This window comes from Eptesicus fuscus, chromosome 6 (assembly GCF_027574615.1).
Source record: "Eptesicus fuscus isolate TK198812 chromosome 6, DD_ASM_mEF_20220401, whole genome shotgun sequence".
In the NCBI taxonomy this organism is placed as follows: domain Eukaryota; kingdom Metazoa; phylum Chordata; class Mammalia; order Chiroptera; family Vespertilionidae; genus Eptesicus; species Eptesicus fuscus.
The window spans coordinates 18,741,974-18,859,968 of NC_072478.1; the positions used below are offsets into that span (position 1 = coordinate 18,741,974).

Here is a 117,995-nt window from a genome sequence, read left to right on the forward strand (position 1 = left end):
GGAACTTCTCCCTCGGTCAGCCTCCTCCCTCTGTCTTCGGGGGCCCCGCCCTCAGTCTGTGGGGCCCCGCCCTCCATCTGAAGAGTCCCCCTCGCTGGGCCTGCGGGGTTCCCCAGCCCCGCCCGCCCGTCTCGCGCACTTACCTCGCGGCCGCGGGCTCTCCCGAGCTCGCACGCTCCGGGCGCGATCTCGGGGGCGCGCACGCCGGGCGGCGGCGACGCCGGGCCGCGCGCACAGCGTGCACGGTGACGTCAGTGCGCTGGCGGCGGCGGCGGCGGTGGCGGCGGCGGCGGTAGGGCTGTTTGTTCTGCTCTCCCGCAGCCAAGGTGCCGAAGCAGTGGCTGCGACGGTGGCGGCTGCCGGCGGTGCTCGCCGGCGAGCGGGGCCTGTGAGCGCGGCGGAGCGGCGGGCGCGACGGGCGGGCCCCGGCGCCGCATAGCAGCTCCAGGAGGAGGCTGCGGCGGCCGGTGGGGGCGGCGTGCGGCCTAGCGTTTCAGGTGAGGACCAGTGCCCTTCGGGGCGACGGAAGGCTCAGGGCGGCCAGCGAGGGCTCTCAGCGCCGCCCGCGTCACCTGCATTGCGTAATGGGCCGGTGCGCCAGTTCCGACGCCATCGGCGCGAGGGTAGGAAGGCCGGGGCGACGCGGGCTCGGGCCTGCGGGCCTCCCGCGTCCCCGCGCCGCCCGCTCGCGCCGGGGTCGCCTGCGCCGTTGGCGTCGGGGCGCCGGGCCGCTCGCTCGCCCCGTCATTGGCGCTGACGCCCCCGGGGTCGGGCCGGTCAGCGGGGCGGGGGGCTCCTGCGGGGGGCGCGTGCGCCGCGGCGGGGCGGGCAGGCGGCCGGGCGGGGGGGGGCGGGCCAAGGCGCTCAGCACTTCCTGTCGCCGCCATTTTGTCAAGTGAGGAGGAGGAGGAAGCGGCCGCTGCGGGGCCAGCGGCGCGCCCGGCCCGGGTAAGTCCGGGCCCGGCGAGGTGCCCGCGGCGCCGCCGTCCTCGGAGCGGCCTTGGCCTCAGCCCGACCGCTCACGTGGGGCGGGTCCGGCGCGCTCTTTGCCCACCTCGGCGCCTTGGTCCTTATGCCTGGGCTGGGGCAACGCGCCCCCGCCCCCATTTCCTCACCTTCCCGAGTGTCCTCGGAGCTCTGCGGAGAACGCGGCTGTTCCCTCCCAGGAGGAGGCTGCCGCTGCACTCCGCCTCGGGGGCGAGCCTGGCTCTCTTTACCCAACTACTTTCAGCCTGGCAGCCCCTCGCTGGGCGCTTTGTTTTGCTGGGTCGGTGCTCTCTTGGCGTCCTTGCTACTGCCCCGTTTATTTGCGGTGTTATGCGGAGTGATGGTTTGGAGTTGGGATGTGATGGAGTTGTGATTCGGCGAAATAAAATGACCTCCCCCCATGGAAATAGCACAGCTTTACCTAACTGAGACGCCCCCAAAGCCTGGCCTTGGACGAAGATGGGAAATCCCACTTTGGTGTAGTGGATAGTGTTCAGGCCGGTGGATGAGTCATGTGCTTTTGCTGAGTGGCTGGCTGACTTCCCTTTTACGCAAGACCACGCACTGTTTTTTTGAAGTGTTTTTATGTAGTTGTTGTTGACTCATTTGATGTTTCGTGCAACCTGGTGGGGTTTATATTCTTGGCCCTTGGGTTCATTTTTACCTGTGTGTTGGATGCAAGAAGTGACCTCTTGCAGTCTGTGCCTAATGGGATTTGAAGTGTCTTTGCTTACCTTTGAGAGGGCTGTAGATGTCCGAGTTGACAAAAACCAAGTCTCAGTGTACCTCTAAGCCAGTGGCTCTTTGGTGCTATAATACAGTTGGGAGATTTTCATGAATGAGGCTGTCAGGTTCCTTAAATTGTGAGCCCTTGGAATTTGTAGTCCTTAGAATTTGTAACACAAGCGATACTCAACAGGATTTATGAATGTGCTTTCAATTTCAAGGTTTTAGATGGCACAGTTTTATGACCTTGCCAGTAATTTAATAAAACATTCCTTTCGTTTTAATTTGGATGGGGATTATCTTCCAGCAAGGCATTGTAGATAACCAACTCCTTCTCCTCAAAAGCTTCAACCTGGGGCAGGTAAAACTCTCAGATGGTTTCAGCTTACCAAATCGAGAAGGAAAAGTCTGGTCTGAAACAAAATGCATCCCCTGATTATCCACCATATCCCCTATGTTGGTAGGAAACAGTATCGAAGGACTGAAGATGTGGGCTAAATGAGTCTTAGACTTTGTTTCCAAAAGTTATCTTTTTGAGCCAATTGTGATCTTTGTACTAAATTGCACTTCTGTTTTTGGTGGTGGTGGATATTTTCGTGTTACACAAATCGGATTATTGAATGCCTTCTCTTTTTTTCTATTTTTCGTATTTTTAAAAAAAATTAATTTTAGAGAGAGGGAGAGAGAAACATCCATCACTTGCCTCCCGAATGCACCCGACTGGGAATCGAACCCGAAACCTGGGTATGTGCTCCTGGCTAGGAATCGAACCTGCCACCTTTCAGTGGACAGTATGTGGGGATTCCTTGCTGATGATGACAGTTAACTCATAAGGCATGAGTTTATGCTCTGGCTTCCACCAACAGCCACACTGGCCTCACTTTTTCTTAATTTAAAGCAAAAACCATTTGGTGCCTCAGTAACTTGAAGACTCTGGGTTGTTAAATTTTCCAACAGCCCACTGTCACTCTCACAATTATGTGCATGTAAAATGTTTTAATTTTTGTGAATAATTAAATAAATTACTGAAGTAGGTTGTGTTTGTCTTTGTGTTTGTCTTTATGTGGTAAAAGTATAAAAAGAAAGGCTTGTCATTGAAAATTGCTACTAACGGTACTGGACATTCACATTTGCACAGTGAGGATTGTGGGGATTCCTTGCTGATGACGACATTTAACTCAGAAGGCATGAGTTTATGCTCTGGCTGGTGTTCTCTGTGATTAGAGTGTTGTTCCATGTCAATTCCTCGTCAGGACACAAGCCCAGGTTCTGATTGGGCCACGTGTGTGAGACAACCAATGGATTTTGTCTTTTACATCAATGATTCTCTCTGTCTCCCTCTCCCATTCTCTGGCTCTAGAATCAATAAAAAGGCATATCCTCGGGTGTGGATTAAAAAAAACGGCACGAGTCTAAAAATAAAATTGCCCTAAATTATTTTCTTTTTACTGGACTGTTAAGTTCCGTGAAGACAGGGTTTTGTTTGCTTCGCTTTGTGTATTTTTATTCTATATTGTATCCTTAATTCCTATAAGAGCACCTAAAATATTCTTTGAGTGAATAAACTGAAGAGATAATTGAGCAAGAATTTGGGATGTCCAAAATACCAACTGCAAATAATTCCTTTTATGTTAATAAAATATTGTTAACAGGGGACATAATTGTTCAGTAGGTCTTACAAGGAATGTGAATTTTAACTAAGATAACATTAAAATCTCTAAAATTGCAGTAAACTTATTAATAGTCCAGGCAGTGTGGCATGTAGTATTTCTGTGCACTGTCTACTGTATATGTACTACTTAGCAGTTTGAAATGTGGTGAGTGGGTTTAGGCTGTTGTTCAACTCTGACCTGAGAAAAGTGTCTTAAGAGAGTGATAAATCGTGCCAAATAATAAACAGGTATGGGTAGCATTTCTTAATGTGAATCTCATATTGTCAATAAAAACTTGATTGAAAAAAAGATTGAGCACTTTCTTTGTGAAATTCTCATTTCATGTGTATGTGATTGGCTAATCCATATCAACAATTAGTTCCTGAGCTCTTACTATGCACAAGGGAAGACAAAAAGCTATTTGCTTGATGACTTTTGTTTGGTACATATATTCTTTATTAATGTATTCATCCCCAAAGTATTTATTGAATATAAACTATGTATAATGACAGCTTTACTTAGACATAATTTACACATGATACAGTTCACCAATTTAAAATGTACAGTTCAGCCCTGGCCAGTGGGGCATTGTCCCTTGTACCCTATGGTCACCAGCAGGAGACAACCAATCAATGTATCTCTCTGATTGATGGCCCTCCCTCCCTCCCGTTTCCTCTTTAAAAATCAACAATAATAAAAACATTTAAAGTGTACAATCAAGTGTTTGCCTGTTTTGTATATTTCAGGAATTATATAACACATAACTTTGTGTCTAGCCGCTTTCACGCGGTATAATGTTTTCAGGGTTTGTACTGTAGTATGAATCAGTACTTTGTTCCTTTTATAACTGAATGCTATTCCATTATATGGATATGCTACATTTTATCCCTTCATCAGTTGATAGATATTTGGAATGCTATCAGTGTTCATGTGCACGTTTTTGTGTGGACATATGTATTAATTTCTCTTGGGTAGATGCCTAGGCATGGAATTGCTGGGTCATTGTAACTAACTTTTTGAGGCTACACAATAACTTTTTAACGGCATTGATAGTGCTTTTACAGAGGGCTTAAAAGAAAAGCTTAATGGAATATGGTATGGCCATTTAAAAGAATGAGGAAATGAAAGTGCAAGGATGTCAGCATGTTGACATGTACGGGTAGTTTGATTCCCATTTAGTTTTTTAAATTATACATTGTTGGAGAACAGTTTGAAATTCGAATAAGGCACAGAAAACAGTTTGGAAGATGTACCCCAAACGTGTACTACTTTTGTTATGAAGGGAGATTTTAGAAACATTTAAATTTTTTCTTCAGTCTAAACAGGCTTTAAGTTAATAAATTTGATTTTAAAAACCTGCATCTATATATCCCAGCATAAATCATGGATGTATTCCATTCTAAAGAAATATAGTTAGAGCAAAGCAACCATCTGTCCCATTCAACCCTGAAGGGAATAGACTTGGTTGGTCCACATTTGAAAATGAGATTGTAAAGTTTTGTTTTTTCCTTCTTCGTTAATATGTTTGCTTGTCTTTTATTGGTTTCAAAGAGAAAGGAGAGGAAGAGAGGGATAGAAACATCAATGATGAGAATCATTGATTGGCTGCCTCCTGCACATCTCCTACTGGGGATTGAGCCCTCAACCCAGGCATGTGCCCTGATGGGGAATCAAATTGTGACCTCCTGGTTCATGGGTCAGTGCTCAATCACTGAGCCACACTGGCTGGGCTGTAAGGATTTTTTCTTTAAAAACAAAAGTAGCACATGATCATTTTAAAGAATTTGGAAAACAATATTAAGATGGTGTTAAATGTGAAAAAACATCTTTTAAATCTATTTTTATGCTAGTCTTTCTACGTGAGTAACAAAATCGAATGTACTCTTTAACTTTTCAAAAAAAAAAATTACATTGTGAACATTTCCAAAATGCTGTGTTTCAAATGTTTGCCTAAGCCCTGGCTGGTATGGTTTAGTGGTTAGAGTATTGGCCCTCACACCAAAGGGTCTCAGGTTCAGTTCCTGGACAAGAGGAGTGCTTAGGTTGCAGGTTTGATTTCCAGTGAGTGTGGGAGGCAACCAATCGATGTGTCTCTCTCACATCCATGTTTCTCTCTGACCCTTCCTCCTTCCCTTCTGCTCCCTCTAAAAATCAATGGCGGGCTTGGGGGGATCCTTGGGTAAGGATTAACAAAAAGAAAACAAAGATAAATGGTTGTCTAATCTAACATGAAATACTCTGGTTTAATTCTGCTATTTTTGCATGTGATTTTCAAGTTTTCTCTTTTTTCATGTCTAGAGTGGGAATTGCTAGACCAAAAGGGTGTGCATTTTTGAAAACTTGATACAAATTAGTTTTCTAGAAAAGTTCGATGAATTTCCTTTTTCCCCCCCCCACAGCTTAACACAGTGTCTTGTTTATAAGGGTGAGGTTTTTAACATTATCCCCCCACACATAGCAATTGTGTGAAAACAAAATGTCGGCTTGAGTTTGTTCTGAGAAGCAAAGTGTCTCAGATCTTGCTTTATGACCTTTCTACTCTCTTTTGCCCAGAGCTGGACTTTGTTTCCTGAATTCCTGACCCTAAACTAGGAGTCCAGTGTTATCTGAATGCTCTGGGGAGAGTGACTGGGAGGGCTTGAATGGACTCTTGGTGTCCAGTCCTATCTTCATTTTCTTCTGGCCTGCTCTAACCATTGTTGGCACAGTTAGACCCCATTTTGAATCCTGGCCCTGCTGTCCGCTCTGTGACCTTCAGACTGTGTCTCAACCTTCCCCAAACTCCATTTACGAATCTTTCAGCCAACAGTAAAATGAGGCAGTGCCCTCTCAAGGTTAGCTACTTGCTTGCTGTCATTGACCATAGCCAAAACTGAAATGAGATTAGGTACCCGGGTAAGAGAGTCACACTGATGCGGGCTAGGAAAGTGCACTAGGTGACACCAAAATCGGCCAGGTGCCTTTCTGAACGGAGGGAGGGTTTTTAAGTGAGAATTTGTTTTTATCTGATAGTGAGATTAGAAGTGGTGATAATGGGATTGGTGGAAAAGTGGCAGCTCTGGGGACTGCCACCCATGGATCCTGACTGAAGAGTTTGGGGAAATGATCCAGCAGAGGAAGGTGGTCCAGTGTATCCTCAGGCCTAAACTGTAATGTTCCTGTTTCATTAAAGCCTGGTTACCTGGACAAAGGCAATGGCCAGGTTGCCAGAAATTGCTGATGAACTGAGGTTTTTCCAGCGTCCCTTCATACCTTCCCTGCTTTCTTTGGCCTTGATTTGAATTGTGTTGACATCTGGCTTTGGTGAAAAGATTCTGGTCTCCTGGAAGATTTGTGTCAAGTCAGGACCTCTCTAGAACGGGGACAAGATAGCTGGATATGCCAGGGAAACATTTCCTGGCTGGAAGGCTGAGATCCAGCTAATGGACTTTGGGCCTATTGACCAGAAGAACCAGTCCATGCCATTCACTATTACTAGGTGCTGTTAGGATCTAGTTCCATGTAGAAATTCCTTTTGTGTTAAACCCAATTGGAGAACATACTTCTTTCAGAGATTTATCAAATCTGAGTATTTAACTGTCAGAGTACTCAAATGCATATGCCATTTCTTTTTGACCTGTGACATCTTACAAATAAATACTTTTTTGTTGTTCATGCCAGGTATAGCATATTCTGTGATCTTTTCCTTGACAGTGTTGACCTGTTCTCTCAACATAGAAAATTTCAGGACTTTGGGCTGTGTTAGCAGGGTTGGTTGGGCTTGGGTGGAACTGTGTACCAGAGAGGGAGAACTATGGAGTCTACTGTCAGGTTTCAGTCCCAGATGGACCCCCATCTGGCCTTGACCTCAGGCAAGTTACATAATTCCTAAACATGCCCCATTATTTGTAAAATGGGTTCTGATGCCGGGGTGGGGGCTGGTGTCTCATTTTTACTGTGTTCAGATTGGGAGAATAAGGAGGAGCCTCTATTATTCTGGTGGGAGATAGGGAGTGCTTGCTTTGCTCTGCCTGAAGAGCTTTGAGAAAAGCTATCCAGGCCCCATTTTGCCTGTGGTCATCTTCTTGGTCTTATTGTCCACTTACAGCCTAAACTTCTTGTTTGTTCCTAGTTGCTGTTATGTCCACAGACATTGGCATACTGTGAAGCAGTGCCAGGGGAGACTTGGGCTTGGGCTTGTGCAATTTCCAGAAACAGGAATGAGTAATTCCTATGTCCTTGTGGGTGGCTAATGTCCTCAGTTGTCTTACCCCAGGCAATGACACATACATGCCTGTGGGTGAATTGGCATTTGAGATTTTGTTTTGTGTAAAAGAAGAGGAAGAGTGAGATACATTTATGATTTTACACTTGAAACACTTTCCACTGTGTTTGAGGAAATATATATTTCGTGGGAGCAGGTTGTTATTGTGAGAGTTGAAATGGGAGATCTGCATGGAGTATGGAACCTGCCAGCACAGGTGGGGGGCGGGGGTGCTGGCTGTAGAAAGGAGTACACTATGCCTGCCTTGGACCAGTTGTATACCCTCCCAAGCCTCAGTTTCCCATATGTGAAATGGGATAATAGATTTTGGCTCTAAGAACTTTGACCAGTATCTAGATTTTTAAGGGAACGTAATTCTTGTTTTATTATGTGTTTTTCAAACTGTGGGTAATGGAATGAATTAGGTAGATTGCAGTTATTGTGTAAGGAAAAAAAAGAAATGTTAAAGCGTGTCAGACACTCAAGGGTACTTTATAAAAACTTTTATTTCATTTATTGTGTACATGATAAAATGTGTTTTTTATTGTGGGTCATGTTAGAACAGTGTGAAATAACATTGTGTTAGATACTACTCAGTGGTAACTGGTTACCTTGATTTCTCCTCCCTTTTTGGCCATTTTGCAATCTGTTCATTACTTGCTGTTCGAGGAGGGGCGTTATCCAAGGCATCCTTTGAGATCAACTTAACGGTGCAGGTGTTCAGACATTAAGTAGTTGCTAGCGAAGAGACTAAGCAAGCAAGACTAAAAAAATTAATATAGTTAAGACTGCCGGAGGAATTACGCCACACAAGAATATGCAGTTGCAAATCACACAGCACACTTGATTACTCACAAGGTTCCTGGTGCTATGGGCTCAGACCTAATGGGGTCCCCAGGAAAGAGTGGTGTTCTCTGCGGACAGCGGTGGATCCATCTTTGGGTGGCTGGCCATCTGGTTGGGTCAAGTCAGCGGGAGGAGGGCAACCGAAGGTTAGGCCATTCTTCTGCCATCCATTGTGGAGCAAGGCAGCGTGGAGTGTGGACCAAGAGGATGATCGATGTCTAAAGTCGGGGACCCGTTTTTAAGCCTGTTCTGACCCAAGGCAGTCCAGGTGGCTATCAGTAACACATGTCATCACACAAGTGTTAATCAGAGTACAAGCTGGTTATCAATAACTGTCACTCAGAAGGTGTCTATCAGGTTTACATACGTCATTCCTAAAGGTAGCATTCAGCTATGGTCTTATCTATATGGTACAGCTAGGGCTTGGCCAGAGTGGTCATTCCCTGTGCTCTTTAATATTTCACAAAAAATAATTTTTCTACATTTCCTATAACACTTTAATTATTTTCTGTTGCTATAACATTGTAACACTCTCTACTTATTTCCTATCATTATCTGTTACTATGACATTTGCCCAAGGGTGACCTTCTGGATATGCTTTTTAGTAGCAGGTGAACTGCATTGATTTTTGTTTTCTTCCTTGTACCCACTGCTTGCTAGAAGCTCTGTAGGAAGTGGGGGTGGTGTGGTGAAGTTGAGAAGTCATGTAGTGGTGAAGATTGTCAGTAGTTTGCAACAGGCAAAACAAGTATATGTGCATGTGCATGTGTGTGTGTAAGGCAAGCTACTTGTTCTGTAGATACTGTCCTACCAAGTTTTAAATTAAGATGTCAGTTCTTTTAGGAAATGGTTGTATTGGATAGGTCTCTCTGGTATAAATATAACAAAACTAGTTACAACAAGAGGAAATTTGTTGGCTGATATGTCAATAAGTTTGGAGTGGGGCTCAAGCACAGCTGAATCCAGAGGCTCTAACAGGGACATCAAGAGCTTGTTCTCTCCGATACCCTGACCTCAAGGTCAAGAGTGAGTCTTCCCCAGTAGTGCTTTCTGATGGCGGGAGACTCTGTCTCAGATCATTGCCCATCCCTGAACATGTACAGGATGGAAAGCCGAACCACCTTGCCTTAAACATGGCACTTGTAGCCTGTCTCTGCCCCCCACTTGTTCACCTCAAGTAGTAACTCCAGCAGAATATTGGTTATTATTATGAGACATGCCAAGTGGGATTTTTTTGTTAAACCATCTGTCTTTTACGCTAGAAGTAGAGTGTACTCCTTAAAGCATGAAATTTTGGATAGGTGAAATGCAAGTTATTTTTTCATACTGAGGTGGTAAGCCAGAATTAGATGAAAAAGAAAAGGGTAGCCTGGTCGGTGCGGCTGAGTTGGTTGAGTGTCTTCACATGCACCAAGAGGTCGTCACCAGTTGGATTCCCGGTCAGGGTACATGCCCTGGTGATGGGGTTGGTCCCTGGTAGAGGGGGTGTGCAGGAGGCAGCCCAGCTGATCGATGTTTCTCTCTTATCAATGTTTCTCTCTCTCCCTTTCCCTCCCTCTCTTTATAAAATCAATTTAAAAAGAAACTACACACTACCTTTTCTTTTTTTTAAAGAAAAGAGAGTAAAAAGATACAATATAAAGAAAAAAGAAAAGGGTGAAGTGAATATATATGGTTAAGGATGAATGTATAGAATCCTATGCTAGCCCTAACCAGTTTGGCTCAGTGGATAGATCGTCGACCTGAGGACTGAAAGGTCCCAGGTTCGATTCCGGTCAAGGGCATGTACCTTGGTTGTGGGCATATCCCCAGTAGGAGGTGTGCAGGAAGTAGCTGATCGATATTTCTCTCTCATCGATGTTTCTAACTCTCCCTCTCTTCCTCTCTGTAAAAAATCAATAAATATATATATATATATATATATATATATATATATATATATGAATCCTGTGGTAGAGGAATGAAGAACAGTTTATCTTACCAGGTCCCAGGTACAGAGGGAGCTGCTGTGGGGGCTCTGGGAGGAGTCACGCCAAGTATCAAGAGTCTCTTGGGTGGGTGAGAGGGCTTGGGCCACCAGTGAAAGGGCCCTGTTTGGCCAGAAAAACATCCCTCAGGAAACAGAGATAAATTGGGTGGGGAACTTGAGACCGTAAAAGGCCCACGAAATAATTTGGTCTGGCCCTGCCAAGGCATTAGGGGTGAGTTAATTAAATGTTTGACCAAATATAGCAAGCTAATTTTTAAGTTGATAATTTTATTTGGCCCTTGAATATAAATATCCAAATGGCCCTTGGCAGAAAAAAAGGTTCCTCACCCCTGGCTTAGACCATCAGGGAAGCATAGGGCAAGGCTAGGATAAGAGACCAGGTAGATCAATTTCAGTAGACATTTACATGAATGAAATTGTAACGAACTTTTCAGTAGGCTGGATTCATCTTTGTCCATGTTTGCAAAAACTGTTGTCATTTGCTAAGCTGTTTGTGTACTTGAGTTCTTGTAGTCTGCTGCTTGGCATTCTTCTAGTATTACTGAAAGCTACTCAGATTTCCTTTATCAAAAACAAGTGTTAAGCATTGCTAGAGCAATAATTTTTCTACAATTTATTTGGCTTTATTTAGTCCTTTAAGGGGCTCAAATAATCGAGAGTGGCCAAGGAAAAAATAGCCCTGCTTCTCACTAGAGCATCAGTTCTTAATTTGAGGGGAGGTCTGAGGTCTCTTTGAGGATGTGATGGATGCTGTGGATTCTTTCTCCAGAAAAATGTGTATGCGTGAACATTGAATAATATTTGGGGAGGGGGGTTTAGAACCCTAAAGCCCACCCAACGAGTATGTACTACAATGAATTAACTAGGGTTTTTGTTTTGTTTGTTTTATTTTTTGAGAATGAGAAATGTCTTGTTAATTAAAAGGCTCTTGATGGTTTTGGTCGAGTGGCTCAGTTGGTTGGAGCATCATCTCGTAAACCAAATAATTGCAGAGTTGATTCCCTGTAAGGGCACATACCTAGATTGTGGGTACTATCCCGGTTGGGGCACGTACAGGAGGCAGTACATAGATTTTTCTCTCCTCCTCTCCCTCCTTCCCTTCCTCTCTTTCTAAAAATCAATAAAAACATATCCTTGAGTGAGGATTTTAAAAAGTAATAAAAATAAAAGGTTCTTGATGGTTTTGAAGACTTTCCTTTTTGCATGCAGCCTGATTTGTCAGATGTTTGCAAATTTATGAAGCAGAAACAAAGTGGAGCACCCATTTTGGTTTGTTCTTGTAAAAATCCTCCAGAGGTTTTTACAGAGTCCTCAAGTAACCCATGTGCCCACAGTGGTACAAACCTGCCCAGGGCCCCTGTGCACCCCTTTCTTAGCTTGTTCTCTTTCCTGGGTATAAGGAATGTCAGAATATGCCGGAAAAGGCCTTTGGTGGCTGCAGATAAAAGATTTGTGTTCTGGGGCTCTTCACTAAAGCTGCCACTGTTCCTAAAACTCTCCAGGATTTGGTGTCAGCCTAGTGTCTTTGCTGTAGAAGGTAACCCAATAGGTCGCTAGCCAGCCTGATCATTTGGTGGTATTGGGTATGGGTAGACATGTAAAGATTATGGCTGTGGCTCCTTGTGTGACTTAACACCTGCTCTCTGCTGTGAGACATTTGTTCCTGCACGCCCTTGAACCTGCAGACTGAGGGAGATAAGCCATTCTTCATAATAATATACTTATACACTTAGGACTATGAACACCTATACCAGGTGGTGTGCATGATGTCACTATATTCTCCCTCTCCAAATCCCTGTCTGGTGAAAGAATAGGAAATACAATACCATAAACTTGAATAATTCATACTTTTGTAATTGGGACAGAGTTGTCAGAGGATGGAAAAGAACTATTACTTCTAAGAATGGTGCATATTAAAGTCTGCTTTGACCCTAGCCAATTTGGCTCAGTAGACAGAGGGTCCCACGGACTGAAGGGTCCCAGATTTGATTCTGGTCAAGGGCACATGCCTGGGTTGTGGGCTCAATCCCCAGGAGATGTGCAGGAGGCAGCCAATCAATGATTTTCTCTCATCATTGATATTTCTCTCTTTCCCTCTTCCTTCATCTCTAGTGATGGGCCAATGCTAGAAAGGTGATATAATTCATTTAACAAGTGTGCATCCAAGAAACAGATTTTTATTTTGCTGTTTTTAAATTTAAAAAAAAATTGATTTTAGAGAGAGAAACATCCATTGGTTGTGATCAAACACGAAACCTGGGTATGTGCCCTGACCGGGAATCAGACCTGCAACCTTTTGATTACACTCAACCAACTGAACCACACCAGCCAGAGCTTTATTTTACTTTTAAAAACTTTCCTTTGACTTTGTAAAATGACAATTGATCTCATTGAATACGAGTTTGGCTCTGGTTGACTCGGGTAATTTCACTCAAGAAAATGGTAGAAATGTTAGACAAGCTCCATGCAAAACTGGACTAGTAATCAGATTTGAGAGTACATGATCAAAATACACTAGATGGATTGCAGCATAATTCTCCTGCTGCTCTAAAAACACATTGTATGTAAGATAAAACCCAAACTCCTATTCTGGGTATTCTGGGCCCCTGGCTTCTGTGATAGTCCGCTATCCCATTCTATGTCTTTGCACTTTGCTTCTCCTAGAATCCCCCATCTCTCGATCCATTTTTTTTTAAATAAATCTTTATTGTTCAGATTATTACAATTGTTTCTCCTTTTTTCCCCCCATATTTCCCCATCACCCGGTTCCCTCCCCCCCCTGTTGTCCTTATCCATAGGTGTATGATTTTTGTCCAGTCTCTTCCCATACCCCCCACACAGACAACCCTTTCCCCCTGAGAATTATCAATCCACTCCCATTCTATGCCTCTGATTCTATTATGTTCACCAGTTTATTCTGTTCCTCAGATTTTTAATTCACTTGATTTTTAGAATCACTTGTTGATAGATATTTGTTGTTCATAATTTTTATCTTTACTTTTTTCTTCCTTTTCCTCTTTTTAAAGAATACCTTTCAGCATTTCATATAATACTGGTTTGGTGGTGATGAACTCCTTTAGCTTTTTCTTATCTGTGAAGCTCTTTATCTGCCCTTCAATTCTGAATGATAACTTTGCTGGGTAGAGTAGTCTTGGTTGTAGGTTCTTGCTATTCATCACTTTGAATATTTCTTGCCATTCCCGTCTGGCCTGCATAGTTTCTGTTGAGAAATCAGCTGACAGTCGTATGGGTGCTCCCTTGTAGGTAATTAACTGTTTTTCTCTTGCTGCTTTTAATATTCTCTCTTTGTCTTTTGCCCTTGGCATTTTAATTATGATGTGTCTTGGTGTGGTCCTCTTTGGATTCCTCTTGTTTGGGGTTCTGTGCGGCTTCCTGAACTTGTAAGTCCATTTCTTTCACCAGGTGGGGGAAGTTTTTTGTCATTATTTCTTCAAATAGGTTTTCAGTATCTTGCTCTATCTCTTCTGGCACCCCAAAAATTCGGATATTGGTATGCTTAAAGCCATCCCAGAGGCTCCTTATGCTATCCTCACACTTTTGGATTCTTCTTTCTTTCCGCCTCTCTGGTTGGGTGTTTTTTTCTTCCTCATATTCCAGCTCTTTGGTTTGACTCTTCGGGTGCGGTGGTCTACTCTGTATATTCTTTATTTCAGACAGTGTATGCATAATTTCTGATTGGTCCTTTTCCACTTTTTTGGTATTCTCATTAAGGTCCTTGAAGGTCTCTTCAAGTTTCTCAGAGGTTTTTAGAAGATTCTTGAGTAACCTTATAAATATGGTTCTGAACACTGTCGTCCATTAGTTTGCTTTCATCTATTTCTCCTACTTGTGACATACTTCGATGTCTCCACATTTTGGCTGCCTCCCTGTGTTGATGGAGTGGCTTTGTGTGGTCGGTGACCTATAGGGGCCGGTAGCTCAGCTTCCCCAATCACCCTAGGTGGTCGCTCTTGGTATTCCCCTTTGGAGTGCAGTTGGGAGGTTTTGTTTTTCTCCCAAACGAGAAAGCTAGCCACACAGCGTCTGCTGCCCTCCCTCTCCGCGCGCTGCGAGCAAGCCTGCCGCATATTCAGCCGCCCGCCCTTTCCGCGCTCACAGATCTCCGCACCTCCACAGCTCCTGAGGCTCAGCGTTCCCCTCTCTTTTTTTTCTCTAGTTGTAGGTTTTCCACTCTGCCAGCTTTCCGGTGGTTCTGGACGGTGTGCGCTCTGTTTTCCAGTTGTAGTTTAAAAATTGTTGTGGTAGGCAACAGTTAGGTGTTTACCTTATGCCGCCATCTTGGTTTTTTCTCTCTCGATCCATTTTGGATTTTACTTGTTTTAAAGCAGGCATTCTCAAACTACGGCCCGTGGGCCACATGCGGGTGTTTTTGCCATTTTGTTTTCTTATTTCAAAATAAGATATGTGCAGTGTACATAGGAATTTGTTCATAGTTTTTTGGTTTTTTAACTATAGTCCGTCCCTCCAACAGTTTGAGGGACAGTGAACTGGCCCCCTGTTTAAAAAGTTTGAGGGCCCCTGTTTTAAAGTGACCCATCCAATTTCTAAAGCAGTGCTGTCCAGTGGAATTTCCTGCAGTGATGGAAACATTTATGTTTTGGGGTTATCCCACATGGTGGCCACTACCCACACGGGGCAAGTGAACTCATAAAGGTGGCTAGAAAACTCATGTCATGCCTGCTTTGACAGGTTTTAGAGAAGAGGCTCCTGATCTCACGGGGCTCCTGAGGCATCCTAGTCAACATTGCCCTTGTAAGCAGGTGGACGTGCAGTTCTGTGATGCAAGGGCTGGTCTAGCCAGCCTTTGGGGGCTTTGGGCTTTGCCAGGAGGGTGGGAGAGGTCTCCCTGGGGTTTTGAGGAGAGGGAAGAGAGAGGGGCCTGGGCCAGCATTTAGGGTGAAAAGATAGTCAGGGACTGAATCCTGATTTATGTAGCTGGGAATATGCCCCCTCTGGCCCATCCCATAGAAGGTTGGAAATGGAGTCCCTATAGGGTCTCAGATTGAGAAAGCCAGGCTTCTATGGAATAAGTCAGGTGGAGAATTGGTGTTCATTAGGGAAGGGCTTTTTCTTCTAAAACCATCCGTCCTAGAATGAATTCCTGTTACCTAGATAAGTATCATGTTCTCTAGTCTCTGCCCTAGAAAGTTTTCCACCCCTCTGGAATTTACTTTATCTGACATCTTTCATTGCATTTATTCTATACATTCCCCCTCCCCCCATTTTGAGAATAGAGCTTTAGGGGCAGTACTGGCCCATTTGGCCCATTATCTTTGTGTGTAGAGAAGGTGAAGGAAGGTTCAAGCAGGGACTGCAGGCTGAGCTGTGGTTCTAGAAGGTACTACCATTTGTGGGTCTGCCAGGAGTGAATCAACTGAGTGAGGTGCTAGTAGACCTAGTCAAACCCTACAGCCCATTCAGTTTTACTCCTTGATTATAGGCTCATGAAATGAAACTATTTTGAAAGTTAATACTGAATCATGACATTCACTTTTAATGACATGATTAATAGTGTTGTTGAGTTCTTATTTTCTGTTGTATTTCATTTGAACCTTACATCAGCCCTGTGAGAGTATATGTGTTTTAGAGTTGAGGAAATTGTGTTGAAGCCATCTGCCTACTTTTTTTTTCTGGTCAAAAACACAACATATAATTTTACTGTCATAACATTTTTAAGTGTACAGTAGTGTTAACTACTTTGGTTGATCTCTCCCCCCTCCCCCCACCCTCCCCTATCCTCCCTCTGAGGCCCGATAGTCCGATCGATGCCTCCTTGTTTCTGGTTCTGTTCTTGTTCATCAGTCTATGTTGTTCATCATTTCCCCTAGATGAGCGAGATCATATGTCACTAGATATATACTTATAAGAACTGAATGTGAGACGAGCAATAATAGTTATGCTGACAGGCAAATGAATCAGTCTGTAGTGAGACCCAATTTCAATGTCCACCAGTTCCTTATGTGTACATGTCGGCACTGACCCCTCAGCTCTGGATGGTGGACAAATGGTGGTAATGGAGGTCCGACTCCCTCTGGTTTGGTCTCGGCTGGACCCAGGGGCACGGCTTCACCCGGACTCAGGGGCACATGGCCTCTCAAGGCTACAACGTTTCAATTATAGAAGGTAAACAAATCCAAACAGAAATGGCGGCAGCCACGGAGCTGGAAAGAGCAGGAGGCTAGGGTTGCCCCCTGCTTTCCGTACACCCTGGCCGGCCCAGGCCTCCGTGTAAGGCTACAAAGTTTCAATTATAGAACATATACACAAACCCCAACAGAAACGGCTGCCGGCCACTGAGCGAGCAGGAGGCTTGGCTTCACTCCAGGCTACAAAGTTTCAATTGTAGAGGGTAAATAAATTCCAGATACCAGGGCCTCTGCTTGGGTTGCCAGGGGGCGTGGCTGGCCTGCAAACCACCACAGGCCCCTCACTCAGGCCACCCCACACCCAAAGGGAACCCCCACCCTGATCTGGGACACCCTTCAGGGCAAACCAGCTGGCCCCCACCCATTCACCAGGCCTCTATCCTATCTAATAAAAGAGTAATACGCAGATTGACCATCACTCCAACACAATATGGATGCCCCCATGTGGTCAAAGATCCTGCCCCCATGTGGACACAAGGTGGCCACCACAAGATGGCCAGCAGGGGAGGGCAGTTGGGAGGCACCAGGCCTGCAAGGAAGGGCAGTTTGAGGCAATCAAGCCTGCAGGGGAGGGCAGTTAGGGGTGACCAGGCCAGCAGAGGAGGGAAGTTGGGGGCAAACAGGCTGGCAGGGGAGCAGTTAGACATCAATCGGGCTGGAATGGGAGTGGTTAGGGGGTGATCAGGCTGGCAGGCAGAAGTGGTTAGTGGAAATCAGGAAGGCAGGCAGGCGAGCAGTTGGGAGCCAGCAGTCCTGGATTGTGACAGGGATGTCCGACTGCCTGTTTAGGCCCGATCCATTGGGCAGTCGGACATCCCTCGAGGGGTCCCAGATTCGAAAGGGTGTAGGCTGGGCTGAGGGATACACCCCTCCCCCGCCCCCGTGCATGAATTTCGTGCACCGGGCCTCTAGTCTATATGTAAAAGGCTAATATGCTAGGTGTCCCAACTATCCAACTGGTTGCTATGACATGGACTGACCACCAGGTGGCAGATGCTCAACGCAGGAGCTGCTGGGACACAGGCCCTGCCACCAGCCCAGAGTGACACCCCACCAAATTGCAGCCAACGCTTCCAGGACCCCGTGGCGCAAAATGCGGCCCACAGCCAAGCCCAGCCTGGAAACGGTCACTGTGGGCTCTGGGTAATGTCACGTAGCAATGCCCAGCTTCCTCTCCCTAGTAACTAGCCTCCTTGGAGTTTCTTCAGCCCAGGATCACAGGTGGAAACATTTTACACTTTAACCAAATTTCTGTGAAGCGTTTTTCCTGTGCCTCACTTCATTTGATCCTCATAGAAGTCCCTGGAGTAGGTAGATAAGGAGACTTGGTGGAATCCTATTTTCTTTTCATTAGCCGGAAAACGGAGATTTAGGAAACTTAGAAACTTGACCCAACTGAAAAGAAGTAAGAAATGGTGGACCTTGAAAATGACTTCAGGTTTTCTCACTGTGCAGAATATAGTCAAACACTGCTGCAGTTAAATATTTTACCCTTTGTTCTCCCTGCATGATCTACAATAATAATCTGCTTTGTGTTGATATTTACTGCTGTGTTGCTGACTATTACCTGAAAGAGAAGTTGGGGTGCTTCACTGGGCCGGAAAAAGTTTAGTTACATCAGAAAGCAAGTCTAATTAAGCAAGTTTATTCTCTATATATAAAAGGCTAAGTTGACTCACGCATGCACGATACATACAAAGCTCTTGCTGATGCCAATCGCACACGTGTGTTTCAATCTGTCATTGTCGATCATGAATTTGGTTGACACTTCTATTATAGAGAAAGGGCGAATAGCGATATTAAAATATTTCTTCTAATAAATTTTCTTTCAGTGTGCACGAATTTGTGCACCGGGCCACTAGTCTAATGTAAATGGAAAAATGCATTATTTGTCTTTTTGTGACTAGCTTATTTCACTTAGCCTACCATTTGCAGACTTCTGCCACTTTCTCATTTAAGGTTCATCCTGTGGTAACCATAGCTCATTAGAATTGTTTTTATTGGAGTAGAAAGGGAGGACAGAAGAAGTGCCATTAATAAGCATGTTTTTGTGAACATTCTTCTGTGTGTGCATGCATGAGATGTGTGCAAGTGTCTTAATAAGTGCCCACGAGTGGAATTACTGGGCCATTGGAGTTGTTGTAATGCCAAATTATTTTAAAATCTCTTGCATAAGTTTACCTTCCCACATCCAAAATGTTGGACTTCATTTTCACTAGCGTTGGCATTAACAGATTTTTATAATTTCCCAGCAGTGGTGAATATAAAATGTCATTGTAGCTTCAGTTATCAAGGAAATCTAAATTAATGAGGTGAGCATCTTCTTCAGTCCTTCTTTGAAATACCTGCCCCTTGACTTTTGCTTATTTTTTTAAGCTTGATTATCTTTTTAAACTAATTTGCAGGAGTTCTTTGTAGAGTCCAGTACCAGTTCTTTGTGAGTAATTCATTTTGCAAATATTTTCCCCTAGTTGGGTGTGTCTCCTCTTGCATGTATAACATCTTTTGAGGAACAGAAGATCTTAATTTTAATGTAGGTGAATTTATGGATCTTTGTTTTATGGTTGGTGAGAACACTACCTGAAGACACATGTTCTGTATTATCTTCTAAAAGTTGTCCAGTTTTGCCTTTCAAGTGTATGCCCTGAATCGTCAGGAAATGATTTTTGGGTATAGTGTGAGGAGTCATGCAGCCTTCTAATCCCTGTAGGTTTTGTGACCTCAGATAAATGACCAGTTTCTTCTGGCATTAGCATCCTCAACTGCAACAATCAGTCCTAATTCTTACTGTGTGCGAGGTTCTGGTGAGGTCAGAATATAATATCCCAACACACGGAGCCCTGAGCTCAGTAGCCATTTAGTAATTGCTCCTTGATCTGAATTTAGCTGCATTCCCTAAGTGTGTAAACACCCAGAAAAAACTGGCACTTAACTGGGAAAGTTATTTCTAGTACGATGCCTGCCAACCACTACAGGCATCAGGGCCAAGCTGGGTTTGGCTGCTGAGTGAATCTCCTGACGGCACTGGTGGCTTGGAGGATGTTCAGCGGGTGCAAAGCTTGCCTGGTTCAGACAGGTGCTCAGTCAGTCCTAGAGCTGATTGCTGTGATATCAGATGCAGTCTAGAAATGACTGCTTCATCCCTGGTGCAGTCTTAAGGCTGAGTCCTGACAACTTCTAACCAGGAGCTTCAAGCCTTAAGAGCTTGTTTAGTGAGTGACTGCCAGTGACCACATGTGCAGACACACAGTGTGCGCTCATGTTAGCAAACAGATGGCTGGGGATCTGGTGGTCTTTGGCATTTTTGTCACAGCATACCTTCTCTGAACAACTTGTGGAGGAATTGAATGGGCTAGGATTGTGTGGTGTGGTACAGTTAAAGATGTCCATGATCAGAGTAATGACTATGAAGGTTGGATGGACATTTCTTTGTGAGCTCTGGCCAGATTGAGGGTTTGAGAGCCTTTTCCAGTTACGTTCTCTGAGTGTTGCTGGTATTTTGGTCAGGAGCTTTGCCATACACCTACACAGGGAATTGCTGAGCAAGCATGTAGTAGTAAGCCATCAAATGTTTGTTTTTTTAAACAGTGGGGTGTTTTTTGTTTTTTAAATATATTTTTACTGATTTCAGGGAGGAAGAGAGAGGGGAGAGAGAGATAGAAACATTAGTGATGAGAGAGAATCATTGATTGGCTGCCTCCTGCATGCCCCCTACTGGAGATCGAGCCTGCAACCTGAGCATGTGCTTGACCGGAATCGAACCCAGTAACCTTCAGTCTGCGGGTCAACGCTCTATCCACTGAGCCAAAGCAGCCAGGGCCATACATGCTTTTGTTTGTTTTTAATATATTTTTATTGATTTCAGAGAAATAGAAACAATGATGAGAGAGAATCATTAATCAGCCACCTCCTGCATGCCCCCCACTGGGTATCATGCCCACAACCCAGGTATATTCCCTGTCCAGTGTAGGAGATGGACCTCTGTGGTTGGCTTTTGATGGAATTTGCTGATTTCCCCCCATGGCAAACAAGAATGTAGGGAGGAGGGAAGGGGAACAAAGAACTGTGCATGTGGGCCAGTGTCATGGTGAAAACCCTGGAGGCGTTTTGCGACAGCTAGATGGGGAGGTGGAGGCAGCTAGAAAGGCCTCAGCCCAATTTTTTTTTTAATGGCCTAATGGGAGATTGCAAGACCTAGGTGACATATGAGGAAACAGGTCACCCCATAGTACTCAGCCAGTGAGGAACCGGAGGAGGGACTAAATAAATAGGCTATGTTCCCTGTCTCAGGTGTGCCTATACAATGGGACGGTCTCTGAGTCCATTATTTGAATTCAGACAGGTGAGCATTTTCTCACACCAGGAATCAAATCGTGACCTCCTGGTTCATATGTCAACTCTCAACTACTGAGCCGTGCTGTGAGAATAAACAAGTAATCGTTCCTGTCAAAGAAGGGAGTTTAGGCAACCGCCATTTTGAAATGGCAAGGTCAGCCCCTTTTCCTTTAAATTAATCAATTGTGCAAAAATGTGAGCCTAAGCTTTGACCAATCAAGAGTGAGGGACAGACAGCATGTATCAGCAGTAAAACCCCGAGCAAGCTGGCTGCTCAGTGCTTGTTCTGCCAGACCCTGCTTTGGTATGCACCCTTCTGCAGAAGTAAAGATATTTGCCTTGCTGTCTGGCTCTCAAGTATCCTTTGTGTTCTTCCAGGACCCCTGGTTTTGGGGCTCACCTTATTTCTAACAATGCTGGCTGGGCTACACATGGGTTTTTAAACAAGCTCCCTAAACAGTTTTCTGTGTAGCTATAGATGAGAGCCACCACTTTAGAGCTCTGTCCAGAGCAGCAGTTGCGTTGTATTTTTAGCTTGAGAATCTTGGTGGGTGAGCTGCAGGAGAGGGTAGCCGCCTGCTGTAAGGACAGATAGCATCGGAATTTTGGAGCAGTAATGGCTGCCTAGTGGCAGCATGTTGCTGCAGCCTTGCTCTGGGGGAGGAAGGAGGAAGCATGAATGTCATGCCACAGAGTACATTCATACATGGAAATGTGTCCCTGTTCTGTGTGCCTCTACATCTGTGCGTATTGGGCTTTCTGCTCGAGGCTAGGGCATTTATTGCTAGGGCATCACAGAAGAAACTGCTTTTTAGCAAGAATTGGCCATAGCCCAGGCCCTGCCCCCTTGTCCCTTTATCCCATCCCCTGCCCATACCAAGGAACTCTGAGTTGATCGCATTGTTACTGCAAAAAACAATTGTGACTTTTTGTGAAAGCTGCAGAATTTTAAAGGCGCGGATTCTTTTTTAAAAGGGAGGGAGCACTCTGTCTATCTATCTATCTATATAAAGGCAAATATGCTAAGTGTCTGTCTGACCAGTAGCTATGACACACACTACCAGGGGGCAGACGCTCAACACAGGAGCTGCCGAGCTGCAGTGATTTGGCAGTGGTGGTTCTTGAGTGACGCACCCCAAAACCAGAGAGGAGGGAGCCCGATTCCTCGCAGGGCCATGCGATTCCACCTTTGGCTATGAGTTATGTAGTTGCTGGGGCACTGTTGCCCTGAATCTCGTTTATTGCACACTTGTGTTTGCATTTCAGACCCTGTACGAAAGCAACTTTGCAGAGTGCCCTGTCGCACTCCGGGACCCCTTGGGCGATGTTGGGGAGCCAGTTTTGGCCCGATCCCCACAAGCCAGGCCCAGGGACCCCACCTGCCGGAGGGACTTCGCTCACTCCGCAAATGCCCTTCGAGCCACGGCGCCACCCCAGGTGTGGCTGGCCTCAGGAGGTTGGCTTCAGGGCATGTCCACCCAGTCCCACCCCACCAGCCACCTTCTAATTAATTTCCTTTCAGTGTGCACGAATCTGTGCACCAGGTCACTAATTTATACATAATGATCACCTAATAGAGTGGTTGACCCTTCTGTTGTAAAACAGACACGATGGTGTCAAGTAAGTAGTGCCAGGCCAGAGCCTCAGGCATTTGTGCGGGCACATTTGCTCCCCAAGTGTCTACATCTGCAGGTGTTTGTGGTGCCCTTGGCTCTGTGCCAACAGAAGAAAGCTGTTGATACAGTGCCCAAGGTATGATCTATAAAGGTGACATAATGACCCAAGTGCTGGAATCCCAGGAAATTAGCCTGGACTGCTTAGGAATCTCTTAGCATGGGACTTTTTTTCTTTCCTTGAGCCTCAGGTGGATTTGGACTGATTGTGAATTTAGGGGTGAATGATTTGGCATTCTTTCTGTCAAGCCAGTTTTTTGGTTGTAGGAAGTAGATTATTACAAAATTGTTTTAGCTCAAAAGTGTTAAAGAAGCTGTATAGAAGTGACTCTTTCATCTTTTTTTTGGTGGGGGGGGGGGCGCTTGTGGTGGGGAGAGGAGTTATGTGACCACAAGCTTTTACAGTAAGAATGCAAGGAAAGCATTTTGCAGTGTTTCTTGACAGCCATTCAAGTTAACCACAGTCTTGTACACAGACTTAGCCAAGGTTCAGGCAATAACAAACCAAATATTCTGGCAGTGCTTGTAATAAATACTTCTATTTGTGGACTCCTACTCATTTGTGTGTTTTGTAGAGCCCACCAATAAACCATTGTTTAATAGTGAAGTCCTGATTGGCCTGCCTGGGGCACCTGTGAAGCCTTTATCACAATTGTTGACTGCCGTGTAACTCAGTGTGTTGGCCACCTGTCTTGCTGTGGCTTGTAGGGTACACTGCTGGGCCTTTAGCTTGAAAATGAGATGGTAGAAATGCCAGAGATTAGGGATGGGGATAGGGTGTACCCCTTCTTCCCTGCTCTCTTGGGTTTTTCTATGCTGCTGTTACAATTCCATCCTTGAATTCCAAGTGAACCTGCTGCTTTCTGCCTCTTACATCATCCCTGTGATGAGGGCTTGCCTCAGATAGATGACAGGAGGATTGCTTGTTAGTCCACATCTATATTCCCTTTGTCATCAGGCGGGGCATCTCCCACTAGACCTCAGCCCAATGCAGAGGCAGATCCAAAAGATGAAATGTCATCATGCTCTAAAGGAGTGCAAATGGAAAGTTCTTGTACTTGTCTAGTAGACAGAACAAAGGAAGGGGCAGGAATGTGTCTGGCTTTAATGAGTCAAAGGCTTGTAAAGCAACTTAAGTCCCCATTCCCCCCCCCCCCAAGGTGATGTACAAACTTTGTGAAGACAGAGTGGAGGGGCTATAAATGCTTCTGTCTTGCTTGTACCTTGCTTGTCTGCAAAAGCGAGGTAGTAATATATTCAACTGAAGTTTTTTCTTAATGGCAGAAAAGAGAAAAGCTCTCAGTAAACTAAGAACTACAAAAGGAAGGCATAGCAATCTGTGCAGTCTGGTCAGCAGGAGGGCAGCAGGTCTCTCTGGCCTTTCTAACATTTGAAGATGCCGTGACAGTGATGATGCAGGACCTGGGTGCTATGCTGTCTTTTCTGTGATGTAACTGAGGGCTGCTAGTGTTTCATATCTTGGACTTTACCTGTTTGTGTGTCGGGAGAGGAAGAAACACATATACATACATACAGCAGCGGTTCTCAACCTGTGCGTCGCAACCCACAAGTTGAGAACCACTAGCAGGGTCGCCTAAGACCATCGGAAAACACAGATATTTACACTACGATTCATAACAGTAGCAAAATTACAGTTATGAAGTAGCAACGAAAATAATTTTATGGTTGGGGGTCACCACAACATGAGGGGCTGTATTAAAGGGTTGTGGCATTAGAAAGGTTGAGAACCACTGGTCTAGATCTTAGGAAAGAAGCTAGTTTCTCAGCATTAGGTACAACCTGTGATTGTAATAAGACAAAATTTGGCCATAGGAACCTTTGAGAAGGCCACTACAGCAGACTTGGGGTGAGCAGGGGATAGGAACTCAGAGAAGGCTTCTTGAAGGAGAGGGATTTGCTAGGATGTGGTGTTGTGTAGGACAGGGTATTCCAGGTAGGAAAGACCTAGTTTATTGAAACAAAGGAATCAAGCCCTAGCCAGTTTGGCTCAGTGGCTAGAGCATCGGCCTGCAGACTGAAGGGTCCTAGTCAAGGGCACATGTCTGCCTCCTGGAAATCTTGGGTGTCAGCCAGGTCCTAGAGCCCCACACTCCAAAGAGATCAGGTCAAGGTCACATGTCCGCTTTTCAGGGTTGATCCCCAGTAGGGGAAGTGCAGGAGGCAGCCAATCAGTGATTCTCTCTCATTGATGTTTCTCTCTCCCTCCCCCTTTCTCTATGAAATAAGTGAAAAAATATTTTTTAAAAAGAAACAAAGAAATCAAGAGTGTCATAATGGTGCATGTGTGAGCCATACGTGTGATCATCTTGGAGAGAGACAGGGAATTTGGCTAGAATCCTTGGGTTTTTGTCATATGCCCAGTGCCCTGATGTGCCAGAGACAGTCTGCATAGACAGAGGACCGTGGCACCCCCAGACTGTGCTAATTCTGATGTGATGCAGCTTCCTTTAGCAAGCTGGTTTTCTTGAGTGGACAGAGCTCCACCAAGGTTAAGCTTCAACTGGTTTACATCTGGGCCACTAGGTAGCTGACTTGAAAATTCTAGACAGCACAAAGTAGTATCATGGGGTTGAGTGTTGAGGCAATTGGGGATACAATTATAGCTGAAGAATAGTTTTATCTGTTCCCTTTTTGAGATTCAGCTTGTCTACCATTCATGGTTTTTTACTCCATGCCACTTCACCATGCAGGTCCAAGAGCCCCAAGCTCCAAAGAGATCAGTGATTCTGTTCATTTTGGATGAGTCCTGTCATCCAGCCATCATTTACAACATTCTTCCCTGGGAACCTGGCAGAAAAGTCCCAAGAACTGGCTTGCTGAACCTTTGGAACATGAGTCTGTCTTAGGTTGCTAGTTGCCTGTAGTATGTTGAAAAGACTTCTGCAAAAATAGTGGGAAGGGGAAAATTTCCACACCTAGAAATTAGCCTTGGAATTATAACCAAGTTTTTATTGGGTTGAGTGCTAGCCACAGAATCACATTCCACCATTTCTCTTCTCATCCCCTTGGCTTCTGGACTGGGGAAGAAACGAGTGGACCCAGGAAATCTGGGCATGAGGGTGTTTTTCACTGAGCTGATGGAGATCACAGTAGAGTTCCAGTTGCCTGTGTGCCAGATACGTATTTCAGAGACCAGCATGTCTCCTCCACTCTGAACTGCATATCCAGACCTTTATCATTTATAGCTGCACAGATGCAAGGGAAGGAGAACAATTCCGCCTTGGTGTTTTCATCTGTGTTTTACTACACATTTACATAAATGTGTAGTTTCATATTATGAGAAAGTTACTGTGAATTACGTTTGTACAAACTCATAGACTCCTGGCACAGCACACCATTTCTTGATTGTGCAGTGGATCAGTTTTGGCTTGAATGTTAGAACATGTGGGAAGTTTTTGAAACTCCTAATACTTGGTCCCCACCCAGAACCCTGTTCATTGAAATCTCTGTGGGAAGAGGCCCAGGCATCAGTATTTTTAAGGTTTCCAAGGTGCTGCCAGCTGTACAGTTCTGTAAAGCACTGTTTGTATCAAAATTTCACTCTGGGTCAGGTGCTGAGTGTTGAGACTCTGGGAAACTGCACTGTCTCCCGAGGAGAAATTTACTGGGCAAATTGCAGGCCCTTTTGGTCATGCTTGGCTAAAATGCTTTTGTTTATATCCACCCATGGATTTTTCATCTGCTCTCTTCATTGTAGATTACCACCTTCTTAGTCTGAGGACAGAGGAAATGGTGGTCTGGTTTATTATCAAGGCCCGTTTGACTATTTTGGCTACATTTGGGCTCTGCTGAAATCTGGGAAGTGGAGTCCTGACCATTTTAAGTGCTGAAGCTATTTATTCATTTGAAATGGAAGACTTTCTGAAATGAATTACCAGAGTCTTTGCCATGAGGTAAAAGGGTTGTGAAGTCACAGAATGATTATTAAATGGGTAACAGTAATGCTGAATAACATTATTCATAGCAGCAGTACTCACAGTGGCCAAAAGGTAGAAACAACCCAAATGTCCACTAACAGATAAATGGATAAACACTGGCATATCCATATCTAAAACATTTACTGAGCCTAAAAAGGAAGAAAATTCAGATGCATTCTATAACATGGATGATCCTTGAAAACATTGTGCTAAGTGAAAGAAGCCAGACACCAAAGGACAAATATTGTATCATTCTACTTATATAAGATACCTAAAATAGTAAAATTCATAGGGATAGAAAAATAGAAGAGTGGTTACCAGGAGTTGGATGAAGCAGAGTGAGAGTCACTGTTTAGTGGGTGTGGTTTCAGTTTTGGACGATGAAAAAGTTTTGTAGATGGGTGGTGGTAATGGTTGCACAACAATGTGAATGTATATAATGCCACTGAACTGTGTACTTAAAAATGGTTAAAGTGGTAGCCCTGGCCAGGTTGCTCAGTTGGAGCATCATCCCGTACACCAAAAGATTGCAGGTTTGATTCCCGGTCACAACATGTACCTAGATTGCAGATTCAATCCCCAGTAGGGTGCATGCGTGAGGCAACCGATCAATGTATCTCTTTCTCGCCCTCTGAAATCAATAAAAACATATCCTCAAGTAAACTTTTATGTTTTGTATATTTTACCATAATAAAATTTTAGTGGGTGTACCTTGCCACCTTGCTGAATATTGATTTTATTCACTCACAGATCAATGAGTGGTACCCAAATAGTTTATCTAAAGCTGTTTCCTTCTGTCGCAGCAGTTAAATTGTTGGCTGGTTTTCTTTTGGTAAAACAACATAGTTGTCTTCTTGCCTGCTATTGAATTGCCGGCTGTTGCGTCCTGTTCCCTGTGCCTTCAACTGCTCCTTTCCCTTTCAATAAGCTGCTTCTAACCTGGTGTCCTGGGAACCAGAGATAAAGTCTGCCTTCACCATGCCAGACAGATACATATTAGCAAATGACTTTGTAATGGCCTTATCAGATGCTACCACTCTAGTTTAGCTAAACTATTGAGTTTCAGGCTTGTTTTTTTTTTTTTTGCTTCAGTTTTTACATTTGGCATCTGAGGGTTCAACTTATCTTATGTTGAATTAAAAGTTGAGTTTATTATTCACTAGAGGCCTGATGCACGAAATTTATGCAAGGGGCTCGGCCCTACCCTGGCTTTGTCCGGATGGTCATCAGGATGGTCTTTTTGCTGTTTGGTCTAATTAGCATATTAGCTCTTTATTATGTAGGATTGTTTTTTCAACAATCCAGTGACATCTGGATGTCACTGTTTTGAGTGGTACTTCCATTGCCCTCCTTGAGTTATTGGCTTCAATGGTAGATGGCTGTTGTGAGGATCTCAGATGTACACTGGGTCCGTGGGAGTCTGGAGTAAGCCAGCCCTTCCAAGGGCACTGAACCTCCTAGAGAAGATGTCCTGCCTGCCCAGTGATGAGCAGAGAGCTGCTCTCCTTCCTTTCCTGGAGTCCTTTAGGGTCTAAAATGATGATATCTAAGACCTAGGGTATTTTCAGTTTGGGGTATTTGAGCTTAGAAGCATCTCTAGATGTTTTCTCATATGCTCACAGTGCTTTATTAGGCAAGCAGCTTTCTATATTGGTCCATTGTGGTGTAGTCCAAATAATGCCAGAGCTTCTGGGTCCCTGTTTCCAGCAGCAAAGAGAGACCCTTGAGGTATAGATTTAAGTCATCTGAGTCTGCAGTCATGAGTAAAGGTCATAAAGGTACCTTGCCAAGACAGTTGTGACTTTGCATTTGGCACATAGGATCTGTGGGATTTCTGAGAATTCTGAGATAGAAAACCAGGAAATAGTCAATAAAAACAGTGGCTTGTTGTCATAACAAGGGACTCTTCTTGGCCTGCTTTCCTAATTAAAAGTGGAATATATTTGTGAAATGAAAAATTGGTCAGCAGAGTAGCTGTTATTCAGCATTGCTTACAATTGTGGCTTTTATTTATTTAGGCAATCATTCTGTGACTACCAGGAGGAATTAGCATTCTTCTAGCTGTAATAATGTAAACCTAGGGTTTGCTGTCGTTGTAAACCACCTAATGGGTGGAGTCCAGGATAACTGACCCGATCCTTGCCTCTCACACTTGACGCTGAAGAAAAATGTACATATGCTTATAATAATCAATATTTAGGTAAAAAGTGAAGTTGTAGTATGGAACTGGCTTAACGAGCTATAAATCCTTAAAGTTAAAAAATAATCTGTCCTTTTTCATTATCTTTTAAGATGACAATGTAAAGATGCTATCACTGAATGGAAGCTGCTATTTTAAGTAAATCACAAGCCACCATGTTCAAAATAGAGATATATGCCAGGGGAATGGTCTTTTGAGTAATTTACACACGAATGAGATGTTTCAGTGAAGAAAGTTTGTTCTCTGTGTGGACTGTTACCCATTTAATACATAATGTGGAGGAAATGAGAAGAGATTAAAAACCATAGAGCCTCACTTGTGAAAAATTCCAAGAAGTGGGGACTAAAAATGTCCCAATCCCAGGTGCCCCCACCCTTTTTTCCATAGTATATTACATAGTTGTTTTCATTCTTGATTGCCCCCACCCACCTCCCAGCTGGAATGTTGAACCCATAAGGGCAGGTGCCTTTGTGCTGAATCCCAAGAGCCTGCAGTAGTGCTACAAGGTATACAGTAAGTTTGTTGAATGATTGAATCAGAAATCCAGAGTTTTCACCTAAACCAGGAACATCTGAAATGACAGGGATATATACCTAGTTACCCCCAGGTTGCTGCTGCTTGGCCACCCTGGACCAGTTGGTTTTCAGCCTCTTCATTTCCACACGGTCTTACAGACCCATGCCAGACAGATACATATTAGCACCAGTGAAGAGGGCAGCAAAAGGACAAGCCAGATAGATGCTGGATAGTGAGAAGAAAGCTGTAATCGGATCACAGGGACACAGTTAACAAAAGTAGGAGCAATCTGGACCCTTATCAGAACCCCTTGATTGGGGTCTTGCAGGTTCAAAAGTGCCATATGCCCACCTCTTTCAATCTAGGTCCTGCCCGGGACCATTACCTCTGTAGACTTTTTTTCTTATTCATAATACTTTTTTAAAACCTCTCAAGTCATACTTTCAGTTGAAATCTATCTTACTAGCTTTTATTCTCTATCTTTACTCATGAGACATAGTGAACCTCACCCACAAGGGATCTTGTGTCTCTTGGGGGTGGTGCTTGCATGTTTTTTGTTGTTGTTGTTGTTATTTTGTTTTTTGTTTGTTCCTTTTAAGAGAGAGTGGAAGGGAGGGGGAGAGACAGAGAGGAACATCAATGTGAGAGAGACACATGGATTGGTTGCCTCCTGTACATGCCCCAACCAAGGCTGGGAAAGAGAGCCTGCAGCCTGCTCTTGACCAGAATTGAACCTGGCACCCTTCAGTCCGTGGGCCTACCCTACGCTCTATCCACTGTGCCAAACTGGCTAGGACAGGAGCTTACACTTTCCAATATGTAAACGGAACAAATCAGTAACATGAAAACTGTGGGCTCAGGGAGAGAAGGAGGTTGTGTGTGCTATGTGTGAGCTTTGTTGCCTCTGGATGTGCCTTGGTTGAGGGCAGAATATGTTGGGTCCCAGCCTTGAGGGCAGCGGCCCCAACAACTCAGTTGTGTTTGCCTAGAGCAGTGGTCGGCAAACTGTGGCTCGAGAGCCACATGCGGCTCTTTGGCCCCTTGAGTTTTTAGCAAAGGCCAGCTTAGGAGTACCCTAATTAAGTTAATAACAATGTACCTACCTATATAGTTTAAGTTTAAAAAATTTGGCTCTCAAAAGAAATTTCAATTGTTGTACTGTTGATATTTGGCTCTGTTGACTAATGAGTTTGCCGACCACTGGCCTAGAGGATCTTCCATAGGGCTAGTGTTCTGTATGATTGTGTTGAGTGAAATTACTTTCTCCCCTAGGCGTAGGCCACATCTGTGTAGGTGATATTCTAGGTATACTTGCACTTATTTACAGTCAAACAACCCTTTGGCTTCTCTCAGGCAACAAAGGAGAGAATGCTTTTGTTGCTGGCCAATCAGCAATTAGTACAATTTTAAAACAAAAAGAGGCCATTGAGAGTGCTAATGTTGGTAAGGGTGTGAAAGAAGCAGTGATCACTGGCAGTTGAAGAGATTGAAAAACTGTTGTTGATTTGGATAAAGGAAAAGCTGTTAGCCAGTGACAGCATTTCGGAGGCATTGTTGTATGAACACAAGAAGATGCTGCATGCTGACCTGAAAGACACCCTTGGAACGAGTGCTGAAAGTGATTCCTTTAAGGCTAGTAGGGGGGGTAGTTCGATAAATTTTTAAAAATATATATTTTATTGATTTTTTTACATAGAGGAAGAGAGAGGGATAGAGAGTTAGAAACATCAATGAGAGAAACATCGATCAGCTGCCTCCTGCACACCTCCTATTGGGAATGTGCCTGCAACCAAGGTACATGCCCTTGACCTGAATCGAACCTGAGACCTTACAATCCGCAGGCTGATGCCCTATCCACTGAGCCAAACCGGTTAGGGCTAGTTTGATAAATTTAAGAAATTTTTATTTATAGATTAAGCAGTACATTAGACACGTGCTGTATATAAGAAAGGTTAAAACGAAATTATTTGGGGCTCCGGAACAGATTAATTCAATTTACATGGTTTCTAATGGGGAAAAATGATTTGGTTTTCGAACAAATCACTTCTCAAAAAGCCTTCCAGAGCGAATTAGATTCTAGAACAGAGGTTCCACTGTATTTTTACAGGGTTTGAACTGGATTGAATTAGATGAAGATTTTTCTTCAACACCCATGGTGTGCTTCTTCACCTGAAAGTAGAATGCATTTTGATGCCATTTCTATGGCAACCAGTGAACTCGAAGGGAACAAATTATATTTTTGTGTTCGAACATGGTAACAGGATTAGTGAAGGCACATTGAAATACCATTAATACCAGTGCAGCATTTTGAAGAGAATTTAAATAGTCCAGTACTAAATTTTTGACATTGACTCAATTTGAGTACACTTCTAATAATCTGCATGTCATTCAATTTAGTCTCTGTTTTGAATGTCATCAGGGAGGGGGGCGCTTAATCCCAAATAGGTTTGCTCACAAACCTCTACCATTGGGGATTCTTGTGTTCGAATATGTGACACCCTACCCCTACCCCATCCTGGAGGTTTTTAGTTATCCATTCTTCCTTTAAACCAAATCTCCTCCATGAGACCAAATAATAAGACAAAATGTGAATTTCTTCTTTGTGTATCTGCGAAAGGTTACTTCTCGGAAGACTTCCTTGATCTGAGTCCCTGCTGAGGCACCACTGGCACCCTGGGAGGTAGCACTCTTTGCCTGCCCTCTTGTCTGAGAGGGCAAGGTCCTAGCTGTCGGTGACTCGCGGGGAGGGGTGGGGAGAGTGTCCAGTGTCCCTGCAGGCACACTTTGCTCATGGCCATCCCCCATGATTCACATCTTTCCCAGCTTCCATTCTCTTGGCTTCATCAGATTGAGCTATCCTGGCACCAATTTTAATTCGGTAAGAAGTATGGTTTTCAACTAGAGTAATTTGGAGACATTTTGAGTGAGTCACCTTAACCCATGGGATGTGGGAGACAGACATGAAGCAGTTCTAGTGTGGTTCTGTATTTTGCTTCTCCCTATTGTTATGGACAGTGAGATAGCGCATATGGTTTACATTCTTGTGCTCATGCCTTGCAGCCACCATGTACAGTGGGGACCAGGGCTGAGGATTGCTGCCTGTTCCTCTGACCTTCCTCTCGCCTCAGCAGATGGTACTGTTGCGTGTTCTTTTTTGCTAATGAAAGAGCTTATTCATGCCATTCACTGAGGGTGGACTCAGAGCTCTGCCCTCCTCCATCTGCTGGGGATGGCACCCACCATCCTTCTCAGAGGCCACCCTCATGCATTGACTTCTTCACATTGGCCTAGCACCCTGCACTGCCCTGAGCAGCACCAGCTGCTCTGAGGCCAGAACAAGGGAAATGCAAAGCCTCTCCAAGCTCTTTACACAATTGGGGGGAGCCATCCCAATTTGGGGAAGGGGGCTCAGGGCAGCATCAGTAGTCCTGCTGAATTTTGCATGTCTTACAAAACATCGTCTGGGAAGGAGCTACATTTGTAACTAGATCCTGTGTTCCAGTCCCCACCTTCGCCTTGTGAGGAACCTGGGGGCCCAGCCAGCTCTCAGCTCAGGCTCTAGAGCCATGTTCAGAAGTTCTCATCTCACTACTCCCTTTGGTGTGTTCACCTTGGTCCAAAACTCTCCCTTCAATATCTAATGCTTATGTACCTCACCTCACGGTTAATGTTTTCTAGGATAGTTTCCACTTCCTTCCCTTTGACACCAACTATTCGATTCTTGGAAGACAACTTATGTTTTCCCCAGTCCTTTAAATTGCCAACAGCCTGACAGAAAATCCAGGGAGTAGTCATGATACCCTAAAGCCATGTGGCCCACATCTGTCACCTATAACCTGGCCTGCGGTGTCACCAACCAGGAGGCTACTGGTTCCCTGGTCTCTTTTTCTGTCTACCTCCCCGGGAGGGACTGTGGTTGGCATTCTTCTGGGTGCTCTCCCCTCTGGGTATACAACTTCCTTAATGGTCCCACTCAGCCCTGTTACGCAGTTCTGTTCTGTCCTGCCCTTGTCCCCAGATAACCAACATTTTACCAGATGGTTTAGCAGTTGATTTTAATCCTAGGCTCCCCCTCAGGGTCAACTATCAGGAGTAAGCCTCTTAAATTATATTTGAATCTGACTCCCATCCTCCACTCATTTTTGGGGTCTTACTGTGATCCTGCAATAGCTTTCATGCTGATCTTGTTCTCTATTCCCTCAACAATGTTCCCAAATTGTTGGATGCCTAATTCCTAACTAAGGTGACTTCAGCTAGTCCTGGGACCAGCAATCCTCATGGGAGAACACACCCTTACCTTAGTTTCCCAAAGTCCTTCTCACTTTAAGATCTCATTAGACGCTAATCTCCCTTTGTGCAAATCAAGCACAGCTCCAAATCTTGTGCCAGCAGTCATGCCAGCAACATTATTTTCATTGTACTTATTTTTGCACTGGCTTTCTCTTCATAGCAGCTGGTGCTAGTTTTTAAGTTACTGACTTTTTTTTCTTCTTTCAATTTTGAAAAATTTTAAATCTACAAAAAGTAGACTCACCAATTAACATTTTGCCACCTTTGTTTTATTAGTGCACAGGATTTTTATCTAAATCCTTTGAACGTAAGTTGCAGATGTGATATTTTATCTCAAGTACTTCAGCAAGCATCTCTTTAAAAATAAGAGCATTCTCTTGCCCTGACAGAGGTGGCTCAGTTAGTTGGAGCCTCGTCCAGTACACCAAAAGATTGAGGGTTTGAATCCAGGTAGGGTGCATACGGAAGACAACTGATTGATGTTTTTCTCTCACATCAATGTTTCTCTCTTCCTCCTCCTAAAATAAATAAAAACGTATCCTTGGGTGAAGATTTAAAAACAATAATAAAATAAAAATAAAGGCATTCTTTTGAAAGCAGGGTCTCCAACGGGCATTTGTGCACCCATGTTCATAGCAACATTGATTATAGTGGCCACAAGGTGGAAGCAGCAAAAGTGTATATCCATATAGTGCAGTGGTCGGCAAACCCCGGCTCGCGAGCCACATGCGGCTCTTTGGCCCCTTGAGTGTGGCTCTTCCACAAAATACCACGTGTGGGTGCGCACGTACAGTGCAATTGAAACTTTGTGGCCCATGTGCAGAAGTCGGTTTTCGGCCTGGGCGAGTCTATTTTGAAGAAGTGGCATTAGAATACTCAAGGGGCCAAAGAGCCGCATGTGGCTCGTGAGCCGCGGTTTGCCGACCACTGATATAGTGGAATATTATAAAAAGGAAGGAAATTCTGACATGTTACCACATATGTAAACCCTGAGGATATCATGCTAAGTGAAAGAAGCCAGTCATAACAAGGACCAATAGTTTCACTTATATGAGGTAATTAGAGTAGTCCAATTCATAGAGACAGAAAGTAAAATGGTGGGTGCCAGAGGCTGGGGGGAGAGGATTCGGTAGTTAATGGGGACAGTTTCAATTTTACAAGATTAAAAATGTTCTGGAGCTGAATGGTACTGATGGCTGCACAACAATCTATGCTAATAAAAGAGAATGATGCAAATTGACCGTACCTTTGCGATGCCCACCAGCCAATCAGGAGGTGGGCATTAATCCAACAAAGATGGCAGGTTAATTTACCCAACAAATTAACCCAACAAAGATGGCAGGTTAATTTACATATGCAGGCGCTGAGCAGCCTTTGAGTTGTCACCATGGTGACGACGCAGGAGCTCTGCACCACCCCAGCAGCTCTGGGCCTCTTCACCCCAGCAGCTCCAGGCCTCTGAGCAGTGTGGGAAGGCTGAAAGGCAGCTCCGGCGGCAGCGAAGGCAGTGCTGGCAGCCAGGGGAAGGAAGGCCCATTCTTGCATGAATCTTCGTGCATTGGTCCTCTAGTGTGAATATACTTAATGCCACTAAACTGGTCATTTAAAAATGATTAAGCCGAAATCGTTTTGGCTCAGTGGATAGAGCGTCGGTCTGCGGACTGAAAGGTCCCAGGTTCGATTCCGGTCAAGGGCATGTACATCGGTTGCGGGCACATCCCCAATGGGTGTGCAGGAGGCAGCTGGTCGATGTTTCTCTCTCATCGATGTTTCTAGCTCTCTATCCCTCTCCCTTCCTCTGTAAAAAATCAATAAAATATATTTTTTAAAAATGATTAAAATGTTAAATTTTATGTTGTGTACATTTTGCCACAATAAAAAATCAAAAATCATTGAAGTGTTTATTCATTTAAAACAAAAAGGGCATCAGCCTTAAAAACCCACAATAAACATTTTGTTATATACAAGAAAATCAACAGTAATTGCATGCCATATTAGATTTTCCATTTTGACTCCCAAAATGTCTCTTCCATTCAAACAGGTTCACGTATCTCATGTGATGTTAGTGTTTTCTTTTAAATAATTATATTAAGTTTATAAAATGCAAGTTGATTTATAACACAGGTGGATCACTGGGTGATGAAGGTGGTTGGTGTGGGACTGAATTGGGGTCAAACCAACCCTAAATATGTAGTGTAGTCTGGGTCACTGTAGTTCTGGAGCTGAGTTTCTAAAGGGTGTGCCCTGACCTAGCGTCTAGAGGAGAGGAACCTTCTAGATGTTTATGGTAAGGTCTGCACGGGCTCTTAGTGCAGCTGAGGAACTGAATTTTTAATTTTTATTGAATTTGAATTAAATGTTAAAACTGATGCTTAGTTTAGTTATTGGAGAACTTTTAAGTATGTTTGGAATACTTTGGATATGTAAATCTACTTTTTCAACTCTTAAGTTTTTTAGACTCTAAATACAGATAAATTATTTTGAGTGAAAATTTAGCTACTAAATTGAGATGTGCTGTAAGTATGGGGTACACACGTGGATTTTAGACATATTGAGTATGAAAAGAAGGGTAAAATTTCTTTTATTATGACTACATGTTGAAATATTTTAGGTATATTGGGTTGAATGGCATGTACTATTATATATTCAACAAAATATACTCCTAACTTGACCTTTTTACATTAATGTGGCTACTAGAAATTTTTTAGTGCTTGAGTAGCCACATAATGTTTCTGTCAGTTGTGTGTAGATATGGTGCAAGTATGAATTACCACTTTCTCTGTACAGCAGCCCCCATTGCACCCTCCACCACCAGGTCCTAAGTCCTTCCTTTATGTCTTATTCTGGGCTACTGAAGAACTTTGGGCCCTGTTATTTATTCATTTATTCATTCATTCATTCATTCATTCAAATTCTCAGCTGAAGTCTTTTTCTCATCTTTTGCCCTCTCCTAATGTGAGAAATGCTTACCTGTTCAAATTCAAATAATGGACTCGGAGACAGAAGTATGGCGAAAAACGAGACTTTTAATACGTTCTTGAGAGCAGGTGTCCGTCCAGGTGTACAGGCACACCTGGGGTAGCAAACAGCCTATTTATTCAGTCCTTCCTCAGGTTCCTCATTGGCTGAGTACTATGGGATCACTTGTTTCCTCATACATTGCCTAGGGGTCTTATTGTCTCCCATTGTACCATTTAAAAATACTAGGCTGAGGCCTTTTCTAGTTTCCTTAACCTCCCCCTGTCTAGCTGAGGTGCTGCCTCAGGGGTTTCCACCAGGAAGCTGGCCCACGTACATAGTGCCTTGCTCTTACATCCTCTTCCCTCCTCCTTACATTCTGCTTATCCTGGGGAAATGGCAGCAACTGGTTCCATCAAAAGCTGACCATGCTGGAGATGGATCACAGAGGCCCATTTTCTACACCTAATGGAGCCTTATGCCTATGAGCTCTTGAACCCTGGGCACGCCTCTGCTCCTCCACTAAATGTCAGGCCTGTGGAGGGAAGGAGCTTGGTTTGGACGGGAGGAAGATGCTGACTGGTCTGTGTTACTAGATACGTAGATACGTAGAAGACCTCTCCTTTTTTTTTTTTTTTTTTTTTGGTATGTTTTTATTGATTTTCAGAGAGGGAGGGAGAGAGAGAAATATCAGTTATGAGAGAGAATCATTGATCGGCTGCCTCCTGCACGGCCCCTACCGGGGATGGAGCCCACAACACTCATGTGCCCTGACTGGGAATCGAACCAGCGACCTCTTGGTGCTTGGGTCAATTCTCAACCACTGAGTCACACTGGCCAAGCTCTCTCACTTCTTCTGTCTAGTTCCTTGCCCCAGGCCCTCAGACAGTACAGAGGTGTGGGAATCATTGGTGTGAGGGCATTAGGACCCCAAAGAAGATAATGGGGGCATCAGCTCAGCACCCTCCCAGATGTGGAGTCTGGGAGAACTCAGAATCCCAAAGAAGGATGTGGAGAGCTGCAGAAGGGTCATGGGCTCATACTGCACAGTGGGTGTGGGTCTCCGGCTTTCTTCAGCATGGCTTGCAAACTAGTTATTAAAAACCCACTTTGCCCTTTTCACTCCAGGATATGTGTGTGTGCGCATTTTTATTCCTCTATATACCAGACGCTGGTTTGAAGCTTCATGTGGTGAATGTCGTATATTTTTGGCAGCTTTAATACAAAGGCATTGAGGAATTCCAGGGAATGCTCTAGGTTCATTGGGAATATGATTGTGCAATGGGGCAGCGGTTTCGGTTTCGGTTTCGGTTCTGGTGGCCTGAGAGCTCCTCACTGAGTGGGTGCTAAGGACAAGCTTACAGAATCAGACAGGTAGTAAAATTGAACTGTAGGACAGAATCAGAATCTAAAATCTGCTGCTTCCCTGGGGAATAGAACCCAGGGTTGGCTTTGCCAGTGGTTACCATCTACAAGCAAGCCCTGGGCTGCAGGGGAGCCCTGCTAGGAGATGGATCACACTTTTCTCTCCAGTATCTGCATCCCCCTCCTGTCAAAGTAAGAGTTGGGACGCTTAACTTCTGTGAGTCATTTACTTCCATGGAAGCTAGGTGTAATTAATGACAAACAGGAATATTCATTTTCACAAGGCAGCAGATCCCTGGGCAGTTCTTTGCTTCCTTAGCTGTTCTTGAGAGGAGAACGATTATTTAAATCTAAGCATCCACCTCACAGATTATGAGGGCAGAATTAGACACTGAATATTTGCTGAGGGCTAAGGCCTCCCTGCAGTGCATGGAGGTAGCTATCTGAAGGCCTTACCCTAACATGACAGGAGAGGTGCCTTAGCTGTTTCTCTGGGGCTGCTTGACTATCAAAGGGCCGATTTTTGCTGTACCCTTGGAGTGTGTCTCTAGTTCAGATGCTGTCATCTCTCACTGGCTGGTTGTCTTTGGGCCTTGTGTCAGTCTTCCATTTCCTACTTTGGAAATCGGGGACTCAGTCTCGGGTTCTTCAAGTTCTGACATTAACTTTGTCACTTTCTGTGTTCCTTTTTCTTTTCGAAAAACGATGCTCTCCCTTCTCTCACCCGTTATTTGGGTTCTGAACCCAGTGAAAGGTGAGGCAGGCCCTGGCCAGTGTGGCTCAGTTGGTTAAGCATCATCCTGTGCACCAAAAAGTTGTTGGTTCGATTTCCAATCAGGGCCCATGCCTGGATTGGGGGCCTGCAGGAGACAGCTGATTGATGTTTCTCTCTCTCTAAAAATCAGTAAACAATCTTTAAAAAGAAAAGAGAGAAAGGTGAGGCAAGGTGAGAGGAAAAGTCAGTCATCTTTCCTGGAGCCACTTCTTGAGAGGGCCTGATACTGACAAAAGTAACCTTCACCCCCACCCCACCCCCCAAACCTTTAAAATTTAGCTTCTCAGTGAAGGTCAGAGGGTAGGTAATATCATTAAAGGAAAGGTCACTTCTTTAGCATAAACTCTTCATTGAGGTAACCAGGCTCCTGCATCTCTAAACCCTGCGTCAGAGTGTGCCTTTATCCATCATGGATATATCTGTTCCTGGCTCTTGGGAGTGTCTCCATGTCTCCTCTTAGCCATTGAAGGGCTGGTTTTAATTTTCCTCTCATTGAGGGCTTTTGGTGGTGATAGCTGAAGTGTTGCTCAGATGTCAGAGTTGTGGTGTCTCTCGGAGCTCTCGCCTAGCCCCATTCCCTGACCCCCCGTTATCCCCAGTGAGTGTAAGTGGGTCCCCGGGAAACCTTCAGTATCACTCTCAGCCACCACTCTGCTGCTTAGAGCCACCACATGCTTTTGTGGAGATTCCGCCCGCGTTAGCTCTGCTTACTTGTTGAATGTTGTTTTCACTTATACCAGACCTGTGTACCCAGCTGATGCATTCTGGAACATTTCAGCCACAGGCAGTGGACTGCTTCTCCCTGTGTACTGCTAGCCATTGGCTGTGCAAGTTGTTGATCGCACTGCTCACCTCCCTCTACTTGGCCTTCCAAATCTCCAAACAGCTTGACTTTGGTCACTTGCTTGGAGGTTGATGCTCACATGTTTCCCTCAGTATTTGGTGTACTGGAAACATCATAGTTTTTATTTTTACAGTTTTACATTTTGTTCATAAGGATTATCAACTTGATTATTATCCTTTTGTTGGAAATGGGGAGGGTCCCAGAGAACCAGTGTGCTTATCATCTTCAGAAGCTTTCCGGTCTACAGCAGGGCAGTCCCAAGACTTTTGTCAGCCTAATCCTAATTTCTCACTCTTAGTTTTTCTCCTCATTACAGTAGTTCCCTCCTACTGGGAAATTCTCATCTAAGTGGAGGAATTGCCTGGCCTTCCTGTCCACCTCAGCTTTGTGATCTGCATGGCTCTGTAGCCATCTTGGAGTCCACCTATCAAAGTAGAATTTTTCTTCATGAATTAACAGCCCTATTACATTGCAGTTCTTATTATAGTGTAGATTAATATCAGTGTCAGCTCTTTTGAAAAATTAATAACTAAAGATAAAAAGTGAAGATAAGTAAAGGACTAGAGTAAATAACTTTAAAAGAGGCAATCAGAAGACAATGACTTAGGAAAGGCAAAACCCAAGACCCAGGTCAGTGGGAATGTAGAGTCTAAATTAATGGCATCATAAATAGGTATAAGTCCTCCACAGATCCACTACCATATCCCACTTCATTTTATTGTTCTGTGTACCTGCCTACTTGCACATTTTTACCTAATTTCATCTGTAATTTTTCATTCTGCTTTATCTCATCTCACCTTGCCACAAAGTGTAGAAACGGTTGCAAACCACAGGCCAATCTCAACTATATTGGCACACAGTCACATCATTTGTCTAAGATTTTTAGGGGGCTGCTTTCCTGATATAGCAACAGCAGAATGCAATATTGCAACAAACTATGTCTCACACAGCTGTCTTGTGTTTACTCTCTGGCCCTTTATAGGAAAAATTAGCCTGCCCCTGCTGGGAATATACTTTAGCCTAGCACTGTGGTCGGCAAACTGTGGCTCGCAAGCCACATGCAGCTCTTTGGCCTCTTGAGTGTGGCTCTTCCATAAAATACCACGGCCTGGGCGAGTCTGTTTTGAAGAAGTGGCGTTAGAAGAAGTTTAAGTTTAAAAAATTTGGCTCTCAAAAGAAATTTCAATCGTTGTACTGTTGATATTTGGCTCTGTTGACTAATGAGTTTGCCGACCACTGGCCTAGCACATTTTATCTTGTCCACATTAGAGTTTTGTTTGTTTTTACTGTATGTCCATCACAGGAACATTTTAAATTTACAAATCCATACAACAAGATTTACTTGTCAGCACCAGTGGGACCTTTTATTGTACCTGAGCCACTCAGTCCTCCATCTTTTGGCAGCTTTCTCAGGGGAAAGATGGTGTAAAATTTTCAGTTCCCCTATTTTTTTTTTTTTTTTAATCCTCACCCGAGGGTATGTTTTTATTGATTTGAGAGAGAGAGAGACAGAGACAGAGACATCGATGTGACAGAGAAATGGCAATCGGTTGCCTCTCATACATGCCCGGACTGAGGATTGAACGCACAATGGTATGTGTCCTGACCGGGAATTAAACCTTTTGGGATACACTTCAACCAACTGAACCCACCCAGCCAGGGCTCAGTGCCCCTATTTAATGACCCAACAGGTCATTTAGATTGGTTTCTAAAGCAAAGGGACTGGAATTCTGATTGGCATGGTTGGCGCTTGCCTGGGGCCTGGCTCCTGGCCCTCCTGGCTACAGGGTCCTTGTAGACCTGGTCCCTCCGTGGGAGACAGAGAGCTTGAGTGTATCTGTACTCCCCTATCAGGAAGACTGGCTCATCTGCACCTTGAGTCGCCTGGGTTAAGGCAAGCTGCTGGGTGGAGTCCAAGGTGTAACAGGCCCAGTTGGCAGGTCTTAGGGGTGTGGGTCAGAGTGTGTACAAGCTTGGGGAAGGAGGATTAAGACTTCTAAGAGCAGCTTCGGCTCACAGCCACTGGCTAGGCTCCAGGCAGTGCAGTCTGGCTGATGACATGAGTGCTGTTCTCACCAGCTGCCTGAGCTGGTTAGATGGACAAGAATCCTGTGTGTGTGCTTCCCCACTGACACAGATCACACAGTGAAGCAGGCTGTGGTCCTGAATGGGAAGTAACTTCTGCTCTGGGACCATGAGGGAGCAGACCTTCTGATACTCATGTTTTGTAACCAGTGTAACCAACAGTTCCAAGAAAGACGTTCTTAGGACAGGGTAAGAATTGCTGCAAATTAACTACATGGAGAAATTGGTGAACATTTATCCCAAGTTAGAGTTCCCCACTCCCTTCTCTTTGTTCCCGGGTATAATCTTGCACTTCCCCCAAATTATTTTTTAAAAATACATATTTTATTGATTTTTTTTTTCTTTTTTTTTTTACAGAGAGAAAGAGATAGGGTTAGAAAGTTAGAAACATCGGATGAGAAAGAAACATGGATCAGCTGCCTCCTGCAACACCCCCCCCCCCCCCCCCACTGGGGATGTGCCGCAACCAAGGTACATACCCTTGACTGGAATCGAACCTGGGACCCTTCAGTCTGCAGGCCTACGCTCTATCCACTGAGCCAAACCAGTTAGGGCCCAAATGATTTTTTGTAGTAGAGCCTTGTAGCGGTGGGGAGGTGACTTCTTTTTTCTGAAGAGTGTGTGCAACTGTGAACTTACAACTTCTTTAGGGGCTGGGGTCACCTGGTAATCACCAGCATTTTGCTTGGCATGAAACAAGTTTAGGCCACAGCCCTGTGGGCCCCTTACTGCTTGGGATGCATAAATAACAACTTGGTTTCTGCTCCCCTCCACCTTGCTTGCTATGGCATCAGCAGGGAAGTGTACTTCAGATTTCACCTATGATGTGGGCTGAATAACATTATAAACAGATGCCAGGTACTATGAGTTATCTTGGCTCTGATTTGTTTATGGGTGTGAAATTCTTTGGAAAGACCACTCCTGAAATCTAACTGAGACTCAGCTCAAGGACCATGTGGTATTCTGCAAAGAGGGTAGGTCCACTAATTAATAAATGCTGGGACTTTTTTTTTTAATATATATTTTTTTATTGTTTAAAGTATTACAAATAGTAGTACATATGTCTCCTTTTTTTTCCCCATTGACCTATCCCCGCCCTCCCCTACTCCCCATCAAATGCCCTCACCCCGCCCCAGTGTCTTGTGTCCACTGGTTATGCTTATATGCATGCATACAAGTCCTTTGGTTGCTCTCTTACCCCCAACACTCCCCAGCCTTCCTGCTGTAATTTGACAGTCTGTTCGATGCTTCTCTGCCTCTGTATCTATCTTTTTGTTCATCAGGTTTTAATATTCTTTATTATCCATAAATGAGTGAGATCATGTGGTATTTTTCTTTCACTGCCTGGCTTATTTTACTTAGCATAATGCTCTCCAGTAAAAAGTCCGGCCGTTGTTGCTCAGTAGTTGTCAACCCATGAACCAGGAGAGCACATGCTTGGGTTGCGTGCTTGATCCCTGGTAAGGGCAGCGTGCAGGGAGCAGCTGATCGATGATTATCTCTCATCATTGATGTTTCTATCTCTCCCTTCCTCTTTCTGAGATCAATAAAAAAACATTTTAAAAATAAATAAGTAAATAATAAATAAGTGCTGGGACATGAAAATGGGGTGTCATTGGTCAAACTGCAGACCCACAAGGCTCAGCAGTGCTGGTCAACTGCCTCCACCCCTGGGTTTGGTTGGTGAGCAGAGGCTGCTATGGAACAGAGCACTCTAGACAAACAAAGCCCCAGGTGACCTCTGACCAACCAGGCCACCGCTACTCTGCTTCCATGTTGTCATGGGGATGAGGATGATGAGGCCTCCTCATGCCTTATAGAGTTGCTGTGAGAATTAACCAAGTAGATACAGATCAAGTGCTTAGTGCAGAACACCAGCCCAGGAAGCACCACGTACCTACGGGCAAGCTTTCTTAGGCCCTGGCACAGGTGTGTGTGTGATAAGTATGGTCATCTTTCACGGGAGAATTGAAGCTTCGAGTCAACCTGCTCTGCTCCTGCCTTCCCTGGCATCTTGCTAACTATGTGCATGTCACTTTAGGACAGGGATGAGTAATGAACAGGACAGAGTTAAGGCAGGGTCATGGCTTTGTGGGCCCTTTGGGAGACCAAGACTTCAGGTGGAACCACAAGTATAAAGTGTAAACAGTCATAACCTGCTAGGTTTACTCAGCCTCTTAGAATGGGCAGAACTGGGACTGAATCTCTGGAAGTCAGCTTATTCCTGGGCAGGTGCATATAGCCTTTCTCTTTTCCTCTCTTGCTTGCCTTCCGAGTCCCAGAACCAAGCCTACCTTATGCCTGTCTCTCTCTCATCTCCTACTTTTCAGGAAACGAAATAGTTTCTGTTGAAATTTGAAAAACATTATATTGCGTTGTCTGCTAAATAATGTCTATTGTTAAAATGTTTTCAGGTCACTTAAATGAGTTGGTATTATAGCAATCAATGTCCTTGAAACAGAAGTGCTTAATCGGGGGGAGGGGGGTGTCTGTAAATTTAGGAAAATAATTTATTTTCATTAACCCAGAAATTCCCAAACTTTTGTGGTTCACAACATTCTTAGCATCTCAATGTTTTGTTTTACTCCTAGGCCAAAACATACAACTAAATAAGTATTAATGTCCCAGCAGTTTGAAAAAAATAAAGCACATAAGTTGGAAGGAAGACAATACCTTTGGATAATCATAATGGAATGTGTGTTACTTCCTAATGGAATGTGTGTGCCTGTTGCACAGCTCCGCACACGGTTAGAACCAGATTGGCCATCTGCTACCTGCATTTCTTGTACCACGTAGATTTTTACATGGTGTCTGCTTTTTCTTGCAGTAACTTCTGAACAACAAGCTTTGTAAGATATGATATTGTCAAAAGAAATATCGTGCCATCTGATGTTGAAATGATTGCCTTAATTTCTCTAAGCTGTGAACATGTAAGAAATCTTTTGGGAGTATATCCAGAAATGGGGCACCCAGTTGGATCATGCAAACTTCTTTGGGTTGGAAATAATAAGTGAAATTCTCTTTCCCTTGTCCTTCAACTAACTCAGCACATGGTGGCTCCTGCCTCTTGGCCACAGGTCATTGTGAAAACAAAGGAGAGCATTTTTGGGTCTTTTAGGTGTAAAACTTTGGTTGAATTGGTTGAAGATGCTGTCTACTCTGTCACGAGAATCTAGACAATAAATTTCTCCATATATCTGCAGGTAGATTTATGAGTTTTTGCATTTCCAGCTTCTCTCCCTATTGGGTCCAGGTGCTGAGAGCCATTTATTTCCTGTAGGACTCAGACACACAGAGAGCAACCCTGGCACTCACCCTCACTGATGTACCCTGTTTCTATGCATCCCTTCTTTGGTTCCCCATCTTTTGCATCTGTGAACAGCATGCTGAATGTGTGCAGGTATAGTTGAGTATGGGATTCTCAACTATATAGTTGAGGCAGGAATGAGATTCTCCTATTGTCTACCTTCAGAATGTTCCTGGAATCTGGGTCCAGTGCACCTTCCCAGCTTGCCCCTCACCCCACACTATATTCCCAACCCTGCAGTTAGGGACTTGTGAGGACAAAAAGCCAATGTGGTCACTTGGCCCCTTCACTGTGCCATCCCACCTGCCTTCCTTTCAGCTGCCTGCATACACTGGTATCTGTCCTGCCCCCAAACCTGTGTCTGTGTTACTACATTGGTCTTGCCTTCTCCTGTCTTGTCCCTCTCTGCTCCTCTCTGCCTCATCCTCCTCAGGAGTGCACACACTCCCTGTTTGTGGCCAGAGCAGCCTTGCCCTTCTTCTTTGCAGTACTCATCCAGGCATTGCTTAATCACTTACAGAATATTATTTCAACTGCAGTTTCCAGTCCTGGCATGGAGCTCAGATGAAAAGCATTGGTTGAGTGAGTGATGGTCTGGCCAGTCACCACAATTTCCTTATGCTAATGAGAGCTGCTTTCCTTTTCCAGAACTTTGGACTTGAGCTGAAAGCCCCAGAATGACAATCTGGTGTGGTCACTCTGGGATGCCCTTTATCCCAGGGTCATTCACTGATTACCTGCTTTGTACTGGGAGGACAGGGATGAAGTAAAGATGTCCCTGCTCTGGGGCTCCCGGGTGTGTGTATGGGGGGAGGCTGAGCTTCAGAGCCACAAAGAGTTCAAGGTAGCACCAGGTATAGCAAATGAAAGTTCTGAAGGTGAAGGAAGGAGTCTATTGCGGCCCTTTGTGTTGTTTGGCGCTTTGATGGTAGGGGCTGGCCTGGGCAGTATGGAGCGAGGGCGACAGCTGTGGAAAGGATTTACCCAAGGCTGCAGTCTTGTTAGGTCTGTGCCTTAGTAAAGTCATCCTAGCTCTCACATAGAGGCTACCTGGTGCCTCTGTTCCCTGGCCTACAATAGACTGATTCTTTTTTGGGGGGGAGGGGATGGGAGGAGGCTGAGTGCAGTGAACTTTATTGATGGTGCACGACAAAGTAGGGCCCCTTACACCCCTCCCCTTATTCAGGGGGTCTGGGATGGAAACGGTGGTCAGGAGATTCTCAGTGTGTCGGGGAATTGATCTCTGGGGCAAGGACTCCCCAGCAGCGGAGGGCCTCTCTTCCTCTTGCTGGGGCTGGTGGTCCAGGGGGCTCTTACTCCTTGGAGCCCATGTGAACCATAAGGTCCACCACCCTGTTGCTGTAGCCAAATTCATGGTCATACCAGGAAACGAGCTTGACAAAGTGGTCATTGAGGGCAATGCCAGCCCCAGCATCAAAGGTAGAGGAGTGGGTGTCACTGTTAAAGTCGCAGGAGACAACCTGGTCCTCAGTGAGGATGCCCTTGAGGGGGCCCTCTGATGCCTGCTTCACAACCTTCTTGATGTCATCGTATTTGGCAGCTTTCTCCAGGTGGCAGGTCAGATCCACAACCGACACATTGGGGGTGGGGGCACGGAAGACCATGCCAGTGAGCTTCCCATTCAGCTCTCCTTGGCCCCAGCCTTGGCAGCGCCAGTAGAAGCAGGGATGATGTTCTGGGCAGCCCTTGGCCATGACGCCACAGCTTCCCAGAGGGGCCATCCACGGTCTTCCGGGTGGCGGTGATGGCATGGACTGTGGTCATGAGTCCCTCCATGATGCCAAAGTTGTCATGGATGACCTTGGCCGGGGGGGGGGGGGGCCAAGCAGTTGGTGGTGCAGGAGGCATTGCTGACAATCTTGAGGGAGTTGTCATACTTGTCATGGTTCATACCCATCACAAACATGGGGGCATCCACAGAAGGGGCAGAGATGATGATGACCCTCTTGGCTCTGCCCTTCAAGTGAGCCCCAGCCTTCTCCATGGTAGTGAAGACACTGATGGACTCCACAACATACTCAGCACCAGCACCACCCCATTTGATGTTGGTGGGATCTCGCTCCTGGAAGATGGAGATGGACTTTCCATTGATGACAAGCTTCCTATTCTCAGCCTTGACTGTGCCTTTGAACTTGCCATAATAGCATCACATTGGAACATGTAGACCATGTAGTTGAGGGGGTCATTGATGGCGACAATATCCACTTTGCCAGAGTTAAAAGCAGCCCTGGTGACCAGGCGCCCAATATGGCCAAATCAGTTCACTCCGACCTTCACCATCGTGTCTCGGTTGTGGCTGCTGGCACTGGGAAGGAGGAGAGGCTGTCTGATGAACAGGAGGAGCAGAGAGCCTAGACTGATTCTTACTGGTTTCTCTTATGTTTGCTGCAGTAGGAATTAATGTTTTGGTTTTTATTTCTTATTTCAGAGAGGGAGGGAGAGAGAGAGAGAGAGAGAGAGAGAGAAACATCAGTGATGAGAGAGAATCATTGATCGCCTGATTCCCCCCCCCCCCCCCCCCCCCCGGGGGATCTAGCCCGTAACCCCAGCATATGCCCTGACCAGGAATTGAACGGTGGCCTCCTGGTTCGTAGATCAACCGCTGAGCTCCACTGGTCGGGCTTTTTCCTTTTTTAAAGGAATGGCTTCTTGACCTTTTTTAAGGATCTTACTTGCCTACAGTCATGGGAGGGCTGAGCTGCAATGTGCAGGTTTTCTGAGCCTGGCATCTCACAGAGATCCCCTTGGCTCAGTTGTTGCAGATGCATTCCCTCACATCAGCCATGGATGTCACCTCTCATTGGTTGTCCTCAGTGCCTCCTTAAAAGAAACGTTGAGGTACTTGTGGCTCCCAGGTCCATCTCATCTGTTGAAACAGCTTTCTCCACATAGCATGCCTTCATGCTTGAATTGAAAACCTCCAGCAGTTTCTTTCTTTATGGAATTGACCTCAGGCATGGAAAGTGTGTGAGTTTTGTGCCTTGGTTTTTCATGTTAAGATGGTGTGCCCCCACACCCCTTCTTGTCCCCCCTCCCAACTGTTTGCTTTGGACCCTCCTGGGGGTGCATATTCAGCTCATAAGTAGTTCAGAATCATGTGTCAGATTCTTGGCTACCCTGGATATTTAGGCCTGATCTTTGCACATCCTGTTTAATAATCACATTGCGGACCAGTAGTTTTATTGCTAGCTTTACCCAGTGGCCAGATAAGTTTCTGTTGAACGAGTACAAAAAACGTTTTACATAAATGTTAAAGGCATGCCTTAAAATTAAATACCCATTGCATTTTGAAGTTATTTATTACATGTTCTTACAAGCTAATATCTTTTTAAAGTATGATACTTTGTAAAACACTGTGTAAATATGAAAACACTGGTGATGCTTTAGCAATGTGTTTCTTCTCTGTGCCTTGGTTTCCTTGTCTTTAAAGTGGGGATGAGGCCAGATGCAATCTCAGAGATGTTTTAAGGATTTAGATAATACCATGTGTCAGATCTGAGCCAGCTGGCTAGGAATGGGGTTTTGGCTTTTATGGTGGAGGTAGTTTAAAGCACAGAGATGAAGCAGAGTTCAGGATCAGGTTTTCTGTAGAAAAAGCTCTGTTCATTTTGTGAACAGAAAATTCAGTTTCTTTGCCCTTAAGGGCTGCCCATCTGGCCCTGGATTAAAGGTGAAGAAAAGTGGTTATTGACCAGAGCCCTTTACCCCTTGGCTTCTCAGAGGGTTTATTTGGAAAGAGAAAAGGTACAGTCTAGCCCCAATGCTCCAGAAATCAGTTACCTTGATGTCATTTTGCCTTAGGGCATTGCTTCGAGATTTCCAGAATATCATTACTTAGTGGAAAATGTATGGGACTGCTTCCTCCTCATGGGACTTGCTTGGTAGGGATCTGGTGTCCTTGTGGCTGACAGGGCTCCACTGCGTTGAGGCCAGAATGACTCCTCCAGGGAGGGGCCACCGACAGCCCCTTGCCTGCAGGGATTCACCAGATGTGTTTGTAATTCCTAAGCTTCTTTCTAGGGGGAATGTAATAGTGGAAACCAAAGTGTACATCATTCTTTATCTTCATTTAATGCCCTCTCCCTCCCATGCTCACTTCTCTAGCACACCCAGGCCTCCCTTCATGATGGGGCCACTTGTCCCCTTTTGTCCCTTTAGGCACATTGGTCTGCTGCGTGGCCAACTATAGGCATTTTTAACCCTACTGACATACTACTTCTCCGTGGTGCTGCCCCTCTGTCAATATAAGCACTCCCAAAGGCATGTCCTGTACCTCTCTCTGTCTCATTTCAAGCAGTGAGCCAAAGGCTCCTGGCCAGCTGGCAAGTTGCCTAGTCATTCACTCTGTCTCCTCCTCCTGTCTCACTGGCCCGAATGTTACCCAGTAAATGATTACCTCGTCCACTTACCTAATCGTGGAAGTCTGATGTTCTATGAATGCTTTTCTGTCATTTCTCTCTCTTCCAACAGTTTCCTGCAAAGTCTCCTGGCCCATTGGCTTCTCCGCTTGCAGCTTTCAGTCATGCAGTCGGTTTTGGCTGGCTCCCCTCTGGAGAGAGTCACAGACTGAGGCCACAAGCCAGAGGCCTTCTGTGCACATGGCCAGCCCTCCATTTCCCCCACAGCTCTCCTGGAGGCCAGGTTGCCCTCACCACTCCTGCCTCACCCATCTTGTGTTGATACTTGTATCCTTAACTCTGTGCACACGTGCGTGCGTGTGTGTGTGTGTGCGTGTGTGTGTGTGTGTGTAATTAGTTTACTGTTTTATTTATAGCACCTTTTTCTGAAAGAAAACCAAATCAGAACACACATGGATAGCAGTAAAATTAAATACCATGAGAACAAAACAACATTAAGTTCTGTTCAGATAATAGTCTGTAAACCCTCCCCCGGCCTCACCCAAACCCTGGCGTGTCGCTCTGCAGATGGCTGTAGACCCTGTTTCTTTGAGGTTGAGGTCCTACTCTTGATCAACTAAACCTGAGAACTTGGAGAAATCCTCTTTTCCTTGCCGCTCACCTCAGGATGAAGGCACGCCTTTTGTCTGCAAGGTTCCATGCCCTTCCGAATGTAGCTTCCAGGGTGCTGCCACTCCCTCTGTCCCTTTCTCAGGTTACTCACGACACCCTGATGCATCTTGCTTGGGTCACCAGTATTTGTTCTCTATTCTCTGAGCAAGCTTTTTCTGACAGTTCCATCCCTTACTCCCAGCCTTTGGTTGCTTCTCCCTGGATCTACCTGTAGGCATTTTCAACTCTACTGGCCCCCTTGCTGCTTTCATTGGAGTGCATTTTATTCAAGTCTTGGCTCTGGGGCCCATCTCTTATTGCCAAACTCCCAGTCAGGTGCCTTCATGTGTCTCCTTCCCATCAGTGTCACCTCTGTCCCCATTGCCCTGCATTGATTTATGCTATAGGCACTATTTTTTCTGGACGTCACATGGCCATTAGTTCTAGCCACACTTGTACCACCCCAATGGGTACTTGCCTTGTATTCCCAGAGCCTGAAGCAGGCCTACCCAGTTACATCTTCCTTTGGAAACTATTGTAGTCCGAATAGTGTTCCTGTGGCCCACTGTCAGATGAAGTTATTTAAGTGGAATGCCCTTCATGATCCTGCACTTCTGGCACGCTTTTCTCTTAGTTTGGGGCTACTCCCCGCAAGCTGCTGCCCAGCTGATCTTCACCTCCAGTCTCCCTCACATTCTCATGGCAGCACTGGGTGCCCCTTCCCTATCTCAAGCACCGTGTGTGCAAGAGGTACCAGAAAACAGCTTGGCACCCACAAAGGCCTCCCTAACCCCTCTTCCTCTAAGTGTTCTGCCTGAGCTCTGGGCTCTGTTCTCCAATAGAACCCACTCTTCTTAGAGATTACCTTAGGAGCCATCCCTCCCCTCTTGAGGCTTGGGAGTACTCTGGGAGGGCACATACTGTAAATTTTTGCCTGATGTCTTAGACGTAGTTAGATCTCATTAAATAGTTAAGTTCAGCATGGGGTGCAAGACTCCTTGGAGCAGGCAGCATGATTGATGAGAGCACTATGGAAGAAAAGCTGTCTCTCTGGCCATGTCAGTTTTGCTAGTCCTCAGACTCATCCTGTAACCAGGACCCCAGCGTTGGGGGCATGTGGCTAGGATCCGCCTGCCTGCCTCAGGAAGTCCAGCTCTCTATAGCCCCACCGAGTTGCTTTTACATAGCAAGCTCTCTCTCCCCTGGTGCTTTTAAAATTTGATCATTTACCAGAATTGCATTTGCAAAAATCTTTGTGGGAACTTTGGTTAAAAGTACACGTGGACTGGATTATAAAGTAATTCATCAACAGAGTGCCTGGCATGTGCTAAGTGTGTTCCAGAAAGAAAGCTGTGACAGAGCCAGCCAGTTTTCCCTGTCTTGTTTTGTCCCCTGCCTACCAGAGTCCTGTGGTCCTAAAATAGATCCTCTTTCATAAGCCCTTGCCTGACTTCCTCAGCCAGAGTTCTTTTATCCCTAGTAACTCTTGGGTTTATTAATGGAGATGCTCCTGTGATGCAGGCAGCTGCTAGCCAACAAAGTCTGTCTTGCTCTGCTCACTGGGTTTAAAGCTGATCATTCCTTTGTCTTGCTAGTAGGAAAGTGTCAGAAAAGCAGTGTACAAAAAGAATGCAAATGGTCAGCACATGTTTGAGCAATGTTTCTTCTCATTAATAGAATCTGGGAACTCTCAGCATTGTGCATAAGGGTGGGTTTGTGTGTCTGGAGAGTGGTTTGGCAATAAAAACGTGTAATGCTAGCCCTAGCTGGTTTTGCTCAGTGGATAGAGTGTTGGCCTGCGGATTAGAGTCCTGAATTCTATTCCGGACAAGGGCACATGCCCGGGTTTCGGGCTTGATCCCCAGTAGGGGGCATGCAGGAGGCAGCTGATCAATGATTCTTTCTCATCATTAATGTTTCTCTCTCTTCCCCTCTCCCTTCCTCTCTGAAACCAATAAAAAAAATATTTTTTAACTTGTATCCCTGCCCTAGCCATTTGGCTCAGTGGAGAGAGCATCGGCCTGTGGACTGAAGGGTCCCAGGTTTGATTCCGGTCAAGGGCACGTGCCTGGGTTGCAGGCTCAATCCCCAGTGGGGAGCATGCAGGAGGCAGCCTATCAGTGGTTCTCTCTTATTATTGATATATCTATCTCCCTTTTCCTTCCTCTCTGAAATCAGTTTTAAAAACAAAAACATATACCGCTGACCTGCAGTGGTCTCTTTAGAATAACTTCAGCAGATACACAAAATCACCCTTGTAAGGATGCTTTTTGCAGAATTTGTGTGGCTTGAAGCAGAGGTCGTTCAAGTTACAGGGATCCACAGGACAAGGGGGTTCAGATAGGCGCTGGGTGAGGGTGGGGATAAATAAGCTTTAAAATCAAGTTAATAAAATGGTAAGTCAAGTATGGATTCATTATTGTGTTATCAGCAGTTCCTTGTGGGATTTCTTTAATCAGCAACCACATATGATTTAAGTTGCCAGAAGATGTTCTTAGTAAGCTTGAGGCTTTGCCTGGAACACTCAGTAGTGGACAGTGGCCATCCCAGAAGGGCAGGCCAGCCTTTCTACTCCTCCCTGCCTGGCCTCTGCTCATCAAATGGAATTACTGACTTGGTTTCATTATTCATGAGCCATAAATACAAACAAGAATTTTAATGTAAATGACATATTTGGGGCTTGCAAATCACCCTCTCTCATACATGGGCAATGTCCCCTAAAAGCTCTCAGGTGTTATAAAACCTGGTTTGTCTGTTTTTTTGTTTCTTTTTTCTAAAAACCTGATTTGTTGCTCATTGTCCCTCCTGCATGAGCTCCATAGAGCCACAGCCCCTGCCACCTCCTGTTTGGCTTACCTCCATGCCCTGTTTCTCCCAGTTGTTACTTGTTCTCTTTCCTTTTGGATGACAAGTCTTTGAGAAGAGCAGGCCCTGGAGCCCTTTTAGTCAGTGCATGCATGGAGTGGCTCCTTGGCCTAGCTGACCAACCAGTCTTTGCGAGAGGAGCTTAGTCCTTGGTCATGGTGGTGGTGTGGAGACACATGTCATCATGGTGGCGCCTCTCCACTGATGGTGGCTTTTCTTTTCCCTTTTAGAGTGCCCGGTGAAGAATGTGATGGGATCAGTAGCATGTCTTCGGAGAGCGGCCCTGGGACGAGATTAAGAAATCTGCCCGTAATGGGGGATGGACTAGAAACTACCCAAATGTCTACAACGCAGGCCCAAGCCCAACCCCAGCAAGCCAACGCAGCCAGCACCAACCCCCCGCCCCCGGAGACCTCCAACCCCAACAAGCCCAAGAGGCAGACCAACCAACTGCAATATCTGCTCAAAGTGGTGCTCAAGACACTATGGAAACACCAATTTGCGTGGCCTTTCCAGCAGCCTGTGGACGCCGTCAAGCTAAACCTCCCTGTGAGTAGTTTGAGCAGGAACCCAGAGTAGCATCTTCCAGGGCTCTTTTTACGCTGCTCCTGGGGAGGATAGACTGTAGGGCAGGGTAGAGATATGCTTGAGTTGTTGTGAAAGCATGAGACCCAGCTCTGAACTCCAGCACCCTCCGGCCCTAGAGTGAGTGGTTTCAGCAATCCTGAGGAGTGGTGATGAGGAAGAATAGAGGACGTGCTCATTGGCTTAAGCAGATTAGGATCCCAGGAAGTATTGTGTAGAGAGCAATTGAAACAAAGGTAAAGGAGTACTTGCAGTTTCCCTTTCATTCCATGGGTAGCTGAAGGGGGAGCACTTCTGTCCCCTCTCTTCTCAGGTGCTCCTAACCTTCTCAGAAGTAGATGCGGTTGATCAAACCATGCAAGAGAAGGCTGGCTTGCTGCAGGAGCAATCCTCTTCTGGTACTGGTGCCATTATTGTCACTCAGAGCATAGGACAGGGAAGGTAGTTGATTATTTCCCAGGGAGCAAGTTCGTGGAAGTGGCCTGGCTGGAGGCCGGGTATGGGTGCATCTTTGTCCCAGCTGCCTCTCTGCATGCCCTCATGCCTACCCGCCCCTTTGTGGCTATACTGCACTAGCTCTTGGTGATTTTTTGTTGTTGTAGTTGTGTGTTTTTTATTTTGTACTCTCTGCCTCTTCTCTCTCTAGAGAGGTTTCTGTTTGTCTACATTTCTAGCAAATGATTCTGGAAACTCGACTTATAACCTTAACTGAACCTCAAGGAACAAATGGGATAAATGCTTTAATATTGTCTTTTCTTCAAATGCTTTAATTGTTTTTTTCTTCAAAGCATCAAGGACTGAATGTCTTTAAGTTGCCCTCTGCTGTTTGCTAAGTCCCATCCCTACACCTCCAACCCCTGCACCAGGAATTGGAATTAGATAACCCAGGCAGCGGTTTATGAGTGCTAGAGCTATATAGCTGTAGGACCTCCACCTTAGCCAGGCATCCAGATTCAAGTAGGATGAACACACTGGCATGATTCTCCTGGCTTAAAGGCCACTGTATCTGGGACAACTGTCCAGTGCTATCGGTCCACTGAATACATGTCATGTGCACTTGAGAAGAGAGAGTCAGGAGAGGGCACTGCAGGTCTGAGTCGTGAACTGGCTCAGGAAAGAGGATGGAGGCAAAGAGGGCCTCGCCAAATTTGGACTTCAGAGGCCACACTTGTCATTGACTATAACAAGGGGTAGAGGCAGCTGACCTGTCACTAGAGGGAAGCTCTTGGGAGAGCTTGCTACTCTGGTCTCTGGTTGAGCTGGTTGTGCAGGGTCCCAGATGAGGGTGATCTTCCTAGAGCAAATACAAAAAATGGGGGAGAAGAAGCCCTGGGGAGGAAACCAGGGAGGTGGGAGCTTGCAGAGGGGAGCCAGGAGACCTACCAACAGAGAGCAGTCCCCCATGTCTCCACATTGGAGGCTACAGGGGGGGCAGAAATGAGGATTCCGACCTGACCCTCCTGTTGGCCTTTAGGAAGGCATTGGTGACCTTAGGAAGATGTGACGCAGAAGTAGAAACCAGATTCTCGACGGTGTGAATGAGAAGGTGAGGACACGAAGCCATCATTCGAAGAAATTTGGCTTTGAAGGGAAACGCGTCAGGGTCAGAACAAAGAAGGGGTTGGTTTGTATAAGGTGATGCAGAGAGGGTGAGGCAGACAGGAGAAAGGGCACTGGGGGCTTTTAGGCAGGAGCGTACTAGCCAATGGGACAGCCACAGGGGCAGGTTGTCTATTAGGTCAAGGATTCCACTTGTCTCTGACTGTTGACATCACCCTCAGCAGTTCTGATATAGGAAGGAGAGGCGGATAGACAGTGGCACTGATCCATTATCTTTAGAGGTAGGAATAGTGAGAAGTAGACCCAGAGGGGCAGGGTGGTGGTGGTGGTGGTGGTGGGTGGTGGTAGGCTGGGAGCAATGTCATGCTAAAGCCCAGTTTTTCCGGGGACTCAATCCCCCACCCCTCCACCTCCCGTTTTAGGAGATGTTAATAGGCTCACCCAAAAAAGGTTTCCTTTCCTTCTTTTCCTGTTTTCTTATGCCTTCCAGATCTTCACCTCCATTTTCGTCTCTGGTTCTTGTTGGCAGACATTTCACTAGAATGCCTGCCTCTTTCAAATTCAGTACACATGTATGGTTGGATTGTCATTCCACTAAACCCACTGCCTCCTTGTCAGTCCCTTTTCCCTACCACCCTCTTTTTGTCTTCATCCCACCTCCTACCATGTCCTCTATCCTCAACCACTGTCCTGTTTGCCCTTGAGTCACTTGACACACTGTGGTCACTTCAAGCACCTGACACCTTCTAAGAGACCTCTGACCATAAATAAAATCTGAATTTCCATTGGGACAGATATATCTGGACTTGATTCTCTTGGGAGAGATCAGAGCACAGTAAAATGTAGTAGAAAGTCTGGTTCAGTCTCCCCTTTGAGGCCTCTTGGCCAGGATGCCTAGAGCTGGGATCTATGTGAGCTGGTGATCTTTGTTCCTTTTCTCCTGGGTTTCAGAGCAACTCAAAACCTCACACCCCCAGCTTGCCTTTTCAGTACTGCCCACCACTGTTCCCAGCTAGGACGTTGGCACATGCTAACAGATAGGCCTTCCCCTGCCATAGGCTTCCACTTGGACTTGGTCCTGTTACCCCATTCAAGCCTAATTACGGGGTTCTTGCTGGGGCTAGGTGGCTGCATGCAGGTCCCCCGCCTGGCTCTCTGGTCCTTCCACCTGGAAACCTAGGTGCTTGTTCTGTTCCCAAATTCCCCTATGGTTGTTTTTAAAAATAAACATTTGGTTTTAGTATTCCAGACTTAGAAGAAAGCTGTGGCGATAGTAGTGTTTGATCCAAAGGGCTTGTGGACATCTATGCTTGCCATATGGCTCCTTCTGTTTGGCACTTGTAGAATAAGAACCAAGGGTTTGAGGAGGGTCTGTGAAGGCTGTGCAGATTCCTCATTTGACAGTTAACCTGTTTAGTGCTTACTTGTACCAGATACTAATGGTTCCTTCGTGGTAAACTGTGTACAAGTAAAAGAAGTGAAAGTCCAATGAATTTGACTGAAGGTGGAGGTCTGCTCCATGATTATTCAGTGTGACAAGAAGTAAGGGATCCAGTTGTTAGGCGTGAGCTCCACTACTGGTTCCATTGGAGTTTGCATTTTATGGACGCATAAAATATCACATTGTGGAGAGAAAGTAGAACCTGCCACAAGTGGTTTTACTAGATAAAAACTGCTTTTGTAAAGGCTGTATGTTCTCCCCATTATTTATTTAAAATGGAAGGTCACTTTAACATACACACACACAAGAAAAAAATCTCAGTAAAGACAACCTGTTCCCAGACAGGGCAATTGACAAACTTGAATGTTTTTTCTCCAAATTACCACCTAGCATTTGGGAATCCTTCCCTGGTCTACTTTATCTTGGGGTCCCCTTGAAATTGTTCACGACACCATGGAAGAACTTCGGGCTGTGCATCTGTGGAGTGACCTGTGAGATCTGTAGGCCCAGCTATGAGTGCTGTGTGACTGCAGAGGTGACACTGGCCTTTTGCTCTCTCTGCTCTCCAGGATTACTATAAGATCATTAAAACACCTATGGATATGGGAACAATAAAGAAGCGCTTGGAAAACAACTATTACTGGAATGCTCAGGAATGTATCCAGGACTTCAACACTATGTTTACAAATTGTTACATCTACAACAAGGTGAGATGTTGGGGCCAGTGTCCAGCTGCCCTACGGGGAGGAAGAGGCGGATATGTCTGAAGCGCATAGGTAGGGCTGTTGGAGTAGATTGGAGTCTGACAGAGGACACTGTTAGAAGCAGGGGTAATGGAACCTGTGGTCTTGCTTATGACTGTGTTTCTTTTGCGGGGAGAGGGGTGCTGTGTGTTTTTATTCTGAGCCGTCCTTGTTAGCTTGAAGCACGTGCTTCTTATGCCCTTGGGATTTGGGTTCTTGAGTATGTGTAGTAGAGAAGGTATAAGAAGAACAATGAGGACTTGTTAGAAAGTCCATTTGGATGATGTAAATTGTCAAGAAGAAGTCTACAAAATGTATGCTCAAACAGAAACCTCAATGTGAGAGAGGGGGCAGTGGGGCCTGCCTCATCTGGAACTGTGAACATGACTGTTGTCAACTTGTAGCAATAGAAGCAAGTGTCCCCCAGTCTTACATGTAGACCTGAAGATCACTTCTTAATCCAGTAGCCAAACCTTTAAGCTTGGCTGTGCCATGAAGCCGGATCATTTGTTTACAGTTCAGACCACACATGTGATTAAAACCAACCCTTTCAAATAGAATGACCCTGAAGGGAGACACTATACAGAAATCACCTTTTGACCTCTGCTGGTGTAGTGGGTAAAATTGCCCAGAAGAGATGGGTAGGTGAGTTTCTTGAAGTTTACCACATTTTTTTTAATTCTCAGCTCTCACTATTAGATTTAAGCAAAATGTGCACAGATGAGGTTCTCAGTTTAGAGCTGAGTGGGAACAGTATACTACAGACTAGGCGAGATTGGGGATCCGTAAGGCAGTATGGGATGGTCATTGCCCAGAGCCCAAGTGAGCTGGCTTGGAATACACTGGGGAACATGGATGGAGCCCTGCTAACATACCTGTAGCAGGAAATCATGTGTAAATCAAGTACATCTAGTGAAGTTGAATAGTATTAAAAGAAGGGCCCCTGTGTCTGATTGATAGATTGCTAGATGTTTAAGGCATAAGGATGGTTTCTCAGATGGGCCAGAGCTTAAAAGGCTAGAGAGGGAGGTGCTGGTTCAGCAGACGTGCAGGTACATGAGACTGTGATGCCTAGTGGTATAGCTGTGTTGTGGGCCTTTGGGGTTCATCTCGGGGAACCTGAATATGATGCTTCACACTTTGGGTAGAGGTGGTGGCACAGTGTGGGGAATTCTTGCTCTGCTTAGAAGTTGGGGTGGGGGGGGGCGGTTCTGACCCTCATACTACATGTCTCTTCCAGCCTGGAGATGACATAGTCTTAATGGCAGAAGCTCTGGAGAAGCTCTTCTTGCAAAAAATCAATGAACTGCCCACAGAAGAAACAGAGATCATGATAGTTCCGGCAAAAGGAAGAGGACGTGGAAGGAAAGAAGCAGGTAGGGGCCCCCACACTGAAATAACGAGGAAATGGCTTCATTTCCCCCCATTGTTTGCCCCTCTCCACTCCAGTAGAAGACTAGGAGTAGTAGGAAGATGGATGCTGGTTGGATACAGTTGGACCAGGTTCAGTGGTGGACCTGCCCCAGCGGGATCCATGACTGTGTAACCCTCCCCCAAAGTAGAGCCCTGCCTTTTTTGATGGGCTTCAGTTAAGAAGAAAGTATAACTTCTTTAAAATATTTTTAAATTATGTTCATTTTTTACCCTGCCAGCACCATAGATAGTCTCTGCTTTTTCATTTTAGAGAAAAGAAATTAACCTGAACAAAGGCACTTTTAATTAAACCCAGTCTTAGAGTCTCGGGGGTTTGTTATCTGAATTATCTTAATGTGTTTGTGTTGGAGCCCTGCCTGTTTTTTGGTGCCCGGACTTTTAGTCTGCCTTGCCTATCTCAGTGCCTATTCTTGCCTTCTGCATCTTGCCGTTCATGGTTCCTTGCTGCAGAATGGTGATGCTTGCAAGGTGGCCATGCTGTGAGCTATTTGCTTCTCGCAGGAGCCAGCTTTCACCTGCCTTCCCACCACACTCAGAAGTGGTGATTTCATGGAAGCAATGAGAGTTAGTTGCCCTGCAATGCTGAGGGGTAGCCAAGGAGAGCTGGTCTCAAGTCACCCTTTAGCCACAGAACCTGCCTGCATGTGGGGCAGACATAGGGCTTTGTATATCTGGGCTCACCCGCACAGCTGCAGGGAGGCAGCAGCTGGCCAGTCTCTCTGTAGCTCAGGAAAGTGGGAGCTTGCCAGTTTCCAGAAGCCTTGGCTATGGCTTCTAATGCCCGCCCCCTACCAGGAACACTTGCTCAGAGGCAGTGCTTCTGGGAATGAGGACAGCACTGCCTGAAATTGCCAATAAACATTTTTCTGCTCTTCATCCGCAGTCCTGGTGCTGACTCTCAATGTGTGTTTCCTCCTTCAGCCCAGGCCTCCCTGCTTATGAAGGGTCTTTGTGCCCAAGAGGATACTTGCAGCCAAGATCCCCAGGAAGTGTGAATGCATTGCACCCACCACTACTGAAGCAAACCCTCTCTCCACCCGACCCCAGCCCTCCCCAGCAGGTGGACAGACTTAGCTGAGGTCTGGGGTGTTTTGAGATGTTTTCTCTTAGGCAAATAGCTATGGTGACACTGTGTGCCACATCTATGAAGATCTGTGCTCACCACATGTGGCAATGTCCCCAGGAGGTTAGCTTGCATGTGTCAGATACAGCATCTAACCACCTATCCCTTTTATGGTTGGTAGGGCCGGCAAAACCTGGCGTCTCTACGGTACCAAACACAACGCAAGCATCGACTCCTCCGCAGACACAGACCTCTCAGCAAAACCCTCCACCTGTGCAGGCCACACCTCACTCCTTCTCCACCATCACCCCAGACCTCATTGTCCAGACCCCTGTCACAGTGGTGCCTCCCCAGCCACTGCAGACTCCCCCCCCTGTGCCCCCTCAGCCCCCACCCCCACCAACTCCCCAACCTGTGCAGAGCCATCCACCCATCATTGCGGCCACCCCACAGCCTGTGAAGGTGAGTGTCCCTTATGTGCTTGTGTGTGGCCCAGCCCAACCACTGGTGGGCTCCTACCACCTCAGCTAGCGCTCTCCCACCCCTACTCCTTGATTTGTAGCAGTGAGCCTTGCAGGAGATAGCTACCCATCCTTGCCAGTGCTTCATGAAGAGCGTGTCCTGGCTCCCAAGGGCACTTGTGAGTGTTGGGGGGTGGGGGAGAGGATTAAGTCAGCATAGTCCAGAAGCTACTGACCCAAAGATCCCATAATGGAGGCACAGTCTCCTGAGGTTGTTGACCCCTCCCGTTTCTGATTTAGACCATACATGTTGACAGAGGCTAGCTAAATAGTTTCTTTTTTTTTTTTTTTTTTTTTATTTATTGATTTCAGAGAGGAAGGGAGAGGGGTAGAGAGATAGAAACATCAATGATGAGAGAGAATCATTGATCGGCTGCCTCCTGCACGCCCCCTATTGGGGATCGAGCCCACAACCCGGGCATGTGCCCTTGGCCGGAATCGAACCTGGGACCCTTCAGTCCGCAGGCCGACGCTCTATCCACTGAGCCAAACCGGCTAGGGCTAAATAGTTTCTTGAAACATGCCCTCCAAGGTGGCCTACTGGCAGGCTCGGATCTGGGAATCCCCCAACAATGAGTAGGAAGCTGCGTCAGGATGTTTTGTTGGCCTTTGATGAGCAAATACAACGCTCAGTGGCATGCATTCTTCTGCCCCTAGAAGGGCCTGTCCCAGCTGCAGAGCAGAGTGGTGGGACACGGTCTCCTATTCCTTGGGAGGGTTGGGACCATAGGAAGGACCTGGTCTCGGGAGTGACTTTGAGGGCTCGAAATGCCAACCACACCCTTGACTGTGCTTATCTCTTCTGTGCTTTCTGCAGACAAAGAAGGGTGTTAAGAGGAAAGCAGACACCACCACTCCCACTACCATCGATTCCATTCATGAGCCACCTTTGCTGCCCCCAGAGCCCAAGACCACCAAGCTGGGCCCCCGGCGGGAGAGCAGCCGGCCTGTGAAGCCCCCAAAGAAGGATGTGCCCGACTCACAGCAGCACCCAGCACTGGACAAGAGCAGCAAGATCTCAGAGCAGCTCAAGTGCTGTAGTGGCATCCTCAAGGAGATGTTCGCCAAGAAGCATGCGGCCTATGCTTGGCCTTTCTACAAGCCCGTGGACGTGGAGGCGCTGGGCCTTCATGACTACTGTGACATCATCAAGCATCCCATGGATATGAGCACAATCAAGGTGGGCCAGCAGGTGTCCATGAGGCCAGGGAAGACCCCAGAACTGTGCCCCAGCAGCTCTCTAGCCGCCTCACCAGCCCAAAGGAGTGCAGCTCCCCCTTCTGGGAACTATAGGGACATGCTCCTAGACAATTTGGCAGTTTTGGTCTGAGGAAAAGAGCCCTCTTTGGCCTTGGGGCCCAGTGCCACTGGCACCTTGCATACAGTAGATGCTCCAGAGAGTGTGGGGTTTGATGACTTTGCCAGGCTCTGTGTCATGGGGAGGGCCTTGCTGTCTTCTCTCGGTAGGAGGCACACGACAAGCGCTGGCATTTCATCACTGTCATATTCTGAGGCCTTCTTTTTTTATTGTAAGCTTTTTTGCATTTTTCTTCTGAGAGTGGAGTAAGCCTACCCAAACACGGGGTGGGCACAGCGGGGACAACTATGTTCTTTAGACCAATGTTTTGTCCTCTGTCACCAAAACAAGTTTTGTACACCTGGTCAGAGCAGGGCCCAGCCCTCCCTTTTCAATTCTGGCTTAAAAGCTCTGCCTCTGTGGATTCTAGGTCCACTTCTCCCTTATCCAGGCAAAGTGACCACATGGGTGGGTTTGCATCCTAATGGCAGTTTCCAGCCCTGAGAATTGCTGTTGAGTGTTACCTTTTCCACCTGGCACTGAGAACTAGGGTGATGACCTCTTTCCATGGTCTGGGTTAAATCCCAGCTTGCTCCTGCTAGTAGCCCTCCCTGTTGCTACCTTCCACCAGCAGGGGCAGACACAACCTGTCTTGTCTTTCCAGTCTAAACTGGAGGCCCGTGAGTACCGTGATGCTCAGGAATTTGGTGCAGATGTCCGGTTGATGTTCTCCAATTGCTACAAGTACAACCCTCCTGACCACGAAGTTGTAGCCATGGCCCGAAAGCTCCAGGTGAGGCTCTGGGAAGCTCCTGGGCAGGCCAGGCCTCTGTGGGCCTTGGCAGACTTTATCTCTGTCACTTGCTTTTGGCGTATGCCACATTGCTTTGGAATAGTGGACTCCGGATCACACCTACATTTCATATTGAGATCGTTCCATTATAATTAAAGCAGGGGGCTTGGTTGGGGTTTGGATCTTGGGCATTTTGGGTTTTATTTGGGATATCCCACTGAAAGCCCCCATCTCCCTTGCATTTGGTTGTCCTTGGTTAGAAGAGTGTGTGTGCTGTTCATGGCCCAATCTCTTCTCCAAAACAGACCTGTCTCAGGTGGGGGGCGGGGGTGTGACACTCTTGCCAGGTAGACACTTTGTCACAGTTGTGAGCTAAAGTAACTACTTGACCTTGGGCATTTCTTTACTATAGCCCTGAAGCCTTGGCTTGCCTTCCAACTGCAGAGCCTCTGCTTTTAGATGTCCCATGTGTTCACAGTGCCCTAATGGGATTCCTGTTCCCTTTAAGTGGATCCTGGGCTGTGCACACTGTAGATGTGCGGGTAATGGAGGAGCAGATTACAGCATAAATGTGTACATCACGTTCTTTGTGTGTATGTGTGTGTGTTTTTAAGGGAATCATATACACAAATAGCAACAATTAATCTTTGGTTAGAAAGATGAGAGGTTAAATTGTGAAGAATAAAGTCAATATTTAGTACTGTTATAATCTGTCTTCTTTTTTTTAATCTTTAAAATTACACATATAAGGCTCCAGGTTGCTTCTGCTTTTAGGGACAGACACAGCAGGCGTGGGCTAGGCCACATGCCAACACAAGGTGCCAGTTCTCTGGCTGGAGCTCAGGTCCATCTCACATCCCATGTCCAACCCTCATCTGGTGGCTGGATGGGACTTCCTCACACTTGGCTTTTCCAGCCACTTGTGAAATACTTTCAGGGCAGAAGTCAGGACTTGGAACTACTTTTGCGTCTTGTGGGTCTATTCCAGTTGAAGGTCACCTGAGCCCTGCTGCCCACCTGCCTCCCAGATATGTTAGCTCCACATGTTGTTTCACTGGAGCCAAGGCAGTCTCCCCAGTTCTTTCACTTGGCCTCTGTCCTAGTCAGGGGCTGCCTTGGGTTCAAAGAATGTGTCCAGAACACTTGGGGTAGAAAAAAAAAAACTTGTTATTAGTATGGACCTGCCTGGTTTTATTTTGTCTTAGTTTTGGGGAGGCAAGGGGACTCTCTATTTGGTAATGTTGGCTTTCTTCACATTTCTACTGGTTCGCTTTTTTACTTTAGCATTTCCCATCCTTGAAGTAGTATAGGCTTTATCATTTTACTGCAATTCTCACACGTGGCCACCAGATGGCAGTGGTGCTCACAGTATTGCACCTTAGACAAAACACCTAACCCTCCTGGAAGGACTGGGGCAGCTTTTTCCCAGATTGATTCCCACACACTTTATTTGCCTTCATGCAAACAGATAAACCCAAACAAGTTCTCTGCCAGCACCAAAGATTGTCTTCCTAACTTTTGTGCCTGTTTTAAGGTTGGTGTTTTCTTCTTTATTTTGCCTTTTTTTCCCCCCCTTTTCTGAGTGGTATAAGCATGCTTTCAGGGCCGGGTTTTTTCCCCCCCCCCCTAATATATGTTTTTATTGATTTTAGAGGGGAAGGGAGAGAGAGATAGAAACATCGGTGATGAGAAAGAACCATTGATCAGCTGCCTCCTGCACACCCCACACTGGGTGGGGATCGAGCCCACAACCTGGGCATATGCCCTTGACCGGAATTGAACCTGGGACCCTTCAGTCCACAGGCTGATGCTCTATCCACTGAGCCAAAGCAGCTAGGGCTCAGAGCGGGTTTTACCCATAGCAAGGCCACTGATATGCTTGCCACACAGCAGCCTCTTTCTAAATATTGATTCTAAGTACCAGGCTGGGCTGGACTGGCAGTACACAGGTGGGTAGCTCAGCACAGGACCACCTCCACCCCCAGCCTGCTTTGTCTGATGCAAGGTATGGGTCACCTTATTGAAAGTAATAAACCAGGAGGAGGATGGGGTCTCTGCTGAATGGCAGAGTTGAAGTGTCAAGCTCTCTGACATCTCTCTGAAAGGCAGTTGCTATTTGTATGGCATTGCGGGCTTTGTTTTATTTCTTTCTCTCAAAGCTCTTCTGGATCAACATGGTTTAGATCACTGGATTTCCCAGCAGGAAGGGAGAGGAGAGAAAGGTACAAAGCCCCAACCCTTGTTTGCCTCTGTAAGCAGTCTGGAGACCTGTTATCTCTTAGGTTATGCCCAAGGACTGGGATTTACCTGGGAAGTGTGATATGAAAAAGGATCTTCTTTGTTTTCCTCTTTCAGTCTCTAAATTCTGGGCTTGGCAGCTATTGTCACAAACTTCTGGGCTTGAGGTTTCCTCAGGAGTCCGAGGGTGACTTAGGACCAGAGCTATTAGTAGTACTGGCCTCTCTTCTCTGTTGTGAAATAAGTAATTTAGGATGCTTAGTACCCATGTGGATTATCTGTTTATTTCGAGAAAAAGTGCAAATTAAAGTAGAATGCAATTGTGTTTATACTAAGGAAAAAATTGAACTGAAACGTGTTGGTATTCTGTGCTAGATCCCAGAAACAGGAAGCTTTTGAGGGGTGAGTGTGTGTCTCAGGATTCACTCATGGCTGCATCTCCAGCACCTGGCACCTAGTGGGTCTCCCGCTCCCTGTATTCTGTTTCTCTTTTTGTGCCCTTTGTGCCTTGGATGTGGCCATACTCCACAGCACTATCCAGACTTGGCTGAGATGGAGCTGGACTATACTTCCCCCCAAGGGTCTCCAGCTGCCTGCCTGGCTTTGAGTCAATTCACTTGGAGGTCTTTGGGCACTACGGCTTCCCAGCATCTAAACATCTCTGTTTTATTAAAAAGTGGGGGGAGGGGTATGCTTCTTCCATGATTCTGATGCAGCCTGGTTAAGTGATCCTGGTCAACATTCTAACGAGAGGAGGTACTTGTTCTGAAACTAGTGTGGTTTGCTGGTGCAAAGAATCACAATGTGGTCCAGATTCATGGGGTAGGGTGCAGATGATGGCATGCTGGGCAGGGAAGCTGGGTCCACCTTGAGACACAACAGGACAAGTGCTGTCTCTCTTCCCGCCCCCCATTTCCACAGCAGCCAAAACCTGTGTGGAAGAAACAGGGACATCCTTATGGCAAGAGTAATGCTGCCTAGCAGCTGGCAAGGGAGTCTGGGCCAACAGACAGGTGGCATGAAGCATCTCCCATTTGGTAAAAGGTTACCTCTTAGTAGCACTGGGTGCTGGGCCCTGCGTGCTGCTCTCCCCCTTTCATGGGGTCCTGATGCCCTGACACCTTATTAGACACAATTCTCTCACCTGCCCCTGCTTCTTAGCAGGAGGCCTAAATCTTCCAGATGTTTGTGTAAATCACTGAGGGACCTGGGTGGAGAGGACCTTTCTCACGCCACCGGGGTCTCTGCTCTTGTGTGAAGCCCCCTTTCCCTAGCAGCCTGGATGGTGGTCTCTGTTTATTCCTTTTATTTTCTCCATATCCCTTAGACCTGCTTCAGGATAGTCCAGGCCTTCCTGGAAAAGGAGCTGCCTCGGGAGGTGACGGCACCACAGTTGTGTGGGATGCCTGCCTGCCCTGCTGCCCAGGGGCGGGGAAACTGGAGCTGTGTTTCCAGAGACGTGAGGGCTTTTAGAGATGGCTGTGTCAAGTGTGCTCCGGTTTGAAACAACAGTCTTGGAGCTCATGGCCCTCCTGGGCCACACTGCTCTCGGGGGGATCAATTCACACTTAGGGAAGGCCCCTTCCATCCTGTGAGAGACCATGTTGACTGACTTATACCGGGCTTAAAGCAGATCCCAATATCCTGCTGGGAAGACAGCCCTTTTCCTTCCATTTCTGTCCTCTGTCCTGGGTCATCACTGGATTTATGATAATGAAGCCCTCAAGGTAGGATGGGACCTGCCAGCTAATTAGTGAGGCAGCATGTGCTGGATTGCTAGGTGCTCAGGGAGGGCTGCTGCCCCCCTGAGCTATGACCTCATAGTCCCATCAGATTCCTGGATCTTCGGATTGGAAGCTATCAGAGTCTCCTGGGCTGTGATTTCAAGTTGAGTAGTCCCGTGGCTTCTGCTCAGGTGCTTACACCTCACAAAGCTGGCACCCTCCTGTAGCTTATCCTCAGCATCTCCACATCCACTCTCTTGTAACTTTCTTACCTTGCCTGGCATGCTCTGGAGACACCTTAGCCGGTGGCATGGTCTGCTCAGTTATGTGCCCCAGAGGTGATCTGATGAGTGGGGAGGCAGACACAGCCATGTGCCTGCTGCAGCAGGGCTTGACCTCCTCACTGGCTGAGGGCTCTGCTGGGTGCACTTTCACCGCTGGGCCTTTGCACATGCTGTTTGCGCTGCCTGGTACACTCTCTAAAATTGCGGGCCCCACAACCTCCCTGCAGGAATGTGAACTGGAGGTAGGCAGAGCCTCCTGCGCTGGTCACTGTTGTGTTCTGTGCCCAGTCCCAGTATTCAGAAGGCTCCCTTGGGATGTGCTGACTGAGCGCCAACCTGACAAGAACTCTTTCTGTGTGTCCTGGTCTCAGCCCACCATTTATCAAGGATCCTCAGTGATTGTCTGCTTCCTGCCACCTATGTCCCTTGTCCTTACCTAGACTCTGAGCCAGGCTGTGTCAGGAGCACCTTTCTCCTCAACATGAGATTAGAGAGAGGAGTATTGGAATTGGTGTCAGGGAGCCCTAGCCAGCGTCTTGCCATAGTGGCAGGGAAAGGGTTACCATCGGTCTAGCTCTCACCTTCCCGCTCACTTCCTATTCCTATTGAGTTGACCCCAGCAGCCAGTGAAGCTATGGTGACACCCCCACATGCCTGGGAACCCAGCAGCCCTGACGGGCATGGCTTTCCCCCATCCCTACCTCCCTACCCCTCAGGATGTATTCGAGATGCGCTTTGCCAAGATGCCGGACGAGCCTGAGGAGCCTATGGTGGCTGTGTCCTCCCCTGTGGTGCCACCCCCCACCAAGGTTGTGGCCCCACCCTCATCTAGTGACAGCAGCAGCGATAGTTCCTCGGACAGTGACAGCTCAACTGATGACTCTGAGGAGGAGCGAGCCCAGCGGCTAGCCGAGCTCCAGGAGCAGGTGAGGGCATGACCACTTCCATCCCTAGTTCCCCCTGGAATCCATGGACCAAGCAAGCATTCTCCCCAGAGCTCTCCATGAGATGATCATGGCTCTGAGTCCTGGCAAGAGCAGAATTCCCAGTGGTGCCATTGTGCTAGATCACAGGCATATTGAAATATACATATGTATGTCACATGTGGAGATGGGGAGAGATGGCTGCTCTTTGGGCAGAAAGGAGGTTTCTGGACTCTTTCATTGTGTAGAAGGAGGCCAAGCCAGGGGCTGCATGGTTGCTCTGCAAGCTGGCCATTGGGCCTTTAGTGCCCAGTGTGTCTGCACTCCTGCCCAGTCTCCTAGGGACCCTCCTCCTGGGCCCAGGATGGCCAAAGGGCTTTAACAGCTTGTCCGTTTAGGGCACGTTTGCAGTCCAGGGCCTGGGTGGGCATGGGCACTTTAGAAATCTGATGGAATGGCAGGTCAGGGAGCTATGTACCAGCTCCCTCCTTCGTCCCCGGGCCCTGATGCTTGGGAGTCCTCGCCAAGACCAGTGTGATAGGCATGTGTCTTGCCTGTATATTCCATAGCTCAAAGCCGTGCATGAGCAGCTTGCAGCCCTCTCGCAGCCCCAGCAGAACAAACCAAAGAAAAAGGAGAAAGACAAGAAGGAAAAGAAAAAAGAAAAGCACAAAAAGAAAGAGGAAATGGAGGAGAATAAGAAAAGCAAAGCCAAGGAACTTCCTCCCAAAAAGACCAAGAAAAACAACAGTAGCAACAGTAACACAAGGTCTGTGCTACCCTAATGCCCCCATGGGGACCTAGCCTGCCCCAGTCAGAGGTTGATTATCTCTGCTCTTCTCCCAGGGACAAGCCTTTTGGCGTTCTCCAGGTTTGGGGGGAGAGGATGAACGGTAGTATGGTGCAGATGGCAAGGACAGGCCACAGCAGCTCCCCTGTTAACAGTGAAGACCAGCAGGGTGGGGGTATAGAAAGGACCCCTTCCAATGAAGGAGTGGAACGGGTCCCCAGCTTCCCAGGGTACCCATTCCTGACAGTATCTGCATTGTCCCTTCATAGCAAGAAGGAGCCGGTGCCCATGAAGAACAAGCCTCCTCCAGCATACGAGTCAGAGGAGGAGGACAAGTGCAAGCCCATGTCATATGAGGAGAAGCGCCAGCTCAGCCTGGACATCAACAAGCTCCCTGGTGAGAAGCTGGGCCGAGTGGTACACATCATCCAGTCGAGGGAGCCCTCTCTCAAGAACTCCAACCCCGACGAGATTGAGATCGACTTTGAAACCCTAAAGCCATCCACCCTGCGGGAACTGGAGCGCTACGTCACCTCCTGTTTGCGGAAGAAACGGAAACCTCAAGGTGCCCTTGGGTTCCCTCGGGGCTTGAGGGTTGGAGGGGGGTCCCAGGCAGAAGAAGGGTGGCCAAACTGCTTTTCCTGCCCTTCCATCAGGGAGGCCCCTGTGGGCACTTCAGGTGACTCTCTTCCAGACTTGGCTTTTTCCTTGACATAGACACCTCTGGAGGATTGTGACATGGCCCTCGACGCTGGGCTGTCAGTGCCCTTCTTGACCTCTCTGGTTGATGGTCACCTGGGGCCCACCTGCACCTTGGTATTCTAAGCCTTGCTCTGAGCAGCAGCTGTTTTCATCTTCGGCCTCTGAAGTCTTTCCCCCAAAAGCCACACACATAGATTCCCCTCATCCCACCCTTTGGTGCCTCTGAGGGTTGAGGCTGGGGGAGTCTTCAGGGTAGCTCTATGCCTGCCTGCCATTCTTCTCTAGCTCAGCATGGCCCCCTCTGTCTGAGTCTTCCAGGCAGCTCTTTCGTGTTACAAGTGTCTTGTCTTGGCTCAGCTTTTGTCTTAAGACCAGTAGGACTTAGGATCCATAGCAGGGCATTGTATGCAGCCTTCATCCCATCCCAGACTGACTCCAGGGTTCCTGGGCCTCTTCACTCACTGTCAGGAAAGTTACTGAGGAAGCCTTAGCTGACAGTCCTCATAGGGGATTTCCTCCTGCCTGTTTCTTAATCCTGATGAACACTGCAGAGGGGATTCTGAGAGATTGGTCAGGGGCAGGGCAAGCTTCTTGAAATTCCAGTGTAAACTGAGTGTTTGGCTAGCAGGCAGTAGGATAGCATCTTATCATGGGGAACAGGGGGCTGGCTGGGGGCGAGGATGCTGTCAGGAGCCTCTGGCTTGTGGGGCAGTGGAGTAAGTTTGTGTTAAGAGCAGCCCCAGGGTTGGGCCTTGCCTGATGCAGTTCTTATTGTTTTTTACTGCAGCCGAGAAAGTGGATGTGATTGCTGGCTCCTCCAAGATGAAGGGCTTCTCTTCCTCTGAGTCTGAGAGCACCAGCGAGTCCAGCTCCTCTGACAGTGAAGACTCCGAAACAGGTTAGGGTCCTACTCAGCATCTTGTCCCACTCCTACCAAATGGTGTGCAGCACCATTTGTCCTATGTGACGGTCATAAGAATTGCCTGGCCACTATTTTAACTCTAACTGGGGTGTTGGGTAGCCTGGCACCCTGTTCTCTCCCTCATGGCCTGGGCTAGGAGGACATAAGTGGCTGAAGGTATTGACACTGCAGAACTGGGGTGGGGGAAAGCTGGTGAAGATAATTGGGTGTTGGGGGCCCAGGTGTTGGCATTGATCCTAGTGTGATCCTACACAGCTCCACAGTCTTCCTGCATCACAGTCACATACAATGTGGCCATCCCAGGTAATGTGCTTCATTCGGCAGGTGTGGAGCAGCCTACTGTCAGCCCTGCTGTCCCCAGACTCGGGGCACTGCCATCCACCTCAGCGTGTGCTCACTGCCATGTTGGTGGCTCCTAACTGCGCACACTTGGACATGGGAGTCCTGTGCCTCTAACAGTCCTTCTCTTTATGCTCCATGGGCCTGCACATGTGCCCAACCTGAGCAACAGTTTCAGCGTGGGAGGTGTGGGGCAGGTGGAGATGCTGGGAGCTGCACAATGGTGGGGAGGGAGGCCTTCTTCCAGCTGTGTGCTTTCCTGATGATACTCAGGGGAGCAGAAGCTCAGACTTACCCAGAGAGGCTAAGGAAGAAGCCTGGCAACCAGCCTGTGCTGTGAGATGGAGCCAGCTGTTTCCATGGGGTGGCCATTGCTGAGCAGACAATCTACAGACTACCTGAGAGCTGGTCCTGGGGGCCTCAGCATGTCCCACCAGGCAAGCAGCAGTGTGCATGTCCACAGTGGGGAACATGTGTTTGGACAACAAAGCATTTTCTTTTGTGGACCTGTCCTGTCTTTGGTATTTTATTCTAACTGGAAATAAACCATAAGCTCCACTTAATCAGTTCATATAAATAATGTGACCTTATTTTACCAAGGAGGTTTGAGGATCATTTACAGCATCTGGGAAGAGTGATGCTGCTCTGAGGCTTTGCATGCACAGGTTCCTCGTGTGGGCTCAGCCTGTTTCTGTCAGGGGAAGCTAGGGACCAGGGGCCTCTGGTCCTTGTCACTGTCCTTCTTCCCTGTTTACAGTAAGGGCACCAGACTTTCCAAGTGTGTAGGGGACTCACCTGCAGGGAAATTAAGAGGGTGCTGAGGGCTTTCCTGAGGCTACAAATGGTGAATTACCTCGTTTTCATTGGGCCCAAATGAGATGGAATTCATTAGGCCATGCTCTGTTTTTATTGAGGTATTACTGTATGCAGAGGCTAATGTGTACAGTTTGCAGGACACCTTTGTCACCAACCTTGATTCATTTTTTTCTTTTTCTAACCATCACTCCCCCATTCCATTTTTATCCATTTACCAGCAGAGGGCGCCCACAGCCCATGCCCTGCCCAGGAAGGGCTGCCTGGCCAGGCTGCTGCCCTCTGCAGGGTTGGCGGTTGTATTCCTGGGCCCAATTAGCATTCCTGGTAGCAGCTGACTTCTCACTTTGGGTGCCAGTCACACCTAGGGTTTGCCTTCACTCTGGGGTTCCTAGCAGGCTACTCCTCTTAGGGGTTTCTCATCCTTTCTCCTAAGGATTCAAGTGGTCAAAAGAAAACACTAAAGGCTAAAGTTGGCATAGGGCCTGGTCATTAAACCAGCACAGGTTGGCTGAGTGTGAACTGCTTTGGCTGATGTGGCACCTTAGGGGGCTATGACTGGCCTTTGCCCCTGCCCCCCAGGCTTAGCAGGACCACTCCAAGGCTCCCGAGTGTCCTGCTGCCGTCTTTGTGGGGCGACCATGACGGCATTTTCAATAGCTCTCTCCTGTTGCCAACATGTTTTTCTTTCTTTTCTTTTTTCTTTTTTTTTTTCACATTTTCCCCTCCTTTAAAGAAAGTGGAAAGATTGTGCAACAAGTAATCTGAGAATCCTGGGAACAGCTGTCTTGGCGGGAAGGAGGATGAGATTTACGGTCTCCAAGCTGCCAGCCTGCAGGAACTCGGGCTCTGGTTAACCAGCCTGACTCCAGCTTATCCCTCTTCCCATGCACCCTTCCCACCTTGGGTTTGTGAGTCTCCATTTTGCCTTCATGGTCCTGGCTTTCCTTTCCCATAAGTTTGTACTGAAGAGCTCTGTTGTGGGCCAGTAGGGGCTTCTGCTATCAGGAAGGACCCATCCTGTGGGTTTGTGTTCCTGTGGCTCAGATGCTCCAGGTCCCAAGGTGGGAGCCTGTGACTCTGCACCACTGAATACAACCATTGCCACCCATCCCTCACAGGAAACTGCACTCACTTCCCAGGCAGCTCTTCCAGCAGCTGCTCATGATGGGTCCATGGAGCCGGACAGCCCCGGTTTCTGCAACCAGTTACAGGTGGTTCTGCCGGGGCAGGCATATTAGAGGTATTTTACTTGGTCTTTGGGGGCTTAAATAGTTTTTCCCTCCTTGTGTTTCCATTTGTATTGGAGCTGAAATTCCTGAAAGGGCCTATATTTTGTCACTTGTGTTAAGTAAGAGTCAGTTCTGCCGATACAGCCCAGAGACATGAGTCACCAAAAGAAACTGAGCAGAGGCACTAACTCAGGGACCCCTCCTCTGGCTGCTGTTCACAGACAAGGATGCTGAGAGCAGATCAGGGCATGGGACTGGTCCTCGGGGTCATTTTGCAGTTCAAGGAGGCGGTGTGCTCACAGAATAGGGGAGGAGGGCAGGCATAGCTTTCCCAGCCCAGTCCCGTTTTGCCACATGTTCTCCCACTCAGCAGCACGCAGTGCTTTTAGCTTCCACCACATTTTCTGAGCCCAGCTCCAGCTTGAAGTGTGGATCTGCTTGAGAGTTCAGTATTGGGAGGACAGAGTGAGTACAAGTGTCAGCATCCCACTGCCCCTAAGGCATCTGTAGACCTTATCTGGGCAGGCTAAAGTTGCCCCAGTTCCCCCTTTCCACTGCTGTCCCAGGTGGCTATGGCAGAGCTGTGGCTTCCCTGTCACCAGTGCTAGGATCCTGTCGACCAAGCTCATGGGGCCAGGGATGTCCTAGGATTCTTCATCCTGTTTCCCTCCATCATATTGCTGATGTCTGGCTCTTTTTGGGTGGGGGTGGACACACAACTTGTGTCCCTCTTAGGAGCAACCCTTGGCATCGACTACTAGGGCTGGGACCTAGGTTCAGAGTTGTGGGGTATTTCTTTGGGGCTTGGCCTGGTCTTCTAGTTGCAGCTGGAGCACACTCCAGCTATTTTAGTCTCCTCTTTTCCTTTTCCCAGGATTGAAGCATGTGGGTGTTTTTTAATAGCTCCAGGGGGAAAGGAATGCTTTATGTTTTGGAAAGATTTGAGCTGGAAAGTGCAGGCAGAGGCCATGGGGCATTCTTCCCAGACAACCAGCCTCAGCTTCCGACCCACAGAGTCTCTGAGGGACTTGGTCCCAGTCTGTTCTTGGGACCTGCTGTTGCCCGCTCCAAGGGTGTGCCGCTTGCTCTCAGGGCAGTGGAGAGGCCCCTGGTGGGGATGGGGGAGTAGGCAGAGACCTGGAGGACTGGGCTGTAACCAGTCTGCCCACACTGCCAGGTGACCCCTCACACACCCACATGCAGCTGGCGGGATTCTGGGGCGGGGCTAGCCTTGTGGAATGTGCCCTGAGTGAGAGGCTGAGCCAGTGGGCGGGTTTTTCCCATGCGTGCACTGGGAGGCCATGGGAATTCAGTCAGTGTCCATGCATCCGGGACTCTGGCAGAGGCATCTGCTCTGCTGTTTGGGTGGGAATGACCCTATGCTTCTGCCTGGTCAAGGGGAGCTGAATTCCATGCCCCAGAAAAAGAAAGGACGACTTTCCTCCTTGGCCTGTTTTTATTTTATTCTACACCCCATCCCCCTTAACTGTGCCTGTAACTGATTTCTCTTTTTATAGTTTATTTTTTTTTGTTTCTTGGGGTTTGTAGGAATGCAGAAATGAGATGTTAGTTGTAGATGCTACACCCGAGAGCCCCTGTCTTTTCTTCCCTCTACCCAGGTCCTGAGTAGGGCCAAATCACCTTCCTGAGATGGACAAGGTGCAGCAAAGCAGGCCCAGGGGGATAAGCTCAGAGTGAGTGGGGCCTGATGGCATCGAATACCAGGCTGGTAGGACAGGCAAGTAGAAAGGAAGAGACCTCGCACGTTAAAAGGCTGGTAAAGTAGATGCTGTTGTGCATTCAGGGTGTGCATGGGACCCAATCCTGGAAGCAGTTTTGTATAAAAGCATAAACGGGCATGGGTGGTTTTGGAGACGTCCATGGCCTTTGTAATGGGAAGGTGGGTCTGTCCCTGCTCTCAGCTGGCCAGGCTGGGGCAGGGCTTCTAGTCTCCGGCGCCGTTCTCTGGTGTCCTGTCAGCGAACAGGGCACAGGAGGCTGGCTCGGTCTGCAGTTCTTCTGTTCTTGTGACTTGGAACGGTACATTCCACACCATTTCTCTCACACTGGTTTCTCTCTCCCTCTATGTAGGTCCTGCCTAATCATTGGACACGGACTCTTAATAAAACGGTCTTCAGTTCCAGATTCCTTCCCAGCAAGCTCTAGCTTAAGTCCATTTTCTTCTGTGAAAGGGACAGGACTCCATCAAGTTATGGAATTCCTCAGAGCCCTGGGCCTGTCCCCAGGGTGCATTAGTCATGTCCATCAGAGCAGCACACGCCTAGTCCCGCCTCCGGGAAGGCTGCCTTGCCTGGCTGGCCGCCCGGGCCTCCTGTGTACAGACTGCCCGGCTGTCCCGCCCAGCCTCCCTGGTCGTCTGGGCTCCTCTGGGTGGGTGGCATCTCCCAGAGTGATGACAATCTCGCTGCACACGCATGCGTGTGGTGCTGCTCCATGTGCAAGGCCCCATCACAAGTATGTTTTCTCTCTCTTCATCCCTCTGTCTCTTTCTGGGATTCTGGATCCTAACCACTTCCCTCCTGGACCTGGCAGTGACATGTAGATCCCAGAGGAGATCTCATTCACCCTATGGAAGAAAGAACACACTAACACCTAGAGCTTTCCCAAGTGAGGAATGGGGGCTGTCCCTCAGCACACCTTCTTTTTAGTGGCCCATGCAGCTCCGTCAGCCGAAGGCTATCACCAGCCACAGCTCACTCACAGCCCCTGGAGTCCTTTCATTTTTGTTGTTCCCGTGGTTGCCTATTGGGCATTTTTCCAATTTCTTTAGCCTCTTCTAAAGTCGCATAGGGAAAGGACCTCTGGGCCGCCTTTTGTCCTTTCCAGGTGAATAGGAGCAGGCTGCAGTGGGGCTGGCCACTGGTGAGGGCATTTGGGGAGGCGGCTGTGACCGGGCCCCTGGAGCCCATTGTCTCTGCCCCCAGTAGTGTCAGGGTCTGGGCTAGTAGGTGAGAAAGGGCTCTCAAAATCCAGGGCACTGAACTGGTCAGTGGTAAGGGCATCAAAGCCCTTAGAGCCAGCTCCCTGCACATGTCTGAGGGACATGGCCAGTGCGAGCACCCTCCTATTTTTCAGTTCCCTGGAATAATGGCATCTGCTGGGAGTTTGGCAGGCCAGGGTGGCCGCATCATATAAGCCCTCTGAGAGGCACTGAAGAGGCTTTTTTGCTCTAAAAATAAATATTGGCCCTTTTTTGGTCATGAATCCAGCATCTAAGCAGAAAATTGCCTGGTGTGAAAAGTCCCCTAAGGAACAGCATCAGCCTTAAAGGAATATTTAAAAAAAAATTTTTTTAATATAGTTTGTGCATACTTCAAGACCTTGCCATCTGCTGGCGTCTTGGAGCCAGCCTTCTGGAATTGGAGCTGGCTTGGAGAGGTGCAGTTCACCATCCGCAGGCCCAAGCAGCTCTTGCTGCCTCAGATTGGCCTTGGCCTTGGGTTCTAGCTCTAGCCTCCCACCCCCACACCCAGCCTCTAGGGTCTTGCTGTGATGCTGTGAGGTCCAGGCTGCTCTCTGGTCCTCTGGCCAGTCAACTTTCAGGCAAGCACTCTTTGCCAAACAGACTATTTTGAGTTGCCCTTTGGCCTGTGCCTGATGTGTTCCCAGTACAGCTTGGCCTAGCTGAGGCCAGGGGTCTTTTTGCCCAGAGATTCCCAAAGGACAGTTGGGAAGTGGCTGGCACTGTCTTTCTGGGAAGATTCTTAGAACAAATGGAAGCCTGGATTCCCACAGTGTCAGCCTGTGTGCCACCCCACCCCTTCCCACACACTTGTACATGGGCTGTAGTCGCAGATTACAGAGTCCTTGCACCCTCTCTGTTCAGGGATCCTGTCCTCCTCGCCCGTGGGTTTTCATCTGGCAGAGAACATGATCTTTAAACTCGAACTCTCACCTGTGCCCAGTGCCCCAGGCACAGAGCAGAGCCCACTCCTTACTGAAGACCCTGTGCTCAGACAGTGGGAGGTGCCAGCCAGGCCTCAACTCACCAGCTGGCTTCGGGTCCTGAGGACTTGCTGAGGGATGGGAGCCCACTGGTGCCAAGACGCTATTTAGTTCAGTTTAGGGCTCCTTACCTTTTCCCTGCCCTTACTCTCCATCCTGTCTCCTTCCCTTGATTTGGGGGGTGTGGGAGGAGGAATCAGTGTTTTAATCAGATTTTACAAAAACGTTTTAATTCTTTGTACAATTACCATCCTATGTAAAGATGACATTTGTGTTCAGTTCAAGATTTTCATGGAATAAAGATCACACAGTACTTGAGGCCATCTTCATGTAACCCTTTCTAGAGAGTTTTGTGTGGGGGTGTCTTGGGGCTGGTGTGTCGTGAAGCCGTGCACCTCTGTTTCGTCTTCCTACCAGTCACTCCAACATGAGGCTCGGGCCACATGAGCCAGATGCACTCTCCCAAACAGGCTCCAGCACCTTGGTTCCCCCGCCGGTTCTTTTAGTCCTCTGGTCCTGAGCTTATGTTTGTGCCTCCAGCCTCTCTCCCACTCTAAGGCTATCCTACCCGGCACTGCCACGGAGCCCTGGAGTACTCCCAGTGACCTTTCCAAGGCAGCCAAGACTTGTTCCCTGGAACCCCCAGGGTCCCATTGCACTTTGTCCCCCTGAGTTCTCATATGGGCCTCTCTCCCCGCTCAGAGCCACCATCCCTCTTGTATGGTGGCAAAAACAGTGCTTCCCCAAGTGCACAAGATGACAGGCCACCCCAACCCTCTTCCCATGTCACAGTGTCTTCTGGTCAGGTTTTACCCACTGGCCCTCTTCCCCCAGTTACACACACACACACACACACACACACACCCACACACACACACACGGCTCCTCAAAAGCATGCCCAGTGTATGAACAACTGTCCCAGCCTCCCTCGACATGCAGTTTCTGTTCATGGAATTGATGCTGGGAGCGGATCCTGTCTGGGAGGAACACCCAAGCCTCTTCCGCTTCTTTGGTGGCCACTCAGCACTGAGCTTTCCCCCAGCACGTGCAGGGTCCCTTTGGTTCTGGGCTCTGGCATCTTCAGTACAATGCTTCCCCCATTCCCCACCATGTAGCTGCCAGAACCTATGGCCTTGATCCTGCACATCACCTAAACTGTCCCTTTGTATGTCTCACCCACAGTAGTATCCCCTTCCCCTGGTGTCCTGTTGTGACCCAGAGTCCTGAGCCCTGACTCTTAGAATTTTTAGTGTCCAAGTTTGGGGCTGGGCCTGCAATTCTCATGTCCCAGGTGTCCCAATTGCTGCCATTTGCATGAGGATGTGTGTCTAGCTGCTGAGGTCTGTGTCACTGTCTTGTCTCTCGCATGGAGTGGTGAACTCTTGCAAGGCATCAGATCCCTTATCCCTTTGGTTGGCACATGGCACCCTGAGGCTATGCACCTCACAGAACCTTAGCATGGCCCTCCATGAAAGCAGCTATGAGAAGAGGTAGCCCTGCTTTGGGCAAAGCCTATGTCTTCTGACCCTAGCAGCAAGAGCCAGCATCCTGGCAAGGAGCCAGGGGATGCCAGGCAAAAGACGTGAGTCCAAAAGGCGCTGTGGGTTCCAACTTCCCACCTGGTGGTTAGCAACTTCATCATTTCCCAGCCATGAGCACCGACCTGGCTTCTCTCCCTCCCTCTCCCTGGGGTTTGCATACCAGTGGAGTTTGGCGAGGGGCATTCAGCTGGCTAGTTCCGTAGAGTGGGTAAGGGGGTCGTGCTGGCTCTTAGCGCACTCCTCACAGATGTGTCCCCACAGTGGCGGCACCAAGCTGTTGGCCTCTGAGGAACCAGGGCACATACTGCCTTCTCCCTGCAGCACGTCCACTGCGTACCAACACAGCTTTTCTGAGGCCACTCTCCCGAGAGGAAGGAGAAGCTGGCCATGGCATTGAGCATCTCCCTGTTTGCTCCTGGTGGTTCCTGGGAGGTTTGCTGGCTGGCCTGCCTTCTTCCCTCTCCACCCCCCCCTAAAGTACTCACACACTGTGGCCTTCCACGTGTCAGCACTCTCCTCACCTGTCCCATGGCTCTGTGGCCAGACTTTGGCTCAAGCCTGCACCACATCTCTCACCCTAACTGAAGCTATTTGCCTCCTGGGGGGATGGGAAGGAGTACACCTCATTGGAGGCAGCTGTGTGGCTCCTTTACACTTGTGTGGTCCAGGGCAGTCCCTTGACTTCTGAGCCTCACTTTGCTCATCTGTCAAATGGTTATGATCATTTCCAACACCATAGTTATTCCAAGACAGTGGGTTAGGGTGCAGACACTCAGATTGCCTTAGTGACCTGTCACCGGGGAGATGTTGGGCAAGAGGTCTACATAGCTCAACCCCCAGTTCCCAGGTGTTATTCTTTAATGCAGCTAGGGGTCAGGAGTTGGGCAGGGAGGCCTTTCAGGCATGGTCCCAGCTAAGAAAAGTGGCAGGCAAATGGGTAGGTGACACTCCCACATTGTCTTTTTCCCATAACAGACTCTCATACCAGACAATCCAGCCACCCTGTCTCACCGTCACTGGCCCTTCTCCTGAACTCACCCTGTTTTCTCCTGGTTCGCATCCAAGGCAGCTTAGTCTTCTCCCCTAGACCTCACTACCTTCTCTTTTCCTTCACAGAGATGGCTCCGAAGTCAAAAAAGAAGGGGCACCCTGGGAGGGAGCAGAAGAAGGTACGTGATCATAGAGGTGTCTTCCTTTAGGGGAGTGGTGGTGACCTGCCTCTCTGGGCCCCGGGGGACCCTGGGGCTGGCCCAGAGGTTTCTGCCTGCCTGACATCAGCCTCTGTCTGTCTGTCCGCAGCACCATCACCACCATCACCAGCAGCTGCAGCAGGCCCCGGGCCCTGGGCCCCAGCAGCCACCACCACCTCCCCAGCAGCCCCCGCCACCCCCACCTTCGCAGCAGCAGCAGCAGCAACAGCCACCCCCACCACCCCCACCCTCCATGCCACAGCAGACTGCTCCCACAATGAAGTCCTCGCCCCCGCCCTTCATCGCCGCCCAGGTGCCCGTCCTGGAGCCCCAGCTCCCAGGCAGCGTCTTCGACCCCATCGGCCACTTCACCCAACCCATCCTGCACCTGCCGCAGCCCGAGCTGCCCCCTCACCTCCCCCAGCCACCCGAGCACAGCACTCCGCCTCATCTCAACCAGCACTCAGTGGTCTCTCCTCCAGGTGAGCTGTGGCCATGGCTGCCCAGGTTCAGGGAGGCCCTTTCCCACCCTGGTCTCACCATTCTGCCACTGGGCACTCGGGGCAAACTTCAGATCCCATCTCAGCTTCAGTTGTCTCTAAGGGGATGTCAGCAGCTTCTCAGGGCCATTGTGGAAATTATACAAAACACCCAGGATAGCCTTTGCAGACAGTTACCAAGTCAGTCGTGCTGGGTCAGGTATTGTCGGGTGAAAAAATATGTGACCCCTCTGTAACTCCCAGTTACAAATGGGGACACACACACTCATCCCAGATAGGAGGGTCAGATGGGGGCATTTAGGACATGCCTGCTTTGAGACTTGAAGACAGGGACTAGGTGGAGGAAGGGAGGGAGGTGGGAGGCACAGGCCACCTGACAGGACAATACTGGTGAGGGCCCGATGCCGTAGACCTTCCTGGCAGCTGTCTTTATTCTGGAGATGGTGAGAACCTGAGGAGGGTGGGGGGAGAGTGCTTGTCAGAGATGGGTAGAAGGTCAGGTTGGAGTAGAACGGCCAGGCTGAGGACCACGGGAGCCTCACTGCCACACTATTGTGTCCTTCTAGCTTTGCACAACGCGTTGCCCCAGCAGCCATCGAGGCCCAGCAACCGAGCTGCTGCCCTGCCCCCCAAGCCTGCCCGGCCCCCGGCTGTGTCACCTGCTCTGGCCCAACCACCCCTGCTCCCACAGCCCCCCATGGCCCAGCCACCCCAAGTGCTGCTTCAGGAGGAAGAGGAGCCACCCACCCCACCCCTCACCTCCATGCAGATGCAGCTCTACCTGCAGCAGCTGCAGAAGGTGCAGCCCCCCACACCTCTACTCCCTTCCGTGAAGGTGCAGTCCCAGCCCCCGCCACCCCTGCCACCCCCGCCTCATCCCTCCGTGCAGCAGCAGTTACAGCAACCGCCACCACCTCCTCCACCCCCGCAGCCACAGCCACAGCCACAGCACCAACCGCCCCCCCGACCTGTGCATATGCAACCCATGCAGTTCCCCACCCACATCCAGCAGCCCCCGCCACCCCCAGGCCCACAGCCCCCCCACCCGCCCCAGGGCCAGCAGCCACCCCCACCGCAGCCCGCCAAGCCTCAGCAAGTCATCCAGCATCACCCTTCACCCCGGCACCACAAGTCGGACCCCTACTCAACCAGTAAGTGGCCTCTGGTTCCTAATCCTAATCCTAACCCAGGGAGGCTGGGACTGGGTCCAGGGTTTTGTCCTTGAGCAGCCAGGCAGGTCAGCTCATGCTTCAGGCTGAGGTTGGAGAGGGGTGGCTGACATGGTGTGGGTGCTTCTTGTAGTGTCTCTATCAGGTATGTCTTGCTTGCAAGCTGAGATGGCTGAGAAGAAGGCCCCCACTGGCCCTCCTCTTGGAACTCAGTCAAGAACGTTGCAGTGTATCGTGATTCCTGCTACGTGGGAAGCCTAGAACCTGGGGAGGCACTCCAATCTGTGGTTGGAGCAGGCTTCCAGGAGGAGGTGGCCAGAGGATGAGCAGCAGTTAGTTTAACTGATTGGGGGGGGGGGGGGGGGTTGAGTTCCAGGCAGATCCAGGGGCAGGTGTGGGCAGTGGGGGCTGTTTGAGAACCTGCAGGAATAGGTGCTCTGCTCTTGATGTCATGAGGCCCATCTGGTGGAGCCAGGACCATGTTGGGGAGAATTGGGCTGAAGATCAAAGGTAGTGTGCCTCCCACTCCCCCTGAAACCAACCATTCCTATCTCCTGCTGCTTGGTCCAGGCTGCCCTATTTTCCGACACAGCATTGGTCAGGTCATGCCCTCTTGCCTTTCTTGGGCATTTGCTATCTAAATGTCTGTAAACAAAACATTCTGGCCAGCCCTGGTGTGGCAGTGTGGCATCAATGCCTCGTGGTGTACTGACGTACAAGGGTCAGAGTTGAGGTCCCTGTGGGGGTGCAGCATTGCTGCTCACAAATTGAACAGGCCATAACTTTATGTGGTGACTGCTGCTAAACCCAGCAAAAGCTGCCAGGTACCAAGTGGATTGCTGCAGACTTGGGCCAAGAACAGCTGGCTGTCCTCCCTGGGAAAGACGGGTGCTGGTCCTGGCAGCCATGCAGCTGTGCCTCTTCCCTTCCGTGTTCAAGGCCAGGCTTCCAGTAGTGAGTAGTGATAGGTGATGAGATCTTTAGAAGAGCCAGCAGTGGGGGGGTGGGGGGGGGGCAGGTCCCCCAGGTCCCCTTTGGTCACCTGGGTCTATCTCACCATGGCCAGGGAGTGATGTGGATTGGAACCCAGCTAGGGCTTTGGGTCTAAGGCCAATGCATTGGAATCCTAAGGAACTCAGCAGGCATCCTTGGGTGCTGAGCCAGCTCTCAGGCACCGCTACTGGGCCTCCCCTCTAGGTATTGGTAGAGGAAGCCACCAGCCGGCAGGCGATTCCTACGGATCATAGGCCTAAGAGCCTGCCCTAGTCACCTCTGTAGGTGTTCTAAAGGGAGCCTCCCCAGGCAGGAGGCTGTTATAATCGTGTGACTGCAGCTGGCAGACCTAGGCTGGCAGAACCAGCCACCTGGTGCTGGGGGCCAAGGCACAGGCACAAAACTGGTCCTTGCCATCATGTCATCTCCATAACAGCTTTTCTGACTCGAGAGAGAGTGTAGGGGAATCAGTTGTGGGTCAACTCCAGGCCCACTAAAATGGGCACCTCTGCCCAAGGGGCCTGTAGAGGGCCCAAGGGTGTCTGTGCTGGCAGACAGAGAGGCAGGTCAGTGGCAGGGCAGGTACACAGAGCCTGGATTAGGTGGTTCAGTGTGAGGAAGGACCAGGAACACAGGCACTGCAGAGCGGTGTCTTTCTTTTGTGGATACTGTGGTGTGTCCCGTGGTGGAGCTGGCCAAGACATGTAGGATTCAGCCTGGAGGGTGTACCCTTGCTAGGGTGGATGGAAAAGTTTAGGGCAGGACTTGGTGTCTCCTCCACTGCCCAGTCCTGAGGGGCTGGTCCGCTGTGATCTAGGGCTGTTACCTCACCAATGAAGCTAAGGTGTCAGGCTTCAGTGCCTAGCCACACCTTTCCCGGGACCAGTAGAGGGGCTTTCCAGGCTCCTGCCCTATATAGGGTGTTTGTACCCTGTGGCTGCCTAGGTCCCTACACCCATTGTTGGGATAAAGATCAGTGGACTGGCCCACTTCCTACAGGAACCACAAGCTCAGGACCTGTTCCCCAACTCTGCTGTGGTGCAGGCCAATTCCAGACTATCCTAGGCCTGAAGCAGCTGTCTAGGCAGGCAGGCCAGGCCACCCGGGAACAGCCAGGACCCAAGCTGCCTATTCTGTGCGGTTATTGATGTGCCTTGCCTTTAACCCAGGCATTGCCATAGAACTATCTGGAGAGCTTTTTTATTTTTTTTAAATATATTTTTATTGATTTCAGAAAGGAAGGGAGAAGGAGAGAGAGATAGGAACATCAATGATGAGAGAAGCATTGATTGGCCACCTCTGGCACGCCCCACACTGGGGATTGAGCCTGCAACCTGGGCATGTGCCCTGACCAGGAATTGAACTGTGACCTCATGGTTCATAGGTCGACGTTCAACCACTGAGCCACACTGGCTGGGCTGGAAAGCTTTTAAAAAGTACTCAGACCCAGTCCCCACCTAGGACCAAATATATCAGGTTATGCACGTCTCAAAGCTTCCTGATGATTCTGATACAGGTTTTAGATACTAGGACTGAGTGCATGGCTCCACAAAGCCCTGCTCCACGCTGAGCTTGGGGCCTGACTGAGCAGGCCCACAGGCCCCATGTGACGGGGCTCCCTGGTGGGGCTCTGATTGGATTGGGAGACCAGACTGGGCCCAGGACTAGCAGCCTCCACACCAATCCGGCTGACATGCTCCTTGTCCCCTTTCCTAGGTCACCTCCGTGAAGCCCCCTCCCCGCTTATGATACATTCCCCCCAGATGCAACAGTTCCAGAGCCTGACCCACCAATCGCCACCCCAGCAAAGTGGCCAGCCGAAGAAGCAGGTAAAGAGCAGGGCTGGGCCTCGGCCCCCAGGGCCAGGCACGGGCCAGGGCCAAGGCCGCCTGCCTGCCTCACCGGTCGCCATGCCTGTGCCGTCCCAGGAGCTGCGTGCAGCCTCTGTGGTCCAGTCCCAGCCCCAGCCCCTGGTGGTGGTGAAGGAAGAGAAGATCCACTCACCCATCATCCGCAGCGAGCCCTTCAGCCCCTCGCTGCGGCCGGAGCCCCCCAAGCACCCGGAGAACATCAAGGCTCCCATCCACCTGCCCCAGCGTGAGTGTCCCGTCCACTCTCTGCCAGTGCTAAATGTGAGCTGCTTATTGGCCGGCCAGTCCGCCATGCCTGCCCCATGGGGGATCCAGGCCCACAGGCTATTTGTGTTCCAGGGCCTGAGATGAAGCCCGTGGACGTTGGAAGGCCTGTGATCCGGCCCCCTGAACAGAATGCACCCCCGTCAGGGGCTCCCGACAAGGATAAACAGAAACAGGAGCCGAAAACACCAGTTGCCCCTAAAAAGGTAGGGTCTGTGGGCCCACAAGTGCACCTCACTCCCCTCACCCCAAGGAGGCCTCCATATGGCAGCAGGGCCCCCTCACCCACCCGGTGGTCTCTCTGCCTCACAGGACCTTAAAATCAAGAACATGGGCTCCTGGGCTAGCCTGGTGCAGAAGCACCCCACCACCCCGTCCTCCACAGCTAAGTCCTCGAGTGACAGCTTTGAGCAGTTCCGACGCGCTGCGCGTGAGAAAGAGGAACGGGAAAAGGCCCTGAAGGCGCAGGCTGAACACGCAGAGAAGGAGAAGGAGCGACTACGGCAGGAGCGCATGAGGTGGGCGCGGGCTCCGCGGGCGGGGGCTCCTGGGGCGCCCCAGGCCCCAGGCTGACCTGGAGCCCTGCTCTGCTCAGGAGCCGTGAGGATGAGGACGCACTGGAGCAGGCCCGGCGAGCCCACGAGGAGGCACGCCGGCGCCAGGAGCAGCAGCAGCAGAGGCAGGAGCAGCAGCAGCAGCAGCAGCAGCAACAACAAGCGGCTGCAGTGGCTGCAGCTGCCGCCGCCCCCCAGGCCCAGAGCTCCCAGCCCCAGTCCATGCTGGACCAGCAACGGGAACTGGCCCGAAAGCGGGAGCAGGAGCGAAGGCGCCGGGAAGCGGTGAGTCAGGGGCCCTGCTGGGGCACCCCAGGGCAGGAGCACAACCCTGGAGGAGTTGGGAAAGGGGGAAGCGGTGAGTCGGGGGCCCTGCTGGGGAACCCCAGGGCAGGAGCACAACCCTGGAGGAGTTGGGAAAGGGGACCTGAACTCAGAGGGGCAGGAGCATCACTGAGAAGTGGGGCAGGCGGGGACCCTCAAGTGTGGGCTTGGAGCAAGGAACCTGCTTGTCCACACCAGCTGGCCTCGGAGCCATGAGGTCCAGGGAATGGGCCCTGAGGGAGCTGCCGATGCTGGAGGGGTGGGGGTCCTCTCACTCTCTGACTCTTCCCTCCTCTTCCCTCCAGATGGCAGCTACCATTGACATGAATTTCCAGAGTGACCTATTGTCAATATTTGAAGAAAATCTTTTCTGAGAGCACCTAGGTGACTTCTGACTTTGATTTTCTGGCAAAAAGTTGACTCTCCATAGTGTTAGGCGTGGCAGCGGAGGAGGTAGCAGTATCCACAGCCTGTCTCTGGGCCTGGCCCTTGTGCATGCTATGCCAGGGCAGGCCTGATGGGCAGCTAAGGACTGTAGAGCCCGTCTGCCTTACAGCCAGCCGGACGTCCTGCCACCTCACAGGACATCAGTTCAGAACACGTCTCACTATGAGCAAGTGTCGGCCAGACCCAAGTCCGCGTCCCCGCGTGCGGGCAGAGACCCTGCTCTCCGCCAAATGTCTACACAGTATACAGAGGACATCGTTGCTGCCGCCACCGTGACTGGTTTTCTGTCCCCGAGAACGTGACGTTCATGACGTCCTGCCTGCCGGGAGTCCTTCCCACACCCCAGCCTCAGATGCCTGCCCGCAGGACAGCAGGACAGGCCCAAGTGAGCTGGAGGCAAAAGAGGGCACCGGTCCACCCCCTTGCTGGCACTGACTTTGCCTTGAACAGATCCCACCCCTGCCCTCCCCCCACAAGCCTTTAATCAAGAGCCGCTCTCTGTAAGTGTTTGCTTGTGCAAAAGGGAATAGTGCCGTGGAGGTGTGTGTGTCCATGGCAATCCAGAGCGAGGTGACTGTCACGCGCGTGTGGGCCAGCCTCGCCTGGTGAGTGAGGCCACCAACCAAAGTCAGTTCCTTCCCACCTGTGTTTCTGGGGTTTTTTTTCTATATATATATTTTTTGTTGGATTCTATTTTATTTTTAATTCTCCTCCTCCAAACAATGGCACTGCTTATCTCTGAAATGGTGTAATCCTCTCGTCAGTGGGCAGCAGCTGCACTGCGCTGTGGGTAGTGTGTGACCGTGGCTGTATAGTGAAACATAGTTGGCATATCTTCGTTTGAAGTTTGTTGGTGACTCCACCAAACTGGTGTAAAAAACCTCAAAAACCCACAAAAACAAAACAAAACACAAAACACAAAAAAAAACTGCCTACATTGTACTCAGTTTCAAACTTTATTAGTCTATTTTTAATTACAAAACCAGAAAGCTGTGTTTTCTTTTTCCAACCCCATTCATTGGCTTCTTTGTTTTTAATGTCAAATCTGTTTTGAGTTGTTTTTTACCAGAAAAGGAAGGGTCGGGCTAGGGGACAAGGCGGGTGCCAGGGCCACAGACTGAGGCAGAGGCTCCTGGCCTGGCACCGGCTTGGTGCCCACCTGCGGGCACTTCCCTCACTTTTTTTTTTTTTTAAGTTTTATAATTGGAGCCCTTGGTGAGGTTACACGTGCCATGATAACCCACTCTACACCACAACACTGGTGCCTCAGTGTTGGCCATACTCTGGAGTCAGTGACTGGTTTGACTTTCATACAGTGAATATGCATTTGGTCTGTACTGATCATGGAATAAACACATCTCTCTTTTTTAATGCTGGTGTCTCCCTGACATTTCTTTGTGAACCACCTGTTATCAGGAGTCTCCAGACCCCAAATCATGTCTATATAACTCCCACCAGGGGCCATCTAGCCCATTTCCCATGGTCTTTCCTGCCATCCCAAGCTGGGAGCCCAGGTACCCATTCTTCCCTCCTCGGCAGGCGGTGTGCTCCAGGGAACCTGGCCAGATTCCAGACAGTATTCTCCATCCTTGTCCCCTTCTCACCAGGGGACTTGGGCCACTTCTCCCACTTTGTCTCCCTCTACTTAACTCTTTTCATTTAAGCTCAGGGTTAACCAGATATTCTTAGGTAAGTGTACATCCTCCCAACTAGGATCCTCCCCCACATGCACACAGATGCACACCCACACATTCCTGCCAGAGAAAGTCCACCAGGTGGCCACCCTTGTCTGTATGCCCATCAGTAGCCACAAGGCAAGCGGGGGACCCAGGAGCAGCCCCTAGGATGAAAGATGAGAAAGTATATCATTTATATGTATGCAGAGACACAAACTGATTGAAACATTGCTAGCACTGTTTATTAATCCACACCCCCCCTTTAACGGTGTGTTGTGTTTGGGATCTCCCAAACCTCCCAGAGAGGTGCAGTTCTGGCATCTAGCCAGCCCCCCCCACCACCTCTCCTGCGCCCCTGCCCATCCTCCAGGGTCTCCCTCATAAACACTGTGCTGGTTCAAATATGACTTACATTTTGGTTCTTTGGGGTTGCTTCTATCTCATCCCACACGCTCCCTCATTTTTGTTCTGTGTTTTGTTCTGACACTTCCCCAGATGCACACAGATCCGACTATTTAGCTGGAGAAATGGTTGTCTCCACCTTCCTTCTAAAGAGTGAATTCTGCCATAGCCCTCTTCACACCTCCCTCATAGGTGTTTCTCTAACTGGGTTATAATTAGAACTTGGATCTATTTAATTTCTCTGGCCATTTCCCAGTCCCTCCCACAGTACTAGAAATCTTAGTCCTATACAAGAGTGAGAGGTGTGTACAAGCCCCCACTGTACTGTATGCACGGATCGCTTGGCCAATAATTATGTCAGTGAATCTGAGACTTGTATTAAACACTTTAGACATTTGTAGAAGGGAATTCGTAGACTTTTCACTTATATACTAAAGGTTTTTTTTTTGTGCAGTTCTCATTGCAAAAATAAACATTTGTACTGAATATAAAATTACTATCCTGTGACTACTGCTGTCTTTGTTTGAGGGTAGAGCTGAGGGTTAGGGGTGGGGGAGTGAGAGTCAGTGTTGTGTACTAGTAGCAGAGGAAGAAGTAATGTCCCCAGAAGCCCAGTCATGCAGCAAGATTAGAGAGCTCAGGAGGGATATCAGGGTTGTCAAGTGGTCAAGAGAATTGATTTTATAGAAAATATAAAAGAAACTAAAGCTGTGACGGTCTAATCATGCAAGAAAAGAAAGAAGGTTAAGTGCAAGGGAAACAAACATTTGTACAATACAGGCAGAGTAATCATAGACAAGTACTTGACTGAGTGCATTGTTGACTAAGGCCGAACCATGTAAACCACTATTCCCTTTAAGTAGCAACCCAGGGACTTAATTATGGTCCCAGGACAGTATAGTGTTCAGCAGTGACAATACAAAGGTAAGATTAACAGTGGAAGGTGGAAGGGAGGGTGAGAGATGACAAAAAGGGGTGAGTGGAGTGTTTCAAATTAGAGGAACCAGTAGAAAAACTACAGATGGAAAAAGCATGTCCAGTGGTGGTGACATGATCGAGTCAATGGATAATATCCCAAACTGATAATAAAGAAGTAGGCACAGCCCAGCCAGCGTGGCTCAGTGGTTGAGCGTTGTCCTGTGAACCAGGAGGTCACAGTTCCATTCCCAGTCAGGGCACATTCCAGTGTGGGGAGTGCAGGAGGCAGCCGATCAATGATTCTCATCATTGATGTTTCTCTCTCTCCCTCTCCCTTCCTCTCTGAAAGTTACATATATATAAAGAAGTAGGCACAGAAGCACACTGAGGTACCCACGATACCGACAGAAAGCCAAAAGCGTTCCTATGGCTGCCAAAGGCTGGGAGGTGGAGCTCAAGACGGCTGCTTTTCTCAGAATCCTGGATTGCTGTTTAGCCAGTTGTATGACTTTGGGCAAATGACTTAATCCTCAAATTGCAGGTTCGTGGTCTGTGATGCAGGAGTGTGATAATAGCACTTCCACGTAATAGGGTTGTTATAAGGGTTAAATAAGGGACCGTGAAATAGTCAGGGTCTTGGGGAAAGGTTGCAAAACGAGGAAGAAGTCTCTTGCCCGGCCCAGGCCCACTTCCTCTTTCGGCCACAGTCCCAGTGACGCAACAGGCCCGGTCTTGGGCATCCCCTCCTCCACTTGCTGCGGAGCCCGGGCCTCAGCACCTGCGGCTGGGCTCTCCGGCGGGACCTGTCGCCTGCACGTCAAAATGACCGCCACAGTCCAATCACCGCTGTGCAGGGGCGGGCCGAAGGGTCCACTGGGCCAACTGGAGGCTAGCGCGGGGTCGAGGCTGCAGGACCCACCGTTGAAACCAGAGCTGGGCGAAGGTGCTGTTAGATCTCTTGGAGCCAGGCCGAAGGGTGGGTCGCGCGCTCCCGGGGGAGGGGAACTCCCGGGAGATGGCGTCCGGGGACTCCTGAGGGAGGCCTCAGGCCGCAGCAATAGCCCCAGCCGCCCTCCTAATCTCAGCGGTGGCGCGGGCCGCCCCCTCCTCACTCTTCTGGGCCCGCTTGGCCCGCCATATTGGTCTCTGGCACCGCCCCCTTGCCTCATTGGCCCGGGTCCAGGCCGGCCCCCAGCTCATTGGCCCAGCTTTCTTGCTCAGTCCTCCGCCCAAAGTTAGACCCCGCCTTCTCTGGGCTCCGCCCCCTCTCCCCCCACACACCTAAGTCCCGCCCCCAACCCCGACTGGGCTCCTGGGCCAGGTTGGGTCCACCCTTCCGGCTCGTAGGCCACACCTACCCTTCAGTTCCCCGCCCCTTCGCTCCAGGTTCCTCGCGTTTCACGCAGGACTTGCCCTCCTCCCTGTTCTTGCAGAACTCCGTTCTCCCTCGGGAGTTAAACCCTCACCCACCTGCTGCGGGAACCCTTCTAGACCACGCCCACATGTTAAGCCCCGCCCACCGCTCTAGTTCCTCGCACCCCTGCGCCCCAAGGTTCCTCCCCACCCGCCGAAGCCTGGTCCTCGCAGGCTCCACCCTTGCACCCTAGTCCGGTTCCCTGTGGCCATCGCGCCCAGGTGTTCAGCTGGCACTCAGGTAAGTCGTGTTCTCTCCGTGCGTTCCGCAAACCCCGACGGCACGGAGGGACCCCAGGCTAAGGGCGGTGGGCTCCGCAGCCCGGACCCCGCCTCGCCGCTGCTGCGCGCGCCCCTGGCCGCGAATCCCGACGGCAGCGCAGTCGTCCCCGGACGCGGCGACATGCCCGAGCTGGTGGTGACGGCTCTGCTGGCGCCGTCGCGCCTCACCCTGAAGCTGCTGCGCGCCTTCATGTGGAGCCTGGTGTACTCGGCGGCGCTGGTGGCCGCCGCGGTCTATGGCTGCATTGCGCTCTCGCACGTGCTGTGCCGGCCCCGGCGCGGCTGCTGCGGGCTCCCCCGGCGCACGGCACCCGTCTGCCTGAGCGACCCTGAGCTAGGGGAGCACTGCTTCCTGACCCTCAAGGTGAGCGCACGGGGTGCCGTCGGGGCTGCGGGGCTCGAGCAGGCTGGGAGGCGGGGCCGCGGCTTCGTGAGCTGAGCGCTGAGGGTTGAATCCAAATCTAAGGCCGAGGTGGGGGGTGGGAGGTGTTGGAAGGGCGGGTTCCCAAGCATAAGGAAGAGGGGTTCCTCAGATCTTAGACTGTACCTCCCCCAGAGCTCGGGCCTGCGCCTGCACTATGTCTCCGCTGGACGCGGCAACGGGCCCCTCATGCTTTTTCTGCACGGCTTTCCCCAGAACTGGTATGTCTGAGGCCCAGGGGCCTGGGTGCACAGGGCTCGCGGGAGGGGGAACTCGGACCACCAGGGCACCCAGGAGGCAGGACCAGGGCTGGGTAGACTGGGGGCGAAAAGATACAGGGCTCAGGTGGGGCGCTGTGGGACAGGTCTGTAGGAGGCCCCAGGGACCAGAGGCCCCAGGGGATGAGACAAAGAAGAATGAGACTCTGTTAACACTGCCCGGGATGGGCCTCTGCTAGGTGTGGGATGGAGGTGCAATTTGGGGACCCTGACTCAACCTCCCTTCCTCTTCCGCCTGCTCGACAGGTTCTCCTGGCGCTACCAGCTCCGGGAGTTCCAGAGCCGCTTTCACGTGGTGGCTGTGGACCTGCGTGGCTACGGCTCCTCTGATGCACCCAGGGATGTGGACTCCTACACTGTGGACTTGCTGATGGCGGACATCCAGGACGTCATCCTGGGCCTGGGTGGGGATGTGTCCCCATCCCAACCTTGGCCTTCCCCGCCCCTGACTCACCTCTGCCTGGTGTCTCACTCACTCCGTTTCCTCCGATCCCTCAGGTTACTCCAAGTGTATCCTTGTGGCCCACGACTGGGGTGCACTTCTCGCCTGGAATTTCTCCATCTACTACCCATCCCTGGTGGAGCGGATGGTGGTGGTCAGTGCTGCCCCCATGTCGGTGTACCAAGGTGTGTCAGGCAGCCCAGGGCGCTGGAATGCGTCTGTCTGAAGGAGCATGTGTCTGTGTCTACACTTCTCCGTCCATCCGTCAACACTCCTGGGGCCGGAGGGTCTGCCGTGAACCTGGGTCCCTTCCCCTGTGGCCCTCCCAATCTGCAATCAATGACCGTTCACTTAGGAGTAACTCACATATTTTGAGCACTTACTGTCACAATTTCTCTGACAAGGAGCCTCACACAATAACCTTCGCAAGCCACCTCGGCTTAGGAAAGGGTTATTATCCCCATGGTCCAGTTGGGGAGACTGAGAGACGTTAAATGGCTTTCTTCTGGCAGTGAAGGCATAGGTCACTAAGCAACTGCAATAGCACAGGATGCCATCTCTGCCTACCCAGTGCTCATCACATCACCTGATTTTAATTCCCAGCATTGTAGTCATAGCTGAATACTTGTTCTCCACCCCTCCCTATCCCCCCCCCCCGCCCCCCGTCTCTCTCTGTGTCTCTCTCGTTGTTGCTTCTTGCCTGTTTCCATCTCTAGACTGTCAGCTCCCTGAGGACAAGGGAGTTTTGTCTGTCCTGTTCACCACTGTGTCTCCAGAGTCTAGAACAGGGCTTGGCGCACAGTAGGTGCTCAATAAATGTTCGTTGAATGAAGCAGGCCTGGGCAAGGAAAGCACACCAGTGGAGGTGGGCGCTCCCAGGAGCTGCAGAGGGAGGTGCCCCATTCTGTAGGTACAGTGCCTACTCAGCAGGAAGGGCAGCTGGTGCCAGGGCAAAGGGGGACGTCAGGTGTCTTCACGGCTCAGACAGGCCGCGGTTGCCTGCCTGAGCGTTGGTGCGTCTGTGTGCCTGACCTGGGTGTGTTTAGGGGTACAGGGATGTGGAGCCGTCCCGGGCCCAGGCCTCATGTCTGCATTCCCCTCCCCCTAGATTACTCAATGCGCCACATTGGCCAGTTCTTCCGTTCCAACTATGTGTTCCTGTTCCAGCTTCCCTGGCTGCCCGAGAAGTTGTTGTCCATGTCTGACTTCCAGGTGAAGTAGAGTGAAGGCCTGGGGTGGTGGTGGGTAGAGGGCAATTGGTTGGGTAGATGGAGCACTGAAGCCAGAGTCTTGCTTTGTTCTCAGATCCTGAAGACCACCCTCGCCCACCATAAGAGGGGCATCCCACGCCTGAGCCCCAGTGAGCTTGAGGCCTTTCTTTATGACTTCTCACAGCCCAGTGGCCTCACGGGGCCCCTCAATTACTACCGAAACATCTTCAGGTAAGGCCAGACCCAGGCAGAAGCTCAGGAGAGTTGGTGGGGGAAGGAGGTAGGGGCTGCCATATACTTCTTCTGCCTGTCTTGTCTTGGTCACAGGAACTTCCCCCTGGAGCCCCAGGAGCTGGCCACGCCCACCCTGCTGCTGTGGGGGGAGAAGGACCCCTACTTCGAGCAGGGGCTGGTAGGGGCCATCAGCAGGCGCTTTGTGCCCGGCCGGCTGGAAGCCCACATTCTGCCAGGCGGGGGGCACTGGATCCCGCAGAGCCACCCTAAGGAAATGCACGAGTACATGTGGGCCTTCTTACAGGACCTGCCGCACTAGCGGCCCTTGCTCGCTGGCCTGCGTGCACCTGGGAGACCACGCAGCGTGCACTCACAGGTGCTCTCTTGGATCATGCAGAGGGGTGGAACCCCGAGATTGCACACAAGAGCATCGGCGGGTGTCCTGGAGCACACCAGCCCATACACTCACAGGCATGAGTGTGTACCTGTGAGCAAGCACGTTGACTCCAGGAAACCAGGGATGCCTCTACTCCGTGGAGCTAAATGCCGTGTTCTCTCTCCCTTCCCTGGGGCCCCAGTCTTCTTGCCAAAATCAGCACCCCGAAACCCTGAAAGTAAACTTTTTCTTTCCTGTCCCTAGCTTCTATCTCCATCCAGTCTGGGTCTTCAGCTAAATGCTGCTTTGTCCAGTGCAGTCCTGGTAGTCACATCCGGCTACTTCGATTTAATTGAAAATTAATTAAAATTAAATACAATTAAACATTCAGTTCCTCAGTCACACTAGCCATCTTTCAAGGGCATCAACATAAAAAGTTCTATCGGCCTGGCCCGTGTGATTCAGTGGGTGAGCATTGACCCATGAACCAGGAGGTCACTGTTCGATTCCCTGAAAGGGCACATGCCCGGGTTGCGGGCTTGATCCCCAGTGGGGGGCATATGGGAGGCAGCCGATCGATGATTTTCTCTCATCATTGATGTTTCTATCTCCCTCTTCCTTCCTCTCTGAATCAATAAAAAAATATGTTTTTTAAAAAGTCCTATCAGACAGTGCTGATGAGGATGTTCCTAGTGCAGGGGGCCTCCTGCTTGGCTCCTGACCACCTCTCCAACGGAGGACCCCCTGGGGAGGCAAGTGGGTGCCCAGAATCCTCTCCAGCCAGGCCCTGGGCAGCGCCCTGCCATGATCATCCAGTCTTAACTCCAGGCCTTGAAAGGTCAAGTTCTCTCGCAGCAGCCTGGGAAAGATGCCTGGGGTCTTGTCTCAGGCCCATGGGAAAACAGCTCTTGGCTCCCTTAGGATGGGTGAGATTCTGGATTGGGCGCAGGAAGGGACCAGCTCGCCGAATGGCCATCCAGGGTCTGAGGCCTGCTTCTCCGGCTCTTGGAGTCATCTGTTCCAAATTCACCGGTTTCTGTTGATAACTTTTGGGGCCCCAGGCTCCAACCTCCCAGTGAGGGCGGTACAAGTCAAGGGTGGATTACCCGCCTCAGACTAGTCACAGCATCCACCTCTGTCTCCCTAACCATTGTCTGGCCTTTTGGGGACAGTACCATGACCCACAGCATGACAGATCTCTGGGGATCCAGCAGCTCATCCATACATTCTCATCTCTGAGAGGGGCCTGCCTGGCCAAAGCTAGCCTGTTGGTCACACCAGTCGGCCCTCCCTTGTCTCCAATGTAACACATCCATATATATATATTGATTTATTTCAGATAGATAGAAACATCAATGATGAGAGAGAATCATTGATGGGTCACCTGCTGCACGCTCCCTACTGGGGATCAAGCCCGCAACCTGGGCATGTGCACCGACCAGGGATCAAACCCTGACCTCCTCATTCATAGGTTGACACTCAACCACTGAGCCACACTGGCCAGGTCCAATGTAACATCCTTTGGTTGTGGGTGGCAGGAACAAGCACCAGGTGTTATAGCCGTGGGGTCAGACCGGACCTGGGCTCAGCAACCTCGGTACTTGAATTCAGCTGGCTAGGCAAGAACTCAGAGCAAAGACTCAAAACTATAAGAGAAAGTTTATAAAAATCACAGAGATGAAAGAAGTAATTTGTAGAAGAAATGGGCTAAGGAAACAAGTTATAGAGGCAAAGGAAGGGATGTTGGAGCTTAGAAGGAGGAAGGTAAAGGTGGCTCCCCTGGGGGGAAGGGGAGGAGGAAGAGAAAGGCACCTGCATGCTCCTGGGAGGGAGCACACTGGATCCTCTGTCCTAAGGGGTTTAAGGGTGGAGATTTTAGGGGAGGTCTCAGGGGGAAATCTCAGTAGAATATTCCGCAGCTTTCCGGGTGTGTCCTTCCAGGGTCCGGGTCTCCACTGATGGATTGGTCGGCGCCAGGGCAGGGGTCATTCATTATTCAATGCAGCTGGTCCTGAGGTCAGCTGTGGTATCACTTATCTGGTTTGGCTGCTTTCTGGGCCTGGAGCTGAAATACGACTGAGGCCTCTAGAGAGGAAAGGTCAGGGGGTCCCAACCCAAACCTCAAGAACAGCAATAAGCTAGGCCCTAGCGGCTAGGGGAAGAAAGGTCACCCTAGGGAAGGAAGGTTCCACCCTACAATTGTCCTTTGCTAGGCAGCCAGGGCTTTCTGCCCTAGTGACCTTCTGTTCCTGGCCCATCGTCCTTGCTCTGCTCATGTCTGTCTGTGTACCACATCCCCCGGCTCAAGGATCTTGGCTCTGGATTCTTTCAGAGAAAAGGGGCGCAGGGTCTCTTCTGTAGCTGCTTCCTGCTGAAGAGGGATGAAGTTTTCCTTCAGAGCTAAGAGATCCTTGCTCATTGTCAAAGAAGTAATGAGACCTAAGGACCGAAGGAGGTGATGGTGGTGTTCAGAGGTGGAATTCCTGAGTATGAGTAGGGTTTGTAACATGGTGGAGACAAACTGTTAAAAATCTTAGCATTGCCCTAGCCAGTTTGGCTCAGTGGATAGAGCGTCAGCCTGTGGACTGAAGGGTCCTAGGTTCAATTCCGGTCAAGGGCACATACCCGGGTTGCAGGCCCGATCCCCAGTGGAGGGCGTGCAGGAGGCAGCTGATCAATGATTCTCTGTCATCATTGATGTTTCTATCTCTCCCTCTTCCTTCCTCTCTGAAATCAATAAAAACATTATTTAAAATTTTTTTAAAAACTTAGTATTATTGGACCAAAAGCTAGAATGGCAAGAATTACGACAAATGATCCTATGGAAGAAAAAATGTTTTCATTCTCATTAATTCCAAGTAAAAGGATGGGAGAAAAATGAAACAGTTTTGAGGGTTGTAGCCAAATATTTAAGAAAATTAGAAAAATTCATGATCCAGTCCAGTTTATAGGTGAAAAATATAAAGCTTTTAATTGAGCTGGAGTCTAATATTTACAATTGTGTGTTATAGAGTGTATTGAAACATAATTTCCCACCTAAAATTACCCTCATTTTTAATAAAAAGCCAAATTAAGACCAATTTATGTATTGTATTAAGTCCAGTTTCAATTGTTTGCATAAACACAGTAAGAATAGCAATTGATTAAATAGGCTTTCTTTTTAAATATATATATTTTTTTATTGATTTCAGAGAGGAAGGGAGAGGGAGAGAGAGAGAAAGCATCAATGATGAGAGAGAAGCATTGATTGGCTGCCTCCTGTGCACCCCGCGCTGGGGATGGAGCCTGCAACCCAGGCATGTGCCCTGACGGGGAACGGAACTGACTTCCTAGTTCATAGCATTCTCAGCCATGGAGCCACACCAGCCGGGCTAGGCTTTCTTCAGTCTTTTGCTGGAATTCCATGATTGAGCTTTAGCCCCTCAGGGCAAAGAAGCCAAGCCCCCTAGTTGCCATCAGCTTTGTCTGAAATATGTACAGACTTGGGTGACTTCTTCAAGTTCTTGGGTTCCGTCCTTGACATCTCTCAGGAAAGCAACCTTGGCTGCTTACCTGGAAAGACTGCCATGTGACCAAGCAAGGTGCCTGACCATTTCTCCAAGGGGCTTACTGGCTTCAGAGTCAGTCTTTACTCCTTCAGGCTTTCTGGTGGCATCCAGAGTCCAGGCATGTCTCTCTCAGGCATGACATTCCAGTCAGAGTCTTGGTTAATAAAACCACAATTGGAAACTGGGCTTATTGAAATCATGCAAAAAAAACCCAACATATTGCCATGAAAATAGTAGTACTTCAGTTTCCAAAATCTGGAGGGATTAGGTAGAGAGAAAAATACAATGTTCAAAATCCTTTTATTTTTTTTAAGTTTATTTAAAACCATTGGGCTACACCGGCCAGGCATACCAAATCCTTTTTTTAAAAAAAATAAGTCTCCTTGTATTTGGAAAGCAAGAGGAAAATTCTTGTCCTTTTAACAGAGTGAAAAATAACCAAATTCTAACTCAATATTAGTTTACTTTTTATTTTTAAATTTATTACTTTATTAAATTCATTATTTAGCTTACTTATATAATTTCCTTTTAAGATTTTTTTATAAACCTTGCTAAAACTTTCACAAACCTTTTTACAACTTTCATAAACCTTACCCATTCAGAAATAACCAGCTTTAGAACAACTCACTTTTTTTCTTTTTCTTTTTTTTTTTATTGACTTCAGAGAGGAAGGGAGAGGGAGAGGGAGAGAGATAGATAAAATGATGAGAGAGAATCATCAATCGGCTGCCTCCTACATGCCCCCTAGTGGGGATTGAGTCCGCAACCCCAGCATGTGCTCTGACCGGGAATTGAACCATGACCTTCTGGTTCATAGGTCTACACTCAAGCACTGAGCCACACCGGCCAGGCTCTCTCTTTTTAAAAAAAAAAAAAAATCTCCATATTTTTTATCAAGGTTGGGAAACCTTTTTTTCTGCCAAGGGCCATTTAGATATTTATAACATTCTTCATGGGCCATACAAAATTATCTAGCTATGACCGGTTTGGCTCAGTGGATAGAGCATCGGCCTGCGGACTCAAGGGTCCCAGGTTCGATTCCGGTCAAGGGCATGTACCTTGGTTGCGGACACATCCCCAGTAGGGGGTGTGCAGGAGGCAGCTGATTGATATTTCTCTCTCATCGATGTTTCTTACTCTCTCTCCCTCTCCCTTTCTCTCTGTAAAAAATCAATAAAATATATTTTTTAAAAATTAGCTAGCTATATTTGGTCAAACATTTAATTAACTCACCCTAATGTCTTGGCAGGGCCAGACCAAATGATTTCTTGGGCTTTATATGGCCTGGGAGCTGGATGTTCCCCACACCTGCTTTATACCTTCTATCACCAAAATTATAAAATTTTTTCCAGTTAATTAGAATTCTTAATTCTTGGGAAACCTTAATTTTTAGTGACTACTAAAAAGTAAGTAATTAACCCTAGCCGGTTTGGCTCAGTGGATAGATCGTTGGCCTGTGGACTGAAGGGTCCCGGGTTCGATCTGGTCAAGGGCACATGCATGAGTTTCTAGCTTAATCCCCAGTAGGGGGCGTGCAGGAGGCAGCTGATCAATGATTCTCATCATTGATGTTTCTCTCCCTCTCTGTAATCAATAAAAATATATTTAAAAATAAAATAAAAAGTAAGCAATTAGTATCCTTTCAATTGGCAAGTACATTTTATAACTTTCAGAAACAGGCTTCTCTATTGGCAAACACACTCATGCTTTTAAGAGACGTCATAATAATAAAAGGCCAAGAGGTGTCAGGACCAAAACGACCAAACGACCAGTCACTGTGAAGTGCATGGAGCACCTCTCGGGCCCTCCCCCGTGGCCCACAGGCTCCCATCGAAGCAAGGCAGGTGGCCGTGGTGGGCGGGCGGGGCGGCGGGCAGGTGGGCGGGCGGGGCGGCGGGCAGGTGGGTGTGGCGAGGCGGGCACACTCGGGTGGGGTGCGCTGAGCGATTTCCCCCACTGGGCCTCTAGTATTTCTAATTTCTAATAAAATATAAGACATTAGCCCTAACCAGTTTGGCTTAGTAGATAGAGCCTCGGCCTGCAGACTCAAGGGTCCCAGGTTCAATTCCAGTCAAGGGCATGTACCTTGGTTGTGGGCACATCCCCAGTTGGATGTGCAGGAGACAACTGATCGATGTTTCTCTCTCATTGATGTTTCTAAATCTCTATCCCTCTCCCTTCCTCTCTGTAAAAAAAATCAATAAAATGTAAGACATTAACAGCTCCAAATTTATTTTAAAGCATTTTTTTATAATAAAGGGCCAAAAGTAGGTGAACTTAAGACTTGTCTAGCAAGCAATATGTTACAGCTGAGATTAGTTAATTGATCTGCTTAAGTGGCTAAGGTTTTTTTTCAATAAAATTACCTCCCAGCTGGGCAGGTGTGGCTCAGTGGTTGCGCGTCAACCTATAAACCAGGAGGTCACAGTTTGATTCCCGGTCAGGGCACATGCCCAGGTTTTGGGCTTGACCCCCACTGGGGGGTGTACAGGAGGCAGCCAATCTATGATTGTCTCTCATCATTGGGGTTTCTATCTCTCTCTCCCTATTCCTTCCTCTTTGAAATCAATAAAAATATTTTTTTAGAAACAATTACCTCCCAGAAATGTGCATTTTAAAAGATGGCTAAGATAAGATTTGGTGGGCTGTGTACTGTTTCTGGAGACACACCTCTGGCCCTGTAAAGACTTCATTTATAAAACAAGGACAATCTTTTCTTTTTTTTTTAATATCTCAAGGTTTGGCAAATGTTGGTAAAGGGCTGACAATTTCATTCATCCATCTTTGGAATGTTTCTTTCCATTTGGGCACATTTTTCTTTTAGGCTCTGTAGCAATTACAGAGATCTAGCTTTGTAGGTAGTACATGGCTGAGAGTCATTCTGAGAGCCGTGAAGACGTGCATGTATGGAAAAGGCACATTGACCCAAGGAGGCTTCATCCTCCATTCACTTCCCTTGGGAATGGCAAAACAGGTCCAGCTGCAGGATAGTATTACTCGTAAACGTAATGGTGCCATGAACTGGCTAAATCTCTCCGTTGCCCACTTTATAGTGGGGCCAGGCTATGTTATAAGGAAGCTTGAGGGACTTCGGGTCAAATTTCTCCCAGTTGGCGAATATGCATCCTAAAGGGGTATCTTGAGGCACCGTGGACAGGTTCGCCATCTATGAAGAGACAGGTAAACGCCCAGCTGAGAGTTAGAGGCACCCCTACTGGTCTCTGGGCTGTCCTGTGGTCAGAACCACAAGAGCATAGGTTCCCTCTCACCCGGGGACATGCCTGGGCTGCGGGGTGCGTACCCTGTACCCTGAGGGCAGACTTAACAGCGACCTCCCTGATGGCCAGCATGGGGAGGATGGACTTACTCTGCCCAGACAGGTGGATTCCATCCCACAGGCATTTCCTGCCATCTGGGTGCCACCCGGCTGTAGCGTCTTACCCCATGCTCTGAGGGCAGACTTACCAACAGTGGTCACAGTGATGGCTGGGCACTGTAAGGATGGACTCACTCCGCTCAGACAGCTGGACTTCACTCTACACGAAGCCAGTCCCAAGCGAGGCATCCCTGCTTGTCTGCCTCTGGACCTAGCCGGCCTTACCAGAGGTCTCCCCTCTCGCGTCTGTCCGTAAGAGGGGTGCCTAATATCTCCGTGACCTCCGACGGAAAACTCGGCCTACAACTCTAGTCTCCAGTTGTTGGGCCAGTGACCTGTTGCCCTGCCTTTCCTGATCCCCAAAGCCCTGGTCTCTTAGGAGGTCTAGGAGAGAGCCCCCACCCCTCAAAGAGAAAGGAGGGTCCCTTTTAAGTTATCCCTGAGGCTTTCATAGAAGTTGGAAATAATAAAGATGATTAGAAGAGTGTAGAGGAGGTGAGGGTGGTCTCACTCCCCAGCTTCAGGGACCCCAGGGAGTATGCAGAGCTGTGTTTTTAAAACCAGGAGGCCCCCAAGGAATCAGAGAAGATTCCTGGTGGTCTATCTCTGTTAGCTGGGCCTGTTGACCTTCTCTAGGAAGATTAGAAGCTCTGGGTGCCCCTTACTGAGTGCGTTTAGGCTCTCCTTTACCCAGCAAAAGGTTTTGTTCAGACCCTCAGAAAGCAATTCCAGTTGAAAAGTTAAAAGGCAGCCATCCATTTTTTCTCTTCTTTCCTTAGTTATCTTGATGCTTATCTATAGCCTAGGGTCTCTCAACTCTGAACCCTTAGCTCAAAACCTGAGTATTTCAAAACAAAACAGCTCAAAGGAAGCCAGTCTCTTATCTTAAAACAAGGAGTTCCCGAATTCCAAGAAACTCACCCAAGTCCACCTGATGCAAAGTGAGGAGCTGGTAGGGCCCAATGGGTCCCTGCTAGTACCTAGCACTGGTCCCGGTCTGCAAGGTGGTCCTGGGTGAGCTTCTCTGGAATCCTGCCACACAGTGAGAGTCATGGCACCATAATGTGGCTGGCAGGAGCCACACCAGGCGTTACACCCATGGCCTCAGATGGAACCTGGGTTCAGCAACCTCGGTACTTGAGTTCCGACTAGGAAAGAGTTCAGAAAGAAGACTCAAACTATAAGAGAACATCTTACCTAATAATAGAGAAACATGTAAATTGACCGTACCTCTGCTACATCCACAGCCAATCAGAGTGAGTGTGCAAATTAACCCAACAAAGATGGAGGTTAATTTGCATAAATACCTGGGTTCCAGGAACCTCCTCGGCACCCAGGTCACTCCCAGCCAGCCATCAGAGGGGCGAGGGGGCCCATTCCCAAGCCTAAAGCCGGGGTGGAGGCTTTAGGCTTGGGAAGGGGCTGAGTCGGCAATTGGAGGGAAGGGGGAAAAAATCAATGGAAACATATCCTCAGGTGAGGATAAAAAGAAAAATAAAGAAAGAAATGTCATATCCTATGAAAGACACATCTTGAAAATGCTTAAAGTTAAAGAAAGCTGTCCTTTTTTCATGGTGAAGTTGTCATTTTTTCATGGAGTCCATGTTGATGAAAATACCTTGGTGGCTGCGGTGACTTGCAGTGGCTGCAGCTGCAGGATGATGGGGCTAGCGCCTTCCCCTGATCAGCCTGGTTGCCTCCTGCAAAGAGAAGCCAGACTGGGGCTTAGGTCTGCTCCCAACGGGGAGTGGGCCTAAGCCATCAGTAGGACATCCCCTGAGGGCTCCCAGTATGTGAGAGGGGGCAGGCAGGGCTGAGGGGCCCCTCCCCAGTGCACGAATTTTGTGCACCAGGCCCCTAGTTTATTTATAAAATAACAGTGATGGAAGAAGTAATCTGTAGAAGAAATGGGCTTAGGAAACAAGTTATAGAGGCAAAGGAAGTGTAACAGCAGAAAATTGTATCTGACCCCACTATTCTTTTGACATTGTTTCTGTAAATGCTGGCTCTAATGTGTAGCCTGTAATTAAACTGCATATTTGTATAAGAATCCTAGGAATGAACTTCAGAAGATACAGACTCCAACCTTCAGTCATCCCACTTCCAGGAGATTTGCTGACCTTCAAACATAGAACCAGGATGAAAAAGAACTGGGATGACCAAGACCAGGGTGACACCCACTAGACCATCACTTGACCATTTTTGAGGTCCTTCTTAGAATGGACTGTACTGGCCTGCACGTAGAGATCTTTTCAACCCCCTTCCTTTGATTTCTTTGTTGGGTTTTGCCTTTGCCTCTCCCTCCTCATAAAAACCTCTGTCTGCACTGAGATGTTGAGATGGGCTTTGTGACAAGAGTCCCCCATCTCCTCAGGTGAATGGCACTTGAATAAACCCCTTTCCTTTTTCACCAGCATCTGTCTAATGAGTCTGGGTTTTGTGGTAGCAGGCACTGAACTTGGGTTCCAGTTACAATTTTGGTGAGCCAGCCAGGAGGTTGTGGGAGCCCCCTCAGTAAGCCCCTGGACTTTGGAGGGGGTTCTCCAGGCTGCCTGTGGCTGACTGACCTGGTGAGAGAACGTGGGAGTCCCTAACAGCTGCCAAGTGATTTTACTTGGGGACTGTCCTTCACTCTTTCTCAGTTCTGGTCACATGCTGCGCCTACCTGGTGAAAGAAACAGGTCTTTGGGGAGTTGTTGGACTCCAAAACTGAGTAGTGTTTGGTGTGCGTGACCAGGAGCCCTTTCCCTCCATTTGGCGTTTTTTGAACAGTTTGGGATTCCATAGGAATCAATAGGTGCTGCATGGCAGTAGGCATGGCTCAGTGACTAAGAGAAATTCCAGTTCCCAGGTGTGGGATTTGGTTGGAGCGCTCTTTTGATTTTGGTATTTGGATTTGGGGGTATTGTTTTGCTTTTCTTATTGCCTATATCTGTAGATTGTCTTAACAGACTTTTTTAAATTATTTAAAAATATTTTTTATTGATTTCAGAGAGGAAGGGGGAGAGAGAACATCGATGGTGAGAGAGAGAATCACCCATTGGCTACAGCGGATTGAGCTCACAACCTGGGCATGTGTCCTGGCTGGGAATTGAACCGTGACCTGGGAATTGAACCGTGAACTCCTGGTTCATAGGCTGTTGCTCAAACACTGAGCCATGCCAGCTGGGCTTAACGGATGTTTTTAATTTGGAATATTGTTGCTTAGAGGAATTTGCATAGGAATCACGTTGCTATAAAGTTGCTTGCTTGTTTCTGTTTGTCTAATTGTTATTACTATTTTGCAACTGGAGTTGTTTTGCCAAAAGTCTGGTAAATAGGATAAGATCTCTTACGTGCAAGCTTTCGTATTGCTACATCATAAGAATTCTACTCAGATCTAAATTGACGATTCAGCCCGGCTGGCGTGGCTCAGTGGTTGAGCATCGACCTATGAAACAGAAGGTCACAGTTCGATTCCCCGTCAGGGCACATGCCTGGGTTGTGGACTCGATCCCCAGTGTGGGGCATGCAGGAGGCAGCCGATCAATGATTCTCTCTCATCACTGATGTTTCTATCTCTCTCCCTTCCTCTCTGAAATCAATAAAAATATTTTTTAAAGAATAAATAAATTGACAATGCAAAGAGGGGGGAAAAGATCTCAATGTCCTCCCAGAGAATAAAAGAAAAAATGTGATGAAATAAAATTTTAAACACTCTAAATACTTCTCCTGGAGGCCCAGGAGCTACAGTGGTCCTGGGAGCAATTAATATCACCCCCAAACCCTGTGCGGGGCCGTGGAAGCAGCAGGGGCCAGTGCCCCACCTCAGTATAAAGGGGGAAAAATAGTACTTTGAAATTCGTCTCCGGAAGCCCTGGAGCTGCTGCAGCCCCAGGAACAAGCCAGCAAGCTGCAGGGCCTGCTGTCTCTCCCAACCCCCTGCTTTTCCCCAGCCTCCTTACAGTGGTCAGTGTTGTGTTACCTCTGTTATGCCTCTTAAAAATGTAAGTGCATTTTCCAGTGGGGGGCGGGGGGGGGGGGAGCCTGCTTCTGAAAGTTATGAAATGTGTTCATAAATTTGCCAATCTTAAGAATATTAATTGCTTGCTTTTAGTTGTCACTAAAAATTAAGGTTTCTAAGATTTGAGAATTCTAATTAAGTCAAAAGGAAACGGCATGGTTTCGGTAATACAGAATTGAAAGTAGATTGTTCTAAAATTGGTTATTTCTGAATAATTTAAGAAAAAATAAACAGAGGAATTAGGAAAGTCACAAAGGGCTCATGTGAGTTGCAGAAGGTTTGTGCAAGCTGCAGAGGGTCTGTGTAAGTTGAAGAAGAATGGTATAGAGAGGGAAGAAGCAAAAGGAGAAAGAATGAAGGAAGTAAAAAAGGTGAGGAAGATAAAAGAAAGGGACATACATATTATGGGGGGAAAGACATTGGAGGAGAAATACTCAAGAAGGAAATGGAAATGGAAAAAAAGAAATAAGAAAGAAGCCCTAGCCGGTTTGGCTCAATGGATAGTGCGGACTGAAGGGTCCTGTGTTTGATTCTAGTCAAGGACATGTATGCCAGTTGCAGGCTCGATCCCCAGCCCTGGTGGGGCGAGTGAGGGAGGCAACCAATCAATGTCTCTCTGTCTCTTAAAATCAATGGAAAAATATCGTCAAATGAGGATTAACAAAAAGGGAGAGAGAAAGAAAGAAAGAAAGAAAGAAAGAAAGAAAGAAAGAAAGAAAGAAAGAAAGGAAGGAAGGAAGGAAGGAAGGAAGGAAGGAAGGAAGGAAAGAAAGAAAGAAAGAAAGAAAGAAAGAAAGAAAGAAAGAAAGAAAGGAAGGAAGGAAGGAAGGAAGAAAGGAAGGAAGGAAGGAAGGAAGGAAAGAAAGAGAGAGAGAAAGGCACATAGGTAGATAGTAAAGTGGAATGGTAATTTTAATGACAAATGAAAAGCCCAGGATGCTTCCTTTGATTTTTCAAAACCAATTGGAACCCCAGGAACCCCAGGTACAATTGGCAGTGAGACAAATTAATTAATTTGTTAGTCTTATATATTTTTATTTGTAATTCTGAGTGTTATCTTAAAATGTTGTTACAAAATAAGCAAACTGCATTGTAATCAGATCTATAACCATGTTATTTTAAGTATTTTTTTTTTTGTCATTTAGAGACAGTCATTGTTTTACTCTGATGCATTTGCAAAAACGCTACATCTTCTGACTTATTCTAAAATATTAATTTTGGGCTCTGGCTGGTGTGGCTCAGTTGGTTGAGCATCATCCCATGCACCAAAGGGTTACCGGTTCAATTCCCGGTCAGGGCACATATCCAGGTTTTGGGTTCAATCCCCGGTCACGATGCATATGGGAGGCAACCAATCAATGTTTCTGTCTCACATTGTTTCTCTCTCTCCCCCTCCCTCTTCCTTTGTTTTTTTCTAAAATCAATAAAAACATCTTTAAATAAAATATAAATTTCAGAAAATAAATGTTCAGATCATATCTTTAAAATAGCTAAAAATTTATAGAGCTCTAAGGAATAACTGGAGTCATAAAAATACTGTCAAATAATCAGGATGAACAAAAATTAATTATGGGCCTGAATAAACGGAAGGTAATTATACTTATGACTTTGTTCAAAATATTGCTCATTTTAAAAAACTTGTTTGTTTTCTTAGAACAATTTGGTAAATTGTACCTTGATAAGTAATATTAAAGCATTTATATATTTCTCCCTACTTGATCCCTCCAGAAATTAAAAACTCTTAATGAGTATTATTATTATTTTAATTACATTGTTTATTTGCATGAGTCCAATAGGAATCTGATTTCTTCATAACAGGACACATAAAGCCAGTTTCCAATTGTGTTTTTATTAACCAAGACTTTGACTGGGATGTCATGTTTGAGAGAGACATTCCTAGATTCTGGATGTCAGCAAAATGCTTTAAAGAATGGAGATTGACTCTGAAGCCAATTAGAGCTGCTTGGAAAAATAGTCTGTTATCTTGCTTATTTACCTGGTTCATGGTAGTCTTTCCAGATAAGGGGTGAGAGTTGTTTTCCTGGGAAATGGCAAGGAAAGATCCTCAAGACATTTGGGGATCTCAAGAACTTGAGAGCCAGGCCGGTATGACTCAGTGGTTGAGCGTCGAACTATGAATGGTGTGTGTGTGTGTGTGTGTGTGTGTGTGTGTGTGTGTGACCATTCAATTCATTCAATTCCCCAGTCAGGGCACATGCCCGAGTTTCAGGCTCTGTCCCTAGTTGGGGGCCATTTGATGATTCCTTCTTGTCTTTGATGTTTCTATCTCTCCCTCTCCCTTCCTCTCTGAAATTAATAAAAAAATATTTTTTAAAAAAAGGACTTGAGAAATTTACCCAAACCTATAGGTATTGCAAGCAAAGCCTGATGGCAACTATGTGGCTTGGCTTCTTTGCACTGTGAGGAGATCTTGTGAGATTCCAGCAAGGAAGATTTTAAAAGTCTATATGATAAATTCCTACTCCTACTGTGTTTATGCAAATAATCAGGCCAAATTAAAACTGGACTTAATACAGTAAATGAATTGGTGTTGACTTGGTTCTTTGTTAAAAATTAGGATGATTTTGCCGAAACTGGTTTGGCTCAGTGGATAGAGCGTCGGCCTGTGGACTGAAAGGTCCCAGGTTCGATTCCGGTCAAGGGCATGTACCTTGGTTGCGGGCACATCCCCAGTAGGTGGTGTGCAAGAGGCAGCTGATCGATGTTTCTCTCTCATTGATGTTTCTAACTCTCTATCCCTCTCTCTTCCTCTCTGTAAAATATCAATAAAATATACTAAAAAAAAAAAAAAGAAAAGTTATAAAAAGAAAAAAAAATTAGGATGATTTTAAGAGAAAAAATGTATTTCAATAGAATCTATAACATACAGTTGTAGATATTAGACTCTAGTTCAGTTAATTTTCTGTAAAAATTTATTTTTCACCTATGAACTACATTGGATCCTGAATTTTTCCAGTTTTCTGAAAAATTTTGTCTACAACCCCCTAACTTCCATGGAAATGGAAGAAAAGTTGACAGTGGAAAATTGTAACAGTGGAAAGTTATAACCCACTCACTATTCTTTTTCCCCCTTTTTTTGTTAACCCTCACCAGAAGATATTTTTCCATTGATTTTTAGAGAGTGTGGAAGGGAGGGGGAGAGACAGAGAGAGAGAAACATCAATGTAAGAGAGACACATCCATTGGTTGCCTACCTGCAACCGAGGTACATGCCCTTGACCAGAATCGAACCCAGGACCCTTTAGTCTGTGGACTGACACTCTATCCACTGAGCCAAACCGGTCAGGGTCCACTCACTATTCTTTTGATGTTCTTTCTGTAAATGCTGACTCTAATATGTAGCTTATAAATAAATAGCATCCTATCTAATAAAGAGGGAATATGCTAATTGACCCTTACACTGTCGCAAAGATGGCGGTGCCCACAGCCAATAAGGAGGGAATATGCTAATTGACTGTCCCGCCTTCAAAGATGGTGGCACCCACAGCCAATAAGGAGGGAATATGCTAATTGACTGCCACACCCTCAAAGATGGCAGCACCCACAGCCACAAGATGGCGGTGCCCAGTCCCCTCAGCCCTGTTGGGGTGCCTGCTTCCGCAGTCCCCCAGTCCCCTCAGTCTCCCAGTCGCCCAGGGCCGGTCCGAGGCTTGTGCTGCCGGTAGTGGCAGCAGCAGAGGTGTGATGGGGCATCGCTTTCCCCTGATCGCCGGGTTGCCTCTTGCCCCTGAGGGCTTCCGGACTGTGAGAGGGGGCAGGCCGGGCTGAGGGACACCCCCTTCAGTGCATGAATTTTCATGTACTGGGCCTCTAGTGTTTGTATAAGAATCCTAGGAATGAACTTCAGAAGATACAGACTCCAACCTTCAGTCATCCCAGTTCCAGAAGATTTGCTGACCTTCAAACATAGAATCAGGATGAAAAAGAACCAGGATGACCAAGACCAGGATGACACATACTAGACCAGCCGTCGCCAACCTTTCGGACCGCAGACCACCAGCTGGCAACTGCTGCACTAGACCATCATTAACCATTTTTTTTTAAAAATATATTTTATTGATTTTTTACAGAGAGGAAGGGAGAGGGATAGAGAGCTAGAAACATCAATGAGAGAGAATCATCGACCAGCTGCCTCCTGCACACCCCCTACCAGGGATGTGCCCGCAGCCAATGTACATGCCCTTGACCGGAATCGAACCTGGGACCTTTCAGTCCGCAGACCGACGCTCTATCCATTGAGCCAAACCGGTTTTGGTGCATTAACCATTTTTTGAGGTCCTTAATGGAATGGACTGTACTGGCCTGCACGTAGAGATCTTTTCAACCCCCTTCCTTTGATTTCTTTGTTCTGCTTTGCCTCTCCCTCCTCATAAAAACCTCTGTCTGCACTGAGATGTTGAGATGGGCTTTGTGACAAGAGTCCCCCATCTCCTCAGGTGAATGGCACTTGAATAAACCCCTTTCCTTTTTCACCAGCATCTGCCTAATGAGTCTGGGTTTTGTGGTAGCAGGCACTGAACTTGGGTTCCAGTTACAGAAGGGCCCTTGGACCTTAGAAGTGAGGAAGATAAAGGAGGCCCTGCTAGGGGAGGGGAAGCGAGAAGGGAAAGGGGAGATACAGGCACGGTCCTGGGAGTGAGAGCACATTGGGTTCTCCATCCTAAGGGTTTTCAGGATGGAGATTTTCAGAGAGGTCTCAGGGGGAAGATCTCAAGGGAATATTCAACAGCTTTCCAGGTGTGTCCTTTCAGGGTCCGGGTCTCCACTGATGGACTGGTCGGCGCCAGGGCAGGGGTCATTATTCAATGCAGCTGGTCCTGAGGTCAGCTGTGGTGTCACTGGTCTGGTTTGGCTGCTTTCTGGGCCTGGAGCTGAACTACAGCTGAGGCCTCGAGAGAGGAAAGGTCAAGGAGTCCAAACCCAAACCGCAAGAGCAGCAATACGCTAGGCCCTAGCGGCTAGGGGAAGAAAGGTCACCCTGGGGAGGAGGCCCCACCCTACAATCGTCCTTTGCTAGGCACCCAGGGCTTTCTGCCCTAGTGACCTTCTGTTCCTGGCCCATCGTCCTTGCTCTGCTCACGTCTGTCTAGCTGCCTATCACACTTTCATTCACACTGTGTTAGGCACTGTTCTCCAGGGGGAATAGTGTGAACAACAACACGCCTCATTCAGAGAAGCATCAGAGCTATTGAGTGTGAGATGGGGTTCAGAAAAGGCTTCCCTCGCTGTGGGGCGCACTTTTCTTGGAGAATGGGGAGCAGTAAATCCCGCGATGGGAGGCTGGAATAAGCTCCGGCTACTGGAGTAACAAGGATGAGATGAGTCCCTGCTGGGTCAGAGCAAGGGAGGGGGCAGCCAGACCCATGAGTTTGGACTTGATTCTCAAGGAGCCTGCGGTTGGGGGCTTCCGCAGGGGAGGGACATGGCCTGCATTTTGAAAAGCTGGACAGTCCCACGCGAGAGTGCGCGCAGAGCTCGCAGCCTCTGCCCAAGGCAGAGACCCGAACTGGGACCCCCCGCCGGGGTGGGAGCAGTGCCCCCTAGGGGCCCAGAGGTGAACGGAGGAACCTGGGGTGTGTGTGTGTGTGGGGGGGGGTGTCTGGGCGGGGAGGCTTGCAGCAGGAGCGGGACCGTGTCAAAGGGGCGGTGGGTCTGGCGACAGTTGCCGGAGTGACGGGGGAAGGGCTGATGGTTGAGCAGAACGGGTAGCAGTTGTCTGGGCGACCGGAGGGGCCCCAGCGAAGGCTGACTGGAGGCCTCCGACAGTTGCCGGAGCAACAGTGTCCGCTGACGGTTGCCAGGGCAACGAGAAGGCGCAGCCTGCCGCCTCCGCGGCTGCGGGGGAGAAGCGGGGGCGGAGGGAGGAAAGCGGCCGCGGGGATTGGGCAGAGTCCTGGGCCACCAGCCAATAGCGGCGTGCGGCTCGGCCGGAGCCCGCCTCTCCGGCCTCAGCCAGTCGGGGCGCGTCTTCTGGCCGGAGGCTCGGTGGGAGCCGGGAGGTGAGGGGCCTGGAGGGCGGGTTGGGCCTTGGGTAAGGTGACCAGATTTTAACATCATTGGTGAAGCGGTACTCCATGGGGGGGGGGGGGGGGGTCTTGGTTAAAAATTTGGTCTATATGGAGCAACAAAAATTTTCATAGAACGCAAAAATAGTATTGTAATATATTTTTTAAAATTTCAACATAAGTGCAATTTACAAATATAATAAATTAAAAAATTATGTATAGTATTATTTTATTCTTTGGCATATTTCTTATTTGAGTGAATTTTTTTTGGTAGATTGCTGTCATTGTTTAAAAGGTCATGAAAATTTTCACAGGAATTTGTTAAACTATATTTCACACATGAAATGGCTTTCGAAGTCTCAACACTTAATTGTGATTTTTCTGATGTCCACACTTTATTTACCGTAGGAAAAAAATGCGTTCAGTCGCAGCATTAGTCCCTGGTAAGGACAGCGCGTATTCCACAATTTTTAGTGCATTATTTATCCTGGCTAAATAGCCAAATGGCCGCCGAAAACCGTATATTCCCTTCCCGTTCCCCCGCCGTTCCCCAGCTCGTCGTGCATTCTTTCCAAAAATCGGGACTTTTTTAAAACGCCATGGGACGCGGGACAAATTGTTAAGAACCCGGACTGTCCCGCCAAAAGCGGGCGTCTGGTCACCTTAGCCTTGGGCCCTCCCAGGCTCGGCCTCTCGTCTCCCAGCCCGGAGCTCCAGCCTGCAGACCCCCTTCCATCTTGCACTCGTTCATGCTTTCACTCATTCATCTGTTTCTCCCACCCGTTCTAAGCCGCTGGCCCCGCAACAGGGGTGGGCGGGGTGGGGACGGAGCCAGGCACCGCGGCTCTCAGCCCGGGTGGTCAGGCCCCAGCTGTTGAAGAACTGGGGAGGGGCACTTGCCTAGGAGGAGGAGGAGCGGGAAGGCTTCCTGGAGGAGGTGGCTTTGGCGCTGACCCTGCACGGCGGTGCTCCGCGCCCTGACGCTTTAGCACTTCCGTGAGACCACGAGGAACGTCTGGGATGGGAAGCCATGCCATTGGTCCCCAGCGCGATGGGGGGAGCAGGAAAGGGTCCCGGACAGATCTGTGCGTCTAAAACATTACTTGGGGCTGGACCCCGGGGGCAGGGACCTAGACACATCTAATGGGTTAAAGACAAAGAGAGCCCAGCGGAACGGAAGGCACTGACACTGGGAGAGAGGGTGAAGTCTCCCCAGAACAGAGTGGAGAACAAGACTGCAGTCAGAGCCCGGGCGCCCCGACACCTAAGGGGCAGGCACAGGAGAGAGGCTGCAGAGGGAGATGGGAAGCAGGCGCTGGGGGTCACCACAGGGGAGGAGGGGAGAAGGGAGCAGAGGAGGAGGGGAGGAGGGGAGCGGGGAGGAGGGGAGGAGGGGAGAAGGGAGGAGGGGAGAAGGGAGCAGGGGAGGAGGGGAGGAGGGAGGAGGGGAGAAGGGAGGAGGGGAGGAGAGAGAGAGGGGGGAGAAGGGAGGAGGGGAGGAGGGAAGAGGGGAGCAGGGGAGGAGGGGAGGAGGGAAGGAAGGAGGAGGGAGAAGGGAGGAGGGGAGGAGGGAGGAGGGGAGAAGGGAGGAGGGGAGGAAGGGCAGGCTCCTGGTGTCAGAAGGCGCTGAGAGACCGAGAGGACTGAGCCATGTAACTCTGAGGGAGGAAACCCTGGAGTGGGAGCTGAGGACGAGGGCACGGATACTCCGAGTGCAGTGAAACAGGGGGAACAGGGAGAGAGCGTGGGGACCCCCATGGGGAGCCTGGAGGGAACAACTGGCACATTCAAATAGGGTGACTTGAGTAGGGTGTGCCCCAGGGACCATTCTATACCCGGCAGGGCCTGGGGAAGCCAAGGGGGCGAGAGCCAGAGCCGCCTCCAGGTCTCCCTGACTGGGCAAGAGGAGGAAAGGAGGTTAACAGAACCCAGCGAGAGAGAGATACAGTATGTGTGCACAGGGCCTTCGGTCAAAGGACACCGGCAGCGGAGGTGACCGTACAAAGAGGGGTGCAGGAGAACTAGCATCCCATTCTTCCTCTGGCCGCTGCTTCTGCCAGCACCTCCTGTTGGCCAAACCTGGAAGCCAGAGGACAAGGCTGGAGAGGTCAGCCTGGGGCGGAGCGCGGAGGGCAAAGGGGAAGAATGAAGCCCGTGGGGACAGAGACAGGAGCCTGGAGGCTGGGTGAGGGATGCGAGATTTTACTTTTTCACAGAAGAAACCTCAACCTATGGCCAAGGGAGGCGGGAATGAAAAGTCCTGAGAGTGGAGGGGTGTGGGGAGGGGCCCCCCTTCTCTGAAGCCAGAGGGAAGGTGGGGGGCACAAGCGGCACACCCGCGGGAAGGAAGATAAGCTTCAGGAGCCAGGGAGGCGGGGGCAGACAGGTAAAGGACATCAGGTCCCCATGGTTCAGAGAGGAGCAGGAGGAGGTGAGGTCCTGAGGGAGGCCATGGCCATGAAGGCTGGGTGGTCTGGGCCCAGGGCCCAGGAGGCCAAGACATCGACTGGCTGTCCCACCCAATGGGGGGTCCTGAGGCAAGGAAGCCACAGCCCCCGGAAGGGGTGGGGAGTGCCCAGAGCCACAGAGCCAGTGGGTGCTCCAACGGGAGTGAATTCCCTTCTCCTAACTCTCCTTTCTCCCATGCAGCTCTCACTCCCCTCCTCCTCCAGGAAGCCCCCAGGCCTCCCGCCCTTCTCCTGCCTTGGTCCTGATCTAATGGGTGCTGGATGTGTCTGCGTCCAGACAGGGACCTGTCTAAGCTGGCGCTGGGCGTGTTCGGTTCCAGCCCCCGGGTCCTGCTTTGCTCCAAGACATACGGAGCACATTCCTTTGACAACTGACAAGTTTTCTCACCTGTTGTGTACCCGGCTCCACGCTAGATGTTGGAAATTCGTCCGTGAGCAAGACAGATGCCCATAGCACTCAGAACCTCCTGTGGGAGCCAGGCAGGATCACATGGCGGCGGGGGGGGGGGGGCGCTGAGCTGGAAGCGATGGTGGGAGCCAGGGGGGACGATGTGTAGCTGTGTAGCTGCGGGAAGGCTCCCTGGGAGAGAGAGGGCAGGGCTTGCAGGGTGATCTTTTCCAACCCCCAGACCAGCTTCGCTTGGCTAAACCCTCCAGTGGCATCCACTGTGCTTGGGACGGGATCCCAGACCTTTCAGCCCCTTGGGACTTGGCCCCCATCCTGGGCCTCCCGCGCCCCCCTCTTGCTCTCTCCGTACCCAGCAGCCTGGCCTCCTCAATGTTCCTCTCATCCACCTGGCCTTCCCGCCTCTGGCCTTTGCAATGCCGTTCTCTCTGCCTGGAACACCCTTCCTGTAGCTGTTTGCCTCGCTGGCTTTTTCTCCTTCAGGTCTCAGTTCTGATATTCACTCATCAGCAAGGACAGACCTCTCCTCCCCAGCACTGAAATCTCTTCCTCCCTCATGGTTTTTATTTGTTTGCAGTATTTTTTTTTTTAATGTCTTTATTGATTTCAGAGAGAGGAAGGGAGAAGGAGAGAGGCATAGAAATATCAATGATGGAAGAGAATCATTGATCGGCTGCCTCCCGCCCCCCCCCCCCCCCCCATGGAGGATTGAGCCTGCAATCCCCTGCAATCCTAGAATGTGCCCTGACCCTGACCTCCTGGTTCATAGGTCAGTGCTCAACCCCTGAGCACCACCAGCCTGACTGTTGGCAGTCTTGTTTCTTGTAGAAGAAGCTTGCTCCGTGTTGGTCCTCTCTACCTATATATAATAGGGCTTCGCACCGAGGAGGGACTCAGTCAATGTTTGCTGAATAACGGAAGGAGGAAGAGCTGGAGGGTCAGAGTGAGCTGTCAGGTGAAAGGAGTCTTCTGGGTACAAGAAGGGAGCGTGCGCAGTGGGCACAGCCTGTGCAAAGAGGAGAAAGGCTGGGAGACAGGGAAGTGAAGCTGGGATGGTGGGAAGGGTGTCTCTCTGGGCAGTGGGGCGCCTTGGAGGGTTTGAGCAGGAGAGGAAGGCAGTGGCCAGGAGACCTGGCTGGGTCTGCAGCCCACAGCCCCTGGGGTCCAGCCATCCCACTCTTGCCAAGGACCCGCCCTCACTACTGCTGGGTCTGGCACGGCTCACTGCCTGGGCAGCAGGCCTGGCCCCAGCGTAGCTTCCATGCAGAGGGCGGGACTGTGGTCCCAGCAGAGAAGCCGAGGGCATGTTCTCAGGTTCCTGGTCAGCAGGCCTGAGCCCAGCAGCTGTGTATTGGTCTGGCCCCAGGTCCCCAATCCCTGGGGACTGACTCATTGAGGAGAAATGCCGTCCCCAGCCAAGGCAGCCAGCAGGGCCAGGGGGAGGGTTCAAGCATCCCCTACCCCCACCATTTGGGAACTGTGTGGCTGCCCCCTGCAAGGCCGTGGGAATGGTCTCTTCAACTGTCCTGTCCCCCAGGGATCAGGACACCTTGGGGCTGGTCCTGCCATGTGGCCGGAGGACAGCAGAAGGACCCTGAAGCCAGGACCCCACTTCCTCCTTGCTGAGTGGGTTCCTTTGAAGACATGGGGCCTTCAGAAAGGGATTGGCACATAGTAGGAGCTCTGTAAACGTGTCTTCCTTTTGTCCCCACTCTCCTCATGCCATCCTTAGCCTACGTTTTCATCATTACTGCTCCCTCTCCTCTCTGTCTGCCACAGACCCGGGGCTGCTGTATCAGCAGAGTAGTAGACTCTGGACTTCCTGCCTAGCAAAATGTGTGTCTAGTCCTGTGGTCGGCAAACTGCGGCTCGCGAGCCACACGCGGCTCTTTGGCCCCTTGCATGTGGCTCTTCCACAAAATACCACGGCCTGGGCAAGTCTATTTTGAAGAAGTGGCGTTAGAAGAAGTTTAAGTTTAAAAAATATTTGGCTCTCAAAAGGAATTTCAATCGTTGTACTGTTGATATTTGGCTCTGTTGACTAATGAGTTTGCCGATCACTGGATTGATCCTTGAGATGGGGAGCTCAGCCTCTCATAGAATATTCATTCCAGCAGAAAACCTTTTCTCAGATGGGTCAGGGGAGGAGTTAGCCCCCCCCCCCTTAAAACCCCTACCTTTGCCCCAGGTTATTTTCTGAACCCCAGCCCCCAAAAATGGTATTGAAGAGAGTGGTCTAGGCCCCTGTGGTGGCCCTTCTGGGCTGGGCATCTCAACTCTTTCAGCCACTTCCTAAGTCAACAAAACCTCCCAGGTCACCCCTTCTGTGCCCACCCCATTCTGGATGATTCCTGGCCCCTGGGGAGCTCCTAGTCTAGGGAGGGGACAGAGCGGGACACGGATGCCGCCATCCCCTTGTGGGCAAGACTGAGCTGGAGGGCAGGAGGGCCCAGGTAAAGCCCGGGGTGGCAGAGGAGCTGGGTCTGAGGGCAGGGGGTGGAGGGGTGGGGAGCAGGGGTTCCTAGAGCTGGAACCTCGAAGAATGAACAGGAGTTCACCATATACATGAACGAGGGGAGGGGATTCACGCTAGAAAGAGGGACCAGAATAGGCTAAGGGGTGGCATGTGTGGGAAACAATAGAGCATGCCTTATATAACCAGAAGAAAATGCATTTTCAAAGAGAACCCATTTCCTGTGAGTTCCTGCTTAGGAAGGAAGCAAAAGGGTCCCTGTCCAACTGGGATCCCAGGCAGAGGGCAAAGGCCAGGAGAGTACAAGTGCTGCTGGGTGGGGGTGAAGTTTGGCTCAGTCGGATGCCAAGGGGGGCAGGACGGGCCAGAGAAGGTCAGGCCCCCATCCACAGGGTGCGGGCCTTGGGTGTTCTCCTGGGGTGACAGGCACGGGGGACTCAGGCTGGGCCTGGCCCACGGGCCCGATGACTCAGCACACTCCTGTGAGTCATTCTGTGCCCCTTCTTGTGTAACGTTAGTCTCTTTCTCTTCCCGATCCCTCACTTTCCATGTGGCCTGGAGTCACTCAGACGTGGGTTCCAATCTCAGCTCTTCCTCTAGAAGCCTCCAGCAAGTCACCATAAGATGGCATATACCCCCCTCATACAATGGGGTTGTGGGTCATCTCTGATGCCAGGCTCTGGTCCGTCATTCAACTTTCACCCTTGGCTTTTCATGCTTCTCCTTTCTGTCTAATGGTACTTCTCTGCCTTCTTCACATCTTCCTCTTCCTGTATTTAAAAACCACCCAAGTTATTGGTGGATGAATGAATAAGCAATACGTGGTGCAGCCATCTAGTGTAATATTACTCAGCTCTAAGAGGGACGGAAGCACTGACACACACTACAATGTGAAGGAACCTTGAAAACATCGTGCTGAGTGAAAGAAGCCAGACACAAAGGCCACATGGGATATGATTCCATTATATGAAATGTCCAGAACAGGCAACTTCATAGGGACAGCAAGCAGATGAGTGGTTGCCAGGGGCTGGGGGAGGAGGAATGGGGAGCAACTGCCAATAGATATGGGGTCTCCTTTAGAGGTGATGAAAATGTTTTGGAACAAGATAGAGGTGATGGTTGCACTAAATGCCACTGAACTCTACACTTTAAAAAGGCAACTGGTGTTGACTGGCCTGGTTCACCAGGAGGTCACGGTTCAATTCCCAGTCAGGGCACATGCCCAGGTTGTAGGCATCATCCCCAGTGGGGGGCCTGCAGGAGGCAGCCAATCAATGATTCTCTCATCATTAATGCTTCTCTCTCTCCCTCTCCCCTCTCTCTCTCTCTCTCTTCCTCTCTGAAATTAATAAAAATATATTTGAAAAAAATTAATAAAAAGATAAGTGGTTAATTTTATGTTATGCAAATTTTGCTTCAATTAAAAAAAAATCACCAGAGGAAATTATTAACAACTGTAAAAAACAGTGAATGAAAGTTTGATGGCACCAGGATATTCACACAGTCTCAAAGTATCTCCCCATCTGATACTGACATTTATTTATTATGGGGGAAGGGATAGGAAGAAAATGGTACTTTACAATAGGGAAATTTGGCCAACTTCACTCAAGTGATCAAAGTTGAACCCCAGCAACGCTGGGAACTCATGTCAGGAGCCTCCTGATACGATGCACCGATGCTCTGGGAAGGATCAGCCATGCTGCCAGACACACAACCTGAACCTGGTCAAGGGGAGCCAGAAGGCCCAGTGAATCTGTGAAACAACTGACCTCGACTCTCCAGAAATGTCAACGTTGTGCAAGACACAGAACGGCTGAGGAACCAATGCAGATTAAAGGACAACAAGAAACAACCTGGCTGGCGTGGCTCCGGTTGAATGTTGACCTATGAACCAGGAGGTCACTGTTGGATTTCCGGTCAGGGCATATGCCTGGGTTGCGGGCTGGATCCCCAATAGGAGGTGTGCAGGGGGCAGCTGATCAGTGATTCTCTCATCATTGACGTTTCTATCTCTTTTCCTCTCCCTTCCTCTCTAAAACCAGTAAAAAGAAAAAGAAAGAGAAAAGAAAAGAAACATAACAATTAAATGCGACACATCATCAGAGATTAGATCCTGGACCAGCAAAGAAACATGCGACAGAGATATTGTTGGGGCAACAGAAAACTTTGGGTATGGACTGAGCGGGAAACTGTGCTGTGTTTAGATAAGAGAGTGCCCTTGTTTTTAGGGAGTATATATGTAATTATAAAGCAAATGTGGCAAAGTGTGGGTAAGTATGGACCAAGGGCATATGGAAATTGTATTGTTGTGCATTTAAAAGTATTTTAAAAGAAAAAGTCTTAGCCCTGGCTCAATTGGTTGAATATGGTCCCATGCACCAAGTGGTCACCGGTTTGATTCGGGACACATGCCCAGGTGGTGGGCTTGATCCCCAGTAGGAGGTGGCTGGTGAATGTTTCCCTCTTATCTCTCCCTGTCTCTCTGTCTCTCTGTCTCTCTCTCTCTCTCTCCCCCTTCCTTTCTTTCTCTCTCAAATTAATTTTTAAAAAAAGAAAAGAAGAAGTCTTAAAATTGCCCAAAGATCTCAGGGGTGCCCATGTCAGGACTCCTGTATGCTCAGCCCCAGTGTTCAGCTGCCTTCTGGGTGGTCCTCCAGCTCCTCAGCTTGAGCACCTCACCCTCAACCCATTCCTCCTCCCTGCAGCCGCATCACTAAGCCAGAGAGCAGGGGGCCAGCCTGACCTCTTTCTCCCGCTCATGGCCAGCCCCACCCCTGGCCTGCCCATTCTCCTCCAGGACTCTGCCCCTTCTCTGGGTGTAGGGCTGTCCCTCTGCTGGGATGTCATTCCTTCAGTTCATGCAGGCTGAGCCCCATTGGGTCCTTCTCTGGGAAGTCCTCTCTGGAGGTAAAAGGTGCACCCGGCCTCTGGAACAAAGCCAGACAGAGAGCTGGGCTTTATACCTATCTGCCGAATGAATGAATGAATGAATGAAGAAATAAGGAGCCCACCCTCCAGGCAGAGCCC

General features: G+C 48.6%; 2 protein-coding genes and 1 pseudogene across 5 annotated transcripts; 2 read left to right on the top strand and 1 right to left on the bottom strand.

The window, feature by feature from the left end:
- The first annotated feature begins 246 nt into the window (after nt 1–246).
- Nucleotides 247–87,589, top strand: BRD4 (bromodomain containing 4). Of its 3 annotated transcripts, XM_054717324.1 has the most exons (20): nt 248–497; nt 53,023–53,341; nt 56,948–57,085; nt 58,362–58,497; nt 59,800–60,080; nt 60,957–61,319; nt 62,101–62,229; nt 67,192–67,401; nt 67,968–68,167; nt 68,458–68,753; nt 69,678–69,788; nt 78,820–78,872; nt 79,003–79,375; nt 79,960–80,544; nt 83,272–83,384; nt 83,484–83,652; nt 83,766–83,896; nt 84,003–84,208; nt 84,286–84,529; nt 84,874–87,589. In XM_054717324.1, exons 2-20 carry the CDS (start codon nt 53,057–53,059, stop codon nt 84,940–84,942), a joined length of 4,092 nt encoding a protein of 1,363 aa, XP_054573299.1. In that variant the 5' UTR covers nt 248–497; nt 53,023–53,056; the 3' UTR covers nt 84,943–87,589. The 3 variants fall into 3 exon arrangements, with proteins under 3 accessions (XP_054573298.1, XP_054573299.1, XP_054573300.1); XM_054717323.1 differs by having other exon boundaries at nt 247–497; nt 83,272–83,652; XM_054717325.1 differs by lacking the exon at nt 56,948–57,085 and having other exon boundaries at nt 83,272–83,652.
- On the bottom strand, nt 46,145–47,198 carry LOC103300909 (glyceraldehyde-3-phosphate dehydrogenase-like; annotated as a pseudogene).
- Nucleotides 87,590–88,752: 1,163 nt separating the features above from the next.
- EPHX3 (epoxide hydrolase 3) lies at nt 88,753–93,058 on the top strand. Of its 2 annotated transcripts, XM_054717326.1 has the most exons (9): nt 88,753–88,954; nt 89,445–90,070; nt 90,263–90,348; nt 90,652–90,809; nt 90,904–91,032; nt 91,956–92,059; nt 92,153–92,289; nt 92,386–92,470; nt 92,597–93,058. In XM_054717326.1, exons 2-9 carry the CDS (start codon nt 89,828–89,830, stop codon nt 92,609–92,611), a joined length of 957 nt encoding a protein of 318 aa, XP_054573301.1. In that variant the 5' UTR covers nt 88,753–88,954; nt 89,445–89,827; the 3' UTR covers nt 92,612–93,058. The 2 variants fall into 2 exon arrangements, with proteins under 2 accessions (XP_054573301.1, XP_008156066.1); XM_008157844.3 differs by having other exon boundaries at nt 88,755–88,954; nt 92,386–93,058.
- Nucleotides 93,059–117,995: the final 24,937 nt, after the last annotated feature.

Coding starts and splice junctions, on each gene's coding strand:
- BRD4 (XM_054717323.1), top strand. CDS start 53,057: ATGTCTTCGGAGAGCGGCCCTGGGACGAGATTAAGAAATCTGCCCGTA. Junction 68,168..68,457: donor AGTAGCAACAGTAACACAAG/GTCTGTGCTACC, acceptor GTCCCTTCATAG/CAAGAAGGAGCCGGTGCCCA. Junction 84,530..84,873: donor AGCGAAGGCGCCGGGAAGCG/GTGAGTCAGGGG, acceptor TCTTCCCTCCAG/ATGGCAGCTACCATTGACAT.
- EPHX3 (XM_008157844.3), top strand. CDS start 89,828: ATGCCCGAGCTGGTGGTGACGGCTCTGCTGGCGCCGTCGCGCCTCACC. Junction 90,810..90,903: donor GGACGTCATCCTGGGCCTGG/GTGGGGATGTGT, acceptor CCGATCCCTCAG/GTTACTCCAAGTGTATCCTT. Junction 92,290..92,385: donor TACTACCGAAACATCTTCAG/GTAAGGCCAGAC, acceptor TCTTGGTCACAG/GAACTTCCCCCTGGAGCCCC.